Source organism: Labeo rohita, chromosome 13 (assembly GCF_022985175.1).
Source record: "Labeo rohita strain BAU-BD-2019 chromosome 13, IGBB_LRoh.1.0, whole genome shotgun sequence".
NCBI classification, from domain to species: Eukaryota; Metazoa; Chordata; class Actinopteri; order Cypriniformes; family Cyprinidae; genus Labeo; species Labeo rohita.
Window position 1 is genome coordinate 13,171,305 of NC_066881.1, and position 139,371 is coordinate 13,310,675.

Genomic DNA, 139,371 nt, shown 5'->3' on the forward strand with positions numbered 1-139,371 from the left:
ACTTGCCGCAGGGGGGGCAATTATACCGACTAACTCGTGCCGGTCAGCAGGTGAAGTACAACGGAGTTGCTACAGAAAAACGTGCTAGTAATACCGAGAGGAGAACAGGTACATCATCCGCTGAACTTTAACTCTAAACTGACCAAGAGTCATTTAGAACGCTTCTTTCGAGATCGCGTTCTTTATGACGTCATATTAAGTCGTCGCGAAAGGCCGATTTCCGCCACTGCTGACATATTAGGCCATAAATGCCGACATAATTACACATAATTAGTAGTAGTAGTAGTAGTAGTAGTAGCAGTATCAATATTTAAAACAGTTGAGTACTTTTTTTAGGATTCTTTGATGAAGATCTGAATTAAAAAAATCATAAATGCTGAAGTAAAAAATAAATCATTCAAAAGCTTCAAAACAAGACCGTATAAAACAGTTATTTAGTAGTATATATATATATTGTATATCAAAATTGAGATTTATACATCATCTGAAAGCTGAATAAATAAACTTTCCACTGATGTATGGTTTGTTAGGATAGGACAATATTTGGTCAAGATACAACTGGAATCTGAGGGTGTAAACAAATCAAAATATTAAGAAAATTGCCTTTAAAGTTGTCCAAATAAAGTTCTTAACAATGTATATTACTAATCAAAAATTAATATTCATATATTTACAGTAGGAATTTTACAAAATATCTTCATGGAACATGATCTTTATTTCCTAATGATTTTTGCCATAAAAGAAAAATCAATAATTTTGACCCATACAATGTATTTTTGGCTATTGCTACAAATATACAGCGACTTAAGAAAGGTTTTGTGGTCCAGGGTCACATATTTCAAAATGTTACTGTTTTTTGATGTACTTGAAGAAGTCTCTTCTGCTCACCAATTGCATTTATTTGATCCTTAAAAACATCTTACCGTTTAAAAACTTTTGACTGATAGTGTATATCCTCCTGACTACTAGCTTTGGAGTTTTGTCCTCGGTAGAGGACCTTACATGTCACAGTTTTAAATCTGGATCCTGTACAGAGCACATTCAGGGCTTTTCAGAGATGCCAAATGTTTGGAAGCTCACCATGACCTCTCCTTTTACTTGGCTTTTAAAAATGGCTGACATTAATTTAGTGATCAAATTCAACACCCTTATGGAAATATGATAATATTTTGTAATGCCCATTTAAATCTGACTAATTTTCAAATTGTTTGTCATAAAACAACATTTTAGGAAAATGTTACGGAAATCAAAATCTGACTTTTTGTTATGAAACAGGACAGGACAGAACAGTTTCCTACATGTCCACTGTAGAAGACACCGGGACTTAAAGCACATTTTGGGAGACACAAGTGAATAGGGAAAGAAATTATATTTCAATATTGCTATGAAATATTAGATATTATTATGAAAATCTTGCCAATTATTACTCCCATTATTACACTTATTATTACATAGTATGTTGCCCCAAAAACATTAATATGCAAATTAGACACAGTTTATAGATACAGTTTATAATGGGGAAACCCGTTCATGGCCATTCTGTATTTATTATTTGAATGTGATTTACATACATCTTCGAAAATGTTCTTAACTGCACCACAGCTATTTTAAAGTTTTTTCCCTCCAAATTATTGGGTGATTGGCGCGCTACAAATAATGAATAGACTTGAAAACGATAGAAAAATATTATTAACAAGCATTTATACCGTCTGTAATACAGCATGTGAATAGTCATGTAATGTGATTTACCTCAGAAAAGACAACAATAATGAGCTTTGGAGCCCACATTAACCTATAGGCTACACATGTTTTTGCATATGGGTCCGGGACTGACTTGCCACGCCACTCGTCATTGTTATTTTCTACTTGAAGTGCACTTTTTTTTCCCTCATCACATCATATCATATTCCAAAATATTTATTTTCAGTCCAGTCGATGGCGCTAGTGTTCACATGTTCAGAGACTGCAAACAACCCTATACTACCGCTATCTAGTGGATTTGACGCTTGACCATATTGTTCCACTGCCTGGCAGTGGTTCAACTGTTATTTTATGAAGCTATACATCTTTTATGAAGCTATACAGCTATACAGCACCAAAAAAAATTCTTCTCCGCGTCACCCTAACGCCATTTTGGAGAGTACCACGCATGCACAGGCTTTGATCTGCATGTAAACAACACATGCACATTGTGCTGCTGATGCACAACATGCATGCGCTACACCTTGTTAACGTTCAGAGGAAAGCACGCATAAGCATCCTGGCACTCTCCAAGGGTGAATGAATGGTTAAAAAAAGTTGTTATTTCTTGTATATTTTCATAGCTTTATAAAATTACATTGAACCACTGATGTCACATGGACTATTTTAACAATGTCCTTACTACCTTTCTGGGCCTTGAACGTGTCAGTTGTGTTGCTGTCTATACAGGGTCAGAAAGCTCTTAGATTTCATCGAAATAACTTAATTTGTGTTCTGAAGTCTTGTGGGTTTGGAACGATATGAGGGTGAGTAATTAATGACAGAATTTTCATTTTTTGGTGAACTGTTCCTTTAAACATTAACTAATCTGGACTTTAACTCAAAACATTGTGATCTTTATAAATTAATGTTTAAAAATTGCATGGTTCAGTAAATCTGTGTAACAGCACGGTTGTGAATCCAGCTTTTATTTTTCCACATATTAAAATGCTTTTAAGCCAATATTCTAACACTTAATCATAATGAATGAATCAGAAAGAAAGAATGGACATGTTGTCTATTAACCTTCCCCCATCTAGCATAATGACAACAATTACTGGAAAACAGATTTTACTTACTACTAACTACTAACCAGTAATATTACCCCCCTCCCCCAAACACACATCCGCTGTATTACATCGACTAAAGATTGTTTAAGTGTTTTAACACACTAAAGCGGTAGAGTAGAAAGAAAAGAAAGAAAGTTGCCGTAAAGCTCATCCAAATGCATCTTTATTGTCCTCCTCTCCATTGGATGGCGATAGTGCTTCCTCTTAAACTGTCGATTTGAAAGTAAAGAAGCAGCGTTGCCGTTGGAACAAAGTGAAGCATTAAATTTACTAGGGTCATTTACGGTACAGGTAAGTCTGTATTATTTGTTTTAAAAATAACGAAAATGCAGAGGAAAAGCTTCTTCAAAAGCCTCCTCATTTCGCATGATTTGGATGCATTTTGTCACAGTTAACATTTCTTTGAAATGCCAATGCAAATAAAGCTCTGAACACTTCCGTAAACACACAAATGCCTTATATATTTCCTCACTGGTAGCCCGTAGTCATTAAGTTAAGGTCAGTAACCTGGAAATCTCATCTTATCAACATCAGGGCTGCGGGTGATCGAGTAATTTGCTGTGAGTTTCTGTGCAACTATATAATTCGGTGTTTTTGATAAAAGTACAAACACTAAGGCTGGCAAAGAGAGATGTACTTCCTTATCTAACGTTTTATGTAAAGTAAATGCAAAATCTGTTATTTATGTAAATACACTTCCATCAGTTATATCAATGTATCTAGATCTGAAACGTTGTTCACTTACAAGACATGATAATGACAGGACAGGTGTAATAAGGTGTGATACACACAGTCTTGTGTAATTATTTCTAATGTCACACTTGATTTCAAGGTCATGGCTGAGTTCCAGATTCGTCGCTACCGTAAGGAAGATCATGAAGAAGTAAAGGAGGTTTTTACTATTGGGATGAGTGAGCACATCCCATCGTCCTGCATGCACATTCTCAAACAGCCCCTAGCACAGATGTTGTTGGGATGTGTGTTTTGCGCTTTGCTGACCAGTTCCATGTCCATCCTGTTACCTGTACTAGCAGTCACGCTGATTTTGGCCGCAGGCAGGCAGGGTGTGACTTACATGTTTAACAGGTACATCCAGACCTGCCTTGAGCAAGATCTCAATCACATTCAGGAGACCTACCTGGACCCACCAAACACCTGCTTCTGGGTGGCTGAGAGCCAAGGTCGTGTTGTGGGTACAGTAGCTTGTTTGCCTGCAGAAAAAGACCCGAGCTTCCTGGAACTGAAGCGGCTGTCGGTTAAAAAGACTCATCGTGGACAAGGCATCGCTAAAGCGCTGTGCCGTGTGGTGGCCGACTTTGCTCTTGAACGTGGTTTTCAAGGGGTGCTGCTGCTCACTTCGGTGATCCAGACAGATGCACAGAAGCTCTATGAGCACATGGGCTACATGAAGGTCAGCGAATTTAGTGCTCCGGATGTGATCGCCAAGCTGATTAATTTCACATTGTTGGAGTATCAGCTCATCCTCAAACTACATCGGAACTAAGGTTGAGATCTTCAACTTCAGCAAGACTGCCAAGGCTTTTTAACACTGACTTAGATTACTAATAAAGCACCGCTACTATTAAATTTAAATAATCAACCTTGGAGAAAAGGGAACAGTTGTTTTATAAAGAAAAAATGTTCAGATAAGAAAAATTCAATTATTGTTTTTGATTTGGGATTGTTCACCTAAAAATTTAAATTTTGTCTCACCATGTCTTTCCATCTTCAAAACACAAATTAAGATATTTCTAATGAAACCTAAGAGGTTTCTGTCCCTCCATTAAAAGTTTAGGTAATCTAAAAGATCCAAAAAGGCTTTTACTTATATCTAAACAATGATTTGTTATCTAATTAGTTCTTAATCTTAAGTTTTGGTTACCTGGGCTTTCAATGGACAGAAACCTCTTAGGTTTAATCAAAAATATCTTAATTTGAAGATATTTAAGATTAACCAAAGTTCCAAAGCCTATGGAATGACAAGATGATGAGTAAATGATGACAGAATATTAATGTTGGGGTGAATTACCCATATAGCGATCTTAAATAAAAGCAAAACATTTAAGGAATGTGTTCTTGGAGAAGATGATGTCTGTAGTCCTTGAGATTGTGTTGGTTAAGATCATTTATATTTATTTATACATAGCCTGTCTATTTCTAAGACTCAAAAAAAAAAAAAAACAGTAGTTTCCTGTAAGTCAAGTATTTGTATTTGGTCAATGAGAGGCATGAGATGTGAATGCTCTGGAACTGTCAGATGGTGCTCAACAGGAACTGCTTGCAGTGTGAATGATGTTACATTTCCACTTTCGTGACACTGACATCGATTAGTCATCATTATTAATAGTTCAAGCTTATTAACGAAATAACAGAATTATCTCTGTGTATTTGTCTTTTTTCTATTCTGTGTTTTTAATTTATGAAAGAATGAATGAAGTGATTGTCCTGTTACTGAATGTTTATACGACTCTCAGGATCTGAATGAAGTGATTTGTTCTAATAAAACCAAATGTAATTTGTTGTAATAACATAAATCAATAAAAAAAAAACTTTTATAAATGAACTGTTTTCACATTTTGCAGCTGTTCTGAGTTGGTTTTATCATCCCGACCTGATTTTTAGTGGGTTTGATTAGCTCTGTGAACAACATCAGTGGTCTGAACTTGCAGAGATCATGTGGTTCCAGGAAGTTCCAAATTCAGGAGCTGAATAGGCATCTTTTTATGTAGCTCAAATATTTCTTACTTCATACTATAAAGACTAATAACTAAAAATTGCATTTTTGGGCAGCATTTTGCACTTAGAACTGTATAAAAGCAAGTTTGGTAACTTTTATGTCTCTGTTTGATAGGGTTGGGCTATGAATAACAGTTCAGGCAGGAGAAGCCTGCATAATGGTAAGCTTTTAAACAATCACTGTTTTGTTATAACTTGTCATCTGCTTTCCTTACAATCCCACTTTAATCTCAGTTCAAAAGCCTTGATGATGTGGTATCAGATCCGTGAGTATCGGGATGCAGATTACTCAGCTGTGAGGACAATATACACCACTGGGTTCAGAGAGCATGTTGGAACTGTGTATCTTCTGGCTCTGAAGCGACCATGGATTCAAGGTATGCTGTGTGGAGTCTGTCTTCTCCTCCATATCCTCTCTGGCTCGATCCTAACCTGCATTTTGGGTGTCGGAGGGGTTATCCTGGCTATTTGGATGGCAGTGCAGTATATTTTTGAGCAGGGGATTCAGCTTGGGCTCAGAGAGGATCTGTTAGACATCAGGAACTCCTATATGCAGCCTGGAAGCAGGAGCTGCTTTTGGGTTGTAGAACTGAAAGGGTCTATTGTCGGGACAGTGGGCATTTTGCCCTGTGTGGAGGAGCCAGGTGCTTGGGAACTGAAAAGGATCTCTGTGAAACAGGAGTTTCGGGGTCGTGGCCTTGCGAAAGCTCTTTGTAAAACTGCTTTGGAGTTTGTTGCCAGACATAATGTGAAGAGAGTGGTGCTTTTCACCTCTATGGTCCAAACGGATGCTCATAATCTGTACAACAGCATCGGGTTTGAAAAGGAGGAGGAATTCGTGTGAATAAAGGACATAAATATTTACTTGAGATTAAATTATTGCCTGTTGTGATGGTCAGTTATACAGTTTAGCATCATTATGCAAATATATTTTACAGCAGAATGTTGCAATTTTGCCATCAGAGCTTTATAACAGTAATTTGTAACACTTTACAATAAGATGTCATTTGTTAACACTAGTAAATATATTAACTAAGATGAACAAACAATGAACATTACACTATTTATTAATCTTTGTTAATGTTAGTTAATAAAATAGTCGTTCATTGTTTGTTCATGTTAGTTCACAGTGAATTAACTAATGTTAACAAACACATCTTGTTATTTTAGTAATGCATTAGCTTTTATGTTGAAATTAATCTTTTATATGTTGAAATTAATATTAACTAAGATTAATAAATGCTGTAGAAGTATTGTTCATTCTTAGTTCATGTTAACTAATGTAGTTAACTAGTGTTAAATAATGAACCTTATTGTAAAGTGTTATCCAATAATTCAATATAATTTGATAACAATAATTACTTTAATATATAATCAAAATGCTAAAAGAGAAGTTTTGAATGCCCTGACATTTGTGCTTTTTCAGTATCTAAAAAACATATTAATGGCTAAAGTCTGAATTAATCAACTTATATTTACATGAATGTACATGTTTGTTTTTGAGAAAACAAATTTACGTGGTTATGAAAATTTGTTTTTTTTAAGTCACTGATAAGACCAAGAAACACATTCAGAACATTTGTGTAAACTTTTAGAACTATTTTATTAGAGTTTTTCTACAAAATGATGTGAAAATCATTTTGCTATAGCTGCAAAAAACAATATTTTGTTTATATTTGTAAAATATTTTTAACAAGGTGTTTTTTTAATATATATATTTAATTTTATACAGTTTTTATTTTAATTTTGGTATAGGTTTTTAGTAATTTTTTATGTGATTTTGTCATTTTCTCCCATTTTCATATTTAGCTTTTTTATTTCAGCTTTAGTTAATAAATTTTTATATAATTGTATTAATTTAATCATCTGTTATTAGGCCTTATCGTTTAGTATGTGTGTGTGAGAATCTGTTTATCCTTTAATCACTCAGAGAGTACACTTACGTGTTAAACATATTTACATGTTAATGTAATTGTGATGATAATTTAGTGTTGGAGGGCTTTAGGACCCAGTTCTGCCTCTTTTTCTCTCCTGCAGAAGGCAGCGCAGACATTAGCGCAGTTGCGCTGCTCTCACACACTCACCTACCAACACAGATCAGTCAGACAGACTTACACACACATCTCTCATTTCAACTGAATCTAATGCTAATGTCCTTCTGACAGTTTACATGTTAGCGGGTTCATCTGAGCTCAGACATCCAGTAGGACCTCCTCTGGTGTCTCTCCCTGTGTCCCCTCTGGGGGGTTCAGTTTTGGAGCTGGACCAAAACGCACATCTCTGATACTCATCGTATGGACAAAGGCTTGAGTGATGAGAGTTAGGTGGAGATAGAGAAAGACAGACAGAGAGATAGAGATAGAGAGACAGTGGGTTGGGGGGTTGAAAAGCCTTTGCTGGTTGCTGAAGCAAGGCAAGGAACCGTTGTCAACGGCGACGCAGGAGCAGCATGTCTCAGATGAAACGATACACTTACAGCAGGGTGAGTGACATACGGTGTACACACTTTCTTTTTAAATGGTTTTACTTGTGTTAAAGTAGAGTTAGTGTGTTGTGATGCTGATAGTGTGGACATGCAGGTGTTGTAGCATATGCGTAGGCTCAGTCAGTCTTCTGGAATTTGTAAGGCTCAGCTTTTGGCTAAAATGCAATTGCTTGTGTACAAACTCTTACAATCAATTGCTGTGTGTGTTTTTGTATGGATGAGGCAGTTTTTACTGCAGGCCAGTAATGGAGCGATGCAGTTTTAGGCACAGTTGCTGAGTAACACATTAAAAATCAGACTGTGATACATTTTGATGTTCATTATTCAGCTAGTTTCACTTTTTTTTGCTTCATTTGATTGTCTGCACTGTATGTCATGCTGTCTGTGACTAAAAGCATTTTGTAAAATCATATTAAATTTGATTCTGGTAAAGAGATAGTTTACTCAAAATGAAAATGATGTCATCATTTACTCACCCTCATGTCGTTCCAACCCTGTACGACTTTTGTTGGACAAAATAGAAGTCAGTGGGAACCAATACTGTTATTCTTATAACATTCTTATAACTTATTAATATTTTCTTTTGTGTTCTGCATTAGAAATTCATACAGGTGTGAAAGAACATGACGGTAAGTTAATAATGACAACATTTTAATTTTAGGGTGAATTATACCTTTTAACTTGACTACAGCCCAAATCCCAATACTAACAAACTAAATCAAAGCCTTTAGTCTTTTTTTCAAACAGGGAACTTGGTTAAAGGGATAGTTCACCAAACAATTAAATTCTGTCATTAATTACTCACCCTTAGGTCAATCCAAACCTGTAAGACCTTTGTTTGTCTTTAGAACACAAATTAAGATATTTCTGATGAAATCTGAGAGCTTTCTGACCCTGTATGGCCCATAAAGGTACCAGGAACATCAACAAAATAGTCCATGTGACATCAGTGGTTCAACCATAATTTTATAAAGCTACAAGAATACTTTTTGATGCACAAAAAAACTAAAATAACAACTTTATTCAACAATTCTTCTCCTTTGCATCACCCTAAATATCTTAATTCATGTTCTGAAGATGAATGAAGGTCTTACGGGTTTGGAACGACATGAGGGTGAGTAATTAATGACAGAATTTTCATTTTGGGGTGTACTATCCCTTTAAATGTAGTAATATCTTCCTTGATGTCTAGACATAAATCTTATTTGCTTTTCCTGTATAAAACATTAGACAGCACTACTATGCACATAAAAACCCAGTTTAAATGGACTGTTAGTGAATAGTAATGCATCCCGACCAGGATAATAAAATCTGAAATCATTTATGAGGAGCAGACAACAGTTCCCTGTGAGGAAACATATTAATAAACATAACAGATATGTCTTAATGATAACATAAAAAGGCAAAAAGATGAGGTATTGTGTGAGAGTATAGTGTGCAATTCAGTATAATAGTTCATTATAAAACAACAGAAGTCAAAAAGTTCCCCACCATGATAGAAAAACAAATGTGTGTGTGTGTGTGTGTGTGTATGTGTGTACTTGTTTTTGCTACATTGTGGGGACCAAATGTCCCCACAAGGATAGTAAAACCTGAAATTTTTGACATTGTGGGGACTGGCTTGAGGTCCCCATGGGTACAAAAGCTTATAAATCATACAGAATGAGTTATTTTGACAAAGTAAAAATGCAGAAAGTTTTCTGTAAGGGTTAGGTTTAGGGGTAGGGTTAGGGTAAGGGGATAGAAAATACAGTGTGGAGAGTATAAAAACCATTGCACCTATGGAGAGTCCCCACAAGGATAATAAACCAGACGTGTGTGTGTGTGTGTGTGTGTGTGTGTGTTTATTTATTTATTCATGTACTTATTCCCTGAACCTTTTGTGGATTGTAAGAGCTGTTATAAAAAAGAGGTTGAGTACTAAAATATATGATTTTATTTGATATTCACATGCTTTCGCATTATAATGAAAGCTTGTGAGCAATAACTTGATGGACCGCTTATAAGCAGAAAGTACATCAGGCATTAGTAAGCAAATCTCCTCAAACATAGACACTTTATGTCTAGCACATGAAACTCACACATGAAAAAGCTCTGCCGTTTAAGCTTCAAGTTTGCAGGGAACTCAAAATCATCCAAATTCTTTGGTTTTCCTTTTTAACCAGCCCCACATGAGCCATATCAACAATGACATTCCTAAACCCACAGTTTTCCACCCTTACTGACACAGTGACTTAATTCTGCTGAGTCACAAGTCAGTTTTCAGTAACTCCTGTGTCCTGCATGTGCACATGACGTATTCTTCAGCTGATTTTAAAATTAGCCTGCAACTTTATTATATTAAATCTGTCTGTGTAATGAATGAATATGTCGCACTTCAGTGAGCTGCTGCCCGTCTGTTTTCGAGTCACAGGCGAGGTCACATCTATCACTTGTGTTCTCTTTCTATTGTTCCACTGTAACCTAATAATGTTCCTAACTCTTTAGAGCATTTAGAGTTTACATTAGAGTCAGCAAGAATAATAAATAACACTGCAAATATTGTGCCTCATCTTGTTATCTTTCTGTGACCAGTGCTTATTTTTAGTATCAAGTAGATTCAGAAATAAAACTCATTTTGGACCCCAGCCTCTGTGTGATTAGAGAGAATTTAAATGACTAAATGGAAGTGAAATGGAGCAGGTCTCTCAGGATCAGCTGATTTGTGTGTGTGAGTGTGAGTTTCTGCACACTGTGGCTGCAGGTAACAGTGATGTCTTCTGCAGTGAAGATTAGGGCTGCGTCACTAACTTTTTTTAGCCATGAGCTCTGGTCGGAGTGTTCCTAAATAACCCTCAATTGTCCTCTTAGACATATAATCTAGAGGGCATGAGAGACTTTTTCAGAGGAGCCTGCAAATTGCTTTAACTCCTCCAGATTGTCTAGTGTGATGTACTGTGTTTTAACTTTATTCCACAAAACGTCTGAATGTTGCTGGATTTGATAACTTGCACAGTTGGTCTGAATCTGACTGACTGAGTGACAAATGTGCAAAGATATAGTGGAATATCACTGGGACAACTGACTGTTTGTGGCTCTTCATTTATCTGTGCTTGTGGGAATTTTTCAGTGACCGTTTCTGCAAGTTGATTCACTCTTTCAGCATAGAGTCATTCCATCTTGCTGTTGCAACAGTTTTTCTTTGGCTTTCTTTGAATATGTTTTAACTGACAAAGTAAAAACAGTAAAAGAAATTAAGGTTTTTGAGGAAAACATTCCAGTATTTTTCTCAATATAGACTTCAGTTGTGGCCAATGGGTTGAAGGTCCAAACTGCAGTTTCAGTGCAGCGTCAAAGGGCTTTACACGATCCTGCTTGAGGTGTAAGGGACTTATCTAGCAAAACGATCTGTCATTTTCTAAGAAAAGTACAAATTTATATACTTTTTAACAAAGGCTTGTCTTGCACTAGTTCGACCGTACGCATTATGTAATCACGCACACGTGACATAGTCGGAAGCAGTGTTAAAGGGATAGTTGTCCCAAAAATGAAATATAGCCCATTATTTACTCACCCTCCAGGCATCCTAGATGTATATAACTTTATTCTTTTAGACAAATCCAATCAGAGTTATATTAAAAAAGATCCTGGCACTTCCAAGCTTTCAAGCCATGGCAATAGGTGGGTGTTTCTCTTCATCAGTCCAAAACAAGTCCAATAAAGTGCATCCATCCACAAAAAAAAAGTGCTCCACACAGCTCTGGGTGGTGAATAAAGGCCTCCTGTAGCGAATGGATGAATTTTTGTAAGAAAAATATCCATATTTAAAACGTAGCAATCACTTTTCTCTAGTTTCCGCTAATTGGAGCCGTTCTAATGTTAGACGTCGGTGTTACGCATGCACCAGTAAGTCTCGCAAAAGCCAAGTTTGTTTACAGGAGCAAAGGAAGCAGTTTCCTTACGTCAGCAACGGAAAACCAGTCTCCTCTTGGCTTATATCGAAATCTACTGACATATATATATATATTTTTTTACAAATCCTCATTTCCTACTTCTAATTCGTGACTGTTGTTTTGTTTACCTCTCTTCACTGCGCATTCGTGTTTGTCAATTCTGAGCGGCGCATCCGCAACGCCGACGTCCTACGTCATCCACCTGGGATGGCTTCCATGTATGACCAGGTGCTGCAAGGTAGATTAAAGTGATTATTACGTTTTAAATATGGATATGTTTCTTACAAAAAATGCATTGATTCGCTACAGGAGGCCTTTATTCACTCCCTGGTGCTGTGTGAGGCACTTTTTTATTATGGATGGATGCACTTTATTGGACTAGTTTTGGACTGATGAAGAGAAACACTCGCCTATTGCTATGATAAAGCTTGAAAGAGCCAGGACAGTTTTTTAATTTAACTCCAATTGGATTCGTCTGAAAGAAGAAAGTCATATACACCTATATATACATCATATACATACTTTCCATAATGTGTGAAGACACACATCGCAGAGCTAGTGCAAGATGAGCATTTGTGGTTAGAAAGTATAAAAGTATATAAATGTATATATATATATATATATATATATATATATATATTTTTTTTTTTTTTTTTTTTTAAGAAAATGACCTATGGTTTCACTAGGTAAGACTCTTATTTCTCAGCTGGGATCGAAAGCCCTTTGAAGCTGCACTGAAACTGCAATTTGGACCTTCTACACTTTTATCCAAAGCGACTTACAAAAGAGGACAATGGAAGCAATCAAAATCAACAAAAGAGCAATAACATGCAAGTGATATTACAAGTCTCAGTTAGCCTAACACAGTATATGTAGCAAGGTTTTTTTTTTTTTTTTTTTAATTTTTATAATAAATAAAAAGAATACAGTCAGAATATAAAAGAAAAAGCAAGCTAGTGTTAGAGGCTTTTTTTGTTTTTTGTTAATTGCATAATAAATCAATAGAAAAATTGGTAGAATATACAAAGAACAGAGAAGCTAGTTGTTTTTTTTAAAGAAAACAAGTAACGTTAAATAAATAGAGTATAAGTCTAAAATTGATTTTTTTTTAAAAATAGAATTAGAATAAAGAGTGCTAGATATTTATAAGTTAATATGAGTTTATAAGTTAATGCTAAGCGACATAGCATTTATCACTGTATAGAATACTATAAAAAAAGTAAAAGTTTTGAATCAATTTACAGAAGGACACTTTAAAACACTTGTTTGGACTAAAAATATGTTGTCATTCTCATAAGATTTTGTACTTTAATGCTGTAGTAAACTAAAAACATTCATTGGTCAAAAAAGAAAAAATATATATATAAAAGATGAATTTGACTTATAGACTTTAGATTTCTATATATATCATGATATATCGTCATTGTGAATTTTTGTGGCCATGATAATCGTGTTGTGACAAATCTGATATTGTGACAGCCTTAATTTAAGGGTTTTTCCACCTTCTGTTCTAATCTTCTCAGAAATATCTCAAGCCGTCATTTCTAGTTTGTGATGTTTAGTAACAGAATTAGTATTGAAAGCTTGGAAAGATTTTAGCAACGGACACCACTTGGTATATAATATTACTATCAAACCAAGTGGCAATATCTCTCTATATAAAAAGGTATAGCTAAAGTGTCCACGGTATGGCAAAAGTGTTTAATACTTTTTAGGTCCACTGTATGTCAAATCAAAAACATTTCATCAATCTACCATTTTCTTGATATAATCAAAAGCTCTTTTTCTCTCTCATTCCCAGACCACCAGCAGTGGCAGCAGTAGGATGAGTTCAGATGGAGGTGGGCGGCCTGTTAAGGTGGGCTCTGTGGTAGAGGTCATCGGTAAAGGTCATCGAGGCACCGTGGCATATATTGGAAATACCCTCTTTGCCTCTGGGAAATGGGTGGGAGTCATTCTAGAGGAACCTAAAGGCAAGAACGATGGCACTGTGCAGGGTAAACGATACTTCACCTGTCAGGAGAATCATGGGATATTTGTACGCCAATCACAGGTACTCCCATATATGCTTGCTTATATATAAACACTGACAGGTGAAAACATGTAAATGTTCTTTGGTTAACTTCTTAGAAACTGCTGTGATCTCTTGCAGATTCAGTTAGTAGAAGATGGGGCCGACACGACATCTCCTGACACACCTGAAGCTGCCACCTCCAAAATGCTGAAGCGGGGTATGCAAACAGTTTCAGGCGCATATCTGCTTGCAACCATGTTTTTCACGTGAAATTGTAATGATCTCATTTTATCTTTTATTTTCTCAGAGATAATTGAAGGTCCAAAGTCAAACAAAGTGGTGAGTGAGGAAAGGGATTTCAACATAACAAATACGTTCTTACATTGGTACTTGTGCACAGTGTTTTTGTGAGACTGTGTGTATATTTATAACTTTTTTTCCTTTACAAACACCAGTGGCCTTTTAAAAAGGTGTTTAGTCTCACTTAGCAAAACTTTTGCAGCTATTCTGACCAAGAAACACCCACTCAGACAGGAAAGGTCGGTCTGTTTATCTCAAAAAAGCCAACAGTCATAGTTTGATTTTTAAAATGCCATGTAGAGGCAAGTTCATCTGAAATTGTTGATACCACAATAATAATCTGTTTAGTCACCGGCCGTACCGAAAACACCAGAGAATTTATCTGAAATGTGTGTAATTAGAATTTCTGAATAAATACATAGTTATTTAGTTCTTCAAGTGAATATGTAGTTTACTTGCTACTACACAGTTTAAAAGTAAGTACATTTCTTTGGCAAAAAAAATGGTGCCAGTATTCTAGAAAACTTTGGCCAATCCAAATTTCTTCCTTGAAGGTTCATTGTTGTCACTTAAATTCACAGGGCCTAAGAACAAGTTTTTAATGCATTGGACCCGTCTTCCTTGAACCCACTGTATTAGCTCTAAGAAAAGTTGTAGTGCCAGCCAAACAGATTCGTGCTCACTGTTTCAGCTGTTTCTTTCCATGTTTGTATGTAATACACATTAGACAACCTGTGAATGGATTGTGGGTGTGTCATCTGAGGCTACTTTACATTAAAAGCATAGCGTTTTACTTCTCCTTTCCAGCAGAGGGGGATATAGTAACACCCTCTGGCCATGACATACTGCTCATTCTGTATCGGTGTCTGTAAAAGTGAACCATGTTTCTGATTCCCCTCTGATTTCATCTCGTACATGAATTTAACAAGCATGATTTTGCACTTTGTAATACCTCCCAACCAAAAAATAATACTATATTGCATGAACACACATATTGTCTTTCTCTCGTGTCCCTTGTGAAAAAGAAGTGTGCGTATTTATATTGAATGTGCACTTATAGTGTACTTCAAATTTTAAAAGTATATTTTTAAAAAACTGTACTTGCAGATAATACAATAGTCTACTTAAGTGTACTTTAAGAGAGTGCACTTTCATGACTATGTTTCTGAACCCACTTACTGTTGAAGTCAAAAGTTTACATACATAAGAGAGATCATACAAAATGCATGTTATTTTTTATTTAGTACTGACCTGAATAAGATATTTCACATAAAAGACGTTTACTTATAGTCCACAAGAGAAAATAATTGTTTAATTTACAAAAATTAATTTACATACGCTTGATTCTTAGTTCTGTGTTGTACCTGAATGATCCACAGCTTTGTGTGTTTTTTATTTATTTATTTATTTATTTATTTATTTTTTGTTTAGTGATATTTGTTCATGAGTCCCTTGTTTGCCCCGAACAGTTAAACTGCCTGCTGTTCTTCAGAAAAATCCTTCAGGTCCCACACATTCTTTGATTTTTCATCATTTTTGTGTATTTGAACCCTTTCCAACATTGAATTTATGATTTTTTAGATCTTTTCACACTGAGGACAACTGAGGGACTCATATGCAACCATTACACAAGGTTCAAAAGCTCACAGATGATTCAGAAGAAAACACAATGCATTAAGAGGGGGTGGGGGTGTCAACTTTTTGAATTTGAAGATTAGAGTAAATGTAACTTATTTTGTCTATGTTTGTATCTTCTGTAGCTTCTGAAGGGCAGTACTGTTTGAAGATGTGCACATCTTCATTCCGTTCAGAAGTTTACACCTGTGAAAAAATGTGTGGGAACTAAAGGATTTTTCTGAAGAACAGTAGGCAGTTTAACTTTTCGGGACAAACAAGGGACTCATGAACAACTGTCATTAAAACAAAAAATGTGGATCATTCAGGTAACAACACAATATTAAGAATCAAGTGTATGTAAACTTTTGTACAGGGCCATTTTTATAAATGTAACTATTATTTTCTCTTGTGCACTATATGTAAACATCTTTTTCAGGTCAGTACTAAATTAAAAAAAACATGCATTTTGTATGATCCCTCTTTTTTTGGTAAAATAATTACCGTTTTTCAGTCTCTGCAAGGTGTATGTACTGTAACTAAGTACACATAAAAGGTGCATTTGGTATTCACTTTAAAGTAAAATAAAGCATATTTTAGTTTACCATAAGTGCTTGTCAGTACATCAATGGTGCAGTTTAACCATTATACCAATATAAAAGAAGTAATAATTATGAAATTACATGTAAAGCTATACATAAATGGGTCTGCCTAAATGGGTCAAAAAACACTCTTAAGTTACATTTAATATAAGTATATACATTTTCATTTTCTAAACATGCAATTAGGTCTGAAAACATTACATTCAGTTTGCACTTAAGTATATTATTTCTGCATTAAGTACTCTTTTTAAAAATATGCTAAAGTGTACTTATTTTTCACAAGGACTCCTAAATCTACCCTCATTAATACAGACATGCATGAACACAACTTGTATTTGTCACAGACATGCAAAGTCTCTGTCTAAGATGCAAAAAGATTATTACGCTGTTTATGTGGGAGTCCTGGTGTGTTTGTATGTGAGAGAGACGTTTATGCTCATTACAAACACACAGACTGATTGAACTTTAATCTGTCACCTCTTCCTCCTCCGTCTGAGTGTGCAGCGAGGAACCAAACCCAAAAAGGTGCTGCATGTTTCTCTAACCTCTGTTTCCATAGCAATGGCAATATTGAACAGCTCTGCTGCATGGCATCACACAAACAGCACATTACCTGTGTGTGTGTGTGTGTGTGTGTTCATCAGGAGTGTTTGTTTCTATATTGTTTCTGTTAATTCTATGTACATTTATTCATGTGTGCTAGTGCTTTGCTAGCTGGATGGCAGTGTTCCTTGATGAGTTACTGCTTTCAAATGGATATTGTGAATTAGCATGCTGAGTGTGATGTGTTTATGTGTGTGAGACAGACCTAGTGAATGTGCGAGTGAAAGTGATTTGACTTATGTTTTACAGTATGTAGTGCTGTTGTTGTGTTCGAGTTTGAAAATATTTTTAAAAATAAGAGGTCAGTGTGATTTTAATTAATATGCATTATTTTATACATTTTTAAAGGTTTATTGCACATTTGAATATGAATATGAAACATTATGCACTATTTTTCCATCACTTAAACATGCTAAAAAAAAAAAAAAACACCTATATTTTTAAGTCTTGTGTTTGGCTATGGTCTAAGACTATGTTTTGATGAAAGACTGAGTGTTTCTTTCCCCCGAGACAAAACCTTGTACTGCAGCCTGGCTTGGCATTAGATGTCTTGTCATTAGATCACCGCTGAAATATTGGACTTGAAAGCCGTGTGTGCTTCCCTGTGTTTTCTTCTAAATGTCAGTGCTTGAGGTAATGCTATTTATGAGGTTATCTAGTTCAGGCTGTCAGTATGGATTGTTCAGAGCTCTTGCCCTGAGGTTGAAAGTATAAATGGACATTAATGGAGAAGAGGACCTGTGTTTAACTCTCTTAAACCTTGATTTCTTTCACATTAGAAAATCTTGGTAACAAATAAATTTAGCATGAATTTGGTAATAGAAACAAAAATTGGTCAGTGAGGGGTTTATGTGCTTACTTTATTACTTAAAGGAATAGTTCACCCAAAAATAAACATTCTGTCATTAATTACCCTCATGTCATTCCAAACTCGTTAGACCTTCGTTCATGTTCGGAACACAAATTAAGATATTTTTGATGAAATCCAAGAGCTTTCTAACCCTGCATAGACAGTTACGCAACTGACACGTTCAAGCCCCATAAAGGTAGTAAGGACATTGTTAAAATAGTCCATGTGACATCAGTGGTTCAACTGTAAGAAAACAAAACTATCGACTTTATTCAACCATTTTTTTCTCTTCCGTGTCAGTCTTTAATGCATGTTCACAAGAGTACAACAACACATGCAGGTGCTGGTGCTGCTGATGCAGAAGCTGGTATTCTAATGTAGAACCCAGATCTGCTGTGCCCTGTTTACAAGCAGAGGAAGACGCATGCTGTATGTAAAACAACCTTCATAAACATGTCTGAAGATTACAACAGAGTGAGGATGACAGAGAGGCCCAGTCTTACTTATTTGAACCAGCATATACAGACGATGAAATAAGAGAGATGGATGTTCTACATCAGAACGCCGGCTGCTGTTTTAGCAGCACCACACGTATGCGCCGTGATACACTTGTGAACGCGCATCGAAGACTAACACAGAAGAGAAGAAATTGTTGAATAAAGTTGTTATTTTTGTTCTCTTCATGACATCACATTTGCAAGCTAGTTTTTACCAATTTTAAAAAAAACCCACCAAAGTTACCCAATCTTAACCCATGGATGAACTGTATATACCTTTTTATAAAAATTGTAAGAAAACAAAATATGTACTTTTTTTATAGGTACTGCCCCAATGAAAGCTTTGTACCTTTTTTTAATGAGGGGAAATAGCATTATATCTGTTAAAATGAAAAGCATGTAATGATATTAATACTATTTTTTAAATGTTATTTTTGGGTAGCAAACATATATACTTGTGATATTCTATCTTGTGATCTATCTATCTATCTATCTATCTATCTATCTATAGATATATATAGATAGATAGATAGAGATAGAGATATATAGATATATATTCTACAGAATAGGTGCAAAGTCAGAGCTGGAAACATCTTGGAAAAAAAAATATTTTTCACAAATTCTGTATGTATGCAAATTGTATAATATTCAATGTACACATTTCTAGTCATTGTGCAGTTAATTCTCGTACTGTATTTTCAGAAAGTTTTGGAATATTTGTCCTCTCCAATACAAAATTTGTCACTACCGTAACAAAGTAATATATGTGACCCTGGACCATTCAAAACCAGTCATAAGGGTCCATTTTTCGAAATTGAGCTTTATACATCATCTGAAAGCTAAATAAATAAGCTTTCCATTGATGTTTGATTTGTTAGGATAGGACAATATTTGAATATATGGAATCTGGGGGTGCTAAAAAATCAAAATATTGAGAAAATCACCTTTAAAATTGTCCAAATGAAGCTCTTACTAATGCATATTACTAATCAAAAATTAAGTTTTGATATATTTACAGTAGGAATTTCACAAAATATATTCATGAAACATGATCTTTACTTAATTTCCTAATGATTTTTGGCATAAAAGAAAAATCACTAATTTTGACCCATACAATGTATTGTTGGCTATTGCTACAAATATACCCTAGTTACCCTAGTGACTTAAGACTGGTTTTGTGGTCCAGGGTCACGTATAATTTAATTAGAAGGGTTATATTGACCTATTATGATTTTGTTTACTTCTACCTTGTAAATATAAACACTACCGTTCAAAAGTTTGGGGTCAGTACATTTTTATTGTTTCTTTTTTCTTTTTTTTTTTTTTTTAAGAAATTAATACTTTTATTCACCAAGGATGTATTAAGTTAATAATTAAAAGTTTATTAAAAGTTAATAATAAATAATTTACATTGTTATAAAATATTTATATTTTGAATAAACACTGTACTTTTTAAACTTGTTATTCATGAAAGAATCCTGAAAAAAAAAATCACAGGTTCCAAAAAATATTTGGCAGCACAACTGTTGATATTATCCAACATTGATCATTCTAATAATAAATCCGCATATTAGAATGATTTCTGAAGGATCATGTGACACTTAAGACTGGAGTAACAACTGATAAAAATTCAGCATTTCATCACAGGAATAAATTCTATTTTAAAGTATGTTAAAATAAAAAACATTATTTTATATTGTAAAAACATTTTGCATTATTACTGTTTTTTTTTATATTTTTAATCAAATAAATGCAGCCTTGATGAGCATAAGAGACTTCTTTAAAGACTATTACAAGCCTTACTGACCCCAAACGTTTGAACGGTAGTGTATATACACTGTGTGCAGAATTATTAGGCATGTTGATATTCTGGTCATATTTTTTTTCCAAACACATTTTACCAATTCCAAACCACATCAGTCTTAGTAACTACTGTTAATTTTGTATTTAATCATTTATATGTGATGCATAATTGTCCGTGAAGGCTGGAAGTGAAAAACTCCTTATATTCAGGTGTGCAGGATTATTAGGCATGTTTTCGTTTACAGCTAAAATGAGCCAAAAAAGATATTTAACCCAGACTGAAAAGTCCAAATTATTAAATGCCCATGAGAAGAATGCAATACTAATGCATTACAAGAATTTGCAAAGTTAAGGCTTGACCATTGGACAGAGAAATGCTTGTTGAGTCTGCATGGTCAGAAAAAACAGGTGGAGAAGAAAAGATGCATGTTAACTGCAAAAGAATTAGGAATTAAGGTGAAGAATTAGGTGTGACACCATCAGGAACCGTTTCCAGTTCTCCAGCGCCACCATTTTCCAGAACTGCAACCTACCTGGAGTCTTCAGAAGTACGATGTGTCAGGTTCTCAGAGACTTTGCTTGGTAAAAAATCTAAAAAATGCCCCTGACTTAATAAGAATAACAAGCTGACGTCTTGTGAAATACATGAAGACAGTTTTTTTATATGCTTTAGAGACAGATAAGTTGAGAGTGACTCTTGAAGGACAAGCATCACATCCTCTTGTACCTCTGATTCAAGAATTTATCTTCTAAAATCTGGCAGTAAGTTTTGGGAGTTCATTTTAGTCCATCTCTGCAAGTCAGACTTTTCAGGATAAGAGACTAAACATGAACTCCCAAAACTTACTGCCAGATTTTGGAAGATAAATTCTTGAATCAGAGGCACAAGAGGATGTGATGCTTGTCCTTCAAGAGTCACTCTCAACTTATCTGTCTCTAAAGCATATAAAAAAACTGTCTTCATGTATTTCACAACACGTCAGCTTGTTATTCTTATTAAGTAAGGGGCATTTTTTAGGATTTTTTACCAAGCAAAGTCTCTGAGAACCTGACACATTGCACTTCTGAAGACTCCAGGTAGGTTGCAGTTCTGGAAAATGGTGGCGCTGGAGACTAAACGGTTCCTGATGGTGTCACACCTAATTCTTCACCTTAATTCCTAATTCTTTTGCAGTTAACATGCATCTTTTCTTCTCCACGTGTTTTTTCTGACCATGCAGACTCAACAAGCATTTCACTGTCCAATGGTCAAGCCTTAACTTTGCAAATTCTTGTAATGCATTAGTATTGCATTCTTCTCATGGGCATTTAATAATTTGGACTTTTCAGTCTGGGTTAAATATCTTTTTTGGCTCATTTTAGCTGTAAACGAAAACATGCCTAATAATCCTGCACACCTGAATATAAGGAGTTTTTCACTTCCAGCCTTCACGGACAATTATATATCACATATAAATGATTAAACACAAAATTAACAGTAGTTATTAAGACTGATGTGGTTTGGAATTGGTAAAATGTGTTTGGAAAAAAAAATATGACCAGAATATCAACATGCCTAATAATTCTGCACACAGTGTATATGCTATATTATTAAAAGTTTTCAGAGGTAAATCAATAACAGTTACATTTTTAACAATAATTAACAACAATTGATTTATGAGATTTGTTTTATTTTGAATCCAATCTTTCTTTGTAAAAGGCAAAAAGTTGATCATACTGATTTCAAACTTAAGGATTCATTAGTTTGAATATACACTGAACCAAAGACTATCATAACATCCTAGACAATTATTCAGTATACTTTATTTTTGACAAAACATCCTGGTAGGGAGAGCACATTTGTGGTAGTGACACTAATGTTTTAGTAGTGACCACATCACATTATAGAATTTTAACTTGCATACTGAAACACTACGAAAACATACTAAAATGCTGAACATTTGCAAAACTGTACTTAAAATTTAGTTTATTTACCCCAAATAAAGTATTATGTGTTCTTTTTGTCACTGAAACAATGATGACAACTGTTTTGGTATTGACAATTTTAGATACTTTTGGGCCCAGTTCAAAGATGCTAATCAGCACATGGTTAGCTGACGTTCCTTAAAGTTACACACAAATTTTCAGACTTTTGAACACATTTATCTCAAAATGATGAGACCTATCTACTCACCATATAGCTATGAGAGAGAGTGACACATGAATATTTCCTGATCATAAATGTAGGGGTGTAGTTAAAATCAGTCTCAGCCAATGGACTAAAATATACACTGTTTCGGTAGTGACATGAAAAGGCGGGACACATTGTTTTACATACATTTTTATAATTTACAAAGAAAAACTTTTTTTGAACTTCTTGAACTTGAAGATATTTTTAAAAACAACAATGGAAAAACATATAATATCATTCATTCAATATCATTTTTTAACATTGAAATGTAGGGGTTTGGGTTTGAGTTTGGGACAGTCGCCTTACAATTGAAAGCTTACTGAGGTTTCAAATATTATTGTGGGTTTCAGTAGATTATAAAAGAATCTTAGTAAACATCTAAGATTTGAATACTTGATGCTTTTTAAATGCTTATTTTGGTTGTGGGACAGCAGTTTGCACCAATTCTGTAGAATTGCCCATATGTACACAGATACCAAAGTATACCATTATAAGTACAGTAAAAACAGTATATATATATATATATATGTATATATATATGTATATACATATATATAAACGACAGTAGACAGGTTTTGTGGTAAAACACATACAAAACTTTGCAACAATAGCTTGATAATATGAAAACTGTAATATCAGGTGTTAATTCTAATTAGTACTAATTCATAAATAATAAGCCCTGATAAATGCAGGCTGTTCATATGACATAATAAATGAAGACTTAGTAGAATGCAGTGAGAAAACAGTGAAGGTGCAGGATTGTTTTTCATGTTTGTTCACCAGTCTCTGTTTTCCGCTACACATCACTTTTCCCTCTTGCAGAGCTGTAATGTGATATATCAATCTGTTTCCATCCCTCCCCACTCTGTGCTATAATGGATTCTCAAATAACGATGCGCCTGCTCTTACAAACCGCAGTAATGCATTTAAAATGTACAGAAACACATTTCAGATCTTAAAATGCTTTAGAGGTAACACTTTACAGACGGTCCCATAACCAACACTACCTAACAATGTTTTTGGTGTACATACTCTACATGTATGTGCTAAACTTGGCTCTAGATATACCATAAGTTTAAACTACAAGTTGCTAAAACATGGTCTCTGTAGAGCCTATAGAGATACTAATGGAGTGTTGCTAGGATACCGGCCAGACTCCCATCAGTCCCTCCCTTTCTCCCTCTTTCCGCTTTTGTTCCAGCCTGTCTCTCTGTCTGGAGGGAGGGGTGCATGTGTAGTGATGTAATGCGCTTGCTAGGCAGCCGTTGGCACAGCAGAGCGGCACTGAGAGCTTACGAGTGGAAAGAGCTGGAGAGCCAGAGATGGATGCAGACTGATAGAGGCGGCTACTGTTTAGCAGAGCCTAAAGGACAGAGAAGGGTTTAGAAAGGGGCTCGGTTTGATTCCGGTCGGAGAAAAAGGATTTAATCACTGCGGTACAAGAGAGGAGAGTCATTTCAGCTGCAGCAGAGACGACCTGCAACACCGTCGCTGTGTGTGTGTGTGTGTGTCTGGCTAGCACTTGCCAACTGCTGTATGAGTGTGTTCGTGGCTTTGCTGTGGGCTTGGCCTGCTCTCATCTCGATCTGCTGTTAATGTGACTCAATCCTTCTTCCTGCTCTTTTTCTGCACCTGGTGCGTGTGTGTGTGTGTGTGTGTGTGTGTACACCTGTTTGTGTCTTTCCTCTTCAATCGTCAATATGATGAGACAGGCACCTACGACTCGTAAGGTACAAAAGATTGTTTACTACTTCTGTGGCATGCAAAATGCTCAGTGGTTTGTGTGATTTTGGATTTTCTTTTCATTCTTTACTGATCGTTGGTATGTCAGTGCATGTGTTTGGTTGTTTCTTATTGTTAGTGTTTTTTTAATTGCTAAAAGGTTCATTGTATTTAGTTGTCTGAGTGATTGGTACATTTTGTTCTCTTAATAGGTGAATATAACTGAAATGATCTGATTATGTAGACTACCAGTCAAAAGTTTTTGAACAGTTAAAGAATGTCTCTTCTGCTCACCAAGTCAGCATTTATTTGAGCTAAAGTACAGCACAAACAGAAATATTTTGAAATATTTTTACTATTTAAAATAACTGTTTTCTGTTTGAATAGATTTTAAAATGTAATTTATTCCTATGATCAAAGCTACATTTTCAGCATCATTACTCCAGTCTTCAGTGTCACATGATCCTTCAGAAATCATTCTAATATGCTGATTTGCTGTTCAAGAAATTTTTTTATTATTATTATTGTCATCATCGATATTTAAAACAGTTTTAGGATTGTTTCATGAACAGAAAGGTCCAAAGATCAGCATTTATTTGAAATAAAATGCTTTTGTAACATTATACACTATACCGTTCAAAGCTTGGAGTCGGTATGATTTTTAAAAATACTTTTATTTAGCAACGGTGCTTTAAATTGATCAAAAGTGATAATAAAGACATTTATGTTACAAAATTTATATTTCAGATAAATGCTGTTCTTCACTTTCTGTTCATCAAAGAAACCTGAAAAAATTCTACTCAGTTGTTTTCAACATAATAATAATATTTTATTTATTTATTTTTTTTGAGCAGCAAATCAAAATATTAGAATGATTTTGACGGATCATGTGACTGATGTAATGATGCTAAAAATTCAGCTTTGAAATTACAGGAATAAATTACATTTTAAAATATATTCAAATAGAAAACAGATGTTTTAAATAGTAAACATATTTCAGAATTGTACTATTTTTGCTGTACTTTGGATCAAATCAGTGTAGGCTTGGTAAGCATGAGAGACTTCTTTAAAAAAAACATTAAAAATCTTACTGTTCAAAAAATGCTTCACTTGTAGTGTACAGTGGTCACAAAAAAGTATTTAATTTCAAAGTGTTTGAATGTTTTTGTATTTAATGCAGAATATGTATGTATGTTAAATGTATAATGTACAAACATGCCAAGTAAAATAATTCCTAAAAGAAGTTATTTTGATGTTAAGTAATAAAACAATAGTTCAAATTATTCAAAATTATATGTATTTGGACCCTTTATGCTTAGTTGAGCATATTCGTAGTTGAAATGATGCAGTGCACATGTAGTTCCTCTGATAGGAAACCATGTGAAAGTTATTTTTGAGAAAATCAGATGCCACTTGCTTTTTTTTTTTTTTTTCCAGTGGAATGAAATTACCTAAAAAATTGACTTAAAAAATTGGGGTCACTAAGATTTTATTTTATTTTAGTTTAGTTTAGTTTAGTTGTATTATTATTATTTTTTAAAGAAAATGATACTTTAATTAAGCAAAGGAGCTGATTTACTGAAAATATCAGTAAAGACATAACACTACAAACAAAAACATTTCAAAAACATTTAAAAATCTTACTGACCCCAAACTTTTATATGATAGTCTAACTTGTGTACATTATGTGTATGTGTATGTACAACAGGTTTATAACAATTACATGATCTCTATAACAGTACAAACATGTGCGTGTATGTGTGCATGCTTGTATGTAAACGAGTGTACTTGTTTGACCCAGTTGGTGCCAGGCACTCTGCTTTGCGGGCAGACAGATAGTGCCATAGAGAGAGTTAGTGTTTGACTCTTTATGTGCTAAAAGAATTTTTGGTGTTAAATACACAAGCAGAGCTTGTCATAATGTGAGTGAACAAATTGTGAAAGTGGTTTACAGAGGTTCACACAGATGCTTTTGAAGATCTCGTTTAATGCATGTACCTTTTTTCTATTACTAATCTATGCTATATATGTGTTCTCTCCTGTTTTCTTCTTGATTCTCTGTTCTCTGTCTGCTGACCTGTGGTGGTCATATATCTGTGTACGTTTTTCTTCTTCTCAGACCACCACCAGAAGGCCCAAGGTGAGCTCAGTCTTGCAGGTCACATCTGTGTGCTTGTGTTTACTACATAATCTCAAAGAAAGTTTGTGGTTGATGTGATTAATTTGAGTGTTTTGGATATTAGTGAAGCTTCAGTGATCACTGCGTGTGTCTTTCAGCAAACGCGGGCTGGAGTGGGGGTGAAGGTGGGCTCTGGATCAGCTTCTGCTGGCGAGATGAGCAGCAGTGAACCCAGCACACCTGCCCAAACACCGCTGGCTGCTCCAGTTATACCTTCACCTGTTGGAACTCTTCCCTCGCCCGGAGCTCCTCCCATCCCGGGACCCAGCAAGGTCAGACGCTTAAAGTCACACATGGTTACACACACAAATATAACCACAAATTTTGTTCTGTGTTTATTTTTAAGCTAGAATGTGTCACAGTATTCACTTTTGCATCATCTGTACTGTGAAAATGGTGAAAAGGTTTTCAAGGTCACAGATGTTATGAAAAACTCAGTCTTAGGCTGTTGACCTGTTTACTAATCATAAATGGATGTTTCTTTACTTTGGGTGCAGTTACACCTGTTATTAGTGTTAAAAACCGTTATATTATAGCTATATTATTTTATAATAAAAATTAAAGAACATATATTTATTTATATATATAATAAAAAATGGTAATATATATAATAATATATTTGTGGGATATTTTTTGAAATTTGATTATAATTTTTGGAATTTTGACTTTTGAATTTTGAATTTTGACTGTTGAATAGAAAGTTTAAAAAAACATTTCTTTGAAACTATTAAAGGAGAAGTTCACTTCCAGAACAAAAATTTACAGATATGTTTACAGTTTAAACGCAGCTTCAAAGGGCTCTAAACGATTATATACTTTAATAATAATAATAACAATAATAATAATAATAATAATAACGAATTTATATACTTTTTAACCTCAAATGCTTGTCTTGTCTAGCTCTGCGTGTACTCTGTGTAGTCCAGGTCAAGACAGTTAGGGTATGTTGAAAAACTCCCATCTCATTTTCTCCTCCACCTACAAAATCGCCGTATGTCACTACAAAAGTACCAACCCAGTGTTTAAAAAGTGGATGTGCAGAGAAGATCAAACACCCTTTACAAAAAAACTGCAACGTAGGACGATTTTGAAGTTGGAGGAGAAAATGTGATGGGAGTTTTTCAACATACCCTAACTGTCTTGACCCGGACTACACAGAGTACACGCAGAGCTAGACAAGGCGAGCATTTGAGGTTAAAAAGTATATAAATTGTAATGTTTTTTAGGAAATAACTGATCATTTTGCTGGATAAGACCCTTCTTCCTCTGCTGGGATCGTTTAGAGCCCTTTGAAGTCGCATTTAAACTGTATTTTGGAAGTTCAAACTCGCGGGCACCAAGTCCACTATATGGAGAAAAATCCTGAAATGTTTTCCTCAAGAAACATAATTTCTTTACGACTGAAGAAAGTAAGACAAACATCTTGGATGACAAGGGGGTGAGTAAATTATCTGTACATTTTTGTTCTGGAAGTGAACTTCTCCTTTAAGCAACAAAAACACAACATGACTTTTCTCTGACATTCATGTAAATATAAAAGGTCTCTTACACTATTTGAACATGTGTGAATGCATTTCATCTCTTGCAGGAAGAGGAGTCGCTGCGTGCCCAGGTGAAGGATCTGGAGGAGAAGCTGGAGACGCTGAAGATGAAGAGGACAGAGGACAAGGCAAAGCTGAAGGAGCTTGAGAAGCACAAGATTCAGCTGGAGCAGCTGCAGGAGTGGAGGAGTAAGATGCAGGAACAACAAAATGAGCTGCAGAAACAACTCAAGGAGGCCAAGAAGGTATCAAGTATACTTTTACTGCACAGGAATATATCATGATAAGTGTCAGAGTGTGGATAATGAGAGTGGCTGATGTTCTGTTATGTAGGAAGCTAAGGACGCTCTTGAAGCTAAAGAGCACTACATGGAAGAGATGGCAGATACAGCGGATGCCATTGAGATGGCCACACTGGATAAGGAAATGGCTGAAGAACGGGCCGAGTCACTGCAACTGGAGGCTGACGCTTTGAAAGAGAGAGTGGACGAGCTGACCATGGACTTGGAGATACTCAAATGAGATAGAGGAAAAAGGTACAAACACACCTAAACAAATTGAACCCCAAAATTCCGAATGGTGATGTACAGTACATAAACGTCAGTATTCATTGCTGACCACAATATGTGCTGTTTAATCTATTAAAATTGGTCTGCAGGGTCAGATGGAGCAGCGTCTAGTTATCATGTGAGGCAGTTAGAGGAGCAGAATGCTCGACTGAAGGAGGCTTTGGTGAGGTGAGTGTGTGATGAATCTCATGGTTTACGTCAGTGTTATTTGATTTTGATTGTGCTCTGTCAAGATCATAATATCAACTGTTCTGTGCATTAGGATGCGTGACCTGTCTGCATCAGAGAAACAGGAGCATGCAAAGCAGCAGAAACTAATGGAGAAGAAGAATTTTGAGCTGGATACGCTGAGATGCCAGAAAGAGAAACTACAGGAGGAAATGAAGATGGCTGAGAAAACGATTGATGAGCTCAAAGAGCAAGTGAGTCGTGGCACTCTTACAACTGAAAGATGTAATGAGAGTTTGATATCTTTGTGAGTTCAATAGATATAATAATAATATTTTGGTAATACTTTATTTTAAGGTGTCTTTGTTACACGTTACATGTACTTACTATTATAACAACAAATTATGCATAACTACATGCTTGTAACTACATGCACCAAACCTTAATCCTAACCCTAACCATATAGTAAGTACTGTAGTTTAAAGTGGTCATCGGATGCAAAGTTCACTTTTATATGTTGCTTGAACATTAATGTGTGTTGGCAGTGTATGTACATATCTACCCTATAATGATAAAAATCCATGCAGATTTTAATTAATCTGTAAAAATAATATCCCCTTTTTCACCGACAGAGACCGCTACCACAATAGTTGATTGACATGAGCGTCTTACCTCAGACCCGCCCCAAATCAGCTGTAACAGTCCGACCTCCATTGTTTCGATGTCGGAGCAGGGATGTAAGTTAGACAAGAATATCGCTGATTGAGCGATTGAGGTGTTGTGTTGCTGGATGTAATAATGAACATAGTGGTCGTCATTTACTCCCGACATCTGAGCCGCTGAAAATGCAGTGGACTACATTTGTTTGTGAAGGGAATGCGCCTCCCGTTCTACATAAATGCGTCTATGTTCACGCAAATCATTCGTGATCCAACTTCACCTACAGCAGAAGTATAAGGTTTTTTTTTTTTGAGTTTCTGCAATCACCTTTCCTAATAATGTGTTAGTTAGCAAGATTTGCGGCCATTTAGCAACTAAATGCGGCTAAAGTAAACAGGCTCGTCACTCCACAGAAGAGAGGGGCGGGGCGAGCAGAGCTCATTTGCATTTAAAGGAACAATCTATCAGAATGGGATGATTTTTGCAGAGCTCATTTTGACAAGGTAAAAAGGGTGTTGTTTTACAAAACCATTGATAATTTTTAAACAAAGTATATTATAGACTTTTCATTAAGACCCTAAAGAATCATATCAACTTGTGGAAAAATACACAACCGATGACCCCTTTAAATGTATAATTACACTGCAACAAGGTCACCTTAAAATAAAGTGTAACCAATATTTTGTATAAATATATGATAAATATTATTGGCAGAGGCTATTTACACTAACTCCATCCACCAACATGTGTTTGGGATAGACAACATTACAAAAGATGCCTGCTAAGCAACGGCTTCAATGGCGTAAGTGGTAAAGTGCGTAACAGCAACTCTGACATGATCGACCCGAACTCATTCTTCTCCCTTTTCACATCACATATCATATCGGAAAGGCAGAAAAGCAGAAAAAAAATGGCTCAAGAGTGTTTATCAGTTAGGGTTATGGGTAGGTAAAGGAAGGGCTTCATTGTCCCGATAGGACTGCATCCATTTAATAATTGTAATAAAAATGATGATATTTATGCTAAATATTTTATTATTGCATACTGTTGTTACTACAATGTACTACAATACTGAGGTGCAAATATCTGCCACTTGCACTAAGTAGTGTAAATAGCATCTAACTTAGTGGTCTCAAACTCAATTCCTGGAGGGCCACAGCTCTGCACAGTTTAGCTCCAACCAGCTCCAACTCACACTTGCTTGGAAGTTTCTAGTAATCCTGAAGACCTTGATTAGCTGGATCAGGTGTTTGATTAGGGTTAGAGCAAAACTGTGCAGAGCTGTGGTAATGATCACTCTAATATGTGTGTGCTCTTGTGTTAGGTGGATGCTGCTCTTGGGGCAGAGGAGATGGTAGAAATGTTGACAGAGCGTAATCTGGACCTGGAGGAGAAAGTACGGGAGCTGAGAGAAACCGTCACAGATCTGGTGAGTGTTTGAAGAGTTTGTGTACAAGTGTAAGCCATGATGTAACAGTATACTGAGGTTTGTGTGCTTTTGCTGATGTAGGAAGCCATCAATGAGATGAATGATGAGCTGCAGGAGAACGCAAGAGAGACGGAGCTGGAGTTGAGAGAACAGTTGGATCTGAGCGCTGCCAACGTCAGGGAGGCGGAGAAGCGTGTGGAGGCGGCACAAGAAACAGTAGCAGACTACCAGCAGACAATCCAGAAATACAGAGAGCTGACTGCACACCTGCAGGTGCTGCTGTGCTTCACAACATATGAGCAAAAAAATTACTAATACGGATTAAAATGCCAATATGGGACATGTACATTACATAATTTGTGTATGTGGAGCAGGAGGTGAACAGGGAGCTGATGAGCCAACAGGAAGCCAGTACCGAGCAGCAGCAACAGCCTGCAGAGATCTTTGATTTCAAGATAAAATTTGCGGAAACCAAAGCTTATGCTAAGGTAAATGTAATGAATGCAAATACAGTGTTTCCTGCGCTAATATTCAGGATCCAATTCACAACTATATAAATTCATGACTTACTAAAATTATCAAAAAAGCTCTTTATAAAAAAAAATGGTTCTTTTTATGCAGCCCATTGATTTTTAATAGAGAGTTTGTTTGAACAGATCCAATTCATTCATCTTTGCCATCATAGGATAATTGAAATTATAAATACATTTTGCAATATTACTGTTTTTACTGTATTTTAATGCAAACTTTTGGTATACTGTACTAAATTATTTAAAGTGATAGTTTACCCAAAAATGAGAATTACCCCATGATTTACACACTTTCAAGCCATCGTAGGTGTATATGACTTTCTTCTCTCAGACAAATACAATTAGAGTTATATTAAAAAAATGTCCTGGCTCTTCCAAGCTTTATAATGGCAGTGAATGGCTGTTGAGATTTTGAAGTCTGATAAAGTGCAGCCATCCATCATAAAAAGTACTTGACGCGACTCCGGGGGGTTAATAAAGGCATCCTGAAGCGAATCAAACGTTTGTGTAAGAAAAATATTAATATTTAACACTTTATAAACCGCCATCTCTAGCTTTCACTACATGTCGTACTCATGTTCATGAGAGAGTGGCGTTCCAGTGGATGACGTAGGACTTAGACATAGCTTCAGCTCCAGTGAGACGTGACGAACACGGAAGTGCAGAGGAGAGAGCAAAACTAAACTTTCGCTTTAAGGACTAGTAGTTGTTTATGCTTTTAGAGGATTGGTGCCCCCTGCTGGTAAAAAAAAAATTCCTGTATGAAACCACAGATGTTTGTGTCTTTCATAAATATATGTCTGTTTGTAATTCTAGGCCATAGAAATGGATCTGCGTAAAATGGAGGTAACTCAGGCTAACAGACAGGTGTCACTGCTGATTTCCTTCATGCCTGACTCCTTCCTGAAACACGGAGGAGATCATGACTGTATCCTGGCTCTGCTGCTCATCCCACGACTCATCTGCAAGGTGAACTTTCTGAATATACATCTCTACACTTGAGCGCTAACCACTAAACAATGGTCATTCCAACCTGCTGTGTGCTTTTTTGTAAGTTTTGGTTGAATGTGTTTGTGTGTGTACTGTATGTTGCAGGCAGAGCTGATCAGTAAACAGGCACAGGAGAAGTTTGAGTTGACTGAGACGTGCTCCCAGAGGGCAGGCATGAGAGGAGCCGTCGGAGAGCAGCTGAGCTTTGCTGCTGGACTCATCTATTCTCTCTCACTCCTGCAGGCAACACTGCACAAATATGAACAGTATGTTTTCCTAAACTTACAAACACCTTCTAACATACTCAAGAGCTTTAAATACCTCATAACATGTTAATAAATGGCATTATTTTTCAAAATGTTGACATATTTCCTGTTGGAACAGGAAGTTAGGGATCTAAAGCACCTCAAAATGCTTGTTGTTTTTTTAAAGGGGACATTGGATGCTAAATTCTCTTTTATGGTGTTTGAATATAAACCTCTCTTAGCAGTGTGTGGACCCTACAACAAAACCACCATTTTCTCCGCGCTCAAGCAGCTGTGGCAACAACCTCTCGTAAGAAATGCAGGTGTTTTGTAGTTGGATGTAAAAGTGAACATAAGAGTCTTCATTTTCTTAGCCACTGAGGACGCAGTAGATTAGTTTTGCTTTTGATGGTACCACACCACTAATTAAACACAAAACAGAAGAGAGGGGTGGAGTGAGCAGTAACTCATTAGCATTTAAAGAGACATGCACTGAAATTGGTCGCTGTGAGCTGTTTTTGACATTTTATAGGGGTCATCAGATGCAAAACTCACTTTTACACGTTGTTTGAACATAAATGTGTGTTGGCAGTGTGTCCACACAACCACATTATAATGATAAAAATCCACCCAGTGGTATTTTTTAAATCTTTATAAGTAATATCTCCTTTTTTAAATCAAGCCATTCTCAGCATCTTGTCTGTGTGACATCACATAGACCAGGGCCGCTCCCATGATTGATTGACATGTCTTACCTTAGACCCACCCATAATGAGCTGTAAACACTCCGACCGACACTGTTTCAAATCTGGAGCAGGGGAAGACAAGAATGTCTCAGATTGAGCGACTGAGATGTTTTGTTGTTGGATGTAATAATGAATATAGCAGTCATCATTTACTCTCAACATCTGAGCCACTGAAGATGCAGAGGAGGAAATGCGCAGATCCTCAATCTGCCTAAATGCGTCTACGCACAAATCATTTGTGATCCAGCTTCACCTACAGCAGAAGCGAGTATAAGGGTTTTTTTTGCATCTTTGCAAATTGCCTTTCCTAATAAATGCTAGTTAGCAAGTTTTGGGGCTAAATGCGGCTAAATTAAACAGAACAGGTCGTCAGCCCACAGAAGAGAGGGGCGGGGTGATTGGAGCTCATTAGCATTTAAAGGCAAATGCGACAAAACAGCTCACTCTGAAAAGGGTTGATTCTGACTAGGTAAAAAGGGTGTTTTTTTACACTGTACCACTGAGAAATTTTAACCAAAGTATGTTGTCTCATTAAGACCCTATCGAATCATATCAACTTGTGGAAAATGGGCATCCGATTACCCCTTTAAGTATTTTGCAGACATTTCACGAAGACCCTACAGAATCATACCAACTTGTGGAAAATGGGGATCTGATGTCCCCTTTAAGATGTCTTTATCTGTCTTATTCAGTGCTCTGAGTCAGTGCAGTGTGGACAAGTACAAGCGTGTGGGTTCTCTGTACTCTGAGATGAGCGTTCATGAGCGATCCCTGGATTTCCTCATAGACCTTTTATACAAAGACCTCCTGGATGAAACTGTCAATGTGGAACCTCTCACCAAAGCTATTAAATACTATCAGGTATCATTGCGTAATGCCTTTTTGTAGCACTTGCATTGCATGACTGTAATAATATTCCTTATATATTAATATATATTCCTATTTTTATTATTCCTCTCCACAACTGTCTACAGTTAATTCACAGTAATTCACTCTTATGCTCACCAAGGCAGCATTTATTTGATCAGTAAAAACAGTAATGTTGTGAAATGTTATTACAATTGAATTACAACTGAACATTTAAATCTAATTTATTATGGTGAAGCTGAATTTTTAGCATTCATTATTTCAGTCTTCAGTTTCATATAATCCTTCAAAAATACTAACATGCTGATTTTCACAATTTTATCTCGATAAAAAGCTACTGATACTGACACTCATTGTTATTGAGATGTTCATATGACATCGCGACTGGTCAGAGAAGTTATGAGAAGTTAATAAGCTTAGATTCTCATACCCATCTGACAGAAAAAAAGATGACTGCATGCAAAGCATCTCTGATGCCACATTCACAGACCAAAGCTTGAAACCTAAACTTACTAGTAAGCTACTATTAGTCTTTTAAGCACTGCTGTTTTCAACAGAATATACAAATGTGTTATTTATCAATATGCATTTCTTTTTGTTGTAGCACCTTTACAGTATTCATCTCGCTGAACAACCTGAGGACTGTACCATGCAGCTAGCAGACCACATCAAAGTAAGCAACTCATTCAGACAAACATTAAGAGAGAGATCCGGATCAGTACACATGAAATTCTGTCATTGATTACTCACCCTCATGTCGCTTCAAACTCGTAAGACCCCCGTTCATCTTCAGAACACAAATTAAGATATTTTTGAAATATGAGAGCTTTCTGACCCTACATAGACATGCATTGTGATACTCTCCTGAACGCATGGAGGAGACTAATGCGGAAGAGAGGAAATTGTTGAATAAAGTCGTTATTTTTGTGTTCTGTGCACACAAAAAGTATTCTCGTAGCTTCATAACATTACGGTTGAACCACTGATGTCACATGGACTATTTTAATAATGTCCTTGCTACCTTTCTGGGCCTTGAATGTGCCAGTTGAATTGCTGTCTATGCAGGATCAGAAAGCTCTTGGATTTCATAAAAAATATCTTAATTTGTGGGACATGAGAATGTGTAATTAATGACAGAATTCTCATTTTTGCATCAACTATCGCTTTAACACATCTTTATGTGTTTGTTTAGTTCACCCAGAGTGCTCTGGACTGTATGGCAGTGGAGGTGGGGCGTCTGAGGGCCTTCATTCAAACTGGACAGGACGAGGAAGCGTTTTGTGTGCTGCTGAAGGATCTGGACACTTCCTGTAGTGACATACGACAGTTCTGCAAGAAGATCCGTCGTCGCATGCCAGGCACTGATGCACCGGGCATCCCAGCTGCCCTCAGCTTTGGACCACAGGTAACATACATCCAAATCTCATTCATATTGTCTCTACATTAAATTGTATACATGTCTTCAATATCTAAGACTTTCGTTGATGGGGTTTATGTGTGTGTGTAGGTGTGTGAGACTCTGGCAGAAAGCAGAAGGCAGCTGGCCTGGGTGAATGCAGTGCTTCAGGAAGTGGCAGCGGCAGCCGCTCAGCTCATCGCCCCTCTCAGTGAACATGAGGGACTGCCAGCCGTCAAACTGGAAGACATGGCCTTTAAAGCAGCTGAACAGGTATTTCAGTGAATCTTGTGAAAACATGAAATAACATACACTACTGGGTTCAGTACGATTTTTTTACAGATAGTTCAAATGCTCACTGATGTGTCAGAAGGAAGAATAATGCATTAAGAACCAGGAGTGTAAACTTTTGAACAGAATGAAGATGGGTACATTTTTCCTCCACCTTTTTACATTTTTCCTAAATATCATATTTTTTTCATTTAGTACTGCCCTTCAGAATCTACAGAAGGTACTTACATGTTTCCTAGAAGACAAAATAAGTTAAATTTACCCTGATCTTCAAATTCAAAAGTTTTCACCCCCGGCTCTTAATGCATCATGTTTCCTTCAGGAGCATCAGTGAGCGTTGAACCTTCTGTAATAGTTGCATATGAGTCCCTCAGTTGTCCTTAGTGTGAAAAGATGGATCTCAAAATCATACAGTCATTGCTGGAAAGGGTTCAAATACTGAAAAACCACAGAATTAGTGGGACCTGAAGGATTTTTCTGAAGAGCAGCGGGCAGTTTAACTGTTCAGGACAAACAAGGGACTCATAAACAACTATCACTAAACAAAATAACACAGCGGTGTATCATTCAGGTAACAACGCAGTATTAAGAATCAAGCGCATGTAAACTATAGAACAGGGTCATTTTTAGAAATTCAGCTATTATTTTCTCTTGTGGACTATATGTAAACATCATTTATGTGAAATATCTTATTCAGGTCAGTACTAAATAAAAAATTACATGCATTTATTTTGGTAAAATAATTAACATTTTGCACATTCTGCAAGGTGTATGTAAACTTTTGACCTCAACTGTAATAATAATATATTATAATATAGGGAGATGTAATGTTATTTTTTTATTTCAGATCTATGGGTCACAGGGCATAAACCCTCAAGAATGTCTGCGCCAATCATGCAGTGTTGTGATAGCAACCATGAACAAGATGGCTACTGCTATGCAGGAGGGAGAATATGACTCTGAAAGACCACAGAATGGAGTAAGTCTGGGCTCAGTCTGCCTGTCTAACACTATGGCTATGAATCTTTGTGCTTGTGTCTCACTATGTATGTACTGTTGTAGATATCTCCTGTGGAAGTCCGAGCAGCAGCGCTAAGGGCGGAAATCACTGATGCTGAAGGACTCGGCCTCAAACTTGAAGACAGAGAAACTGTCATTAAGGAGCTTAAGAAATCCCTTAAAATAAAGGTAGAAGCACTCATATTCAGTGCGCAAGATATCAAAAGCTTGAAATAATGTGAAAATGCTAAATGAAAATGGTCTTGTTTCTAGGGAGAGGAACTGAGTGAGGCCAATGTGCGTCTCAGTTTATTGGAGAAAAAGCTGGATAGTGCGTCTAAAGATGCGGATGAGCGAGTGGAGAAGATCCAGATGGTCCTAGATGAGACCGTTTCGCTGCTGAAAAAGAAGGAAAAGTAAGAGATGAGAAAAAGCGTTGTTGTGCATAACTCCTAATGTGGGTTTTAATGTCCCTGTATAGTGATAGGGATACTACTGTGAAAAAGGCATTTAATGTGGCTTTTATAATCTATAGGGAGTTTGAGGAGACCATGGATGCTCTTCAAGCTGACATAGACCAACTAGAGGCAGAGAAAGCAGAGCTTAAGCAGAGAATCAACAACCAGTCAAAGATGACCATGGAGGGTCTAAGAGGAAGTCAAGGCTCTGGCATTGCCTCCATTGTGACTTGTGGCATCACTCCTGGTAAGAGACAGATAAGGGAATCAGTTTAACTTAAACAGTTAAAATGTCTTTCTTAAGTGTTCCTTTTAAATGGTCTAACATGTCTTTCATTGTTTGTATTCCTTTTAGAAGAACAAAAAGGTAAATCTGTTGTCAGTGACATTTAAATATCTCCACTCTCTGTTCCTCCTACTCATGGTTTTTCTGTGAGCTGCATGTGTGCATGAAAGTTATTCTTGCTTGCGTTTCCCTTTTATAAGTTTCATGTGCTGCAGTCAAGAGCAGTGCAATAAATAGCAATAGCTTAATGTCATTTATTGCACAGAATAATTCATTCTGGTGGTCAATCATGACATTTCTATATTTAATATATTTAAGTAGCATTCAACAATGTAGTTTTCTTCATCAGAGCTTCCTGCATGTTCATGTCTGCTATAAAACTCTGTGGTCTCTTTCTTCTCATCTTGTATATGTAGCCACCTAATAACTATGTATAGACAACTAGACATTAAAGCAAAAAAAAAAATCTTTCAGGTTCAAAAGTCCTTAAATCCTAATTACTTCATTGTTGTTTTTTCTTTTATATAGTGTACATTATCACTTACATACACTACCAGTCAAAAGTTTTGGAACAGTAAGATTTAATGTTTCTGCTCACCAAGCCACGCCATGCATTACTATACTCTGGCTAATTATATGTAAGCGTGAACTCGTCAATTTGAATATATTTTAAAATGTAATTTATTCCCGTGATCAAAGCAAAATTTTCAGCATCATTTCTATCATTGTAATATGCTGATTTGCTTTTGTAACATTATACACTATACCATTCAAAAGCTTTGAATTAATGTAATCTTTTTTTTGGGCGGGGCGTGGTGATGATTATTTAGCACTGATGATCAAAAGTGATGATAAAGACATTTACAATGTTACAAAATATTTCTATTTCAGATAAATGCTGTTCTTCTAAACTTTCTATTCATTAAAGAAAATATCTCTGACATAATACATTTTTATTTTGAGCAGCAAATCAGAGCATTAGAATGATTTATGGATCATGTGACTAGAGTAATGATGCTAAAAATTCAGCTGTGAAATCACCAGAATACATTACATTTTAAAATATATTCAAATAGAAAACAGTTATTTTTGAATAGCAAAAATATTTCAAAATTTGACTGTTTTTGCTGTACTTTGGTTTAGATAAATGCAGGCTTGGTGAGTAGAAGATAGGGCTGGGCGCTAAATCGATAACGATAATTATCGCAATATAATTTTCCTCGATAAAATGATATAAAGAGTTCAGTAAATTTTCAATATAATTTTATGCGCCAAAAGCGGACGAAACAGCGCGACTCATTTGAATCATCCGCTAGGAAGCTGCATTTATTTCTCATTTCATTTTATTTTTTGCGTATGAACGCAAGTGTTGCGCGCCTACATTTTAAATAACAAACTTGAGCACACAAAAGACGCGATACGTGATAATTTTTTTGCCCATATCACCCAGCCCTAGTAGAAGAGACTTATTTAAAAACATTAAAAATCCTACTGTTCAAAAACTTTTGACTGGTAGTGAATATACACTGTCGCTCAAAAGTTTGGGATCAATAAGTTTTGTAATCTTTTTTAAAGTCTTTTTATTAACTATTTATAATTTTGTTTTGTACGTTAAAGGTGTGTGCACGGCCGCGGGAGTGCAAGTCATAGACTCTCCACTGCTGACTCAACAGATTGAAGCTCAGCGTCTCAGTATAAAGCACCTGAAGAACGAAAACAACAGACTAAAGGTTTCTGATACTGCTTCACAAGCACATTTTCCCAATGCAGGCACTGATGATGTATTCTTACTTTTGTTATGGTGCATGTTTTTCTGAACCGCAGGCAGAAAAGATGCGTGCTCAGCTGGCATCTCTTCCTCCTCTGAACGTGCCAAAGCTGGGCTGGCGAGAAGGCTGCAGGCCTGAGGTGTTGTCTAGTGCCCTCTACCGCAAAACAGACCAACTACTGGATACGCTCCTCCAGATGAGCGCCAATGTGAAAGTAGTCGACATTACAGGGAAATCTCCAGGTCCGTCATAATCAGAATTCAAAACAGATTTCTGTTGTTTATACAGTAATTACTTCACAGTGTTTGTTTTCGTTAACAGTGAGTCCCAGTGCGCAGCTCCTAGAGCAAACAGCAAGGCTGCAGTCGCTCAGCGACACTCTCGATAGGCTTAAGGTAAACCAAAAATGTTTCAAAATCATGCAGTCAGCATTAAAATGCCTCCTGCACTTACTTACGCAACCTCTTTCTTTGAAGGACGAAGTTGCTGAGCATGTAGTGACTCATAGGCCTGGTGCTCAAGTCTCGTCTGATTTCGCCACTTTTCCCTGCACTTCCTTTGTAAAGGTAAGACAGATACACAAAATGACAATTTCCCACATTGTTTAGGTCTGTATAAACACCTCATTTTTCTTCTGCTCTCAGGCAAAGGAGGAGAAGAAAGGAGATGCTGTACTAGTTGGTCGTGTGATGATGCCTTGCGCTCGAGGACAAGAGCAGGTGCACCGTCTGGTGCTTTCAAACACACAGTTACAAAGAGTTCATCGCCTTCTCCAGACTTAAATTACCCCTAAAAAACCAAACTTACTCACTACAATCTTCAAAACATAAATGGAAACAACAGATAAAATGGAGAATGTATCTTCATTAGGTCAAGACCATACAAGTCAAGCATCTGGAAAGTTTTGATTATATCTGCCACACCAAAATCTGTAAAATGATACATAAAGGCTACAGATTTGAAACATGAGACATGCTGAGGACGTTTTTACAATTAGACTTCATTAACATGGCATGAAAAGGATGATTCAGCATGATCCTTGCTGCTTTATATCTGTATCCATTTAATCCCTTTCTTTCTCTTGCTGGTTTGGATTCCCATTGATCCATGATTACAAGTATTTACCTAAAAGGATTACATTTCAAATTGTGTATATGTTTAATTAGGCACTTCTTAAGTGATGAGTCTTAAAATTTTTAACTGATAGCTGATAAAACAGAAAAAATGCCAATAAAATGGAAATAGAGACCCAAGTCATATGATTTGACTCAACCAACCACCCAGCAAATGCAACTGCATTGCAACATACTAAAAACAAGAACATACTACTAAAAAGAACAATTAAAACTCTTACAGCATGGCTCTGGCAACTACCTGAAGCACCCTAGCTTTGGTAGATAATTAATTCACCTTAATTATAAAGTATTTCACAGATAAAGGTCAATACCAAACTATGATTTGTCAGTTTATACATGCAGTGTTTTCAGAACATTCAAAATCAGGAGGCCAAAGGTAAACAAAAACCCAACTTTGGGGCTCTATTCATGTACTGTAACTGTGAACAAGCACACATTAAATGATTCAACTTAGGACCGCTATGTTTCTCTTTAAAACAGATCAGATGCCATCTTATCAGTCTTGGTGCAGCACTCTTCATATACTCAAAAGATAAGATAATATTCTCACATCCACTTTTCACATATACAATAATAGTCAAAGATGTAACTGCTCTGTGTGCTTGAATGTGATGCTTGAATGTGCCATGCCAATGTGCTTTTGTCAAGAAAATACACTACAAATATGAATAAACTATCAGATTTAGTGCCAAGCAAGGGCGGGATAACATCAGGTGAATGCTGCTGTAGGCAAAAATGAAATAGACATCATATAACAATATTTATTAACTGTTGTATATTTGCTTCAAGAGATTGCCAGTATTCAAGTGGTCTTACTTTAGCAGTTGTTTGCTTTGTTACTATTGTCTAAGTTATTAACCTGTTAACTGTATAAAATGTATACTGTTGCTTACAGTATTGTTGAATGTGTTGGCATCTTATGTACAATGTGAGTCAGTTAAATAAATTATGCCAGAAATTTCACGTTTGAATTCATTTCGATTTTTTGTGTGTGTAACTTTAAAAAGGGAACCTATGGGTATTAAGACTTGTATGGCTTAATGCAACATAAATTATGTATATTACTGAAATATGTCGTAGAAAACCTCTGAAAGAATTACGTTACGTAAAAAATCCACATTGCTTTATACATATTTTAGACTGTGGTGTGACGTTATTATGATGACGTGAATGGCTGCACTTGGTGAACTACTAGACTAGCCGTATAGTGTATGTGAAATATTTATTTTAATTAGGCTAGTTTGTGTAAGTAAATTTATTTAAACTGGTTGTTAAAGTTCAAATTCTTTGTTATATCCTGAAATTGCTGTCTGTAAGAAACAATTTGTGCTAAACTTAGGCCTTTAGGGGTACAACAGCCTGGCAGCTTTTTACACACACACACACAAAAAGAACACAGCTTGCAACAGTAACCACAGTATTTGTAGTAAAACTGCAGTAACAACAAATTTACCATGGTTAACACTCTCTCTTTTGGCTTGCTTCCTTTTACCATTACCATAACGCTACAGGAACATTATTTCAACCATAATATTTGTAGCAAAAATCATGGTAATAATAATTAATAATACTACTACTAATAATACTACTACTAATTATTATTATTATTATTATACATTTTAGTACTTATGTAACACCATGGTTGTTTTTCATCAGGTACCCTCCAAGGTACACCTCTGTACCTTATCTACCCTTAATGCGTGTGTACTTGTATGGTACTAGTATGCTCCCTGGCTTTTAGGGGTAAAGAAAGGTGCACCTTTGAGGTAACTGCCCAGTAAAGAGCTAAAATACAAAATTTTAATTTTCTGACAGTGTTATCAAAAAAAAAAAAAAAAAAAAATACACTTATGAAATGTGACTTTCAAATATAATGTTAAGTAAGTATAATTACTGATTTTATTCTTTTAATAATTTAAAAGCTCAATTTAGTTTAGAGGTATCAGTATCGGTATTGGTATCGACGATACTTGGCTTGAAAATATCGGTATCGGATCGAAAATAAAATACGAGGTATCGCCCATCCCTAAATGTGACTCAGGAAGAACGAGTCACCTCACGCATGCGCAACATCCTATTAGGTTCTGTACTGGAATTAGTTCACCTGTTTTGAGTCTTCGGGTTTTTCGAGTTGTGCGTTCATCTTATGGGGCTGTCACGTGATGCTGATTTTGCTAAAATGAACTAAATGACTTGGAAAAAGATTTGTTTATTTTGCTGAACGAGACTCAAAGGTCCATTCTGTAAAATGATCCGAACTTCCCATCACTACTACGAATCACGTCTTCGAAACAAGTTCATTGTCTGTTTACTCCAGTTCAAAAAGGTAGAGTATGTCGAAAAACTCCCAAGTTATTTTCTCCTACAACTTCAGAATCGTCCGACATCGTTGTACCTTTTTGTTCGTAAACAGAGTTTGACTTGCTTACACTTTCTTAGTCTTTGTAAACACTGGGTCTGTGATTCTGCCTACGTTCTGCATGACCTTTTGACCTAATTCAATAGTACGTGAACGCGCATCCCAGAGCCTGTGCTACACAAGCTTTTCTCTTAAAAAGTATACAAATTTTTATTTTCCGAAAAAAATGGCAGATTGTTTCGCTAGATATAGATTCTTCCTGGGCTTGGATCGTTTAGAGCCTTTTGAAGCTGCATTTAAACTACATGTTGGAAGTTTAAAATCAGGGCACCAATGAAGTCCATTATATGAAGAAAAATCCTGAAATGTTTTCCTCAAAAAACATAATTTCTTTACGAATGAAGACAGAAAGACATGAACATCTTGGATGACAAGGGGGTAAATTATTTGTGAATTGTTGTTCTGGAAGTGGACTTCTCCCCTAAGCATATGCTTATATCCATTGCCACCTGTAAGCTCCTTCAGTAGCTGTGGTCATTGTATCAGTATTGCGGTAAAAATAGCACCAGATAGCACTAGTAGCTTGCCGAGTGCAACAAGTTCACGTCATAATGGCACCCCCCCATAGTCCAAAATATGTATAAAACAATGTGGATTTTTAAAATAATGTAAACTTTCATGGGTTTTCTACTACATACTAGCCATATAATTCCTTTACAATCCCTAGTGGGCCAGAAAGAGCTTGCATAGATAAAACTAATGTGAATACATAGAAAATATTTGCATTGACTAACCAGTAATGAAAGGAACAGTTTGCAGATGAGCCATAAAAATGGTGATAGCTAAAATAAACCCATCTGTTTACCACAGTAAAGCGCCACAGCTTTAGGCATCACTTACTGGAACTGATGAATATATTCTTCTTGAAATGGAATATTACCAAACGCATCAGCTTGGATATATTAATCACATTTTGGGTAACTAGAACTAGAAACCAGCAGTATGATTCTGCAACATATGGATAACACCACAATATTTGACGGTAATAACACAGCTCTTCCGAACAATGGCACCATCAGTGTAGACCGCATCCAAGAGATCATCAGATGGATCACATTTGCTGTTGGGCTCCCTGGCATCGGTTTTTCTATCTACCTCATGGGCATGCAGGCAAAAACTGGCAAGGCTGCGCCCATCTACCTCATCAGCCTGCTAGCATCTGACATCTTTAACATCCTTGGCAAGCCGAAGGCATTAGGGCAGGACGCTCAGAAAACCAGTATGCAGAGTACAGACATATCCTCTCTGATATTCTACTTCGGGATCATATCCAACATCGTGTTCATGGTGTGTATTGCTCAGGAGCGATATCTGTTGGTAACCTGTCCACAATATAATGCCTTCTGCACGAAACTCAAGCAGTCAAGCATGATTTCATTGGCCGTGTGGGCAGCTCCATTTGCGATACTCTTTCTGGCTTACCAAGGATATATTGTCTTATTCTCCATAGCTCTTCTTCTCCCACTACCATTCCTGGTGTTTTTCTTATTGGATTCTTTTAGAGCCTTATGGTGTACACGACGGCCAGCTGTGACTAACAGAAACAAGATTCTGGGTATGCAGGCGATCATTTTGAGTAATTACAGTATGCTTTACCTTCCCTTTATTCTAAATACTCTGTTCACAGCATTGTCTTTAAGCTCCTATGTAAAGTACTTGGGACTTGTATCTGATCTTCTTCTCTATCTTGGCCCGCTGGTGGACCCATTCCTCTCAATCCTCCTTACGAATGGAATCAGTGACATTTTGAAGGCCTTTCCCTGCTGTGCAAAGACAAACACACAGGAGGAAACAGACTCTGTGAATACAGACACTGTGGAAACAGACACTGTTTCCACAGTGTCTGGGAACTTAACTCGGCTCTGAGAAAATTAAAATTGAACTGACAATAGTTAATTTTGTTTGTTCGCATTTTACAGCTTTGTAATAGCTGATTCAAAAATGTCTTTAAACTTTTGTCGTTATTTACTCCGTTCTGTTAACTTCAGTTATCCATACAACTGAAATCAACAGCTTTGGTTTGATTTAGGTTACTAATGTTCTCCAGAACAATCTTCTGTTGTGTTTTATAGAACTTGTGGCCCTATGAAATCCATCAGTTTTTCCCCCAAAATCCTATTTTTTTCTCCAAATTATTTTTTTCCCCATTTTAATTTTTCTAGACTGTTTTAATGGTTAAATTAATTAAAAATCAAATTAACCAAAACGAATTGAAATCATGAAACTTACACAAACAGACAAATTTATTAAAAGTTTAACAAAAATTACATTTTTAAGGTTCTATGAAATGTTTTATTTTTATTTTTACCAAATTCTGTTTTCCATTAATTTTCTGGATTCCATTTTAATGGTTTCATTAAATTTTAATAATAAAATAATATTTATATAAATTAATAATTTATTATACTTTTATTTTTTATTTCTTCTATTTTTCCCCCAGAAATTCAGTGTTGTGTATTTAAATTTTTCTGGTAAATAAATTCAGGTAAATCTATCCTTATTGTCCTTATAAATAATGTTTTAATAATACTTTAATTAGTATTAAGTAAAAATCTTTCTTGACAGCCGTGGTCACCATTCACTTTCATTGTGGAAAAAATGGAAATCATCTGGACTTCAGAGGACATGAGATTGAGTAAATGATAACAGCATTTTCATTTCTGAATGACTCTCTACCATTATTCAATGCCACAAAGACAATGGTCAAGCTTTAGCAATTGAAGTGAGCAAATAATGACAAATTTGTAGTGTGTTTTCACGACATGCATCAAATGGCCATATTGGCAGCACTGAACCAAACGAAACTTGCAAAAGTAGCTTATTATTGCTGCTGAGAATGATCAATTAATGTGATGTTTTTAGCTGTACTAATCAGTCGGACTGGGAAAAACATTTGGAGTATTATAGACTGCCAAAAGTTATAAGAAATCAAGGAGAAGAGTGCAAAAAACTGTCTGAGGAACAAGACAGGCATTTATGGTTTGGCCAAGCTGAACCAGAATTTCCAGGGCAAAAATCTTGACACCTTTGAGTTTGTTCTTATCATTTTCAGTCAGGTAGGTGAAATATTAGGATAATATTTTAATTAGTACTGCTCGTACGTATCTTTACCACCCATTAACTTTAGTTTGTCAAAATACTGGGCCCTTCTCTGCTGACTAAAATCTTCTCTATATGATTTAGCAGCTTCCACATGTTTTTTCCATGGTTTAGACAGCATTAATTAGCAGAACATATTCAGTAGTACATTAACCATGCAATCCATGCTGTTGTTTACATCAGAGTATCTCCAATATGGCTGCGCATCCAGGTAACTCACCAAACCTTGGCATAACTGCAAACCCTCTATAATGCCTTTAAACACTTATATGTTTCAGAATTGTCAGATTGTCAGAATTAACTCAGAACTTTGAGAACAGAGACTTGTATATTTTCTTTAATAATCATAAAATGGAATACAAATGTTGTCTCAAGTACATATAAGACTCTAAAAACTAAAAAGGTGTAAAACATCTGAGGAAGGTCTCATAGGATAAGAAGCCTGCCACTTAAAGCAGACCGAACAGGTAGAGATCTGTAGAGAAAGAGTGCAGAGCTCTCTGAGCACGTAATGGTAAAAATCTTCAGGCACAGTCACCAAAGTGTGGGATGCGTGTCATTACAAAAGTGTGGAGATTTTGGCTTTTGTAACCCGCACACAACAACACAATCATACACGGATTGGAACGCAAGAAATCTGTAAACGAATGTTCTCCGTAAAATTAAAAAAGAAAAGTCTCGTATTCACTGAATAGGCGCTTTCTGTAGGAATAAGGGGGAGAGAAGGCTAGTGAGCAACTCCAGCGTAAGAAAAGCATTTAAAAAATATAAAACAAAAAACAGTGAATAAACAAAGCCATTGTATTCAAGTCCTGAGTTTTTAAAACAAAACATAAAAGGCCAAAACATAATTCATTCAAAACACTGATGAACCCATAGAAGGTTTTATAGTAAACAAGATTGATAGTTTCCAGGCCCATAATGGTCACTTGAGCATACGGAAATAAATCAGTTAACACAGAAGGTGGGTTTCATCTAGTCCGCTGGTGAATTGCTAGTCTCTCAGGAGAGGGGGGTGAGGGGTCTATTGGCAGCAGAAGCTGTGGTCCAGCTCAAACCAGGGGTGGCCTGTCACTCAAGGCAGCAGGGTTCATCGGCGTGGTTGGTGTCGGGTTGGTCTGGGAGCGGGCGCCACCGCGGCGCAGGAAGGCGTTGTGGCAGAGGCCGCAGCATCCTCGGCCTCCTCCAGCTCTCCCTGGAGCTCCTGACTAACACTGGACTGCAGAGCGGCCGGCGTCAACCACTCCTTTGGCAGGCAGCTCTGAAGGAAGGGCACACAAGAGCTGAAGTAGGCCAGTCGGTTCACCCAGCGTGGAATCTCTCGACCACAGAGGATCTGGCGTAGACATGAGATATCGTGAGAGTTTAGACTCTTTATGGCAATGTAGACACAAAAGATTATTATATATATATACTTCCTTCAGAGTACCTCTGATAGTGCTGAGGAAAAGTGATTGCAATTCTTGTGCATAAGGTGGTAGGCGTTCCCCTTATATTCCTTCCCCATTTCCTCCACAATTCTCTCCACATCCTCTTCTGTGAAGTCTGTGCTCCCTAAAACAATGGCCTCTCTAAAAAACCAATAGAAAGTAAAGAGGGTGTGAGAAACACTGAGAGAGGAAGAGATTTTTGCAGGCATATTCTTTCAGTTTGATCAGTATGGAGATAAATACTGTGACTCACTTGAATTTGAACGTCTCTCCGAGTTCTGTGGCGTCACCAGGTGTTATCTCAAAAATACCTGAAAAAGGATAAGGATGTCCTCCATAGGCAAACTCTGCAGTAAAAGAAAACTTACGAGTTAGGTTATTAAAATATCTCCACAATCTGTCTTTACAGAGAGACTGCCAGTATTGTGCTACAGTGCACATTTGATCATTTGCATGAATTTTAAAGTCTTGCCAGTGTAAACTTTTAAATGACTTCACACATAATATTCTGACATTTCAGAGTGCAAACAGAAACTGTCTGTCACAGCATATGAGTACTGGACTAAGTTCTCTTTTGCACTTTTTTAGCTTTAATAAGAATTAATGTATATTTATTTCATAGAGTGAATACTAAGGAATGCTTTATTTTTACATTTGATTATTCAATTTCTTACTTGACTGCTTCTTACAGGACCTACTGTACCTAAAAAAAAAAAACAGTTTACTTCCAAAGAATTGTGATTAGACTGATTGTGATCTTGGCAGAAAAAACAATTGCGATATACACCATTTTTACTTTGTCGCTCACCCTTAGCCTGAGTGTTAAAGGGATAGTTTACCCAAAAATGAAAATTACCCCATGATTTCCTCACCCTCAAGCCATCCTATTTGTATGACTTTCTTCTTTCAGGTGAATACAATCAAGAGTTAAATTAGAAAATATCCTGTTCTTACAAGCTTTATAATGGCAGTTGAGATTTTGAAGTCCAATAAAGTGCATTCATTCATCATAAAAAGTGCTCCACACAGCTCCAAGGGTTTAATAAAGGCCTTCTGAGGTGAATCGTTGCATTTGAGTAAGAAAAATATCCACATTTAAAAATAATAAAATGTAATCAACAGCTTCCTCTAACTGTTGCACACTTTCTAAAGTTTTAAATATGGATATTTGTTTTACACAAACACATCGCTTCACTTTATTAAGGCCTTTATTAACCCCCCGGACACTTTATTGGACTTCAAAATCTCAACACCCATTCACTGCCATTATAAAGCCTGGAAAAGCCAGGACATTTTATCAATATAAGTCTGATTATATTCATCTGAAAGAAGTCATATACACCTTTTCAGTTCTCATTTAATTTTAAAGAGGTCATTTGATGTTGATAAAAAGAACATTATATTATATTTTTCTTGTAATGCAATGTGCAAACGCTTTCTGAAACGCATTGATTTTTACAAAGCTCATCGCTCTGAAAAGTGTGGTGTTCTCTGATTAGCCAGCTATCCAGTGCGTTGTGATTGGCCAAATACCTCAAGCATGTGACAGAAATGTTACGCCCCTTACCACGCTGTGATGCCGTTTCCCGGCACGACGACACAAAAACAATTAAACCCATATAAATGAGTCATCTGTTGCATCCAGTGGGGACATGATTGCTGAGTATGATGACTTATACTGTTCTTATACGTGTTTTTACGTGTTGTGTTGCACCACGTATACATAAAACCATGTCTGCATTTGTGATCATAGAAACGACGAACAACAAGGACTACCCTACACTGTTCAAAACTCACGTTTGAATAGTCAGTAGCAAATTCTTTAAATATGAAAACGTACTTGCAGGCTGTGAGTCAGAGGTGCCAGACTGTCATTGCAAAGTTAGAATTGCCTCACTTTATAGAAATAGCCTTTGTGCACAGCAGGCTTTGTAGGCTACTCTCCCAGGTTCAGGAAACAATCCTCCATAAAATGCGTTGCACACACTTGAATATTTGCATTGTACTGTCGTAAATATACCTTAACCACTGATTTCTAGTTGTGTACTCATTTGGAAGGCCAAACTAAGTAGTTTCGCTTTCGCAACAAAACACACAGCGTCTCCGAGACATGGCGGCGGCGGCAACAACAATACTACAGCGCAACTAAAAGTTAGGCCTTCTTTCTTTGTGTATACATTCGGGCATTGTGCAGATCTTCCCACACAGATTTGATGTAGATTTGTGGGGGCGTGTTTGAACAAGGCGTTTTAGAAAGTGCGCCCAAGTCTCTTTTATAAAGAATATCTCTTTGGATTTTAGATTTCAGTCTTTGCACTATACGAATCTTATATAAGCATGAACAGCTTGTAGCACTTCAAAGACAAAGGAAAACGTGAAATCACATCTTATGACCCCTTTATGTTTTAGTAATTTTGTTTATTTCAGTTGTATTTTAGAATTTATAGTACCTTCAGTATAAATATTTTATTTTCTAGTTGTTTTTCCATTTAATATTTATTTCAATTAATCAGATTGTTTGTACTAGTTTTAGTTACTGTTTCACACTTCAACAATGGGTGTTGATAGAGTAAATGAACATGTATTTATAACCTACACATTCAAGTTAAGATGCTGTTAGTACACTATAAGTGAGGTATTTATTGGTTTGTGTGTTTGGGGTAAAGGAGAAAAGCTAACTTTGATTATCAGTATCTTTTCTCACACAGACAACATTCAAGAATGCCAATGCAAACTTTAAAACTTCCAAACAAAACATCTCATCTTCATCTGATTAAACTGGAAGCTTCTAGAGGCAGAAGTGGCATAAAATGTCAAGGTCTCTTCCTGTTGCATAAACAGATCATCTATGATGTGAGGTTTAGTCATGTTTAGGACACCCCCTTCTTTCTTTGTTGCAGTCATACAAGTTAAACACTGGATTTCTGAGTAGCTTGACTCATTTGTGTCTGAGTCATAATGCAAGACTTACCTCTGCCATAGATCTCAATTCCTGAGTGAAAGACTCCAATTCCCAGAGAGGTAGTGAACTCATTGATCCAGTACTATGAGGAAACAAAACAAGTCTGAGTCACATACAGTCAAATGGTAAAAGGGTTCCAAGGATAGCTGGGTTGCTGTTTTGATTTAGTGTTCAATGCCAGTGGTTAAATCTGCAAAGGACGTTAATAATAGGTGTTAATAAATTCAAGAGATTCTCATTGTATTTTAGGTTTTGTTTTGCAAAAAATCTTTAAGATTATGTTACTAATCCTTAATGACTCAATAAAACCATTTGTTAAAACAATTAAACTAAACATGGAAAGCACCCAAGATGACTGCCACATTCAAAATTAGCAAACATGCATTGTAGAGCAGCGTATGGATATGTAGAGACAGGCAATGTGACACAGCACTTGTCGAACCTTTGTGTTCACACCCAACCTATTTCATTAACAGGTCTGTTGTTTGAGGAAGTATCAGACAGCTGCCCCCAATTGATTATGTGTCACCAGAAAATAAGATGTCACTGGACCAGCTGGTTTCTCAATGTCTAATATCTTATGGTATTAAGTGTGAAATAATTTAACTACATTTGTAATATATTCATTGGCACATTTGTTTTTTGGCACAGTGTGAAGTGTTTTGTTAAAACATAATTTAAAAATGCAAAAGGTTAAGTGTAAAGGGATGAGAAAAATTGCCCAGCTAGATGGTTCTCCAACTCCTCATCGTTCAGCGTTGTCAAATAAGATACTTATCCTTCTGGCCTCAATTACTTCAAAGCTCATTATACATATCCTTTATCACAGAACTGGGGATTAGTCTCTCTGTGATCAGCAACTGGCTTCTAAGTGTGATTTTCAGCAAGAGTACTCTCATGCCAATAGAGCTGCGATCAGAAACTAAAATCTACAAGCTATGACATGAACATTGTGGGAGATCTCGCACTGAACAGTTCCTACGGGGCTTTTCATTTCAGTAAAACACCTTATGGTCACAGGTTCATAACACCATCAAATTCACGGATGTGTATGATTAATACTGAATTAGCCTCAAAACTACTTTAAAAATCACAAGCCACTTATTTGTCAAAAATAGAAAGATTAGTACTGACAAATTTCCCATTTCCAGCTTAATAAGCTGCAAATCTCCTACATGGTTTATAGGCTTAACTCAGGGCATACAGCGTGTAATGTGATTCACATCCAAATTAAGATTACTTGACATCTTTTAAAACCTCGAACAGCTCAAATTTCTAGCCTTAATCTTTATGTGAGAACATACACTTAAAATAGCCCGACGTACAGTAGTACTATGATTGAAGAGGCCTAAGGAAAGTATACATTTCCATGACCTTCTTTTAAAGGGTCAATGAGACACATGAGATGGACTAAATCTTTAAATGGAGACTATTCACATTACTCAGTGATCAATGACACTTAGAAGGTACAGTCAATTTTTCCAGTCAATTTTTATAGTCTTTTTTTCAGCCCACAATGCATTTGTGCATGTGGGGTAAAGATGCATGTGCATTAATGTAAATGAATAGACCTTCCACAAAGCAACTTTGTACATACAGTGGTTTACACTATGTAAATAATATTATATGATATAATATATACCCAGATTAAGAATTGTAAATTATATAATCAAATTAAAAATGATGGAAAAACATAAGAATGAATTTATTTAAAATCATGCGTTATTTGGGGGCTTTTTCCATTTTTCTTTGACAGGACAGTGGAGATGAGACAGGAAGTGAATGGAAGAGAGAGAGGGGGGTGGGATCGGGAAAGGTCCACAAGGCGAGATTCGAACTCAGGACACACGAGGCGCAACTGCACCATATGACGGTGTACTGCCGTCTTTCATGTATTGCAAAATATGCATATTATGCATACAAATATTCAAGCACTTTGAGAGTTAAGGGAAACTGATTCATTGGTAGTGCTTTCATTTAATTTAAAAATGTCTATACAAGATTGTTGAGGAATGACAGCATTTCCATTAACCAATGTTTTGTGACTAAAACGTTTTTTTCTCGCGCAATAAGTCGTGGCGATGGATATTGGTAGTTTTATGTATATCGCAGCCACTGCACTAGCCATTCATTTTTATCGTAGGAGACGTAAGCGTCTATCTTTACAGAAAATAAAAATAATAAAGCCTAAGAAAAATTTTTGCAATATATGGGAGTTTTTTCTAAATTGACATTTCCATTTTCCATTGGGCGTTTTTACAATTTGCAATTTCACTTTGCGCAATTTGAAAGGTAACGGAAATGCAGATACTGAATGGAATTTTTAATTCTGGAATAGATTCTAGAATTAGTTCTACTACTTACTAGGGATGCAACAATACAGTTAGTCCACGGTTCAATACGTACCTCGGTTTTTAACCACGGTTTTCGGTTCTAATAGCTTGCCACATCAGTGTGTTTTTTTTTTGCAACAAATTAACAACAAAATACTCCTGTAAACATCTGTACAAAGAAAAAGGCATGGATTATTATATGTCTTATAATGTTTTTTATAACTTTTGTTTTTATAACTCTTTTGTTGGACAACAGGTTTAGAAAGGCTTAACATTGCATGTCATTAGAAGGGAAGATGCTCTGCGTGTGTTGCTTTTTCAAATATAAGCGGGAAAGCGTTTCCTCATCTCAAATCACGGGCACACAGCAAATTCAGAGAAAAAAAAACTATGAAATTATTTAAATGCAAAATCAAAAAACTGCAATTCACAAGCACATATTGAACCGTGGATGTCGTACTGATTGATATTATATTGAGAATTGTGACATCCCTACTACTTACAGTCTCTGAAGGTACATTTACACAACAGCAATGAACAAAATGGCAAAGCTTATCCATTGTTTTTTTTTTTTTTGGCGCACAAAAACGTCAAAATGATCCCTCTTCACATGGTTCTATGAAAATGACTTAAAATGCTATATTATGCATACCAGGCCAGTAGGTGGCGATGTCACTTTATAAAGAAACACAAAGTGCCTGCACACATATGCATTCTTATAGACTTAGCACGTGCATGTGTATGACATCAGTTTTCTCAAATTTGCATTTTTTGTAGTTTACATGGAGATGGTAATAGTGCCGTTTTTAAAAACTTGCACTTCGGGGCATTTACACACCATTTTCAACTAAAAGTGGAAAACTTTTCATGCATTTTGGCCGTTCATTTTCACGACAACCGCATTTTGGGGGCCTGAAAACACCAAGTTTTGAAAATGGGATTTAAAGTGCAACATTTATTGTCTCAAATACAAAACTACGAAGACGTGAATTTGTGAAAACTGTGATGTTAAGCGTATTACTTGTTTACATATTTCTTAACATCGCCAACTACTGGCCTGGCATGCATAATACCGCTTTTTAAGTCGTTTTCAAGGATTCATGTGAGCGGGAAGGTTTTGACAGAAGTGTTTCCGTTTTTAGTACATCACTGTCGTGTAAACACACCCTTTGAAACCGTTTTCAAATGTTTGTGTTTTTAGGCCCACCAGGTCATGTAAACACCATTTTTGTGTGTTTCGTAACCGCCTCCTGAGACTCCTCATGAGCTCGAGCAGGAAATAAAAAACCTGGAGTGGAGAAAATTAATTACAGATCCCTCCGAACCCTGTCGCTCTGGTACACTTATATGTGATATTCCAGCCCGGCTTTTAGTTTGTATGTTGCTTGTTGATACACAAAGCTTGATTCTTTTGAGTTTGGCAGAAAAGAAAATTACAAGCAGAATTTGATACTCAAGTTACTTGATATTAATTAGCTGTTTTTGAACTTTCTATAAAACAAATATCACTCACAATCTCGCTGTAATATTGACTGAGCTGTTCTTTGTTTTGACTTTTCAGCAGCTGTCTCAGATCACACAGGTGGATTCAAATGACAGTTGAATTAAATGGGTCGAAGCTTTCAGCTAGACTGTCATCTCAATACACATAATCTAACAAACTTGATGATCTTTTGCAGGAATGTGGTTACACTTAAGCATTGTTGGTTAAAGTAAACAAAACGGGTCCTCTGTGATAAGCTACCAAATGCGACACACATTTCCTTAGACTATAAAACGTTATCTCTTTTCCACTGCATGAACTAATGGCGTTGTAAAACGCATGCATTTATGCTGACATGGCTGAGTCTCAAAACCTAGTAAGCTGACTACGTACACATGTCCAAAATGCTGCCTAAGTAGGCAGCTAACAAGGTTTGGAAACACAGCCAATGGATGTGTTGAACTAATGCCAATAGTACACACCGCTGTCAAGGGAGTGAGTTATCTGTGTTTGTTTAAAGTCACCTACCATATCATACACGTTCAGAATAACCGGCTCGTTTGCCATCACAGGGATGTTGGTGTTTTTCTTTCACTTTAGCTGCCGACCAGCTGCTGCTGTCGTCCTCCTCCGTTTTCCTTTTCACTCTATTTCTCAGCACCCGGACTTATTTCCTTTCTCTTTGTAAGCACCTTTGCTGCGTCCTCTTGACCTTTGCTGGTTTATAACAGTTTAGAGACATCTAAGAGCTGGTCCTGAAGGGGGCATTCATTGATTGAATTTTTAGGCCACTTATTTTAGTCCAGCTACAGGGAGTAGCGACGCTGCTAGGCTAACTGCCATTTAGCTTCATGACAAGCGGAGACAAAAATGAACGGCACACGAGAGAAAAATATGAATATCCGTAGAGACTCAGCCATTCAGACGACGAAGTGATATTTACAGTGAACGGAAATGAAAGCAAGCTTACGTCAGATAAAAGGAAGACGTTTTAGCACCCGAGATATGAGAAGCCTCCCCCGTTTTGTGTGGCTGACGATAGTGCGGGTGAGCTGAACTGAATGCGCGTGCCTGATGATGCCCAACCTCACAGCGGTGCATTACTGCCACTCTGATGCTTTTATAGAACAAAACACTTGCTGTACATGAACACTTCATCCTTACATTATAGTAGCATTACACACCCATACAATATTAAAACCAAGCATATGTCAACTTCTTAAATGGGTTATTATTTTAATATGTTCCTTGAGGTTTACTTATAATCTTAATGAAGCTTTTTGCACACAAAGTCAAATAAGTATGTGGAAGAACTATTATTTTCAACCCTCATTCTGAGCCTCTGTCTAAAATGACCTGTTTTAAGGGGCGTGTTCTTTAAGGCTAACGTCACTGCATAGGAAACAGTATCAATGTCCCGCCCCCTCGCTATTGCATGTGAGTGTTTTGACAAAAAGATCAAAATAAAACAGTCATTTCCAGACAAAGCATTACGAAATCATTTACTTATCGTTTGTGATGCAGCTGCAGTCAGATCTACTGCTTCACTCCAACAGTGTGAATTCTCCATGATACCATGCCTCGTTTACAAAACAAAATGCTCTGAACAAATCGCTGACATGATCCAGGGTGCCATTAAAAATAAATTATTCACTTGTTCCTTACACTGGGATCCTTCTGATATCTGTACAAAGATGCGAATGAGCTGTTTAAACCAAATGCATCAAAGTGAATGGTCTTTACTCTATTTGTCCTGTGTCAGAACGTGAACGCGGATCTGTATAGTGTGTAGACAAGATAGTGGCAGTGATTGTAATTTCTATTTGCTTTTGACGCGACTCAACGCTCGCATTTAGTATAATCAAGTGTCAGCCTTTAAAGGAGAAGTCCACTTTCAGAACAGCAATTTACATACAATGTACTCGCCCCCTTGTCATCCAAGATGTTCATGTTGTTCTTTCTTCAGCCGTAAAGAAATTACGTTTTTTGAGGAAAACATTTCAGGATTTTTCTCCATATAATGGGCTGCAATGGTGCCCCGATTTTGAACTTCCATAATGCAGTTTAAATACAGCTTCAGACGATCCCAAATGGGTTGTAAACCATCCCAACCGAGGAAGAAGGGTTTTATCTAGCTAAACGATCTATTATTTTCATTAAAAAAATACTATTTTTTAATCTCAAACGCTCCCCTTGTCTTGCTCTCCCTTAACTCTGTGTATTCTGGCTCAAGACAGTTAGGGTATGTCGAAAAACTCCAATCGTATTTTCTCCCTCAACTTCAAAAATAATTTCAAAATCATCCTACACTGTATTATTTTTTTATGAAAAGACGACTGAGTCTTGTTCTGCTTGACCATAAACAACACTTCTTCATTCATTCTACCTTTACACATCAAGGTGACTTACTTTTTTTCACCCACTGCCCCCTAGAGTCTTTCTGCAGGAACTTCATAACATATATGACACTCATTATGAATTTATATTCAAACAGCTTGAATATTACATACATCACTGCAGAAGTACCGACCCAGTCTTTGCAAAGTGAACATGCTAAAATGATCAAACACCCTTAACAAAAAAAGATAAAACAGCGATATAGGACGATATTGAAGTTGTAAACTGCATTGTGAAAGTTCACACTCGGGGCACCATAGCACTCCATTATATGGAGAAAAATCCTGAAATGTTTTCTTTAAAAAAACATAATTTCTTTACAACTGAAGAAAGAAAGACATGAACATCTTGGATGACAAGGGGGTGACTACATTATATGTAAATTGTTGTTCTGGAAGTGGACTTCTCCTTTAAGCAACTGAACACCAGTGAGTGGGGCCTATGGTAAGAATAAGACTATTCGTTTATGTGTTCCTCTGGAGGCGGTGTTTATGCAAACGATTGTGCCTGGGTGACATCACCTCCCACCTTAGATCCAAACGAGCCATTTTTTAAGCTTGATTAAACAAATGCTTTGTTATAATGAGGAGGTTTTAAGCTATGAACGCTGCAGGATGTTTTAATGTTAAAAAGACCTCTTATATGCCAAAAGATCAAGGCAAATTTGATTTCTCATGTCATGACCCCTTTAAGAAAATTTGTGTAAGTTTTGTATGTATCTGTAGCTGTATGTGCTTTGTGTTTGAGTAAAATATGACAATCCTGAAGTGATTATAATATATAATATGCACTAACAACAGTGATCATTGTGACTGTATTTCATTTGGGGGAAAAAAAGAATGCTTTTTTTTTTAAATATAAAAAATAAGCTGTATTAGTTCCTAAATACATTTTTGAATGATATATTTTACATAAATTGTTCAGTATAATTTTAGTACATTTATTCTGATTCTGTGAAATAAGGCTTGTTGAAAGTCAAGTGACAGTATCTAAACTATATATGTGATTTGAAATAAATGACAATGGTCTTTATTTATAAAACATAAGATGTGTAAAACATTCGTATATCCATTTTTACATAAATCGGCCCACTGAATTGACTGGTTCAGTATAATTCAAACAGAAAATTCAATGAATAACAAATAAGGCTCATTAGTAAACTGATAGTATCTACACTATATACACTCTCGTAACTATAAAACTAACTACTGATTTACACACATTTCTTCTGAAGCATGTCTCGAAAGATGGAGGTATATCTGTAGAAGATGAAACACAGTATGATGAGTGTAATGAGGAATGGGATCAAAAACTTGTAGTGGAGGAAAAGCTGATCAACCCTGTGAAGAAAGCAGATTAATAGTTTTAGCTTTTTTCCCAAGATGATCTTTAGAGGAATAACAGAAGAGAAATTAGTAGCTTACACTGAGATTCCATATGTTTGGATTGCAAATACAGCACGAAGATCACAAAAGCTGAGAGGAGGGAAATAAGGAGATAGTTCTCACCACAGAGCATATCAAGTTTCTGCCATCAGGTGGTGAAGATCATCAACTACAAATTTTAAACTGAAAACTATCTACAAGTTATTATTAAATCCTAAAAAAATCGGCATCAGTAATACACCCTAAAATTAAAAACAATGGGTCTTGTTCACTAACTGTGCCTGTGCGAGAATTTGTGTTTGAAATCTGCGTTTGAACATGAAGTCAATAGCTACCGTCAACTGTTTAGTTACCAACATTCTTCAAAGTAGCTTGTTTTGTGTTCAGCAGAAGAAAGAAACTCATACAGGTTTGGAACAACTTGAGGGTGAGAATGACAGAATTTTTATTTTTGGGTGAACTTTCCCTTTAAGAACAAAATTATGTGTGTGTGCGCATTGTGAATAAACATTAAAATGTTTTGTGAGAAGTTCTCCGTTGTGTATAAATATTAAAAATCATGTAATTCTTAGTAAATGAGACCCACTGTCCTTATCCAGTTAACAAATATGACCTTTTAAATATTTATCTTTAAAAGTTATTTAAAAAGAAAGGGACAAGCACCTGTAATTTGGATCCACAATCTTTACATTAAAAACATAAATTGCAGTGTATTCTTCAGAAAAGGAGATATAATTCGTGGAACTCCTATTCATGATTTCATAGGGTTGGTCAAGGTTTCCAAGTTTTTCAGAGTTGTCAACAAAACAGCTCCTGTAATTCTGAAACAGATAAAGCACATTCTTTTTCTTCCATTGCTAATAAACCTCATGCTTGCTCATATCCCTGAGAGAGAGCCAGGTTATGAAAACTAAAGTGAGATAAAGCTGTAAACGACACTCACATGAGGTCCCCAGGCCTCTTCAGGACGCTTCTCATCAACTAGCATAGATTTCCATGTTTGGGCCTCATGAAGGCAGGCTACCTACAGAGCCAAAAAAAAGGTTTTGGGTTTCTACAACAACATACTGCCGAACACACACACACATATCTGAGGCATATTACCTGACGCATGGTCGCATTGAAGTAATAGTCTTTCCGATTAAAATTCTCCCACACTATGAAGTTGGCATCAACACTGCGCACGAATGTCTCTCCATCATACCTAAAAATACCAGAACACATTATATGTGACCAGGGGCCATAAACTGAGATTTATACATGATCTGATGAACTGTCCTTTGATGTATGGTTTGTTAAGATATGACAATGTTTGGACGAGATACAACTATTTCAGTATCTGGAATCTGATGGTGTAAAAAAAAAAAAAAAATCAAAATATTGAGAAAATCTCCTTTAAAGTTGTCCAAATTAAGTTCTTACGATTGCATATTACTAATCAAACAGTAAGTTTTGATATATATTTACGCAAGGAGATTGACAAAATATCTTCATGCATCATGGTATTTACTTAAAGGAGAAGTCCACTTCCAGAACAACAATTTACAAATAATTTACTCAACCCCTTGTCATCCAAGATGTTCATGTCTTTCTGTCTTCAGTCGTAAAGAAATTATGGTTTTTGAGGAAAACAATTTAGGATTTTTCTTCATATAATGGACTTCAATTGTGCCCCCAATTTTGAGTTTCCAAAATGTAGTTTAAATGCAGCTTCAAAGGGCTCTAAATTTTCCCAGAAGAAGAAGAGTCTCATCTAGCAAAATGATTGGTCATTTTTTTCGAAAAATAAAAATTTGTATACTTTTACAGCACAAAAGCTCGCATAGCACAGGCTCTCAGATGCGCGTCCACGGGTCGTTCTAGAACAACTGGTTCATTTTGAACGAATCTTTAAAGTGACTCGCAAAGAACGAGTCGTCTCGGGGAGTGATTCATTCAGTCGCGCATGCGCAACATCCTGTTAGGTTCTGTACTGGAATTAGTTCACCTGTTTTGAGTTTTTGGGTTTTTCTGAGTAGTTTGTTCATCTTATGGAGCTGTCACGTAATGCTCATTTTGCTAAAATGAACAAAATGACTCGAAAAAAGATTCATTCATTTTGCTGAACGAGACTCAAAAGTCAGAGTCGGTAAAATGATCCAAACTTCCCATCACTACTACAAATCACGTCTAAGTTCATCGTCTGTGCACTCCGGCTAAAAATGGTAGAGTATGGCAAAAAACTCCATCTTATTTTCTCCTACAACTTCAGAATCATCCAACACATTGTACTTTTTTGTTTGTAAACAGCGTTTGACTTACTTGCACTTTCTTAGTCTTTGCGCGTTCGCTTTGTAAACACTGGGTCTGTGGTTCTGCCTACGTTGGCCTGACCTTTCGACCTGATTCAACAGTACATAGTGCCGTGAACGCACATACCAGAACCTGTGCTACATGAGCCTTTGTGCTTAAAAAGTATACACATTTTTATTTTCCAAAAAAATTGACAGATTGTTTTGCTAGATAAGACCCTTCTTTGGCTGGGATCATTTAGAGCCCTCTGAAGCTGCATTTAAACTACATTTTGGACGTTCAAAACTGGGGGCACAACTGAAGTCCATTATACGACAGAAAGACATGAACATCTTGGATGACAAGGGGGTGAGTAAATTATTTGTGAATTGTTGGCTATTGCTACAGATATAAACATGCTACTTATGACTGGTTTTGTGGTCCAGGGTCACATATATTGCACATTATATTATACCATTGTATAACAAATGCACTGCAATAATAATCTACTTCCTCACAGAAATATAAAATCCTCATGATTTGCAATATGACTCGTGCTGTTTTACTGTAAGGTGCTAACAGTGTGTGACTCATATTGCTAATTGTTTCAGAAGGTTTAATTAGATTTAATTTGTGCACTTAAGAGTCTCACTGTGCTTGTGTCTTACTCACAGTTTGATGTCTGGCCGAAATTCATCTTTGTAGTGGATTCTCAACACACAGCCAAAGCTTTTCCAGTCATAGAACACAAGCTGTAAGACATTAGAGAACTCATGACTATCACCAGTTGCCTCACATGTATTTCACTGATCTACCAGCCTGTTTTTTTATAGCACTGGTCATCACAACATAGTTGCTTTGTTTTGTTATATAAATCTGTTATATGACTGTATGATAAAAAAGAACACTGTGCTTCTCATACTCATCGCAATGACACTAATTAAATTACAGCGTCAGTATCTACAAATACACAGGCCTACTACGACAGATTCTCACCAGATCCTTTGATGAATTACTAAGCACAAATCTGTAAAAGATCAATTGAAGAAATTATTAAACAGGACTTAATCAAATTTGATGTATTCTGTTATTAAGTGTCATGTTTTTAGTGAATATTACCCTGGAATGGTATAATTATGAAAAGTGTGCATCTCACATGGAACACTCTGTGGTCTACAATGGACAACATGAAAAGGTTTGAACTGCTATATGGTTGTAGGATAACATTGTAAATGATATTGTTAGATAATCAGATGACACTTACTTTATAACACGAATGTGTCTGTTTGGTGGGCAACCCACAAAGAAATGGGAAATCTACAAATGTAAGCCTTATTTAGTGCTATAGTATCTTTACACCTTTTTTTTTTTAGCAGGAAATGTTTTCCACAAAGAAAAAGGAAAATCATCAATAACCAAAAAACCTACCTGTTCTTTTGGAAGATTGCATGAATTATCAACCTGGGTTGGTACCAGCTCCAAAGAGACTATATCACTTGAGTTCCAGCTGTTTTTCATTACATGACAAGATGATTGTTATGATAATTGGAACTAGTTGTCTTAACGAATACGGTTAAATTTGTTGGTACAAGAATCTTTCATTGATGTGCTATTACTAAAAACACTCACAGGAGATCAGAGTTGTTAGTTATGTCTCTGTAGCCTGCATCTTGATAAATGTAAAAGGTCTGGAAAAAGAACAAAGACTGTCAATAAATATACCCAGGCAATTTTTTTCAAACTTGGCTTAAGCATCACAAACAACTGACTACCTAAACAGTATTTTAAACACAGCTCAATGAAGATTGGCTTTATTTAAAAGACTCTTGTCCAGACCTTGTTTGTTGTATCCAGATGGTGCACACTCTCAAAATGGGTCCTTTCTGTGATGTGCAACACATGGTCTTTGTTCCTGCTTAGCGTCACATTGATGTTTTTACCTTCATGGTTGACTATCTGGAAAACACAGAAGCAAAAATACAAATATTTGGGTTGCATTTATGGATCCACAAAGAACCTTTAAAGGGATAGTTCACCCAAAAAAGAAAATTCTGTCATTATTACTTGTCCTCATGTTGTTCCAAACCTGTAAGACTTTCATTCATCTGTGGAACACAAGATGTTTTTGATCAAATCCAGGAGCTTTCTGACCCTGCATAGACAGCTACGCAACTACTATGTTCGAAACCCAGAAACATAGTAAGGACGTTAAAATAGCCCATGTGACATCAGTGGTTCAACCTTAATTTTAAGAAGCTACGAGAATTATTTTTTGCGCAATGAAAATAAAAATAATGGCTTTATCCAACAATATCTTCTCTTCCATGTTAGTCTTCGACACATATTCACAATAGGATACCACAATGCATTTGTGTGAATTCCTCTGCTTGTAAACAAGATGCAATGTATGCCGGCTCTTACGTCAGCAGCACCACATGTATGCGAAAGAGAAGAAATTGCTGAATAAAGTCGTTAGTTATTTTTCTGTTCGCACAAAAAGTATTCTTGTAGCTTCCTAAAATGTGTCATTTGCATTGCTGTCTATGCAGGGTCAGGGTTGATTTCATCAAACATATCTTAATTTGTGCTCTGAAGATAAACAAAGGTCTTACAGGTTTGGAATGACATGAGGCTGAATAATTATTGACAGAATTTTCATTTTTGGATGAACTATCCCTAACATCTATTAAACCATTCTAATGCAAAGAAGGTTCTTTGGGAAACTCATTTAGTGGATCCAACTCATTCAGAAACCTTCATTTTAAGTGTACATTTGGTAACTTCTCTTGTGATGTATAAGCTAGGTCTACTCCAACTCACCTGGGCCCACAACTCAATGCCCTCTCCCTTGTCAACGTAGTAGACAGGCCTGTTCATGTTGTGTGTAAAGCCAATAAAGGGACAGTCGTGGACCTCCCCTCGCATGGCACTCCTGATCTCCATCTGTAAAGGGTACTTCTGTACATGCAGACCTCCATCTAACATTGTCAGCATAATGATCTGCTCCTTCTGGTTTAGGTAGAGCACCACAGAGCGTCCAGGGTCATTCCAGGTGGGCAGCCGAAACAGTTTATTCATGCCGAATTTACAGAAGAACAAAACATTGTTCTCCATCTTTACCAGCATGTTCCTTGAGTGGTCTGTAGAGGAAAGTTATGAGATCATATTAAACGCACATTTTATTTTATGTAAACTAGCTTTGTTCTTCCATCAAACGTAGAGATTCAAATCAACCTTATTTGAATATCAAATGTATTTCTGAAGGAAATACAACTGTTGGCACTTCTGATAATCTGATTTCTGCCACTCACCCATGACCACATGATGAATGTGGCTACCATTTGCTTCCTGGCTTATGCTGGAGGAATCCATTATTTGCAGGTAACGCCATTCAATATCATTGTGAAAACTATAAAGCATAGTGTCTTTGTTCCACACCAGCAGAGTTTCCAAGGCTGCACTGACAAAGAGCATCTGAAATGGCCCTTGTAAAACATTCCTACTCCATAAAGTTCTGTTTCTCCAGATGCCTTCATTTTCATAGGATGTGAGCAGGTAGAGTTGCACAGATCCAGTATACATCACCAGTGCACTCAAAGATGCAGGATGGGATCCAAATGCAGCATTAAGGATGGTAGCAGTTTTGGGAAGACTCAGTATGTTTGACATGTAGCTGCTATTAGTTGTCCAATCCAGATTCTTCCCACCTTTATAAAGCTCATGGTCTGTCCAAGCAAGAACAGTGGCAAGTTCAAACTCCTACACATGAAAAACAAGAGACAATCAACGTTTTGGTAACCTTATATTGAGAAAAAAAACAACTCTGATTTTTACAAATGGGAGACACTCACTGGCAAGGGGTAGTCATCTGCACAATGAGTCCTAAAACTCAGGCCTTTAACCCCTTCATCTATCAATTTCGTTGGATTCCTCCTCAATATTCCATCCTCATTGTCCCTCCAGAAAAGAGCATCTCCAATGTGGAAAACTGAGCCATTCCCCAATAAGACGGCATCAGAAACAACATAATAACCCTCATCCGGCATTAACAATTCTCCAGGATCAACCTTCATCTCCTCATAAGTGAGGAAAGCATTCTTGGTCATGAATGTGCCTTTGTCAGACAGGAGCAAGGCTCGGTATGGGGTGCATGCACCCCATACTATTGACATCGGACTACCAGTTGGCAGACGCAGGGACACCTCTTTGTCGCCATATGGTTTCTCTGGAGATGTCCCGTAAAAGACATGTTGACTAGAAGCAACAGATTTTCCATGAAAAGATACTGACTGACTGATTATGTGCAAATGATGATATTTATGGTCACCAAGAAGGAGAGCCTCCCAAAACCTGAAATAAATCACGATTGTGAAAGGTTGCTATGATATTACACAGATCACTATTGTAAATATATTTACTGAACATTAGAAGTGAGTAAATGGAAAAAGGCTGACTTAGAACAGAAGTGAATTGCTTTACCCCTGATTTGTAAAATTACTCTGGATTGCCTGAGGGAATGAAGACAACTCGATGACTGCAAACTCTCCACCAACAAATAAACGCTTGGTAAGATATCTGAAATACTGGAAAGGTACAGAGATATACAGTTTAAGTCAAATGTTTACATACACCTTGCAGAATCTGCAAAATGTTCATTATTTTACCAAAATAATGAATTTTTTTTTTAGTACTGACCTGAATGAGTTATTTCACATAAAAGGCATTTACACAAGAGAAAATAATAGATGAATTTTTAAAAATGACACCATTCAAAAGTTTACATACACTTCATTCTTAATACTGTGTTGATACCTGAATGATCCACAGCTGTGTTTTTTTTTTGTTTAGTGATAGTTGTTCATGAGTCCCTTGTTTGTCCTGAACAGTTAAACTACCCACTGTTACCCACTGTTGTTCAGAAAAACAAATTCTTTGGTTTTTTAGCATTTCTGTGTATTTGAACCCTTTCCAAGAATGACTGTATGATTTTGAGATCCATCTTTTCGCACTGAGGACAACTGAGGGACTCATATGCAACTATTACAGAAGGTTCAAACACTCACTGATGCTTCAGAAGGAAACATGATGCATTAAAAGCTGGGGGGTGAAAACTTTTGAAGATCAGGGTAAGTTTAATTTATTTTGTCTTCTGGAAAACATGTAAGTATCTTCTGTAGCTTCTAAAGGGCAGTACTGAATGAAAAAAAAAAGATATTTAGGCAAAATAAGAAAAATCTACACATCTTACAGTTTTTCTCAATTGCTAAAACACTATAACCAATCTTTTGAACTAAAATTTCAAAACCATAATGCCATTTTTCAAAAAGCACACCCATTTCCCTGAACTATAAACACTATTCCCCTGCTTTAACACATGAGTCAAATTTGGTGAACTGTTACTGCAAAACTTTACACACAAATCCCTACATTTCTCAGTGCTTACACCATGTGGTCATTTAGAAAGCACTAGCATTCAATATTGTTCACTCAAGTCTGCAAAGTTGGAGCTCAATTAGCACACAATTACCCAAGTGGAAACACTAGGAGTCAAAATATATCACACACCAATCAGAACCTTTGATGGAGATAAAAGGGCCAAAGTCAGCTTCCAGTTTGGTGCATTTCTCAGATCAGTAATGAAATTCTCAAAACTACATGTTCACATCATACAATGTTTCTAATTTTTTTGAATAAGTTGCGTTTGCTTTGGTACATTCGTGCAACTGATTATGCAACTGATTTGTCTGCGGTTTCCTACATTATCAGTTCCTATTGTCATGTTGCTCAAAATGTATTACATGCATATAGTTCTCTGTGCTATAGTCTTACCCCTCAAAACATCAAGTTATTAGCTCATCGTACATGTGTTTGCAGTAAATGCAAAATTTTTTATCTAGTTGTCATAAACTGTCAAGCATATTCTACACATTTCTATTAGACTTTTTGTAAATTTGCCATGAATTGTTCAAGTGAATATTGACTTTCACTAATGTAGAGACTACAGATCAACCAATGATAAAGCAGTTCTCTGAAATAGCTCAAAGATACATCTCAACATCTCATGAACATTCAAATAGAAAGCATATATAGACAGAGGACAACACAAGACTTACAAATTCTGACAGTGCACTTTCTAATTTATATTTCCACCTTTGGCCATATTTCTTTTTTCTTTTCTATGTCACAATGATTTTGTAATGTATTTTTATTTTTTTTTTTTTTTTTTTTTTTTTTTCTCAGACCACTAGTAAAAGTGTAACTGTAAATCCCATCCGGTCCTTTTTAAATTACCATAACAACAACGTGGAAGAGAAATAGGAAGGGCAAGGGCAAGAAAACAAGCAGTCTCATATATTTTAGTTGATGCATGCCAGGGTTGGGTCAGGCATGCAAGAGGATTTTACCCCCGCTACCTGTCCAGGGTCTGTGATGTTGAGGAGGTTCTTTGGCCTGTCCCAGACCAAAGACAGGATGCTGGGGCAGAATAATTATTTTTGTTGTTGTTTGCTGTTTTGTGCTGTACTCTACACTACAATAAATTAAGGATTAAAACACTTGCAAATACATACATTCGTTGTGTTCATCATGTGAATTTTTTTTCCAAGCAACACTTATTATTGTTTTCGTAGTATTGTTTTGAATTGATCTCATCAGTGTGTAAAACTATGTTGTAGTGTGTGTGTTTTTGAGGGTTTATGTGTCATGTCTGAGAGGAAAGTTTGTTTTTTTCAGCAAGACTGAGTTGTTTTGAGTGGAGAGCTTCATTTTGACCTGAATATAGTAAGTTCGGGGAATTGAGTTAGAAGTTATGGATTTGTGTTTAGAGTTTCATAAAAAAGAGGCATAATTTCAAGAAATGTGTTTAAGCAATTGAGAAAAACTGTAATACATTTTAATAATAAAATCTCATCTCTCAATGCATTAATCTGCATCGTGCACCGTTTAATGCATCGTTTTTCCTTTTGAACCTAATGTAATAATTATATATAAGTCCCTCAGTTATCCTCAATGTGAAAAGATGGATCTCAAATCCATCAAATACACAAAAATGCTGGAAAACCAAAGAATTTATGGGACATGAAGGATTTTTCTGAAGAACAGCAGGCAGTTTAACTGTTCAGGACAAACAAGGGACTCATGAACTATCACTAAACAAAAAAAAAAAGAAAAAGAAAAAGAACACAGCTGTGGATCATTCAGGTAACAACATACTATTAAGAATCAAGTGTATGTAAACTTTTGAAGGGGTCATTTTTATAAATTCAACTATTATTTTCTCCTGTACACTATATGTAAATGTCTTTTATGTACAATATCTTATTCAGGTCAGTACTAAATAAAAAATAATATGCATTTTGTATGATCCCTCTTATTTTAGTAAAATAATTAACATTCTGCAGATTCTGCAAGGCGTATGTAAACTTTTGACTTCAACTGTATCCTTAGGCACTTACAATTATCATTACATAACTAACATTTTACAAAGGGTTTTTAAGAAAAAGACTTACTACAGATGGAATCATTGCTGTGTTGTTGATTTCAGCCTCATCTGCTTTGTCTGGATCAATGATCCATATTCTGACAGTCTACAGTACACACAAAACAGCATCATAAACCACATGGCCTTGATTAAGGGAACAATTCAACCAGGTTTGCATCTAACAAAGGTTTCTGATTAGAGTAAAGGTCTCACCTGGGAATCACGTTCAGATGCATTTCTAATGGACATGGAAAAAAGTTTAGCAAATATCTATTCTCAAGTATTTTCTCTTTTAAGCAATTTTTGGCATTTTGTAATGTAAAAAAAGCTGAAGGAAGTTGAGCTGGTTAAAACCTGAGCAAAGGAATAACAGCATACCACGCAAGCCTGAAAAATGAGTCACTTATATAAAGGTGCCGCTCTTCTTCTTTTTCTGTAGACACATCCTGCAATGAAATAATGAAATATTTGAAAATGCTACTTGATGAAAAGAAAATGTGAAACCTGATGATATATTTGTCTGTGTACTTACAGAAACTAGTGGCTTTACAGCTTGAAATCCAGGATTTTTACACCACATAACAGCATGCGGTGAGCTTATTGGATCATTTTAATGAAGAAACACATTTAATTGATAAGACATGAATACATATTAATAAAGCTATACATTATGAAGTTATCACATTTATAATAACCATAAAAGTGAATTACCTCTTGTTATTAACATCACAATCTTCAGGATATTGCCACTCTAAAAATGAGGATCCTTCGTACTCTAAAAAAATCTGAATGAAAACATAATATTTTTGGTTTGTGTTTAAAATATAAAATAAAACTACGCTACCAGTCAAAAGTTTTTGAACAGTGAATTTTTTTAGGTTTTGTTTTTAAAGAAGTCTCTTCTGCTCACCAAGCCTGCATTTATTTGATTCAAAGCACAGCAAAAACAGTAAGATTTTGAAATATTCTTGCTATTTAAAATAACTCTTTTTTTATTTGAACATATTTTAAAATATAATTTATTCCTGTGATTTCAAAGCTGAATTTTTAGCATCATTACTCCAGTCACATGATCCTTCAGAAATCATTCTAATATTCTGATTTGCTGCTCAAAAACATGTTTATTATTATTATTATGTTGAAAAATGCTGAGTGGATTTTTTTTCAGGTTTCTTTGATGAATAGAAAGTTCAGAAGAGCAGCATTTATCTTAAATAGAAAAAATTTGTAACATTATAAATGTCTTTATCATTATTTGTGATCAATTTAAAGCTTCATTGCTAAATAGCTAAATAAAGGTATTAATTTCTATAATTTCTTTCTCAAAAAAATTACATAAATAAATAAATAAATACTGACTCCAAACTTTTGAATGGTATAATGTATAATGTTACAAAACTTTTTTTTTTTTTTTATTTCAGATAAATGGTCATCTTTGGATCTTTCTATTCATCAAATAATCCAAAAATGTTTTAAATATTGATAATAATAATAATAATAAATGTTTTTGAACAGCAAATCAGCATATTATAATGATTTCAGAAGGATCATGTGACTGGAGTAATGATGCTGAAAATGTAGCTTTGATCACAGGAATAAATTACTTTTTCAAATATATTCAGATAGAAAGCAGTTATTTTAAATAGTAAAAATATTTCACAATATTACTGTGTTTGTTGTATTTTAAATCAAATAAATGCAAGCTTGGTGAGCAGAAATAACTTCTTTAAACATTACAAATCTTTTGACTGGTAGTGTACAAGCTCATTTTTTAATTTGCCTCTATATGAGTGGTGAGAAAGCAGCTCACCTAGGCGTCAGATGACTAATTTTCAACAATATACAACAGCAACCACCAACATATAGTTACAGAAATTAAATAAGACATCAGAAATAAATCGACGAGGATGATTATACAGTGACAGCGGTATAAAATAATTGTAGCCACTGTATTTTCGATAAAACATCATATTCACTTACATTACTGTCTACGATGAATAATTCTTTCTCCTCCAAAATATTCTTGTATCTGATAACAAATAATAACAGCAATCACAAATAATGTACATATCAACACATATAGCTTAGCTTCATCAATGGAGTTTAGATGGTTAATAATTTACCTCCAAATTCCGACGACAGTTTGAAAATATATCAATAAAATGTATGTTAGCACCACCCAAAATCCCAACATCTTGTACGACTGTGTCTTCCCGTTGTTTGCTGTAACTAAAATGCTTAAAAAAGCTAAGGGCGATTATCTGTAATACTCGCTTTAGACTTCCGGTGTCGCTGTTTCCCATTGGACGCCAACAAACTGCACAGTCGACGGTTGGAAGTTTACGTTTAAACAAACGAATTCTAAATAAATAAAAACAGTTGGGAAATGTTATACACAGGCATGTTGTTTATAATATGAGACACAACAGTTCTATTTATAAGGAATATTTTTAAAGCACAGAGTACTTGAATGAGTACTGTATATGAGTGATGAGTATAGGAGCGCTGTATATGGAGCGGGGTGTGTGTCTGTGGAGGCGCATTGGTGCTCCGCCCTCGGTGTCTGCTCAGGTGTGCGTCTATCGGAGGAGCATTGCGGAGCTGCAGGGAGAGCAGAGGGGATACGGTCATGTCAGACAGCGGGAACGCACAGTCACAGGACGGAGGATCCCACGGCGAGGACAGTACGGGCCGGGTGACGAGCCCAAGTGTGGGCAACAAAGTAACCGTGGTGCTCGGAGCGCAGTGGGGCGATGAAGGGAAAGGAAAGGTGGTGGACCTGCTGGCCCAGGACGCTGATATGGTCTGCAGATGTCAGGTTGGTTTATGAAAACTGTAGTGTTTGAATATGCGAATATATCACCGGTGGGCTGTGTAACGGTGTGTACATCATCAGCAAGCTTGTTTGTACGGAAATATTCATGGCTGCTCAGAGAGCAGCCTGTGGAGTAGTGAATGCATGTTAAGTGCTTGTGTAGTATGTGATTATAGCACTTGTTTGCAGGCCAATTCTTGGTAAGCTGCGTATTATTAAAGCGGAAACGGACATTACATTACAGCGCGCATCTAATGTTACGCGCTTCCCTTATTATCTAGACTGTACGCAAGCGACGTCGATTATAATGCAGCGTACCTAACTGGTTTAGCTTCGCTAGCAGTGTACCATGTAGGGTGTTTGCAAATGTCACCTTGACTGAATTATGTGATATTAAAGCCAGCGTGATTGTCTGACCCAAGGCCAGCTTAGTGTAGCCTTGAAATCTTAGCAGATGTCATTTAGTACATCAGTTAATGTTGGAATATCCGGGGTATTTCGCAAAGAATGTAAACACAGGCGCAGAACTCCTTTGAAGTCTGAAGGTGTTTTTTTTTATATGAGTATCATAGCCAAACCAAATGTTATAATTGTTATTAATTGAAAAGGTTATGATTTTACTGAACAGTAACCTGGACATGGTTTTCAGCAGTTGTCTCATATGTCCATGTGTTATAAATGTACACAATCCTGCAGCTCACTGGATCTTCAGACATTATGTCCTACAACTTTGCTTTAAAAATAGCAACATTTATGCTTTCAACAATTGCTAGAATGTTTTTATAGATTAAACACACACACTTTCATAGCTGCGTCCTTGGTTTGTAAAAACACTTAATTCTAAAGTGTGTCTTTATTCTCAAGCTCATAAAAATTATAGTAATAGCAGGGTTTTTTTTAAATGGTTGTTTCTAGGCCTGGAAAACTCTTAAAAAGAATAAATTATTTTATGGAATTTTCTACTGTTAATGTGAGATTTTTAGATATCCTTTGAATATTTTCTTAGATATGCTCTAAACATTTAATTTGCTAGAAATAGCTCTTTCTGGGTGCAATTTTTTTAGTAATGGTTAAAGTAATGTTTTTTTTTATGTGTTTTATTATGCACAATTCTCCAGGCCAACATATTTTGTATATACATTTTTTTAATTACACATATATTGTTAAGCAGTTGTTCAGATTACTAAAGAAAGGTTTACGTAGCATATGGCTCCATGTGTCAACATCTCACACTGCACGTCAGAAAGAAACAGGTGTCACTATTTCAGCCTCATGGCTTTCAGACACTGCTGTGCTCTCACTTAACATGTAGCTACTGTTAAACTGTTAGATATGATTGATATGTATATTTAACAAAATGCATATTAATATCATGTTTTTCTTGTAAGACTCCCTAAGTGAGGTTAAATGCGTCTAATATATCCAATTAGACCTGGTGACTTTTAAAGGAGCCTTATATTGCCCCTTTTTACAATATGTAACATAAGTCTCAGGTGTCCCCAGAATGTGTCTGTGAAGTTTCGGCTCAAAATACCCCACAGATATTTTATTATATCATTTTGAAAATGCCTATTTTCTCTTCAAATGCAGATAAGCAGCTGCTCCCTGCCCACTTTTCCAGAATAGGACTGTTCCTTTACAGCTCATACCTTGGATACTCTGCTAAAAAACATCTGTTTTTTTTTTTTTACTGTCTATTGTGCTAAAAGCATGCGTTTTAAAGCCAGATTAGTTTAATCTTCTGATATACAGTTTTCTGAGCGCACACGTCTGAAGCACACACACAGAAAGTGGCTGTCACACAGCATGTGAGTACCGAACTAAGTTCTGTTTCGTGTCTTATTGCGCTTGAACTGTCAAATACACACAAGTTTGTTAAAAACACACAGGCGTTACAAAAACAGTCGGTTATGTTTGTAAAGGTAAACAGCTGGGAAAGAAATCGCTTGTTTATATTAGATCTGTGCAGCAACAGCATAATATACAGTAAATAAATCAATAAATCCACTGATCTCTTGTCTCTTCTGAGGCTGGGACTCTAAATAGTGTTCTGTGCTCGTATGTTTAACCAACGACAGAACAGTTAGCATGCTTTGCTCGAACTTTTGCCATGGCGTTAGAACTGGTACACCACTGTCACTTGCAAAGAAAACAAAATAAAGGCACCGTGGGTGGAAACGTTCAGATTAAGGGGCGGTAATATTATAAGACCCCCTTTATAAGACCCCCCGAAATCTGACACGCTGGTTTCAAAATTACGTTGTTGTCCTTTTAATGCACTGTCCCAATTATTGCACTTAAACACATAAAAAGTCATATTTTCATTTTATGTCCCCTTTAAATGTTTTCACATGTGCAACTCCTTAACATAATGTTTAGATTCTTTAAGAGAGGACTTTTAGGAACAAACGGGGTAATGGCACCAGTGGTTGTGTTATGTGTTATGCTAGAGAGCAGTGATAGCAGGCCGCTTTCCGCCCCCTGTCACTATGCGTGGTATTGATAACAGGTTCACATTGCAAGGATTCTCTCCTAAGAAGTGTGTATTCTGCCAAGGTTGTGACTGCATTTAAATCAGACACTCGGTGTTGCACTATGCAAACCATCATGTGTGTGCTTTGCAAACGGATGGGACAGAAAGCAGATAGTGTTAGTCTTTTTATAAAAACACTGCACTCAGCAGTCTGAGTGGTTTTGCTTACGGGCAGATGGAATGGAAAAAAGACCATCGTGCTGTTCCATGTCACACCAATTTAATATGGCGATCCAGAAACCAGAGGATCAAACACAACACGTGACCTTTTACAATGCCCTTAACATTTAATTTGCAAATTCACATCTTTTTATTGCCTATTTTAATATCAGCCGGTTTTGTGTTGTTAAATCTGTTTTATAGGTGAAAAACAAACGAATTTTTTTCGCATTGTGGTGTTGTAGGCTTATATTAATCATAAGCTTCTTGTGGTTTGCTTATTGTTTATGGTTTTGCAGGCATGTTATGGGATTATTTTTGTGCCAATAAGAATGAACGTAACTTTATAAAACTGAACGTAACTTTCCAAGAAACGATCAAAAATATGCCACTGCAAAAGAAGAAAAACACAATGAAAATGAAAAAATGAACTCAGTCGCACGAATTTAACATGCTCTTCAAATATGCTTCATTCTTTGTTAATGATTTTCAAAGAATCGTTTTCGCGAATCATGGATTCTGAATGCGTTGCCACAGCTTTCGCTTACGCTTCGCAAATTTTCGTTTGCTGTTTTGGCAAAAACCTCTCGTGGGGGCGGGCTTAACAGCGATCTACTCTGATTGGCTAATGAGCTTTTGATGGACAGTTGCTCTCTGAACTGGAAGCACGGACGGTGACGTCAGTGGCGCAATACGTCGTGCTTTGTTTATAGAAACTATCAGAACTGTTGCACACTGTACATGAATAAAACTTTTATCGATGTTATTGATTAACGTTACTTTAGCAACACAAACTTCAAGCTGCGCTGAGGGACAAGCTGAGGTGGAAGATGATGCCGCTCCGTGTCTCTCCTGGGAGCTCATCTTTAGAAACTAAGAGACGACCGTAGGTGAAATACTAATAACATTAATACTTAATATAAACAAAGCACGACGTATTGCACACCGCAACAACTTTCCAATATGTGCGCCACTGACGTCACCATCCGTGCTTCCAGGTCAGAGAGCAACTGTCCATCAAAAGCCAATCAGAGTAGATCGCTGTTAAGCCCGCCCCCACGAGAGGTTTTTGCCAAAACAGCAAACGAAAATTTGCGAAGCGTAAGCGAAAGCTGTGGCAACGCATTCAGAATCCATGATTCGCGAAAACGATTCTTTGAAAATCATTAACAAAGAATGAAGCATATTTGAAGAGCATGTTAAATTCGTGCGACTGAGTTCATTTTTTCATTTTCATTGTGTTTTTCTTCTTTTGCAGTGGCATATTTTTGATCGTTTCTTGGAAAGTTACGTTCAGTTTTATAAAGTTACGTTCATTCTTATTGGCACAAAAATAATCCCATAGCATGTGGGCTTGTTAAATATTTTGGGCTTGACATAGTCACTCTATCATAAACCTTTTTTGTGAAATGCCTACAGACCTGTTATGACAACCACGTGCTATCTTCAGTCTAACCTGTTATACAGGAACGTACTGAAGCCTTTGTGAGCTATAATAGTCTAGAGGATTGCATATAGACATGCTATATATTATTAGATTTTATATACGGTATTAGATTTCTTTCTTGGTGTGTCAATTTAACACCAAGTCTGACAAGAATGAGAGGCCATCTGTTGCTCCTACAGATAAGTTCTGTAATCATATAGATTTGCTGTATTGACTTCAAATGATATATCTACCACAAAACTGTTTTAATTTAAGAGACTTAAAATACTTTTCAGCTTTTTAATTGAGTATGTGGAAATCTCTTGAGTGCAGTGTTGCAGTGGTCATGTTAACTGTGTAATGTGCAGCTGTTTGTTTATCAGTGAGTTTAAGTATGTTGCTTGCTGATAATTAAGCTGCCATTTTTAACCCCAGTGAAATTCAAGTCCCAAATGCTGTATTTGATATCAGGAAGTATTGTATGATTACATATTTTTATCAGCTGGTTTCTGTTTTTTAACTCAGTATTTTTTAAAAAAGTTTCAAGACTGCTTTTTTTTTTTTTTTTTTTTTTACATAGAGCAGGCTGCCTCATGGGAGCTAACATGATCTGCTGAATACTACCCACTTTTCCTCTGTGCCCCCCTTATACATTAAATTAATTGGGGCTGACTGGGAATAATGCATTTCTACAAAGGCATTGATGAATAAATACTTAAGCCTTTTTGTTGTAAAGTCCATGACATTAAGAAATAAAGAAGAATGGAGTACATCTCTAAAGGACTGTTTTTCTCCAGAAACAGAAAGGTCAAGGAATTTTAAAGCTTGAATTACAGACTTGGATAAGAAAATGAAATGGAAGAAAAACAGTTGTGTAAATGTGTTTTTTATCTAGTTATGCTCAGCTTTAAATCTGGTTCATTGGCAAGAAGTTGCCCTTTGTGAGTGCAAATTCTAAAACAATAAAAAATTGGAAACTTTTTTTGGCTTGGAACATTTTATTCATCATTCTAGGTAGGACTGAATGCCATCTGTCCTTTCTTGTGAACTTAAGACATGCTTTTACAAATGCAAATTCAATGTAGTAAATACAAAAAGTGTTTTTTCCCCCCTTATGCACACTCTCAGTCTTATTTTCAAATGTGCACACACTCTTTATTCTCAGAAACTAATAAAAAAGTAACCCGATAGAACATCACCACACAGAACAATATTTAATCAGTCTAGTTCATGGGATTGGTACGGTTCTCTTTCAGCTGGATTTTTAATGCTGATGGACTGCTGGTGTGTCGTTGTGGGTGATAAAGTGGTAACTTTGCTATTAATCCCTATATTAGTTCCTCAACCCCTTGTTCCTCTTCAAACAGACGGTGGAGCAGATCACTCACTCTAGCCACTTATAGCATGCCAGGTTTGGAACACTGAATGCCATCCAATATGGTCTGAAACCCCAGAGACAGTCATGAGTGCAAACGTGACAAACATCATATGAAAGAAATGTTCCAGGTTATTGACTCAAAATATCACTTGGCTCTTCCGAGTTTCCTCTGATACAAACTAAATGTCTTTAACGCCTTAGAAACCACCTCTTATAAAACTAGATGCAGTATGAGTACAAATTAGCTTAAATGGGCCATATTTACAATCCTAATAAAATGAACACTGATTAATTGCACAAAATAAATAATAAAAAATCAAATATATTTGGTGTATAACCATATTTTACAATTTATTTTGTTGCCAATGGAGTCAAATCTAAGCTTACATGTTTCTAAGCTTACATCTCATTGAGTAGCAATTCTTGTCCATTTGAAAACAAAATTGTGATTAATTCTTTTATGTCTGTTGAGATTCCTCAATTCAATTCAAGTACTTGATTTGAAAAAAAATACTCCACTGTGTCGATTAACTGGCAAAATACCGGAAGTGACGCTTTCCATGGATGGGAATCCATGAAACACATTATTAGAAGGAAATATATGCATAATATATAACACTGTGTAGATTAATATGATCTATTGGAAATGCTTGATGTTCATAGTACAGATTGTACTACAGTTGCAGGGTTTGAGGGTTGATTTGAGTGATTTTTAAGTCCACTTCCAGAACAACAATTTACAGATGATGTACTCACCCCCTTGTCATCCAAGATGTTCATGTCTTTCTTTCTTCAGTCATAAAGAAATTATGTTTTTTGAGGAAAACATTTCAGGATTTTTCTCTATATAATGGACTGATAATAGTGCCCCGAGTTTGAACTTTCAAAATGCAGTTTAAATGCAGCTTCAAATTATCCTAAATGTGGTTGTAAACCGTCACAGTCGAGGAAGAAGGGTCTTATCTAGAGAAACGATTGGTTATTTTCATAAAAATAATACAGTTTATATACTTTTTAATGTCTTGCTCTCCCTGAACTCTGTGTATTCTGGCTCAGGACAGTTACGGTATGTTGAAAAACTCTGATCGTATTTTCTCCCTCAACTTCAAAAGTCATTTCAAAATCATCCTACATTGCTGCAGAAGTTCCGACCCAGTTTTTGTAAAGTGAACATACAAAGAAGATCAAACACCCTTAACAAAAAAAGGTAAAACAGCGATATAAGACGATTTTAAAAGTTGAGGGAGAACATGAGATGGGAGTTTTTCGACATACGATGGGATTGCATATTCCTCATGAACCGGAACAAAAACAGTTCAGGCAGTGTAAGACAAGATGAATGTTTGACATTAAAAAGTATATAAATTGTATTATTTTTATGAAAATAACCGATTGTTTCGCTAGATAAGACCCTTCTTCCTTGGCTGGGATTGTTTACAACCGCATTTGGGATCGTTTGAAGTCGCATTTAAACTGCATTTTGGAAGTTCAAACCCGGTGCACCATATCAGTCCATTATATGGAGAAAAATTCTGAAATGTTTTCCTCAAAAAACATAATTTCTTTATGGCTGAAGAAAGAAAGACATGAACATCTTGGATGACAAGGGGGTGAGTACATTATCTGTAAATTTTTGTTCTGGAAGTGGACTTTTCCTTTAAGACTCCTCATCTTACACCAACCCTTCCTATCCATTCCAGTGCCTGAAATGACACATTTGGGCTTTTCAGACTTTGAATCAATAATTCTTTACCTCTTGCTCCATTTTTTTTTTTCAAGATTTCACACTGTACATTTACACTAGCAGTCGAAAGTTTTTTTTTTTTTTTTTTTTTTTTTTTTAGAAATATGTGCTCAATTTAAAAAAAATACTCCACTGCAATTTGCCCGTGTCGATTAACAAAATAAATAAATCGGCAAAATACCGGAAGTGACACTTTCAATGGATGATTATCCGTGAAACACATTATTAGATGGTTTTCCAAAGGCTGCATAATATATGACACCAGTTTAAAAATCATAATAAAACATAATGCTATTTTGAATTCACAAACGCTATGATTCTTTTAAATAAATGTGTTTTAATTGTGTACATGCGTGTGCTTACGTATGTGCATCTCAGATCTTTAATAGTTTTGTTTAATAAAACCATATGATTACTTGCTTTTGATACCAATTATTATTGCCTTATTGCTATTATATATGTATTTTAAGTAAGTGTAAAAGGTATTGTTTGCCTAGGTCTATTTTTATTAGCACAAAAATTAATTATAATTATCTGATTACTCAATAAATCATCAGAATAATTGACCGATTACTCAATTACCGAAATAATCGTTAGTGACAGCCATTTGCTTAGAGAAACATTGTGTGCATACTATATTCTTAAATGTAAATGTATGATGTCCCACAAATTATTTGGAGGTGGACCTCCAATTAGGTGTAATAAAACCATATTCATTACATGATGCCAATGCTTCTCAGGTTTCTGAAGTGTCAGCATGCTGCAAAGAACAATATGATGTAGAAGTTCAAAGAAAAAAACTCCCAGGCTGGGCCCTTTGACTCAAAAGCAACCTTGTAACTGGAGCCCATAATAGTAATGCTAAGTACCTCCAGCAGCACTTCTGGTCACCATGGGTATGAGAACATCGTAAATGCATCTAAAAAGGAGAGGCATCCACACACACACTACTTAACTGGTCAAAGGAGAACTGTCCTGAAATAGCTCTACCCTGTTCCTTGCTGGATTAAGACTGATTTATTGAGCACACTTTGTGAGAACCCCCTCAGATGTGACATGAGGTCAGATTGACGCCATGTTGAAAACAGTCACGTGAGGACTCTTGACGATTCTTGAGGATGGTAACAGTTGGCGTGCCACGTGTGCTTCTATGGTTTGTAATCTATGGTTTCCCTGTTCTTTAGTCACATGTCAACAAAGAAGGGATGAAATTTGCATTATGTAATTTGACAGTTTAAAGGAGTGACAAATGAAAATGAAACAATGTAACTTTGCAGAACTGGAATGTGTTCATGTCTCACTCTTTGCACAACCATGTACACGGTTCATTTCACTGTGCTTTAAGCCTCAGATAAGTATGTAGTCATTTTAGCTCTGTTTAATGCATTTTACAATGCTAAAGCTTATTCTGAAGGATACAACAAATTGTCCCACAAACTTCATGGAGAAAATGTGAAAAAGATTCCATCTGGCTTCCTATTTGTATCTTGTCTAATTGAGCAATAGAGCTGTTCCTACATTAAATCCACCCCTAACAACCAAAATCAGTGTTGTTTACATGTTTCAATTTTCCATTTCACAACTGCATGTCTAAGCATGTCAGTACCATACCATAGCAATGCTTAGGATAGTTAAAGAGAGAGTTCACCCAAAAACTTACTGTGGAACACAAAAGATGATGTTTTGAGGACCAAACAACATTGAATCGTGTTGATTTTCATTGTATGGACAGGCATTTCTCAACAAATCTTTTATGTTCTACAGAAGTCAGTCAGTCATAATGTTTTAGACGACATGGATAAGTACTATAAATAATGACAGAATTTTGTATCACAGATTTGTATGGTATCTTCTCAAGGACTGAAAAGTCATTGTGTTTCTTCTCTCCTGTAGGGAGGCAACAATGCAGGACACACGGTCGTGGTTGATTCAGTGGAATATGACTTTCACCTTCTACCCAGTGGGATTATCAACCCTAAAGTCACTGCCTTCATTGGTGAGTATGTCAGTTCCCTCCTTCCATTTGGATGGTGTCCTATATGAGTTGTCGACATTGATATGCAACCAGAGTAGCACATACGTAGATCTCTACTGGTAGTACTTGCTTTGAAAACAATACCACGGCTTCCTGTTAGAGTGTTTGGATGTTGGCCAGCATATCCAGACTAATATAGCTGAGTGCAATCTATGCAGTTTATTTGCAAAGATCCAATTTTGCTAATGGCCATTACTGCCTTTGGCCTTCTGATTCATATGTCAGCACTGTGTAGATTAATATGATGTATTGGAAATGCTTCATGTTCATAGTACAGATTGTACTACTGTTGCAGGGTTTGAGGGTTGATTTGAGTGATTTTTAAGACTCCTTTTCAGTACTCCAACCCTTCCTATCCATTCCAATGCCTGGATTGACACATTTGGACTTTTTTTTAGACTTTTAATTGATAATCTTTACCTCTTGCTCTAATCTAATGTACCTCTGTACATTTAGTCAAAAGTTTTTGAACAGTAAGATGTTTTAATGTTTTTAAAGACATCTCTTTTGCTCACCAAGCCTGCATTTATTTGATCCAAAGTACAGCAAAAACAGTAAAATTTAGAAATGTTTTTCTATAGTTTTCTATTTTAATATATTTTATATTTATATTTTATTTTAATATATTTTCCTGTGATCAAAGCTACATTTTGAGCATCATTACTCTTCATTAGTCTTCAGTGTCACATGATCCTTCAGAAATCATTTTAATATGCTGATTCGCTGTTCAAGAAACATTTTTATTATTATTACTATCAATATTTAAAACACACACATTTTTTTTTCAAGATTCTTTGATAAATAGAAAGAGCCAAAGATCAGCATTTATCTGAAATAAAATGCTTTTGTAACATTACCCAATATACCATTTAAAAGACTTGGACTTGGAGTCAGTATTTTTCAAATTAAATTATAGAAATTAATACTTTTATTTAGCAAGGATGCTTTAAAATGATCAAAAGTGATGATAAAGACATTTATAATGTTACAAAAGATTTCTGTTTCAGATAAATGCTGTTCTTCTGAACTTTCTATTTATCAAAGAAACCTAAAAAATTCTACTCAGCTGTTTTTAACGTAATAATATTAATAATAAATGTTTTTGAGCAGCAAATCAGAATATTAGAATGATTTGAAAATGATTTGAATGATGCTAAAAATTCTGCTTTGAAATCACAGGAATAAATTACATTTTAAAAATATATTCAAATAAAAAAACATTATTAAATATCTTTTAAATAGTAAAAATCTTTCAAAATGTTACTGTTTTTGCTGCGCTATGGATCAAATAAATGCAGGCTTGGTGAGCAGAAAAGACTTTAAAGACTGGTAAAAAACAGTGTGTGAACTTGGGATAAAGTTATTTTTGCACATTTGTTTAGTTAATAATGTTGATTGGCCAAGCACACAGCCTGTTTTCAAACTTGCTGGCCCATCTGTGGTATTGTCACAAGTGAAACTAATCACAGCGTGACTCAAGAAACAAGCTTCTGTGACTGTTCCAAATGCATGAATATTAATGAGTTCGTGATCGTGAACATTCTAACACCACATTATTCAATACTTCAGGGTTAAAACTGTCCTTTATACAACTGTCCTTATATCTCAAGGTTAAAGACTGAATCGGACAGTGATGACTTACAGATCCTCTTTTGATTGCAGGTAATGGTGTAGTCATTCACTTGCCGGGTCTCTTTGAGGAGGCCGAGAAGAATGTGCGGAAAGGAAAAGGTTTGTTTACCTGTTTGTGCCCTTGGGCTGTATGATTGAGTTTTAGTGAGCATTGAAAGGAGTCTAACAGTGAGTTTGCTTGCAGGTTTGGAAGGCTGGGAAAACAGGCTCATCATATCGGACCGTGCACACATCGGTAGGCTCATGGCTCCCATGACATATAAACACCATCAGTTTCCAAAATTACATTCACAGCACAATTTGGCTTTATCCACCTTTCTCTGCCCATAAGAGTGGGCACGGCCATTTGTATATTTTATAGGTCTGGTTCCCGGTCTCATCCGCATCCAGCTACTTTTAGCTGTACAAAATTTTTGCTAATTTTGCTGCTTGATATTCCAACTTGGTGTATTTTACCATATTATTTTAATGTATTATCTTAGTTTTGAGCACACTGGTTTGTAGTGCAAACAGTTTTAACGTTTACTGCACATTGTTATTCTTCTCGTTATTTCCCTATAGCGGATAATGAACCAGAAGTCTTACCCATAGGCTTACTTCCGTGTTAAAGAAAAAGGTGGATAGGGGTGTAAACAATCTGATTTGATTGCAGTTCTTTACTAAATGATTATTTTTGATTCATAGCTAGATTCATAGCTTGATTTTTAAATATATTCACAATACACCACCATTCAAATACAATAAAAACAGTAATATTCTGAAATGTTAATACGATTTAAAATGACTGTTTTTTTAATTTCAGTATATTTAGAAATATAATTAATTCCTGTGATGGCCAAGCTAAATTTTTAGTATTATTACTTCAGTTTTCAGTGTCACATAATCCTTCAGAAATCATTTTATTATGCTCACGAAACATTTCTTACTATCAATGTAAAAAAAAAAAAAAGTTGTGCTGCCTAATATTTTTGTGGAAACTGTAATACCGTTTTTTCATTATACTTTGAATATAAAGTTCAAAAACATTAATTTAAGATAGAATTTTTTTTTTTAGAACATTATAAATGTATTTACTGTCACTTTTGATCAGTTTAATGTTGAATAAAGATATTCATTTAATAAAAAAAAAAAATACTACATTTTTGAATGGTAGTGTATGTAACTTAAATCAAAAGAATGCATTGATGTACATGAAGTACATTGGGTGTTCTGGATTTAGAGATTTTTTTTTTATAATCTGATTTTTTTATATCAGAAAACATTGTAATTTTCTTAAAATATACATTATACGTAGTCATTTGTCGATGATTTTGAAACAGTTTGTTTGATCAGTTCTGAGCTTAAAGGAGAAGTTCACTTCCAAAACAAAGATTCACATATAATGTACCCCCTTGTCATCCAAGATGTCATCCATGTCTTTCTTTCTTCAGTCGTAAAGAAATTATGTTTTTTGAGGAAAACATTTCTGCATGTTTCTCCATATAATGGATTGATATGGTGCCCCAAGTTTGAACTTCCAAAATGCAGTTTAAATGCGGCTTCGAATGATTGTAAATGCGATTGTAAACGATCCCAGCCGAGGAGGAAGGGTCTTATCTAGCGAAACGATCGGTTATTTTCATAAAAAAAATACAATTTAAATACTTTTTAATCGACGCTCGACTTGCCTTTCTCTCCATGAAACATAATTTCAAAAAACATAATTTCTTTACAACTGAAGAAAGAAAGACAATTATTATTAAAGGAATTATGCTTATGTGTTACCGAGTGACAGAGAACTTTTAACGAAAAGATCTGAAAATATGATGATTCTGGCGATTTAAGGCGATTCTGAGTCTATCTTTTTTATTTGAGAGACATTATCTTTATGTATAATGCATATAACTTTGCAGACTGTTCACACTGAAGGATAGCTATTTTACAAACTGCCAAAAACATACTTTTCGATATATGACCCATATGACCTGCTCTTTAATGCACTGAAATATCATTTGTTGCATTAATGCATTGCTCTTATCTTTTGTGTTTTTGTTTTGCTTTTGGGATTTGAAGTAGGCAGATTCTGCTCTCAAATGTCACATAATCAAAGAGTCCTTTAAAATTTTTAATGATATGTGTTTGAATTATTCTGCCTTTGGTCTATTGTTGTAATTCTAGATTCTCAGCAGGAGCTGTTATAATAAAAGGACACAGGATCAATTGTAGTCAACCGAAGTGTTGTTATGGTGACCTGCTTTGGCATGTTGGGTTCAGAGCTCAGAGAGATGAGTTGTCTCACTGTAATGTATACACTCTCCTGCCTCTAGTGTTTGATTTCCATCAAGCTGTGGATGGAGTCCAGGAACAGGAGAGGCAACAGCAAGCTGGCAAAAAGTAAAAACCCTGCTTTATGCACACGCATACATCACGCTAGCAACATGTTATGACATGAGTTCATAACAAAAGAAAAAATGCTTTGAGAGATGAACTTTAGTCATGTGTAATGGTGGCTTTTCTAACTCTCTGGTTGTTCTTAATAATTGACTGTTTAGTGTGTATTTTGTCATTTGTTTTATAACGGACAAATGCAATGTTCTAGACTTGGAGAATAGGTACAGAAATATGAAATAATTTATATATAATTATAAATAATTACGCAAATCTACAAAAAGAAAAAAATCATAATCTTAAAGGGATATTTCACCCAAAAATGAAAATTCTGTAATTAAATACTCACCCTCATGTCGTTCCACACTGTAAGATCTTCGTTCATCTTCAGAAGATATTTTTGATGAAATCTAAGAGCTTTCTGACCCTGCATAGACAGCAATGCAACTGCCATTTTCAAACCCCAGAAATGTAGTAAGACATTGTTAAAATAGTCCATGTGACATCAGTGGTTTAACCATAATGTTATGCACCTCACGCATGCGTTGCAATACTCTTGTGAACGTGCAACAGAGACTGACCCAGAAGAGAAGCTTTATAACATTACAGTTGAACCTCTAGTGTCACATGGACTATTTTAATGATGTCCTTACAGCTTTTCTGGGCCTTGAACGTTTCAGTTGCATTGCTGTCTATACAGGGTCAGAAAGCTCTTGGATCTGTCCATATGCACTTAGGGGTCCCTGAAAAAAGGTCACAAATCCCTGTTTTAAAGCATACCAATAAATCCAACACATGGAAAAAGTATCTATCTAATGCATGTGAATATGACTCACGAGTCTCACCTTCTTTCTGTTTCACCACCTAGTTTAGGAACAACTAAAAAAGGAATCGGCCCCGTGTACTCAGCCAAAGCAGCTCGCAGTGGCCTGAGGATATGTGACCTTCTGGCTGACTTTCAGGAGTTCTCCGAGAGGTCAGAGTGTGCTTACCTGTTCAAATGAGCTTGATATTTTACCCATTCATGTCACATTCAACAGACTGTTAAACCTCGCCCTCTGAAAAAAAACACCTAATGCAGTTCTTAATCCGGCAGGAACAATGGAAGAGCAACTGACTACGCTACTCGTCTGTCACAGTGTCAGCTGAGCAGTCTCATGTCTCTTTTCACAGATATAAACATTTGGCCTCGCAGTATAAGTCTATGTACCCTTCACTGGAGATTGATGTGGATGGGGAACTTGAGAAACTCAAGGTGAGAAGCTTAGATGTCACACCAGCTAATAGCGTAGGTTAGGTTTACAAGATTTTATAGCACTTGGATAAGAGTTAGAGTTCAGATTTACAGTCAAGGTGGTACAACCTCTATGTCATATCAGTAATCAAAATGTTACCAGATTTGTTGAACGTTTATTAATTACTGTATTCATTACAATAACATCTAATGTTCAACACTGACATTGACACTGACTTTTTTTTCCAGACATATGTAGACAGGATAAAGCCCATGGTGAGAGATGGAGTCTTTTTCATGTATGAAGCACTACACGGGTCTCCAAAAAAGATTCTGGTGGAAGGTGCCAATGCTGCATTGCTGGACATTGACTTTGGTGAGTAATGGATACACCGAAACACATAGTACATACCATTCCCTGACCACGTGTAACATAAGATTATGCAATGTGCTAACCAGCTGATTCCCATATGTGAACTTCTGGGAAAGTCCTCCCATATTAGTTAAGTCCTGTGAAGTATCAATAATTAAACTCTAAAGTCAATAATAGTCGCACATTATTTATTTTATTGTTTTGTGTCATTTTATTTATTTCATTTTTATCCTTCATGTTAAAAATATTATAGATTTCTACTATTTAGATTTTTAGATGATTTACACTAGTAGTCAAAAGTTTTTGAACAGTAAAATTAATGTTTTCTTTTGTTTTGTTTTTTTAAAGAAGTCTCTTCTGCTCATCAAGCCTGCATTTATTTGATCCAAAATACAGCAAAAAATGTGAACAATTTTAACTATTTAAAATAACACTTTTCTATTTTAATATATTTTAAAATGTAATTTATTCCTGTGATTTTAAAGCTAAATTTTAGCATCATTACTCCAGTCACATGATCCTTCAAACTCATTCTAATATTCTGATTTGCTGCTCCAAAAACATTTATTATTATTATTATTATTATGTTGAAAATAGCTGAGTAGAATTTGTTTCTGGTTTCTTTGACTAGAAAGTTCATAAGAACAGCATTTATCTGAAATAGTAATAGTTTGTAACATTATAAATGTCTTTATCATCACTCTTGATCAATTTAAAGCATCTTTGCTAAATAAAAATATTAAGTATTAATTAAAAAATGACACTGACAAAAAAAGCTTTTTATTTCAGATAAATTCTGATCTTTGTATTTTTCTATTCATCAAAGAATCCTGAAAAATAAAATCAGTACTGTTTTACATCTTGATAATAATGATAGTAAAAGAAGTTTCTTGAACAGCAAATCAGCATATTAGAATGATTTCTGAAGGATCATGTGACACTGAAGGCTGGAGTAATGATGTTGAAATTTCAGCTTTGCATCACTGGAATAAATTACATTTTAAAATATATTCCAATAAAAAGCAGTTATTTAAAATTGTAAAAATATTGTACAATATTACTGCTTTTGCTGTATTTTGGATAAAAAAAATGCAGGCTTGGTGAGCAGAAGAGAATTCTTTAAAGCACATTAAAAATCCTACTGTTCAGAAACTTTGACTAGTAGTGTGTGTACACAATTTTTTAAAATAAATTTTGACATTGGTAGATGTAGGTGCTTATTACTCTACATAATAAAAACAACATTGTCTTATGTTCTCTACAGGGTTACTAACACTTTAGTCACTTTAAAATGTTTTTTTAATAAAATGTATTTAATTTTTCTTAATATATTTATAATTTAATTTTTTTTAGTTTAGTTCATTATAATAATACATTAAACTTGAATTTATTCTTTACTGTGTAAAACAATTGTTAATTTATTATTTTAAGCAGTTTTGTGCACCTCTAACTTCTTACAAATAAATATAGGCGTTGACGCATGCAAAAGTCTATTATTGTACATAATGAAAATAACCCTGGCATTGCCTAAAGCTTCACTTCACTGGCACGCGGCGCTGATGTGATGCCTTTTGTTTAGGGACATATCCGTTCGTGACTTCCTCAAACTGCACTGTGGGAGGGGTGTGTACGGGACTGGGCATGCCACCCCAGAATGTGGGTGAAGTCTATGGAGTTGTCAAAGCCTATACCACGAGAGTTGGGATTGGAGCTTTCCCCACAGAACAGAACAACGTAAGCGGCTGCTTCACTTCCTCTTTTGTTTTCCGCATTGTTTGGATGAGCTCTCACTACTCTTTATATTCCGGTGCATTCAGTGTAATAGTGTTTTGGCAATGGTGAGCCTGACTTTAGGCGAGCTCGATTATTGTTATGGATAGATTTGAATGGGAATAATGAGGCTGGAGGAACAGAGCAGTCAGTAATCTGTCACGCTACATGACAATGAATATATTATGTATGAGACATTTATGATTTCCTATTTATAATGTGCTTCACAGTGACTTAATAAATAATAGCAGGGTTCCCCACAGTCAAGGAAATCCCGGAAATATTAGGATTCTACAATAGAAATAAAATTGTGAGATAGACATGGCAGTACATAGTGTCTTTAATCCAAAAAAGGTATAGTGTAGTTATTGTTTAATTTTGCATTGCAAAACACTTGCTGTAATTGAGGTGTGATACTGGTAAGATTAGGAACAGTTTTTGTGGTATGGTTAGGTTTAAGGGTAGGTTAAGGAGACAACAGTGTAATTATAGATAGAAATGTTACCGACTTTGTCATATTCATTTAATTATAGAAATTAATTATTGCCGGTGTTTTTAAACTATAAACACAATGAAAAACGTACACTACCAGTCAAAATTTTTGAACAGTAAGATTTTTAATGTTTTTTTTTTTTTTTTTTTTTAAGAAGTCTCTTCTGCTCACCAACCCTGCATTTATATGATCCAAAGTATAACAAAAACAGTACAATTTTGAAATATTTTTACTATTTAATATAACTCCTTTCTATTTGAATATATTTTAAAATGTAATTTATTCCTGTGATTTCAAAGCATCATTACTCCAGTCTTCAGTGTCACATGATCCTTCAGAAATCATTCTAATGAGCAGCAGATCAGAATATTATAATGATTTCTGAAAGATCATGTGACTAATGTAATGTAGCTAAAAATTCAGCTTTAAAATCATAGGAATAAATAACATTTTAAAATATATTCAAATAGAAAACAGTTATTTTAAATAGTAAAAATATTTCGGAACTTTACTGTTTTTACTGTACTTTAAAATAAATGCAGACTTGGTGAGCAGAAGAGACTTCTTTTAAAAACATTTTACAAATCAAAACTGTTCAAAAACTTTTGACAGGTAGTGTATGTACTCAGTAAGTACATTGTGTCATATAATTATTTTAAATGTTAGTACAAAGTATAATTTACAATTTAAAAAAAACATTAAAAATTGGGTCCAAATATATTACTGCAACTAGAAATTGCTCTTAATCTTTGTGTTTTCAGTTTTAAAATGGCTCCATCTAGTGGGGAAAAGGTTTTTAAGGCAAGACAGTAGTTTTGTAGATTTTATAATTGAAATTGTCAAATAATTCTGCCAGCATGGTAGAAAATATAGCTCATATAATATCATATAGACTTTTTTATTTTATTAAATAAGGAAAGTGCACATTAATAAACTGCAATACTGTAAATACACCAGGGTGAGACTAAGGCTATTTTTATATTTTTCTTCTGTAGACCCTGGAGTGAATGTTACACAGTCACTCCTAAAATTGCAAAATGATCATCCAAGATGTTCATGTCTTTCTTTCTTCAGTCGAAAAGAAATTAGGTTTTTTGAGGAAAACGTTCCAGAATTTTTCTCCAAATAGTGGACTTCAATGGGGATCAACGGTACAAATTGCAGTTTCAATGCAGCCTCAGAAGGCTCTACATGAAAAAAACAAAACAAAACAAATTTATATACTTTCTTTCTTTTTTTTTTTTTAAACCTTTTTTTAAATGCTGTTAATCCCTTTTGAAGTCCACGATGTGGAGAAAAATCCTAGAATGTTTTACTCAAAAACCTTAATTTCTCATCGGCTGAAGAAAGAAAGTCATGAAGATCTTGGATGATATAGGGGTGAGTGAATAATCAGGAAATGTTCATTCTGGAGTGAACTAATCCTTTAAATGTGCTTTATTCATACTGTACTTATTCACAGGATATCGGAGAGCTCTTGCAGACGAGAGGCAAGGAAGTGGGCGTAACCACAGGTCGCAAAAGGAGATGTGGTTGGCTGGATCTGGTGCTTATCAAATATGCCCACATGATTAATGGCTTTACAGCGTGAGTGTTCAGATAAATCTCTTTTGGTTTCTCTATTTGTGCTCTATAAATTTTTGTTTTCTTATTTGCATCCTTCTGTGTGTCTGTTTAGCTTAGCTCTCACCAAACTTGACATCTTAGATGTGCTTCCTGAGATCAAAGTTGGTGTGGCATACAAAGTAGATGGTGAAACCATCCCACATTTTCCAGGTAAGCAGCACATTTCCCACATCACATGTAGATTTAATAAAAGCGAGTGTAATTAAATATCATGCATGTTTCCTAGCAAACCAAGAGGTGCTACACAAGGTTGAAGTGCAGTACGAGACTCTGCCAGGCTGGAAAACAGACACGTCTGCTGCCAGGACCTTTGAAGAGCTTCCAGAAAATGCACAGAAATATGTCTGCTACATCGAAGATCACTTGGGTGTGCCTGGTAAGACTTTAAAGCAATAGTTCTTCCAAAAATGAACATTTTGTAGTTTATTCATCTTCCTGTTCTTCCAAACTTGAATGACTTACTTTCTGCTGTGGAATGTAAAAGAAGGTATTTTGAAGAATGTGGGTAACCAAACAGTTTACCATTGACATCCATTGTATGGACAAAATAATGTCAGGGCTCTACACTTATTTTTTTTTAGGAGCACTTCTGCTCAAAATTTCAGGAGCACCTTCTAATCAATAATCAAAAAAAAAAAACTGATCTAAAATTAGCCTTCCCATTACAAGATGATATTTGACTCCTTAAAGTGATTTACAGGGAAATTTTGTTTTAATTTTAAAAAGCTTTATATATATATATATATATATATATATATATATATATATATATATATATTATTATTATTATAAGCTTTTTAAAATTTCTGATTAAAACAATAGTGGAAACAAAAGAACACAAAAGTGGCTTGTAGGTGTATTTTCATGTTTAATGAGGCTCAGAGGTGGCATGAGTGCAATCAAATTCATAAATTCATGTTGAGATTAATATTTTAAATATAAACTTTTAAATATAGAAATATTAAATGATTTCAATAACTGAAAAGATACTTTAAAAATGAAACTAAATCTGCCAGTAGGTGGTGGCAAGTCACTGATTTAATTACTGAATCATATAATTCATTTGATTCATTCAAAAAGCTGATTCATTCAGGAATAAAGCAAGTGACTGTCTTTATGAATATTAAATTGAATCATTGACTCACTAGATTAGTTTAAAATTCATGTTAATTCATAAACGAAACACCACTGTGGTTGAATAGGGAAGCGAAGCGGCTCAGTTGTGACTCATTTCAAACTATTTTTGATGATGAAAGCAAAATCAGTATCAAAATCAATAGTGTTATAGTCAGACAGTGTAAGTCACTTCATATTAACTTCTTGTTTATTTAACTGTTGTATTAAATCAATATCTCATTTACGAACTCCCTTAAAATCATTAAAAGCTGTCACTCATCTTAGTTCATTGCGATCTCACAAAGTACAGTCACTCTACACTTTGTTCATGAAAGGATTCATGAGATATGTCTGTGATAAATTACTTAACTTTGCAAAAACAGGTAGAAACCTTTGAAGCTCCCCTCAGCACAAACACAAATATCAGTCACACATAGTGCTTCTAAATATTTTTTCATAGTCGCATGCGGTAGTTTTCAGTCGCACTGTAGAGCTCTGAATGTGGAAGTAAATGGTCAACAAAACTGTTTGTTTACCAATGTTCTTCAGAATAACTAAGAATGTCATACAGGTTTGGAACGACATGAAGATGAGGAGACTATCACTTTAACTTATAAGTCTAATCGTTTAAAGGGGTCATCGGATGCAAGCATTCACTTTTACATGTTGTTTGAACATAAAAGTTTGTTGGCAGCGTGTGTACACAAACACCTTATAATGATACAAATTCACCCAGTGGTTTTTAATTTAATCTGTAAAAATAATTTCCCCCTTTTTTAAATCGAGCCATTCTCAGCATCTTGTCTGTGTGACGTCACACCGACAGAGGCCGCTCCCACGATAGATTGATTGACACGGCCATCTTAGACCTGCCTTTAATGAGCTGTAACACTCCGATCACCATTGTGGCGGGACATAGACAATAATGGTTTCTAAGCGATTGAGATGTTGTTGTTGGATGTAATAATGAGTAGTCATTATTTACTCCTGACATCTGAGCCACTGAAGACACAGTGGATTCCGTTTGTTTGTGAAGGAAATGCGCCTCTCGATCTACATAAATGCGTCTATGTTCGTGCAAATCATTTGTGATCGAGCTACACTTACAGCAGAAGTGAGTATAAGGGTTTTTAATAAATCTCTGCAATCCCCTTTCCTAATAACTTGCTAGTTAGCAAGTTTCGTGGCTAAACGCGGCTAAATGCAGCTAAAGTAAAAAAGCTTGTCACTCCACAGAGAGAAGAGAGGGGTGGGGCGAGCAGAGCTCATTAACATTTAAAACAACATCTACCAGAATAGGTTGATTTTTGCAGAGTTGTTTTTGGCAAGGTGAAAAGGGTATTTTTACACTACCTCTGAGAAATTTTAACCAAAGTATGTTATAGACTTTTCATTAAAGGAGAAGTCCACTTCCAGAACAAAGATTCACATATAATGTACTCACCCCTTTGTCATCCAAGATGTTCATGTCTTTCTTTCTTCAGTCGTGAAGAAATTGTTTTTTGAGATAAACATTTCAGCATTTTTCTCCATATAATGGACTCCTATGGTGCCCTGATTTTGAACTTTCAAAATGCAGTTTAAATGCGGCTTCAAACGACCCCAAATGTGGTTGTAAACGATCACAGCCTAGAAAGAAGGGTCTTATCTAGCGTAACGAACGGTTATTTTCATAAAAATAATACAATTTAAATACTTTTTAATGTCAAACGCTCATCTTGTCTTACACTGCCAGGACTGTTTTTTTCTAGTTCATGACAGTTAGGGTATGTCGAAAAACTCTCATCTCATGTTCTCCCTCAACTTCAAAATCATCCTATATCGCTGTTTTGTTAAGGGTGTTTGATCTTCTTTGCATGTTCACTTTGCAAAGACTGGGTCGGCACTTCTGCAGCGATGTAGGATGATTTTGAAATAATTTTTGAAGTTGAGGGAGAAAATACGACTGGAGTTTTTCGACATACCCTAACTGTCTTGAGCCAGAATACACAGCGTTCAGGGAGAGAAAGGCAAGAGGAGTGTTTGAGATTAAAAAGTATTTAAATTATATTATTTTAATGAAAATAACCGATCGTTTCGCTAGATAAGACCCTTCTTCCTTGGCTGGGATGGTTTACAACCGCATTTGGGATCGTTTGAAGCTGCATTTAAACTGCAATTTGGAAGTTCAAAATCGGGGCACCATATCAGTCCATTATATGGAGAAAAATCCTGAAATGTTTCCCTCAAAAAACATAATTTCTTTACGGCTGAAGAAAGAAAGACATGAACATCTTGGATGACAAGGGGGTTGAGTACATTATATGTGAATTTGTTTTGGAAGTCATATCAACTTGAGGAAAATGGGCGTCCGATGACCCCTTTAAAATGCAGTGGGGTTGTTTTACAACAGAGATCTAATGACTTTTTCCATCTTTGCTTTAGTAAAGTGGATTGGTGTTGGGAAGTCACGGGAATCAATGATCCAGCTCTTTTAAGAGGCTGCTTGGCCTGCATGTAGCACTGGCTGGATTACACTCTGGACTTGGGGACTCTGTGACGGGGACGGAAAGTTGCCTCATGTTTCTTCTCCCGCCTCTCCATGGCAAGAACATAATTTTGTGTCACTCAGATCATCCTACAGCCCTCTGAAATGGAATATTTGCCATATATAATGGCATTCCTGTGGTAAATCAAAAAGGGCTTTTTAACTAGTTACATTACTGTTTCTCATCTGCTTTACATCCTTCTCCTCTGTTATTTCAACCTCTCATAAGCTCATTATCTCCACCTTGAGTCCATATGCTGTACATGTGCTACTACTTCAAACTGTCAGGCATCAGTAGTGATGTATATTGTTGCTAGATATTAATTTTTTTACACAGATTGGGTAAAACGATTACTTATACATGTTATATTTAATGTTCTTTGTTTCTTTTATCATACAAGATTCAACAGTTATGCAATGTGTACTACCACACTTTGTCCTTGTTTTAAATGGACTGTATGATTGACTTACTCAAGTCAACGACGTTTAAACGTACGGTTTTTAAAAGACAGTTTAAATGTTTCTTTACCAGATGCATAAATAGGAATTATGTACAATACAGCCTCAAAATCTAACACGATTACAGTCGGTGTGTTTTGTTTGTCCAAAAACAGAAGAAAGACATTTTATGGAAGCATATTTATTAAATTTTAATTTGCTCCAAAAATAGTATATAGTTAAAATGTGCCTCAAGAAGCGTATCCTATTATACAGGCCGAGGGTTTTGGTTCCATTGAATGTATGTAAACGTTTGCACTGTCCTCAGATGTTTATTGTTCAGCTGTACAACTTTATGCCACAAGCATATTAAAGCCACTTTAATGATCAGATATCAGATTGTTAAAGTGTAGATCCTTAAGACATTTATGTGGATTGAGACACCACCTCAGGATGTACGCACTGATGTTTAAACTTCTTCTGTGGTTGCTAGCTGCTGTGGGAGGTCGTCTGCTTTTCTGACCTTCAGTGGTACATTTACCGAACCTTTAAATATTAGACATGACCTAAACGGTCGAATGTAAGAGCTTGTCTATTTAAATATGAATGGGTTGTTTCAGAAACCCACAATTGCTTCTTCTGTTTGTCTCACCCTCAAGTACTGCACCTTTCAATAAATAAGTAATATAGAATAAAGTGTGCCTTGTTAATACAGATGAACAATGAAACTTGAAAACTAATTCTTCGTCTGACTGAGCTTTTATGGATTTTAATTGAGAAACCTCTTTTAGCATTTTCGAGGGCATTAGTGTCATTGCCAAAAGTGTACATGCATCCAAAGAAGTATCTTTTAATGGATAAATGAATGCTGTGATATAAAGAGCCTTTGTAAATGACCCAGAATGATAACTCTTTGTTTTGTCAGATTGATGATGGTGTGATGCTTTGCATTGTTTTCTGTTGCTCACAGCTGCTGAATAAATGATGTAACCTGTTTATTTGTTTAGTAGCATCTATTACATGTCAATTATCTCGTATTCTCACAACATCTCCTCTGAACAAATTCAATTTAGCTGTATTATTAAAATTCAAGAATACGACAGCTGAAACATTCAAACAATATGTTTGCACAAACACAACTTCCTTTACTGTTTCTATGTTGTACTGCTGCTGATTGGGTTTTCATGTATGTATATACAGAACACAAAGCCATATTCTCTTGAATTTACTGTTACACTTGCTGGTGATTGATACTGATGGGTGTGCATGATCATCTAGTGGGATTTGCACCAAAACTCACTTACTTTGTTATTTATCTTGGATGGATGGCAGACAACCGTCATGACACTCCAGTCAATAAAGTAATATAGTGAGAAACGCTTTTATTTTTGTGTTTTGTGGCGTTATTTATAATCGATAACGAGTCAGGTACGTTTAAACAACCATTGCATTAAAAATACGAGGTTTGATAACTCGCCACCAGGGGGAGACATTTGCCTTTAAATAGAAGTTGAACAGCAACGAAGATTTTAACAACTAGAAACAGCTCCGTTATTACGTTTGACAATAACGTGATGATAAACAATTACAATCAGATGATAATAACATTCTGGTCTTGGAATCTTTTTTTTTCGTATTTCTATGGTGAGCTTAGGTGTTAATTGGTGAATGTGATCATGTGCATGGCCTGGTTGAGGTTGAATTTAGCTGTAAGGCAGGGAGGGAACTAATTAAAAACAGACACAAACGTTTTCATTAACACAATAAAAGTGTTTTTCATGTTTATAAAGTTACCTTTTTGTAGGTCACTTACATAGCCCTTGCAGTGTGGCATGAATCTGTAGCTTGTGTTTGGTGGAAATTACAAAAGGTTGTGTAAAAATTCACAGAATAATAAACACTGAAATGATTTCTTTTTGCTTTAATAATTTTATCATAGTTCTAATATAATTTAAGAAAAGTCTAGAGATTTGTTTTTAATATTGCCACTTCATATTAGTACTGTTTATACTGCTTTAGAAAGTTCTGGTCGTGTAGACTCTATGAATGAAAACGAAAGAGTGCTGCACAGATCTTTGAAGTTGCATTGCTGAAGATATTGGAATTGAAATGTTTTGCTTTCACAAGCAGATCTATATGTTAGAGGTATGTGTGTTGGCTTGTTTGGCTGGTGAAGGTGCCTGGATATAAATGTACACATATGTGCGATGTAGTAGGAGGTGACGACTGTGGTGAGAATGATGAGATCTCTCATACTGTACACTCTGGAGATTGAAGGAGTCTTCCTGCACTCATTTCTATAAACCATATGAACTTAACCTGGTTATCGTTTAGATATTACTATTCATGCTGACTGTATCATTGGTGTTAAGTTTTGATATAATAGTTTGTTTACTTAGATTTAGTGTTTTATCATTTCATTTTATCATTATTGTTCATATTTTCTCCACAAATATTGCAAATACGTTACACTGTTACGTTAATATATGCACTGCGATGTCAAAATAATTGATCAATTCAATTTATTTTTCAACGTAAGCCGTTTTTTTGTGAATGTGCGAGACTTCCGGATCATTAGCCGCTGTAAGGAACTAGCGTGCAGAATGACAAAGGTAAACAGTAAACCTGTTTGCACTACAAGCCACCGTGTTCATAATTAAGGTAATACATTCAAACAATATGGCAAGACATACCAGTTTGCGATATCAAGCAGCAAAACGAGCTGTTTTGTACAGAAGATGAGACCGGAAGCTTCACACATACGATTTACAAATGGCCGCGGTCATGGGAAAATAAGGTAAATATATTTTTTTCTGTTTTCTTGTAAAACATACTTCAGTAAATCGTTGTTTTTGTGAAACTCTGAAAAATAATTATTTACAGTGATGGAAAATTCTTCACAAACTATTTTTTTTATTGATTTTGAACAGTATTTTTTTTAGTGTACAAAAGAGTAGTTTCTTGTAGTTTGTAGGTTCATCACAGTATAAAAACAGATAGTTCCACTGAAACGTTCAAGGAACAAAAAATGTTTAAAAGATAGATGGGCAGAATGATAGATAGAACTGATAGAAACAAAAGAATGACAGATAGATCGATAGATAGATAGATAGATAGATAGATAGATAGATAGATAGACAGATGGAAAGAAATTATAAAACAGATAAAAAACAAAAGAATGGCAGATAGATGATAGGTAGATAGATAGATAGATAGATAGATAGATAGATAGATAGATAGATAGATAGATGGACAGATGGAAAGAAATGATAAAACGGATAGAAAACAAAAGAATGACAGATAGATGATAGGTAGATAGATAGATAGATAGATAGATAGATAGATAAATAGATAGATAGATAGATAGACAGATGGAAAGAAATCATAAAACGGATAGAAAACAAAAGAATGACAGATAGATGATAGGTAGATAGATAGATAGATAGATAGATAGATAGATAAATAGATAGACAGATGGAAAGAAATTATAAAACAGATAAAAAACAAAAGAATGGCAGATAGATGATAGGTAGATAGATAGATAGATAGATAGATAGATAGATAGATAGATAGATAAATAGATAGATAGATAGATAGACAGATGGAAAGAAATCATAAAACGGATAGAAAACAAAAGAATGACAGATAGATGATAGGTAGGTAGGTAGGTAGATAGATAGATAGATAGATAGATAGATAGATAGATAGATAGATAGATAGATAGATGGACAGATGGAAAGAAATGATAAAACGGATAGAAAACAAAAGAATGATAGATAGATAGATAGATAGATAGATAGATAGATAGATAGATAGACAGATGTAAAGAAATCATAAAACGGATAGAAAACAAAAGAATGACAGATAGATGATAGGTAGGTAGGTAGGTAGATAGATAGATAGATAGATAGATAGATAGATAGATAGATAGATAGATAGATAGATAGATGGACAGATGGAAAAATGATAAAACAGATAGAAAACAAAAGAATGACAGATAGATGATAGGTAGGTAGGTAGGTAGATAGATAGATAGATAGATAGATAGATAGATAGATAGATAGATAGATAGACAGATGGAAAGAAATTATAAAACAGATAAAAAACAAAAGAATGGCAGATAGATGATAGGTAGATAGATAGATCGATAGATAGATAGATAGATAGATAGATAGATAGATAGATAGATAGATAGATAGATAGATGGACAGATGGACAGATGGAAAGAAATGATAAAACGGATAGAAAACAAAAGAATGACAGATAGATAGATAGATAGATAGATAGATAGATAGATAGATAGATAGATGGACAGATGGAAAGAAATGATAAAACAGATAGAAAACAAAAGAATGACAGATAGATGATAGGTAGGTAGGTAGGTAGGTAGATAGATAGATAGATAGATAGATAGATAGATAGATAGATAGATAGATAGATAGATGGACAGATAGATGGACAGATGGAAAGAAATGATAAAACGGATAGAAAACAAAAGAATGACAGATAGATAGATAGATAGATAGATAGATAGATAGATGGACAGATGGACAAATGGAAAGAAATGATAAAACAGATAGAAAACAAAAGAATGACAGATAGATGATAGGTAGATACCTATACATTGATACCTTTTGAAAATTAACCATGGTTTCATTATAGTAAAAGTGTAGTAACCATGGTTTTTGGCGCATTGATTACCATTTGTATAACCATAGTTTTACTAGGAATACCATGGTTGAACTATGGTTAGTGTAGCAAGACCATTGTTCTTTTGTGGTTAGCATGGTTTAACTATAGAAACCATGTTTTTTAGTTTTATTTGTAGTATTTGTTAATTTTCGAGACGGATGGATGTACTGTAAGATTTGAAGTTTGCTTCAGAAGTGTGTTAATGTCTTTCAGACCCCTGACAGAGTGTGAGTTTGTGTGTTTCATGAATTTAAATGTCTTTGCAGTTCTTCCTCTTGTCACAGCTGACTCATTACACAACACAGCTCTGAACCTTTCACGAAACACCGCACACAAACACACTGCCACACAAAGGACTCTATTCTGGCCTGATGGTGTGCTGAGTGTGTGAAGAGAAGGTCAGGGGAGGGCCAGATCAGTGTGTGTGTGTGTCTGTGCATTAGTGGCTTTGACACACTCATTAGAGCAGATGTGCTGCTGCTGCAGTGGCGGCTGCCACTTCCTCCTCCTGGCTTGTGAACACGGGCAGCTGTTGAGCAAAGGGCCAACGTCTGCCTGATCCCTGACCTCAGCTCCACCCCAGCCCCCAGCTCCAACGGGGGCAGGGCCAGGGGCCGCCAGATGGGGGCTGGCTGTGTGTGCAGGGGGGTGTTTATGAGTTTAGAGTACTGGCTGTTGCTTTTTGGGGGGAAACTTGTGGAGTTTGTGTTTGTATGTGGGGCATAAGGGCTGGGGGTTGGGCTTTGGAGGGAAGTTATAGACGCAACACATGGCTCAGAAAAACATTAGCCGAGAGGGGAGTCCGAAGTGCTTTGGAGGAGTGGCGTGCAGCCGTTTGTTGACATCGTTTTAGCCAGGAAGTACTTTTTGTATTAGTTATATTTATATGAGTGCAGTGCAGTTCAAAGTTGAATTGACAGCATTTGTGGCATAATGGTGATTACTGCAAAAATGAATTCAACACATTCTTCCTTTTGCGTTTAAGAAAATTGGGTTAGGATAAGAAGTGAGTTCATAAAGACATTAAAATACTCACATTTTTATCAGTTCAGCCACATGATGTAAATATAAAAACGCTTGCTGACCTTACATAAAGTTATTTCAAATCCACTGTCATGACAATGTAATGCCTAAAACCCTGGTCTAAAGTGACAATAAAAATTTAAATAATACACAAGTTTTAACAGAAGAATTAATGTAGATGCTTTTAGAAAATTATATAAAGTGAACATTGTTCACTTTTAAATGCTCCAAAAATCAGCCTTATTTACTTCCATTCTAAGTGTCTCACTGTAACTGAGTATAGATAGATGGATAGATAGATAGATAGATAAATAGATATAGATAAATAGATAGACAGAGGATAGATAAACAACAGATAGATAGATAGATAGATAAATACATATAGATAGATAGATAGATAGATGGACAACAGACAGATGATAGATAGATAGATAGATAGATAGATAGATAGATAAATGACAGATAGATAATGTCTGTCTGTTGTTTATCTATCTATCTATCTATCTATCTATCTATCTATCTATCTATCTATCTATCTATCTATCTATCTATCTATCTATCATCTGTCTATCTGTTGTCCATCCATGTATCTATCTATCTATCTATAGATTATAGACAGACAGATAGATATATAGATACTAGATAGATAGATAGATATAGATAGATAAATGACAGATAGATAGATTATATCTATCTGTCTATCTATCTATCTATATCTATCTGTCTATCTGTTGTCCATCTATCTATCTATCTATCTATCTATCTATCTATCTATCTGTCTATCATCTATCTATCTATCTATAGATTATAGACAGACGGATAGATAGATAAATGACAGATAGATAGATTATAGATAAACAACAGACAGACAGACAGACAGATAGATAGGTAGATAGATAGATAGATAGACAGATAGACAGATCGATAGTTCATTTCCTGTGATAATCAAGTTTGCCACAAATGCTGTGGATTGATCCTAACTTGTGTTGAAGCCAGAATATTCTTGAAATCGTCTTCATTGTTGAAGTCAGAATGAGTGTAACTGAATATTTGTTGGCGGGCGAGGCAAACATATGCACAATGGTGATCATTGCTGGAAAAGGCAGCACTTTGAAGCGTGGCCCTCTTTAAGTTCATCGTCCACCCTGTGGTTGGACAGCAGTGGGAGTCTGTGGCCAGCTCTGCCTGGACATTTGCTTCCCCATGTCTCCAGAGCGGACAGGTGTTGGCGTCAGCAGCGTCCAGACTCGTTTCAGCAGCTGCTGCGCTCGTCCGCACACACGCACGCACTCTCGTACACACCTCCCCCAACTGACAGATGTAGCCACACCACCCAACTAGCTTTATGGAGCCAGAGCTGTTTTGACTTTAAATATTTGCCCAGGAGGGATTGCCCTGTTTGGGCAAGGCTTGTAGTGCTGCACGGCTGGGTGTAATAGGACGAGAACAACACGGACTGGCCGACAAAAAGGCACGGCCTGTACAAACACATAAACCTGCCAGCAGAACTGGAAGTCTGGAGGAGTGCGAAGTCTTTAAGTCACGTTCAGATGTTCACCAATTGTTATACAGTAGCTCCAAAATGTGTCTGGACACTTCTGGATACATGGCACTTAAAAATGTCTGACGAATATTATTACATCTGAAACAAAATAATATGCCAGCATCTGAAAACAAATGATTCACTCAATTGGAGACATTTTGTAATTATTTTTAACCAACTAGAGTGATTTTAGTAGTTGTATAAGATGAGTTCACACAGGTGTCCTAACAAAGTATCACCAGGATAAGTGATGTCCCACTAGTCCATATCCTAATTTTGCACTTATTTATAAATCTATATATATATGTATTTGAAATATATATAGTACATATTGATTTAAATGTATTTATTATTATTATGATTATTATTTATATTGATTATATTTTATATCTATATTTACATATATATACATTATATTTACATTTGTAAATATTATAATATAACCAAATTATTTGCTTCTTGCTTTTTAATTATTCATTAAATATTTAAAATATTAAAAAAATATTTAAAAAAATATATATATATATACACACATATATATATTTAGTTATTTGTGTATTTTATATTATTTTATATTTATTAATTACTTTTTAATATTTATTAGATTTTATATTTATACATATTTGTGTAACAAATATTAGATTTTATATTTGTTTATATTTTATTCTTTTGTGTATTATAAATCACAAAGTCCAAAAAAGACATATCTATAAATTTATATCTATGTATTTGAAATATATATAGTATATATTGATTCAAATGTATTTATTATTAAGTATTATTAATATTTATATTGATTATATTTTTATATATTATATTTTTACATTTATACATATTTATATAACAAAATGATTTGCTTCTTGTTTTTTAATCATTCATTAAACTCATATAAAATCTCTATCTATATTTTTATATTTATTTTCAATTATTTATGTATGTATATATTATATATATATATATATATATTAATATATTACTTCATATTTATTAATTTATTAATTAATGTATTAATTCATTTAAATTTACTAATTTAATATTAATGATATTTTATATTTTTTACATATTTGTATAACAAATATTTGTTGTTATATTTGTTTATATTTTAATCTTTTGTGTACTATACAAAATCCAAATCACAAAGTCCAAAAAAGTCATATCTATACTGATATATAGATCTATATTTATGTATTTGAAATATATATAGTATATATTGATTTAAATGTATTTATTACTATTATTAAAATTATTTATATTGATTATATTTTTATATATTGTAATTTTTACATTTATATTTATATAACAAAATTATTTGATAAAAAAAAAAAATATTTATATGTTGATATATAATTAATAATTAACTTTTAATATTTATTTGTATAACCAAAATTTTTTTGCTTTTATATTTGTTTAGATTTTAATCTTTTGTGTATTATACAAAATTTCGTTTTTATTTATTTATTTATTTATTTATTCTAGTTTGCTTGTTTTTGATGTCCTATAATGCAAAGGCCTACATTTTTTTAAATGTCCAGACACTTTTTGTGGCCACTGAATATGAAAAAGACTTTCAATGTTACATAGGTTTTTTTGTTGTTGTTGTTGTTCTTGTAACTTGTAACTGAAGTGTAAGAAATTTCGAAGCTGCACTGAAAGGGAAAGGTAATCTAGCTAGATGCAGCGCCTCAGAAGAAACCTGGAAGAGAGCACTTTGTCTCACCATCTGGGCCCGTACTCGCCCATCCCATTAGGACGCCACATTAAAGAGCAGGTACAGTAATTGCGAGAGCCGGCCGAGAGAGCGCAACCCGCAATACTTTCTCTTGTCCAAAGAAAGAGGGAGGCAGAGGGAAAAACTTTCCTCGCGCAGCAGATTCATCTTGCAACAGCTTCTAAGGACTGCCAAACAGATGCCAGTACAATTGCTTGTCTTTTTTCCTCTTCCCCTGCAATCTAAGTATGGCGCCCATATGGCTGCAGCTGAAGGGAGTGATTGTTGGTATTGTTCATTTTGTCAGTGATCCTGGGCGATGCGGGAGCACTAATGATAATGCTGTGTGCAGATGTGTGTTGGGTTGCAGACGCTCATTGAGGAGGGCGACTCTTCGCTCATTCACTGTCTGCGGCCCGCTTGATCTCAGGCCGGGACGGGGACACACGCCAGACGCACGCAGCTGATGACGTCAACGAGAACAGGCAGATGTTTTTGTTGGTGCGATGACTTTTTGAAGTGTCAAATTTGTTCTACAAATTTACTCTGAGAATATCTTGGTGAAACAAAACTAGTCAGTGAGTCATTTAGAATGAGGAAATGAAATACAGACATGAAGCTGAAATTAAGAGTGTCTGGCTTTAATGAAATTCGGTGTTGAGGTTGCGCTACTGTTTCTGACAAATGACCTGCCCCCGCAGATTTTTAAACCAACTGCAACTTCCAAATAAATAGTCTTTAATAATTAATGCAACATCCACAAAACATTCTGTCATTTTAGTAGATAAAAGTTTAATTGTAAGTAAATCCAAAGCATGTATTTCACCAAATAAATGATAACAAACAAGCCATGTAACATCAATAAAACTAGAAAAATACTGTCATTATTATAGATATGCTTCACAAATATATCACAGCATAGTTCTGAAATATTGGTACACTGTACAATACGGTTCATTAGTTAACATTAGTTTACCACAAAACTTATACAACATTTATTAATCATAGTTAATGTTAATTTCAACATTTAATAATGCATTATTAAAAGTTTGTTAACATTAGTTAATGCACTGTGAACTAACATGAACAAACAATGAACGACTGTAATAAAAGTATTGTGCATTGTTCAGTCATGTGACCAAATTATTTTATATAATTGTATAATACATACACTATATAAGTGACACAATTTGTTTTATATTTGCATCAAACTTGGACAGATTGTGGCTGAAAATGTTTTACAAGTTATAATTTAAAAGCAGTGTTATTTTAACATTATTTATATACTATTTTTTGTTAATATTTTTAATTGGTTTCATTTTCATATTTTCAGCCTTTATTTACATTTTATTTTAAGTTTTAGTAATTTAATTACACAAATGATTTTTTGATTATAAGATTATATAAGTACATTTTACAAGAAAATACCATTTTGGTATTTCTGTTTAAAAATTAAATGTTTAATTTAATTTATTACTTTGCATTTCTTTGTAATTATTTGTGAAATTTACTAGCAGTTTATGAGTAAAATTAGTTTCAGAGTCATTTTTTTCCATGTGTGCTTTTGACATTTTTAATATTATTTTAGGATATTTGTATTTAGCTGTAATTTATCTTTATTTCATTTTTTTTGTTTTAATAACTTTAGTACTTTACAGGGTTGCCAGATTTTCACAACTAGTGAAACTAGGTCCAAAACTAGCCCAAACGTGCTTCGGGGGGTTCCACCAGAAAAAATTTACTAGCAATTAGTGTTGCACAATATACCAGTACCTAAAAAGTATTGCGATACCTTGCTTGTAAAAACGGTTATATTATATAAATATATTACTTAATGTAAAGACCAGAAATTTGTTAATACACAACACAGTATTTCTGGGGGAAAAAAAAGAAAGAAAAAAAAAGAAATAAATAGCTTATAATAAATTAATTCTTTATCAAACCCAATTATCCTTCGTAAATTCATGAGACATGCTTTTGATTATTAAAATGTAATGAAACAATTAAAATAGAATACCGAAAATTCATGGAAAACAGAGCTTCACTAACAAAACTGAATTTGAGAAAAATAATAAAATGAATTTCATAGGGCCTTAAAAACGTAATTTCTGTTGAACTCAGATTACTAATAAATTTCTGTTAAATTCTGCAAGTTTCATGATTTCAATTAATTAGACATGCTTTTTGATAAATATTTTTTTAATGTAACCATTAAAATAGTATCGGTTCAGTAGTAGTATATCGTGATATTTTAGTCAGGTATCGTTTTGAAGTCAAAATTTTGGTATCCTGACAATACTACTAGCAATTTAGGAGTAAAATTTGTTTAAAAGTCTTTTTTTTCAGTGTGTGCTTTTGACATTTTTATTATTGTTTTTGATATTTGAATTAAACTTAAAATTAAAATTATTTTTATTTCAGTTTTGGTTTTAGTAACTTTACTACTTTACAGGGTTGCCAGATTTTCACAACAAAACCCAACTGCTACTCAAAACTGGTCCAAAACTAGCTCAGTCACGTAAAAATCGCATTCCACGGCAACAGTGTTAAACTAGCCCAATTCCGACCTGGCAACACTGATACTTTAACCTAAATTATTTGATTTTAGTTATTTGCCAAGACAACATTTTACGTTTTTTAACTTTCTCTTAATTCAGCTTTCTTTCAACAACTGAAAATGGTTTTTAATAGTTTCAGTTAATGATTACAGTTTAGAATACCCACAATTCTCTAAAATTTCTCTAAAATTCCTTTTTTTAAAAAGCTGTAATTCATGCAAAATGTTGGGTTTTTCTTCTCATCTTATTCTGCATATTTACCAAGTGAGCCAAGGCCGCAATTTATGCCTTTAGAAAAGTGCCTGTTATGTAAATGCATAATGGTTGTCAAAGTTTCCATACAGTGTCATCAACAAGTGCTCTGATACGCCATTCAGCAGTCCGTGGCCCTCATCACAAACGCCTAATAAGCTGCAAACTCACTGCATTTTCTGCAGAAATCCCTGCTAAATACACGGCCATAATCAAGAGGCCTTTTGGAGGACGCATCAATGTTAAAAGTACCAGTATCACATCCGTCCTCCTTCAGGATTTCTTTTCAGCTCCCTGCCAAGGTTGCTGTGCGGTGGTGGATAATGCAGCATTGTGAGAGGGAATGTGGCACGTTGGCTGTGCCAGGTCCCACAGGCTGAGCCCACGTTCTCTCTCCCTAACCCAGTTCAGGATGTGCGCATTAATCCTGCGAGTCGGCCTCGGGCCACTCCGAGTTGCTGCAGGTTGGTGGAGGCGACAGATGGGGCCCGCGCTGCCGGACCTCGCAGTGAGCGGAGAGCTTGGCATCCCCGGCTGAGACGACAATGCTCCTCTTTGTACGCAAACTAGCTTATGACAAAAATGATGAGGCTGAAGAGGCGAGGTTTATGAGGCCGCTGCACTCTTGTTGGTTTGTGTTAATTTAGATGCATGCTATGGTTAACTGTTATTGCACATGTCAAAAGTGTACTGACGCTAACATATAAATTTGTGAAGTCTGTATTGGCATGGCCATATCTGTAAGGTGTTGGAGTGTGATATTCTGCTGTAACAGCGTGTGTGTTTTTCATGTGGTGTTACAACCACATGTGTAAAGAGTGTGTGAGCCCTGCTGAGTCACACGTTCGGGGTGGACAGGTGTGGGGTCTCTTTAGAGATGACTATTGCAGGAACTGTGCTGCAGAACACCAGGAAAAACAAAGCTTTTACAACACGCACAACTGAAAGTGTCTTTGTAGGGGTCCAGTAGGGTGTGCGTTGACCTGTTGGTTAACTGGATAACTACTTATGACCTATTTTAAATGTTTTTGTAAGTCTCATATGTTCACCAAGATTTCACTGATCTAAAATACTGAGAAAATGTGAAAAAATATTATAATTTGAAAGAACTATTTTCAATTTAATATGTTTTAAAATGTAATTTATTTCTGAGATACAAACTGAATTTTCAGCATCATTACTCCAGTCTTCAGTGTCACATGATTCTTCAGAAATCATTCTGATATGATGATTTGCTGCTCAAGAAACATTTCCTATTAGCAATGTTGAAAACAGTCATGCTGCTTAATATTTTTGTGGAAAGCGTGACCTTTTTTCATATTCTTAGATGAACAGAAAGTTCAAAAGAACAGCATTTGTTTAAAATGGAAATCTTTTACATTTAAATGTCTTTAGTCACTTTTGATTTAATGTCTCCTTACTGAGGAATAAAAGTACTGACCCTAGACTTTTGAATGTAGCATATACATATATATATATATATATATATATATATATAATGATACCTTATTTAATGTAGGTACATAAACAGATGTATATATGCATGACTATCTGACCCCCAATAAGGTCACAGCACTGCACCTAAGAAAAGTGCTGACTCGCTGCTGACTAAATCCTGCCAAGACCCCCTATCAACATCCCACACCCTGCTGCCCACTTATCTACAGTGGGCAGAAGTGCTACCAACAGCTGGTTCTGAGAGAAAGGAACTGCCGACCAAACGAGTCGCATCAGGGGTTTGCCGGGCCTCCAGTATTGAAAGGCCGTATAACAGGGAACTATAAAATATAATTTCTGGTTGAAGTGTTGAACTGTGTTGGCTAATATATGTAAGGAAATATGTGAAGTCAACCTGTCATTACTGCACAATAAGTCTCAGATTAAGGAGTATTTCATTATAATGACTGGCTGACTGTACATTATAGCACTTATTACCATTTAAGTAGACATGAAATATTGACTTGAGTTGAAATTATTATTTTATTTGAGAAGAGAGTGGAAAGCTATGCAGGAATGTGTCATAATCATTATGCTTAAATATTTGAACACTGAATGGCACAACTGACCGATCAGAATCAGTATTTCAAACAGCGTATTGGTCAAATAACTGTGTAAAAATCATAGTATACACTATTACGTTTAGAAGTTTGGGGTCAGGAGGATTAAGAAATTAATACTTTAATTCTGTACAATTTCTGTACAAAGACAATACATTGATCTAAAGTGACAGGAAAGACATTTATTATGTTTTGAAAATATTTATATCTTATTCAAACGACTGATGTTGTTTTAAAATGTATATTTTGAAATTTTGAAAAAATTAAAAAAGTATTATTGATTAGGCAGCACAGCTGTTTTCAGTATTGATAATAATAGAAAATGTTTCTTGAGCAGAAAATCAGCATATTAGAAAGATTTCTGAAGGATCATGTGACACTGAAGACTGGAGTAATGATGCCAAATTTTCAGCTTTGACCACAGGAATAAATTACATTTTAAAATATATTCAAATAGAAAATGGTTATTTTAAATTGTAATATTATTTCATAATAATACTGTTTTTATTGTATTTATTAAAATAAATGCAGTCTTCGTAAGCATACAACAACTTTCAAAAAATTTAAATATATATTTTATTTTAATAATATGCACTACCAGTCAAAAGTTTTTGAACAGTAAGACTTTTAATGTTTTTTAAGGAATTCTCTTCTGCTCAACAAGCCTGCATTTATTTGTCCAAAGTATAGCAAAAACAGTAAAAATGTATAATATTTTTCTATTTAAAATAACTGCTTTCTATTTGAATATATTTTAAATTATAATTTATTATTGTGATCAAAACTAAATTTTCAGCACCATTACTCCAGTCTTCAGTGTCACATGATCCTTCAGAAATTATTCTAATATGTTGATTTGCTTTTCAAGAAACATTATTATTATTATTATCATCATATGCCAAAAAATCAGCTTTGAAATCACAGGAATGAATTACATTTTAAAATACTTTCATCATGTTATCATGTTTTTATTGTGTTTGGTCGCTGTATTTTTTAGTTATTTTTACTTTATGTCAAAATAACCCAACTGGAGTTTGATTGAGATTAATTGGAATGAAAAAACATTAATTTTTGAAATTTGTTAAAAATTGAGTTACCTGTTTTTTCCAAATAAACTCTTCATTTATTGATTAATAAGACAGTGTAATGACGTATAACCTGTTTTATTCAGAAGAAATGAGCTGTGGGATTTCCTGTTTCTACATTAGTGTTTCTGTATGACGGTAAGGATCAATTTGAGTTTATTTTCATATAATTTCTTTTTTTATTAATATGTTTAACCTTCATGTTCTGTTCAAATTGATTGTCTTTTTGTTTGGATGTCTCAGAGACTCATGTGTAACAATTATAATATCACAGAAACGAATTACATTTTAAAATACATTCAAATAGAAGCTGTTTTAAATACTAAAAATATTTACTGTTTTTGCTGTACTTTGGATGAAACAAATGCAGGCTTGTGAGCAGAAGAGACTTCTTTAATTAATATAAAAACTGACACCCAAGAAACTCTTTAAACTTTGAAACTGCACATCATGTTCACTGAATTGCAGTTCTTCTCCATCATCATTCAATACAGATGACAACCCCCCACTTTTTGCTATGGAAGAATCACACAAAAGAAATGTTGTGTTTTATCTGTGCTCCAGCGAGCTCCACGGACCTATGAATGTGCTTGTGTGGAGAACCTGGCCTGCATCTCTCACTCCTCACCAAACAGCGCCACAACCTAAACACACACACAGACACACACATACTAACATTTAAGTTGGGGTTGCGTCTTCTTTTGTTGGGGGACGCAGGGTGCATGACGTACCCCTCCCTAACCCAAAAATATTCCCCCACGCAGACCGCTCTCCCCCCACCCCTGACAGGCTGTAGCACCACTGCATTGTCTGAAGGGCCAAGACAGGCCGCTTGTTGCTTGCCTTCTGTCTGCGTGTGCAGGGCGCTCAACAATGGCTGCCTTTTAAATGAGGCAGACAACTGAAAGAAAAAAGACGTCGTCCCTCCTGCCTGCTTTTCTCACCTTTTATCTGCTCAGCCCTTGTACTTTTTGTTCTTTTTTCTTTTCTCTTTCATGTAGGACTTAATGCTCCTTTCATTCCCTCAAATTCTTTACATCTTAACTGCCGGCCGCAGTTGAATTTCCAGCACTTTTTCTGACTTTTCATGAGAATTCTTTGATGAAATTGTGGGGTATGGGAGCCTAAATGAAATATTTTATGAACATGTTAATATTTAGGTTAATTCATGTTAATATATATATACATGAGTGCACATACATGTAAATATTATTACATATTTATAACCCTAGACGACTAAACCAGTCATAAGGGTCAATTTTTTGGAAATTTAGATTTATGCATTATCTAAAAACTGAATTATTTGAAAATCTGTAATCTAAGGGTGCAAAAAAATCAAACCATTGAGAAAATCACCTTTAAAGTTGCCAAATGAAGATCTTAGCAATGCATATTACTAATCAGAAATCAAGTTTTAATATATTTACGGTAGGAAATGTACAAAATATCTTCATGGAACATGATCTTTGCTTAATATCCTAATGATTCTTGGCATACAAGAAAAAACGATAATTTTGACCCATGCAATGTATTTTTGGCTATTGTTACAAATATACCCGGTGCTACTTATGACTGGTTTTGTGGTCCAGGGTCACATTTCATAAGTATTGTTTATATTTGAACAGTTTATTTGCAAACTCAAAAATCATGTTTTTTTTTATGTTATCATGATTTTCTTGTGTTTTATTGTGTTCGGTCGCTGTATTTTTTTTTAGTTATTTGTACTTTATATCAAAATAACCCAACTGGGTTTTGATTGAGATTAATTGGAATAAAAAAAAACATGAATTTTGAAATGTGTTTGAAATTTGTTTTTGCAAATAAACTCTTCATTTAATAATTAATAAGACAGTGTAATGACGTATAACCTGTTTTATTCAGACAGGAAGAAGAAATGAGCTGTGGGATTTCCTGTTTCTACATTAGTGTTTCTGTATGATGGTAAGGATCAATTTGAGTTTATTTTCATATCATTTCTTTTTTTATTAATATGTTTAACCTTCATGTTCTGTTCAAATTGATTGCCTTTATGTTTGGATGTCTCAGAGACTTATGTGTAACAATTATAATTTTTAAATTAACCCTATTTTCCCTTCAACAGCTACACTCATAAAAAAATAAAGAGGGTTTTCACAGTAGTGCCATAAAAGAACCAGTTTGGATTTCCAAATTTTCAAAGACTCTTTTAGTGAACAGTTCTTAAAATATATATTTTTCTTTTTTTAATATTTTAAAGAACATTCTGTGGAACAAAGAGGTTCAATGGATGCTAAAGGTTCTTTGCAATTCAAAAACAAGTGTGTTAACCAATCAGACGTAACGTGCAAATCATTTTCTGAGAGTCTCTAAGAACCTAAACATAACTAATGTACCTGAGAGGACAAAGGGTATTCAAATTTGCGACCCTGAACCACAAAAACAGTCATAAGGGTAATTTTTTGAAATTGAAATAACTGAAAGTTGAATAAATAAGCTTTCCATTGATGTATTGTTTGTTATGATAGGACAATATTTGGTTGAGATACAACTACTTGAATATATGGAATCTGAGGGTGCAAAAAAAAAAAATCAAAATATTGAGTAAGTTGTCCAAATGAAATTCTTAGCAATGCATATTACGAATCAAAAATTACGTTTTTATATACTTACAGTAGGAAATTTACAACATATCTTCATGGTACATGATCTTTACTTAATATCCTAATGATTTTTGGCATAAAAGCAAAATCGATAATTTTGACCCATACAATGTATTGTTGGCTATTGCAACAAATATACCCGTGCAACTTACGACTGGTTTTGTGGTCCCAGGTCACATTTATAATTAATTTAGTTCATAAAGATTAGGAAGTGTCATTAAGAATAAACCCGACACTTCATAAACTATTAAAATTTCCAAATCGAACACGCGGGTTAATGACGTTCAATAAACACTCTAACTTCACAGAGCACGGCATCTGCTGCGCCTCCTCTTTGAACGCCAGCAAACAGAAAGGCCTCTTCCTGTCTGCGCCCCTCTAATGTACATTATATTTGGATCTGGTCACAGAGTACGGCGAGGCGCTCGGCAGCTATCTGCGTGGGCAGAATCAGTCATACCTCAGCGCAACGGCTGCCCTATTGATGCCATGTGCGCCGCTCTCCCCCAGTACGCTGGCACGCGGCTCCCGCGAACTTCTGCGGTGGAGCCACATATAGAAGCCCAAGCTGGTAACACACTCATCACATCGAGCCCACTACCCTTCGGCAGAGCCAAATGTTTCCACAGCTGCCCCTTTGTCTCTGCTCCTTGAGTAAACAAAGGACAGATACAAATTAATGACCTAAATTCATAGTAAAAAAGCAAAGAGAGAAACCATTATGCCCCGCCGAGGCATCAAACTGTCCGTTCCAACCAGATGTTACACGCAGATTTGTATGTGAATGTCAGAAATCGAATTTCAGCACGCGAAAATAAGTGTACAGAATGCAAAACAATATGCCGCTATTCAGACTCAATAATGAAAGCGGAAATGAATCTTAGGTCCAAAATGAGTTCGAAAACTAAATCTCGCACCAATTAGAAGGAGGTGCTGTGTGTGTGTGTGTGTGTGAGAAAGGGGGGCAAGGCTTACAGCACGGGACCATCTGTGTCAGTGGCCTGTTGAGTAACGCTCGCTGACTTAAAAGTGGTCAGCCTTTAGTGCATCTGTAGGCCAGGTTTGCCGAACAGCGAGACATTAGATAAAGCTGATTTGTTTGCTGGAAAACTGTACTTGAGGAGCTTTGGAAGCAGCCCGTGTGTGTGTGTGTGATGCAGGGGGAGGGGTTGGTCTTCGTACAAGCTGCTGCACATTTTCCCAGGTCCAACCCACGCCTTTACTGGAGCACCAGCCAGACATTAAAGCAGCATATACACATGAGCCATGTAAGACCGCGTACACTCACGCTCACGCTCACACACACACACACTCATCCGGACAGTATACTCAATCCACAGACCTCACGCACTGGAAAACATGTTTCCACCCACACGAGCATCTACAGTAAATAAGATTATTGAACTGAATGCAAAAACACAAACAGCGTCTCACCAATATGCACGTCGTCATTGCTCTGGCAAATCCCGCCAGAAGTTTCTGACAGAAAAATGGCACGGAGAGGTTAAGGTTCTTATAATTTATTGCAGTTTGCACACAATTTAAAAATTTCACCAACAGCACACCAAAAGTACAAAACTAAACAGCCTCATAATTTACTTCCCTTGAGAAAATGAAACATACTATGATTGTCAAAGCTAAATGTCTAAATCCATAAAAAGAACAATGTCAACATAGCAAAAAAATCTCAGAAGGGAAGCAATTACATGTGAAGTTGAATTTTCTTCTTCTTTTTTTTTTTTTTCTCCATCCAGACAGCGATTGTCCTTGAATTCAACAGATATTTATTTTCTTTCCCATACTCATTAGCCACCAAGTTTGAATTTGACAGTTTGAGTTGTTCTTCACACTGGGGTTCCTGGGTTTCAAGTAAACTAAAGGGGTGTCTAATTTATGGATATGCTTCATAGGCCATTCACAGCTTCATTTCCAACGAACAAAATAAGTCAAAGAAAGACATCCAGTATTCCAGCGAGTTTCCAGTTTTCACCCTCTGAGTATAAGCTGATAACAGTAGTTTAAGGCGGTCAAGTACAATAGAAGCCAACAAAAAACGTAAAGAAAAAGAAAGCATAGAAAACAAATCAACCCCATAGTTGATACATTTTTTTTCTGTCACATTTTCGAGTGCAAAAGGTAAAAGTACCACCGTGCAAAACGCCATGAGGAGCGTGCGCTGTTGGCAAAGCTCAACCTTTTCACTAGCCGTTGCACCAGCCAAATATACGGTAGGACAGTTCCTGAGGCCTGCGTAGGCCCGTGTGCCGCACACTCCTGTCCTGCTCGAAACATGTGCGGAGCCCCCCGGCCCTCTCTAACTAAAGTAGTTCAAGCATTTCAGCACTATGTGAGTGACTGATCTATGTCTACAGCGCTAAGCCATATGTTTTTCATTTTTCTTTGCTTTTTATTTCTCTGGATTTGACAATGAAATAGCTTTTTTTGTGAAACAAACCGACAAACAAACAAAATAAACAGAACATTCTTAACAAAGGAAACATCATTTTGCAAATTAAAAGAAAAACAAAAATCACAAACGTTTCAAAAAGTGAACAATCACAAATTTATAGATCTTTTTTTTTCAGTGTAACAAATTCAATTAGGTTAATAATTAAGCGTATACATTTCATAAAGGCCTCTTTTGCACATCATTCTAATTTCATTAAGCGTCAAAGGTGCACCCAACCTTGCCAAACACGTTCTAGTGACCGAAAAAACCAAAAACGACTTATGTATTGAACACAAACACACGCACACAAACCACTCAGATCAGAGTGTGTCGAGCTTTATGCTGTTTAAAGATCCTTCAGCTTTCTCCAAATAGATGTGCGCTGCTGAGGACACCCATAAAGAAGAGCTGTACCATCAGCCACGCAAATGTGTCTTCATGGCAATCGAATCTGAAGCAAGTGCCAATTGAAAAGATAAATAAATAAATTACAAACAGAGCCGACATGATTCAAATGACAACAGCCAGTAAACAGGACACTGAGACAAACAGCAGTTGAGGACCCAGCACTGGGAAGAGCAGCGCGCGAGGAGATGCTAGCAGGAGCCACGCTAGCCTTCTGAACAATGAACGTAGCGATCCTGCCTCTGCTGACACCTGGCCCCTCGTTAACCTCCGAATCCTACAGCGAGCCCGAACCGAAACGCGTCGCCGCGTGCGTAGATACTGCAGCCTAACGTCAGTGCATTTCCACAATCTTCACAGCCCAGAAAAAAAAATAAAACACACCTCACCAGAACCCCCGATTCATTCTCTAATGAGAGGAAAAAACGCAAAAGTCTACCAAGGAATCAAATGAGTTAATTAAAAAATACACTCTCTGATGCAAAACAACAACGAAAAAAGAGTAAGTTAAATAAAATTCATGCAATTTCTACAGCGGTAATATTAAAGGTACTTTTTTTTCTCAACAGACAGGTGCCCTGACTGTAATCAATCAGTCAATTACAGTGTACAGCAATACAGCAAGTCACATCTTTTTCAATATACAGGTCAGACATCATGCAACAACAGATTCCGTTTTAAAAACGAAAAATCTTAATAAAACACTACAGAAATCTCTAGAAATGCAGCCGATGTAAAACCCAACCTCAGTAGCAAACGAGTGACCGCAACTAAAACGCGAAAATGACTTCAAATCATATTAAGAAAGGATAGAAAAAAATGCGGCAACTGATATGAAAAAAGGAGGCTGTACATTGCATGAGTGCCTTGTTTGTCTTCCATCAGTCAAGTTTCCTATAACGAGTCAAAAATGTACAAGAGCTTAAGTAACGCGAGCTTAGAGCTTCCTCGTGGGATTTAAAGGACTGACCTGCTCACACACTACGTGTGTACGTGTGCGTATGCGCACGGATGCACATGCACGCACGGCCACAGTCATACATCAGGTATGCTATCTGCAAATTATAGTAGTGCACTATATATATATATAAATACACACACATACTCAAACAAGAGGCGAGTGTGTACAGGTAAATATATGACCGTAGTACCCGTTTAGTGTGTCCTTAGTTTTAAACTCCTGTCTATTACCTGAAATCTTCATATGCTTTTCATGGCAGATGTTCCTTGAAATTTAGGAGCATATACAAATACTGTAACTTATATACAGTTGAAAATCCCAATGAATCATTTTTCTGTCAAAGTTGGTTACTGAGACCAGCACCCATGTTTTATAAAAACCCAAGAAGAACAGGAAAAAAACAAAAAACAAAAAAGAGAGACCCTAAGGAGACCAGAAAATATATTAAAAGAAAATCAGTAGTAACATTTTCATGTGCTAGTAAAGTGCAATTCAACAAGATTTGCAATGTACATACAAGAAAAATGACTGATTCAGACCCTTCCTCCGCCTCACTCTTACCTTCACCTCTCTCTGCCCCAACAAAATGCCACTCAGATCTCTCATTAATTTAACAAGCAGTTCAAACAGTCTGCAATCAGTTTAGCTTTCATTTCCACAGTTCTTGAGAACTATCTTCCAATGCCCAGTCTCTGACCGTGGGTAGATTGAGCGCCTCGCTTTTGACCGAGAGCGAGTTGACCAGTTCGCAGTGGAACTTGCGGATGTGTCGGTACAAGTCCCCTGACTGCGTGAAGCGCCGTTCGCACCACTTACAGGCGTGCGGCTTCTCGCGCGTGTGCACGACGGCGTGTCGGCTCAGGTTGTGCGAGTACTGGAAGCTCTTGCCGCAAGTAGTGCATGTGTAGGGCTTCTCGCCCGAGTGTGTCCGCTCGTGGCGCTTTAACGTGTACATGCAGGAGAAGGTTTTGCCGCAGATGGAGCAGGTGGGGACGTTGACGTCGCCGGCCGGCTTGGACCGTACGCCTTCCTGCTCGCGGAAGTGCGTGCTGAGGTGGATCTGCAGGATGTGTGGGCTGGGGAAGACCTTGTTGCATAAGGGGCACATGAAGATTTGAGTGTGTGGAGCCCCCAGCATACTGGAGACGTAAGGCAACAGGGAGTTCTCGACCCCCGCGGCCTCCTGCGCTCGTTCGCTGTCCCCTCCTAGGACGTCGGTGTCGTCATCGCCTCCCTTGTCGTCCCGCTCCAGCTCGCTGGCCAGCGAGGCCTCGCGCAGGGCCGAGAGGTGAGCCTCCAGGCCCAGCCTCCGTTGCGCCACGAGGCTGAGGTGAGTCCCGTTGGTGCTGGGTGGCTCCTTCACACCGCTGTGCTCCATCTCGTAGTCGCCGCTCACCAGCTCGTCATCGTCCGAGCCCGTGTCCTTCTCCACCTTGACCTGAACCAGGGCGCTCTGGAGGCTGTCTGGGGTCACGGAGCTGCAGAAGTAAGGGTTGCCGGCCATGCTCTCCCCAGGACCTCCGCCCAGACTCGACTTGACAGAGAGGTCAAGCACGCAGTCGGTATCAGCGGAGACTCTCCGAGACACTGCTGAGCGACGGGACAGGGAGCCGGTGGAGCTGCTGGGGCTGCCGGCAGGAGACTTGCCGGTGTCGGGGCCGTGTGTTTCCGCCTCCCTGGGGCTAGTGGTTGGAGACGCGGTCCGGTCGGAAGGCAGGCGCATCCACATGCTCCCCGGCTCCTGAGGGCTGTCCCGCTTGTTCTCCATGTCCTCATCGTCGCTCTGCAGCAGGTCGGCGGTGGCTGGCCGGCCCGTGCTTCCACCTTCCGAAAAGCTCTCCACCTTGTCCGAGCAGCTGGAGGCATCCTCCTCCCGCTTGGTGCTGTCGGCTTCAGCCGTGGCCTTCTGCTTGAGCTTCTTCTTGCACACCTTGACGATGTCGTACATGTGGAGGTAGCTGGCAGCAGCCAGCACATCCTCCACTGGAAGCGATTTGAACTGGAGCTTTCCTTCGTACATGAACTCAAGCAGGAGAGCGAAGGCCGGGGCCGTGACAATGTCGCTGTTCAGATGAACAATGTCCCTTTTGTCTAGCTGGTCCTTGTAAAAGAGGTGGAAGTACATGCTGCATGAAGCCAGCACTGCACGATGGGCTCGGAACTGGGCATCACCGACCAGCACAGTGGAGTCACAAAGGAATCCCTGATGCCTTTGCTCGCTCAGACACTGTAGCAAATGTCTGCTGTGGTCTGGAAACTCCATGCTGTCTTCATAACCTGCAAAAGACCACAGATGTTAGTGAGGCTTGCTAGAACAACAATTGTTTTGTCTGCAGCTCTGTGTGGAACTTCTCTCTTTCCCACCCGCTCCGTCCCCTCTCTCTCTCTCTCTCGCTCCATGCACACAGACATACTCTCACACTCTAATTCTCTCTCCCTCCCTCCCTCCACCCCTGTGGGAACACTGGAAAAATGTTCACCACAGTCCTGACATAAAAGGATTACAAAAAAGCACATGCAAAAAGGGTAACATCACAGTTTATATATTAGGCTAATTGCATTTTCCTCAAATGTGCACTTGAAAGTACACAATAGTGTGTTTAAGATTACGTTTTACACTAAGCCTTTTAATTAAAAGTTTAAAAGCACAAGACCTGGGAAATTAACACAAGAAAATGTAAATGAAAACATCCTAATTGTAAATTAAATTTAAAGCGGTACAGCCGTACGCCTCCCATCAGAATCATTGGGGTTTAATCAGATGGCGTGATGTAAGGAGCTGAAGTCCTGATTCCACAGATGCCTGCGCGAGAGAATCTTTCCTGTTTTTCCTCGCTGTGCTCCTGGAGCAGTTATTTATAATAACCCACTTTGGCCAGGACGCCAAGTATAGGTAACAGGCTTACAGGTACACAAACAGCTCACCATCATGGGCGCACTGCATAAGTATACTAAGTAGCATGATCTCTAAGGTTACGACAACTGAGGTAGCAGAACATCAGCGTGACGTGCGAAATCAAAGACGGACGGTCTGCAAATAAAATCCGCACTAAAAAAAAAAATATAAGTATTACATTTCAAAAAAATACACATAAACAATTTACAAACTAAAAAAAGTTAAAACGCAAAAATGAAACGAAATCACACCTGTTACCCGCGGAGAGCGTTCCCGTCTAAAAAAATGCACCGGCGTCATGTTCAACCAGCGGACTTAAATGAACTCATTTGAATCTTCATTTAAATCTGATTGGGATAGCAAGCCAAAGCCCCCCACCCCACCCCAAACAGCGTTCAGACCTTCATTAATGAGGGGCTTATAGGGGGACAGGGGGATAACAAACCTCTCGCCAACCCTCTCCTCCCCCTTTTCCCCTCCCCAAATCTTTGGAGAAATGGAACATCCTCCCCAAAGAGGCGGTCCACAGCAGATTTACAATACAATCACTTTAAGTGCCCCGTAGTCCACATCAATCCTAATCCTTAAGATGGCTAAAAATAAAGATTGCAGGACAGCTCACAAGGTAGCAGCGATCAAATTAGGAGACTGGGAGGACAGAGAGGGACGGAGAAGGAGGCTTATGAACATCTGATCCAGCTGACTGAGACCATATGGCAGCTGCTGCCCAGATAAAGAGATTAAGACTAGGAGGAGTGCGATTACAGCTGTCTAGCCAATTCAGGCAGCTCAAATCTGCAAGTTCTAAATTAGTCCTTACAAACAAGGAAAAAAGGAAAGAGTTGAGCAAAAGCCTGACGGAGGGACGTTGCGATTATATAAAGTTGCAGATTTATCTGGTTAAAAGCACTTCTGCTTTTTCGCTCGCTTTAGAAGATTAGGAATTTGGAGTGAAAATCTCGTTAGTTAAAAGAAAGAGAGATTTTTAACAGATTAACAGCAGGTATAATACTATAATAAACTACCCTACCAACGCCACTCTATACTGTCACAACAGAGCAACAATTTGTCATTGAGAACGAAGTAACTGAAAAGAAGCCTCGCAAACAAACAGAATAATGAAAGGCTTGCCTGGAAACCTCTTCATGGCAACAAAAAGTGTCACTTGTCCCCCAGCCTGGTTACACTACACCAGCTCGCAATCCTTTACTTCCCATTTCACACACTCTCTGACGGCTGATGGCAGACACGCAAAAAGACTTAACGAGAGCTCCCTATTCAAAACACATCCCTGTTGCCCGGACCCCCCGGTACAGTACCTGCAGTACGCATCAACTTGATTAAGTCCACTGTTGTGGTAGCGCCGGCTGTAACTCCCTTCGCCGCCGAATCAATGAAAGGGTAGAGACGCGAGAGAAAGAGAGAGAAAATCAAACTGTGAGGGACAGATGCAAAGTGGAGGAGATGTTGGAGGGGAATGCGATGCCTCCTCCTGCACACAGATCCGCACACACACTAACTCCCAGTCTGTGCGTTAGAAGAAAAGACTGGGGGATGGCAGCCTGTCAGCTGCTCTGACATCATGTTCAGATGGAAATGCTACCTCCAGCTGTGCTCCTTTTAGTGCCATATGCTACTCCTCTACACTCTTGCCACCAGCCTCTCCTTTATACAACTTTGTTTCTCTTTCCCCCCCTTTAAAAAACGGGAGGAAGGGAAGTGTTGTGAGGTGATTCTGTAGAAAACTAGCCAATTCCCCCCTTCAGTTGTAATCTCTCGGCAAAGAACAACTTGGAAATGGGTCCGTCTGAAAGCCGACACTTTTTTCTAACCTAGTTTCCTGCACTGAGAATTTAAATACCCTCAAGTTTTTTTTCCCCCCCTCTCCTTCCAGTAACCATAAACAAAGGCCAGCACAGCACATTTGCAACTGACAGATCCACGCAGCTGATATTGTTTTCGACTTCTTTATGGTTCACTGGCCGCGCCATTACCGTCATTCATTTTACTAACCCTTTGGACAACTGACAGAGGAGGAAAAAAAAAAAAAGAAATAAGAAACAATGGGAACAATCGTACAGGCCTTATAAGTACGGTTCAGACAAAAGGCACTGTATTAGGACTTGCAAACCTCCTCACTTCTTAAGTATCCCACTCATATTTGCCTTCATTTTCGAAAACTTCTTAAGTGCAAGCCAAACAACAGTTTCCTGTTTACCAGCAAAATCAGCAAAACAAAGATACGCAAATACAATCCGAAGGTCTCTTCTGAAGGATGTCACACACTCATGAATAGGAACAGAATATTTAGTTTTTTAAACTCATTGATATGCATGAATATTTTTAAATGCATAAAAAGAGCTTTAGAGCTCTCAGAGCTTTAATAAGAGCTTTTCATGCAATAATAATACTGCGTATTTTGGTTTACAAAGCAAATGGTGAACGTGAAGGTAAAACTAAGCCCACGCTAGCACATTGTTTTATAGCGTGACATGTCAAAGTGAACTTGTTTTCAACCTGGGAAGTTGTCCTGAAAGACTTATGTGAATGTTGCCAAGTTAGCCCTTTTTGAACTTAAAAGCTACGCTTCAAAATAAACAGACATTGTAATAAAACAAACTACGAGTCCACCTAGGTAGGAAATGGCATTATAGCAGGCTACTCCTACACAAACACACACACACACAGAGCACTGCCGACGGTCTTTCTCTGGATCCTGACCCCGTACGTTCAGGAAAAGCTAGCTTGCGTGGCTAACAAATAAAAAGTAAGCATTCAACCTGCAGTGTTACAGTTTTGCGACAGGCCCCGATGCCACGCGCTCGAGCAACTCATTCTGCGCGTAACGAGCAGCGGTCGCGTAAAAAAGATCGTTACTTTTCCCCATAACAATCCAGCCCGTGCCTCCGACCCCCCTTTCATCTCCTTAAAGAGCACCTCGTATCACAGGCACTTACAGACAACCAGGTCCAACGTCTTCCTGCTTCCTCCGTCTAATCCTCTCAGCGAGAAAAACAACTCGATTGACTTTCAACAGCTTTCCATAACAACCTGCGGTGGCAGGAAAGACAGAGCAGGCGAGCGGAGCGACGAGAGCTGCGGCAGCCAGATGTTTCCGAGCTGTTGCTACTCAACTCTCCTGTAAAGAGGAAGCGCTTGACTGGCAGCGCGCAAGCCAATGGAAGAGGCGAAAAGAAAAGCGAAGGCAAATTGGAAGCTGCCGCTGAGGGGGGAAGAGGGAGGGATGTCTCTTTCTCGGCGTAGGTTGACACCAGGCAACAGTGAGAAAGCAGAAAAAAAAGGCCGAGCGAGCGAGGGAACGAGCGAACGAACGGACGGGTTCCTCGAGCAGACTGGCGCAGCGAGCGGATCGAGGGACATTGCGCAATGTTACGTGGGTACTGTAGTCACGGGCCGAGCAGCGGTGAAGAACAGGTGCACTGCAACTTCCTCCAGCGCTGCGGAGAGACACTGACACAGACGTACAGGCGCAGGGACAGCGATACGGCCACTTAAAAATATTATAAATAGGAACGGCGCAATAAAAGCACAATAAAAGCAAAAGAAACAGCCTAAAGTGAAACAGTGCATTTGAGAATAGCTTATAATTTCCAGATATTTGAGGGACAAAATAGGGCTATAAGCGGATGGAAAAAAAAGACTGCTATGCTATTGTAATTAGTTATATTGTTATTCTTGACTATTATTTGTTTATGTATTTTTGTTACCAAGGTGTTTTATTTAGTGACAGCTTTTATTGCAAGATTACTAATGCATTCATTCACATTTCAAACGGCATTACAGTAAGTTAAAAGAGCATTTGTAGGGTCTGTTTCTTTCTTTCTTTCTTTCTTTTTCTTTTTTAAAATTAGATTAATTTGGGTAAAATCATAATGCAATGTGCCGCAGTGTATACTGTTGCAAAAATGTTGTGATGTCGCTATGTTTCTTTGAAAAAATAAATATATAAACATTTTTTAAATTAATGAAACGTGTGTGTGTGTGTGTGTATATATATATATATATATATATATATATATATATATATTAATGATTGAATGGATAATTTGTTGAGCAATGAAGCTAAATAAATGTAAAGAAAATACGGGAACACTTTACAATAAATTTATTAGTTAACATTACATTAGTTAACATGAACTAAGAATGTTAATTTCTTTAACATTTTTCCATTTACTAATGCACTATTAAAATCACAAGTTGTGATTGTTAACATTATTGTTAACATTAGATAATGCACTGTGAACTAACAATGAACGACTGTATTTTTTTTATTAAGTAACATTAACAAAGATTAATAAAAAGTCTAATAAATGTATTGTTCATTGTTCGTTAATACATTAATGACACCTTATTGTAAAGTGACACCGATAATACAATAATCTATCATAAGCAATGTGTTGAAGGCTGGATTCATGTGCTTACGTGCCACATATACAGTTTGTGTGTGAGATCGCGGCGTCAACAGGTGAACGTTTGCAATGCTAAGTATGTGCAATGGTCCACAGATGCGATAAGTTCACTCAGGACCTTGTGAACACAGTCACGTGTTTGGCATATTTGGCTGCTGAACGCACCCGCCCGTCAGCATCCACGCTCCCACACTCATGCGTCCCAGTAAACTAATTGGCGTTACTAATACATTTCAAAACAAACCACTGTCCTACTGGTACCGGAATCTTGACATAATAACATTATAATTTAATGCAAATAATGGCCTCATTAAGCTGATGTGGCAAATGAGTCCAGGCATGTGATGTGTTGGTGTTTTCCATGTCGTCACCCAACAAAATTTCTTGTTCTGTAGAAGAGCTATCCACAACATTCACATCAATTATAATGACATATAAATAAAATCTTTCCAAGTTTTCATGACTTTTCAAATTTCAATTCAGAACCAAAGATGCATTTTTACTAAACAGTTACCTTTATTACGTAGTAATACACAATCCCCAAACTGTTTTCATGCAAAAAAAAAAAAAAAAAAAAAAAGAAAAAAAATCATTTCACTATTAGCATAACTGCTGTTAGTTCTCCGCTCCAGATAATCAACAGGCCTTTTTGATCCCAAATGTTTTTTGGAGATGACAGTCCCTTGAATACGGCTGTGCCATCAGCACGGCTGATGTTTGAAATGATATTTACTGCAGTTCTCTCCATCTGTTCAGACTGAAGTCAAAGATGTGAGGCCTCGCTTCTGTGCAACTAAGAGCAGTTTTCTGAAGAGCAATGGAGGACTAGTAAAAGTCATTTTATTTATTGTTACAGTAATAAAATAAGTGTGACTTGGTTTTATCAACTGATAACTATTAAGTGTATACTTTACAGTAGTCATAATATATTGAAAATAATATTTGGCTTGTAGTTACATACTACAACTCTCTCCGGAAAGATGGAGGCTATGCCATGCAGGCATAAACACACAAAAGCAGAATCTGCAAGAGGTCTTTTAGGTGATTTTGTGTTCTTATGCTTGAAAATGTAAGCTTAAAAAGAAAATGTGCAAACACAAAACAAGACTATGCTCTGTATTTATGTGTATACACCCAGACTATAATGCTAGCAGAGCCACTCAATACACATTTGACAGTTTATTCTAATCAGGTACTTCTGCATTCCCACCTCTTGAGGTCACTGTGGAATCCATGTTTGTGGATGATACTGGACTCACTCAACTTGCACCCTAAACATAAATATGCTAGCTGAAGCCTTTCGTGCATTCTTACATGCATAAGATTATACACTTTAAGAGTATACAATAGTATATAATATGTGTTATTTATAGAACACATAGGAAATATAGGAATAATTAAGTAACAGATTTGGAAAGTTATTGCATATGCTCATCCAAAATATGAGGAATTTTATCTGGAGATGAGCTATTAGACAGACCTAAACACATGTTTATACAAGTACTCTGACCTTTATGATGGGATAAAACATGCACTAGAGCAGAGAGTTTGTCCAGCTGCACAACTACAACAAAGACTATGAACAATGTACAGCCCCAAACGCAAACATGAAGTAAATTCACCGCTCACAGAAGTTATGAATTATGTCATCCCAGCTGTGAGCAACGTATGAATTCAATGTTTTGAAAATAGTAGTCATTTCGAATGCTCTGCGGTTAACAACACTGGTTTTGTATCCAGATCTTAAATACATTTATTCTCACTTTGAAGCCTTGGAGAGCAAACGGACGTGACCCTACTCTGGTCTGGCTTCTGGCACTAACATCTGGATTGGGCACTTTCTCAGTTGCAATTTTTTTTTTTTTAGAAAAGAAAGTACTTTTTGACAGGAATGAAAGCGAGGCTGTGGGGGATATATGTACAGTGCGTTTAATGGACTGTATTGTTGTTTAACAACATACCAGTTGTTCAGCTGACGGAACGTCTTTCCAGAAAAAAAAAACATTCAGTAGACAAAAGCTTCACAAAACAGTTTTGAAATTCTAGGACCTTTATACAGGGTAAAAACAGGGTAAAAGTCTATCCCTTCCAGCCTCATTTTCATTCGTGTTAAATTAAATGAGGCGTCTAACATGAATCAGGTCTATTGTCATGATTGTTTTACGTATTTATACAAAGCATCAGTGCATGCACAGCAATGTAAAAAATAAATAAATACAAATTTAAGATTTAACTAAATAATCGTTTGTAATATTTGTATTATTATTGGGGCTGTCAGTTTAACATGTTAACTTAATTAATTAGTTATGAAAAATAACTATGAATATTTTAACGCTGTTAACCCACTGGCCCCGCCCCCAGACCTGTACGTCTTCTTGCAAACATGATGCAGGGCAACAACTCCATAAATGCAGTTATGCCCTACAATTCAAGATACTGGGGCAAAAATGGTCCTGTATGTGTCACACCACTTGGATGTTTGTGTTGGTTTCTCCCCCGTTGCCCATATTTGGTTGTTCCTGTTTCCTGTCCTCCTGTAGTCATTATTAGTTGCCCTGTATCACCTGTGTCTAATTAGATCATTGTATCACCTGCCTATAATAGTTGTATTCAGTTCTGTGTTGTTCGTTCAATCTTAAGGTTATGTTGATGTGTGTTTTCCTGCCCTTCCTGTCTGGTTTTACCTGTTGTGGATTATATCAGGGGTGGCGAACGTCGGTCCTGGAGAGCCGCAGCCCTGCAGAGTTTTGCTTTAACCCTAATCAAACACACCTGAACAAACTAATCAAGATCTGAAAAGTTACTAGGTAGCTACAAGCAGGTGAGTTTTTATTTGGGTTGGAGCTGAACTCTGCAGGGCTGCGGCTCTCCAGGACTGGAATTTGGCACCCCTTGTTTTGCCAACAAAAATATTACCTATAAAGCCACAGCAAAATTGTGCATCTCCGGGCTACACAACGATGTTTAGTTTCTGAACGAATCTGCGTTTTGAACGAATCGTGTGAATCAATTATTCAAAGGCCCATTCATACTGTTTACTGAATTCCTAAATGAATTCCTGAATACAGAATTCCAGCCGTTTAAACAAATCAAATGCATGAATAAAGGCATAAAGACATTTACTGCCACCTGCTGGCAGTTTTAGTTTCTTATTTAGAGTATTATTTAATTTATTTAATTTTTTAAAAAAAGGGGAAAAAATTTTAAAGTGATAGTTCACCCAAAAAAAATTATGTCATCATTCAGTCAAACCTGAATGACTTGCATTCTGTTGTGGAACTAAAAAGAACATATTTTGAAAACTGTTGGTAACAAAGCTGTTTTGGTTACAAAACTTCCACTACATAAATGAAAAAAAAGAAAAAAGAAAAAAACTTCATTTATGTTCCGTAGTTTATGTTAAGCCGTTGTAGATTGTTGTCCTCTTTAATGGCTGTGCGAAGTTGCTGGATATTGGCAGGAACTGAAACACGCTGTCGTATATGCCGATCCAGAGCATCCCAAACATGCTCAATGGGTGACACGTCCGGTGAGCATGCTGGCCATGCATGAACTGGGATGTTTTCAACTTCCAGGAATTATGTACAGATCATTGCAACATGGGGGCATGCATTATCATGCTGCAACATGAGGTGATGGTCGTGGATGAATGGCACAAAAATGGGCCTCAGTATCTTGTCACGGTATCTTTGTGCATTCAAAATGCTATCAATAAAATGCACCTGTGTTCGTTGTCAGTGACATGCGCCTGCCCATACCATAACCCCACTGCCACCATGGGCCGCTCTATCCACAACGTTGACATCAGCAAACCGCTCACCCACACAACGCCATACACACTGTCTGCCATCTGCCCTGCACAGTGAAAACCGGGATTCATCCGTGAAGAGAACACCTCTCCAAAGTGCCTGGCACCATCAAATGTGAGTCAGTTACAATGACGAACTGCAGTCAGGTCGAGACCCAGATGAGGATGATGAGCATGCAGATGAGCTTCCCTGAGATTTTCCCTGAGAAATTCTTTGGTTATGCAAACCGATTGTTGCAGCTGTCCAGGTGGCTGGTCTCAGACGATCTTGGAGGTAAAGATGCAGGATGTGGAGGTTCTGGGTTGGTGTGGTTACACGTGGTCTGCAGTTGTGAGGCCGGTTGGATGTACTGCCAAATTCTCTGAAACGCCTTTGGAGACAGCTTATGGTAAAGAAATGAACATTCAATTCACGGGCAACAGCTCTGGTGGACATTCCTGCAGTCAACATGCCAATTGCACGCTCCCTCAAAACTTGCAACATCTGTGGCATTGTGCTGTGTGATAAAACTGCACATTTCAGAGTGGCCTTTTATTATATCACCAGCCTAAGGCACACCTGTGCAATAATCATGCTGTCTAATCAGCATCTTGATATGCCACACCTGTGAGGTGGATGGATTATCTCGGCAAAGGAGAAGTGCTCACTAACACAGATTTAGACAGATTAGTGAGCAATATTTGAGAGAAACAGGCCTTATGTGTACATAGAAAAAGAGAAATGGGAGCAAAAACAAAAGTGTTGCGTTTATAATCAGTGTATTAATATTTGTTAATGTTAGTTAATAAAAATACAGTCATTCATAGTTTGTTCATGTTAGTTCACAGTGCATTAAGTAATTGTCATGAATCTGGCCGGTGGCCATCGGTCCGCTTACCACCAAATGTCACCCTCTCATTCCATTGACATTCACATTACACAGACTGTTGCACCACACCCCGGACTACGTTCCCCATCATCCATTGCGCTGATTACACACACACACACAGCTGCATCCAATCAGGCACACTATATAAGCGTTGGTTTTCCCTTTGGTATAGCTGAGTATTATAACGTGTTTATGACCATGTCTCTGTCTCATTACAATAAAGCTTTGCATTTGGATCTGCCCACTTCTCGCCTCTGTCGCTTCATAACAGTAATATTAACAAACTTTTGATTTTTAAAAATACATAAAATATTGTTCATTCTCAGTTTTTGTTAACTGAAGTAGTTAACTAATGTGAACTAATGAAGTGTTACCAAAATACTTGATTAGTCTAGTGTTGGTAAATGCATGTGCATGTTTGTGTATGTATGTGTATATGAATGAATTGCGATTTACATAAAATATTATCAAGAATAGTTTCTAATACAGTTGAACTGGGTGAAACACACTTATGCATTCAGAAGGAGTTTTTCCTTACACCTTTTCTAATTTCTGTTCCCAGAATGTACCTATCATAATAGCAGATGTTCAAGAGTGGCTTATGACGATGAAGAGCCGGACAGCAACATCATAATATGATCCATACCGACTCACAACTAACAACACTCCATAGGTGTCCAACTCCGGCTGGCAGAAGGTAGGACTGTGATATTTGTAATAAACCCAGACAAAGTGTCCAACTACCAACTCTGGGGATCTTCATCAACTCTTCAACACAAGAGGCCAACTTAAAAATGATTGAAAATGATCTTAAGGTGTTATAGTAAACCAAGCTTTCAGTACAACATTGAAAAAGACCCAAAGTGGATCCCATACAAGAAACCCACTGAGACAACACTGCACCTAATAAAAGGAGGCATATAGCAGACAGGAACTGATATATTTATATAACACAACCACATCTAGGAGTTATGTATAAATAAAACCGTAAAAAAATGTTACTTACAAATCGAGGTTTAGGAAGAGTAGTGTATAAACATAAACTACATACAACTGTAAAGCTTTATGATATCTGCAGTGATGGCACAATGAAACATCAGCCCGCCAATGTCACCCTTACTCCACAGACAGGCAACAGAGAGACGTGCTCTCAGGGGAGAGGACGAGCTGGAGAGATGTGGCCGTATCATCAGATGGGCGATCACACAGTCTCGGGAGAACAGTGGGATTGTTTATCTGGAGCTCAGTCTATTCCTCCTCTCTTGGGACCCTGCAGCAGCACGTCACCCAGTGCACACAGCAGCCTCACAATTATTATACCTCATAATAATTAGCATTTAATGAAGCACCCAGCCATATGGAGGAATCCGTCTTTAACCGGTGGAAGCATGCTGATAAATGAAGGTTAATGCTGGGTGATAAATAACACAGCTGGAAAAAGGGCTATAGCTCTGAGCTGAAATACAAATGTGGGGCAAAATTTATTACAACTATATCAGTCGTTCGAGTAGAGCATGTGTTCCCATTCAAAACAACACATTTAAAGCAACATGACAGATACACACAAGATTTAATTTTATTTTTTATATTAATGACAACATTATTTAACATAAGCTTCATATCATAAGATCTGAAGTGCAAAAATGAGCAAATTACCAATTTTTTCCTCAAAGATTGCAAAAAGTTTCTGTATTAGTATCAAAAGCAATATCGGCCTTCATGTGGTGGTGTTGTCCAGCCCTAGTGGAATATATGAAAACAAAAGCTATTATATTATAAAAGCGAAAAATCTAAAGCGATTCACATTACAGTCAAAGTGCATTCCTATGAGTTTTATTAGGAATTAAAGCTGCCAGCAGCGTTGAAAGGGCCCTCGCACCCGGGCTCACTGCCACCTGGTGGCTTTAGCAATATTCAGCAAACGGTGAGCGATATGCATTTAAAGTGGTAAATATAGGAGGAATATGTCCTACATATATTAGTCATTTATATGTGCCAAACGTCCTGCTGCCAGCTGGTGGCACTATTACTATAACTGAATATTGGCTTTTAGATGTCTTAAGGCCAGGACTCTTATCATACATATGAAGTTTGGTGCAGATTGGACATTGCATGTTTAAGTCAGTGTAAAACAAGCCATTTCCTGTTGCCAGCAGGTGGCGCTATGATAATAACTGAATATTAGCCTTTAGATATGTTCAGGCCAGGACTGTTATCGAACACGTGAAGTTTGGGGCAGATCAGACGTTGTATGGCTGAGTTATAACAACTTCCTTTTACATTGTGAAACATCGAACTTTGTCACGCGACCACAGACACGGCCTTTAATGAAAACTCAAGCTCTTCGCAATTTAACATTGCAAAGGACTTTAGAGTTGACTGACCAAATATAATGGTGATGTCATTAAATCTCTAAAAGGAGTTTGTTAGAGCATAAAACGCCACTTCGCTATGACTAAAATTGAATATGGGCATGGGCATGTGTTCAGGACAGGACTCTTATCAAACATGTGAAATTTTGTGCAGATCAGACATTGCGTGCATGAGTTATAACAATTTTCTGTTTCATGGCGAAACATTGAAGTTTGTCAGGCTGCCACGGACAAGCCCCTCAGCCAAAACTCAAGATCTTTGCAATTTAACGTCATGAAGGGCTTTAGATTACACTGACCAAAATTAGTGCTGATCTGTTTATATCTCTAGGAGGCTTTCTTTAAAATATGACGCCTGAAAATTGGGAACATTTCAAAATAACAGACTTCCTGTTGGGTTTTGGACTTCATACAGAGGACTTTTTTGTAGGTATTGGTGTGCTAACTGTGTCTACCGATTTTTGTACATGTACGTGAAATGTAGCTCGAGGGGCACTTCATTTAAATTTTATAGGTGGCGCTATTGAGACATTTTGACACCCACTTCTGAAACCCATATCAGATGTAAATTTTCACCACTTTTGGTGCATGTGCAAAGTTTCATGAGTTTTCAAGCATGTTTAGGCCCTCAAAAATGTGATTCATTTTGGAGAAGAAGAAAAACTGAGCAATTCCAATAGGGTCCTCGCTCCACTAATAAGTCAATACTGCCCTTGTGTCAAGTAAATTTATATACCCGCTTTGCAACATATAGTTAAGTCTAACGAACATACCCTAAAAATCACTTCCTGCAGATCAGAGGATCCGGTGACATTTTTAACAGAAGCTACGAACAATAACATTTCAAGTAAATAATTCATGACCTACCTGTCTCACTTGCAGCCCTCTTATTAGGCAGGGGAACAGCTGTTCTTTCCCACAGCACACCCAAAGCCTCTGGAGGTGCTGCATCTGTTTGGGGGGAGGGCACATCCTCTAGGGTTCAGGCGTCAGGGGAAACTGCTGTGTGTTTAACTTGTTTATCCACAGATGGTGGAGATCAGGCCACAAAAAGGAAGCTTTAGTTTAATTTCACAACGCTTCTTCTGTCTGTCGAGCAATGCTTACATACTTACACAAGTTGTGCTGGTAATGCCTTTAGAATGGATCATTCATGGAACCAGTGTACCAAATATTACTGTAGGTCCAAGATATTAATGTGTTGTGTTATGATTTCAAGGTCTAATACACATTCACATCTGCTTGCCTAATCACATCTGCCTATAATTGAATCTGGAGCAGTGCGGGGTGTGATGTGCCATTGGTAGTCCAGCACTTCCAGCAACCCAGAAACTCTTTGAAATTCAAATGTTCAGTAGCTGACTACATTGTTATATTATAATGGTAACAATATACAATAAGGTCTCATTTGTTTACATGAGTTAACATGAACTGACTGTACATTTGTTAATCGCTTGTTCATGTTAGTTCACAGTGCATTAACTAATGTTAACAGCATTGTTGGAGGTAATGCATTACAAGTAACGCGAGGTACAGTTAAAGTCAAAAGTTTACATACACCTTGCAGAATCTGCAAAACTTTTTAGTGATAGTTGTTCATGAGTCCCTTGTTTGTCCTGAACAGTTCAACTGCCCGCTATTCTTTAGAAAAATCCTTCATATCCCACAAATTCTTTGGTTTTTAAGCATTTTTGTTTTATTTGAACTCTTTCCAACAATGTCTGTATGATTTTGAGATCTGTCTTTTCAGACTGAGGACAACTTAGGGACTCATATGCAACTATTACATAAGGTTCATACACTCACTGATGCTCCATAAGGAAAATTATGCATTAAGAGCCAGGGGTGTAAACCTTTGAACAGAATGATGATGTGTACATTTTTTCTTATTTTGCCTAAATATAATATTTTTTTCATTTCGTACTGCCCTTCAGAAGCTACAGAAGATACTCCCAGAAGACAAAATAAGTTCAATTTACCCTGATCTTCAAATTCAAAAAGTTTTCAAAGGCTGTACTAAATGAAAAAAAAAATATGACATGAAGGTGATATTGAGTGACTTACATTTAGTAGGCAGTTACTATATGTAGTTTTGGTTCTCAGCTAACAAACCCACATGAATTAATCAGCTTTTTGAATAAACTGGTTGAGTGAATTATTTAGTGACTCACTGATCTGATTCTTAATTCAAGTTCGCATATGTCATCTTCTAGGAGGTCTCATTTCAGAAGCAACTATTATACAACTAACTTATTCCTTGTAAGATGTAGATCACAAACGTGACCTCCAGAGCTCCACAGCAACGTTTTCATCCTTAATGAATCAGCATTTTTGAAAGAATCATTTAAAACGGATCAATTGTCATCATTTGTTGCCACCTACTGGTGTAACAGTGTAATCTGCAGAGGACTCATTGAAAATCCCCACAACTGTATATGCATATAAAAATTATATATACAAACAAAACAAGTTCATGCTGCATTTATAACTTTATAGAATACTCAGTGGTTTTAAAACCCACATCATGACATGCTCCCCTCCAGACAGAGACCTGGTTTGGACTCCCTCTCTCATTCTCCAGCCTTTTCTCAGGCCTGTAGGGGGATGTTTTCCTGGGGTAGGTGGAACACAGATGCGCGGCAGCTCTTGCTTTGCTGGGAGAGGAGATGGCTGACTACCTTTTGGCTTGGAGGCACCATTAACCAATTTGCTATCCAGATGTCCATCAGTGAGCAGTGGCCAGCTTTGTGCCAGTCTGAGCAGTCCAGACACATACATCTGGGCAAGACCATTATATTCACAGTCTCAGACTCAGCCCCCACACACAATCTGTTATTTTTTCGTCTGTGAATCCAAAACCATGCCTCAGTATGACCAAATGTGTGTGTGTGTCTGTGTGTGTGTAAGTGTCACTTTTAGTGCGAAGCACGTTTTTCTTTTAGTTTCTTTACTTTGTAAGTATAGCATACTATATAGAGGATTTTTCTAGCCAAAGCGAAACATTTTTCACATCATATATGTTTTATGTGACAGATTTAGTTCCAGTCCTTGTTTCTGATTGGCTGAGCGTCGTTCCAAGAGCACTCAAGGGCCTGTTACACTACACTTTCGTTTCATTGACTTCCATTCATATGCATGCGGAGTCAGCCAACTAAGCCTGTCTCAATTGCTAAATCTTTCCAGTGCACTGAAACCTAGCTTACTAAAAAAGCCACAATGCACCACAAAAACCTAGGGGCGCTGATGCTCACTTTTTCACTGTTCTCACTATATTTTTACTGGTCACATCACATTTTTAGTCCCATTTTAAGAAGTGAACATAATCACCTAACATTTAATGAAAGGCAAAATATGTATGATTTTTTATTAAAATATCCAAAAACCACTTGACTTGTGTACTTACATTATCTCAAATGTTTCCAAGAAAGTTTAAATCCAGAGAAATAAGCAGTTTTAACTGTAATGGGCCATGTCATTGCGTCGCATACCAACGACGTCATACGCCCTTGATTTTCTAGTTTTATTTTGTAGAAAACATGGAAACCCCAAAGACACTTTAATACACCATGTCTACATCGGATGTGTGCGGTACGGCACAATGCGATGCGACAAAATACAGTAGAACCCATTATAATCAGTGATGCTGTCCGCACTGGATGCGGCACGGCACGGCTCGACAAATCCCAGACAGTAAACTGCTGCCTTGTTCTCTTTATGACATGCTCACACGAAGTTCAAATGATTTGCAATGGTCGCTTTGTCATGTCCAGTGTAGACACAGTGTTATGCATTTTATTAGAAAGGCGACAAACACAGGCATTATAACAGAACTTTCAACACACTCAAATGTATGATAAAACAGTGCTGCTTTACCCCACATACGCATGACTGGAAAGAAGGGACATGGTTGACTATGGCATAATAAAAGCTCAGCGGCGTTTGAGTTGCATGTTGTGCTCTTCTCTCATTAGCAATCGCTCCAGCGGCCTTGTTTTGCTTCCACGGCTTTCAGCCCCACACTACTTCATACTACAGTGATGATAATAACATTAGCTCATCCATGAACATGATTTCTGCCTGAGTTCCATCAGATCACATTGGCAGTGGGGATGAAGATGACAACTCCCATGATTCCACACTCAATCACTGCGTCATCAATGTTTATTTTGAATATGTGCCCTCTAGCAGCAAAAATTACATACTGTGCTTTTAATTTATGACTGAAATGTTGCAGCAATTTTCATAATGTACTTAAAAATAGCATGTTAGAAACATATCTCTCTAGCTGGTTTTGATAAATAACAGTGATGATGTTTTACAATGCATGTACGTTGCCATATCACCAGGAACTTATCAGCCATCAGTATTCCAATGTGTAGTGAGCCAGCCTTCTTACCTGTGCCTGATATATAGATTCACTAACTAGGGAGCATATTGAGACACACCCACTGTCTTAATGAGAGAGTCATTGAATAATCTACTCAACTGATCTGTTCAAAAATCCTGATTTATTTAGAAATGAAGTAGCTGCATTCATGAATGAGTCACTGAATCATGTATTCACAGATTTGTTTAAAAACTCATTACTGATTCATTCAGAAATGAAACATCACTACTTTGGCTTTGTTTGGAACTATTTCCATTGGCCTACCTGATCTCATGACCTAAAACATACCTGTGGGAACTTTTTCGCAAGATGCGAAATACGTACCAACAAGTACATATCACAGCAGTTTCCAACAGAAATTAAAACTAGAGGCAGTAAAACACCGAGCACTTGTAATTGTTTTCATACACAGTTATGTTTACAGCTCCATATGTTTCACTTTCTGAACGTCACAAGCTTGCTCAGTAGCTCAGCCGGCACAGAATTTGACTTAGAATGTGGAATCCTTGGGTACAAATCCTGTGAAAAACATGACTCACAATGAAAGAATTGAAAGATGAAAGAGTGAAAAACAAGCTAAAACGGCATGCTTGCGACTGCGTTTTTACAGCACATTTGCTTTTGTTCATACTATCGACTGTAGTGTAGATGTTACCTTATTTTAAAACATCACGGAACATTAGAATTATAGCGCCACTCAATGGACATTTAAAGTCAGAGCTGCGGTGACCAGTTCCAACGTCACATAAAACATACCATATGTAAGTTCACCTGTTCTGAGGAAAATACCCTAACATTTTTTAGCACCACTCAGTGGACATTTCACAACAATTATGTCATGAAACTTAAATGGTGGTACGTAAGTATTTCGCGTCTTGCATAAAGTTCCAACAGGTACGTTTTCGTCATGAGATCAGGTTGCTATTGGCGGAGGAAAAAAATGACAAAGTGGCTTTCATAGCTTTCTTAAAATACAAAAAGTTAAAAAATACATAGACCTACCTGGTTAAATGGTTTGCTATAAATAGATTTGCAGGAGAAATAAATCGCATAAACAGAAGCAAAGATGAACAATCTTCCTATTATCATTCAGTCCCGCGGTCCTCCTGATTGATGATACCTGTACGAACAGTGTGTATATGTACCACAACCACAACCTCTGCCAGTGCGAACATTTGCCTTGTGGCACCAATTCCCAGGAATGCCTAACCTGTGCCAGCTGTTGGAGACAAGCTACCTGTGCCAACGGTGGCAGGAGCTGCCCACCACATCATCTGTTCCAGCGTTTCCATCTGTAGCATTTGTACCGATCCTCCTCTCTCTGCATCTGGACCCTCCAAAGAAAGCTTTCCAATAGTGCTGGCCTTGACTATGGCTGCCAACCAGGCCAGATGTTCGAGCTGTAAGCCCCGGGCTAAATCAATGTAGCTCTCCGCTCATTATTCCAGGCCTGATGAATTGCAAGTGGCTGTTTTTTTCAGCTCACTCTACAACAAACCATCCATCAGAGAGAGCGAGATGTGAGGAGATGCAGTGGTGGGCTTGTCTAAGGAGGGGTTTGCAGATGTGTCTTTCAAGACATTTGGCAGATTATGGGAATGCTTTTTGAAAAGTTAGCCTCTTTATAGTGTGTCCTAGAACTTTAGTTGACAAGGGTGTCTATTTTTTGGTCTAGAATATGATATAAATAAAATATGAACTTGGTTTAGAAAGAGTATTTTCAGGGGAGTCATGGTAAGTGTTAAATATTTCTTCAGTTTGAATTCCAGTATGCTTTTGGTCATGGCTGAACTTTATGGAGACATATATTTACACTGCACACTTATCACTATGTGTACAATGTGCAAATCTGCGCTCCCTTTACTGACATCCTCTGCAGATGCAGTAACATAAACAAATATTTACTGTTTGTCTAAGGATCTGGATAGACACCTGTTCATGTAACATTAACAATTCAAATGCTCTACACATTCACAAACTATAAATAAGCTTTTCAGTGATGTATGGTTTGTTAGGAGAGAACAGTATTTGAAAATCTGGAATCTGAGGGTGCAAAAAAATTGCCTTTAAAGTTGTCCAAATTAAGTTCTTAGCAATGCACATCACTAATTAAAAATATCTTCATGGAACATTTTTTACTTGATATCCTAATGATTTTTGGCATTAAAAAAACAATAATTTTGACCCATACAATGTATTGTTGGCTACTGCTACAAATATACCCATGCTACTTATGACTGGTTTTGTGGTCCAGGGTCACAAATATAAAGTATTTAGCCATTTTTTGTCTAGGTTCATTAAAATAGAAAGTAATCTGTGCTGCATTAAAGAGTTAAACATCTTGAAGAAACTGTAATGCTAATATGCTCATTTTTCCCTGTGACAAATGCATTTATGGAACATTTGCAACAATCACACTGCTAAAAAATATTTTAACATTTCGTTACACTGTGACAAAGCATTAAAAAAAACTGTGATCAACTTCCTGTGTGAAAATGCTCTTGGTAACTCACCAAGATTCGGCTGAAGAATCTTCGCAGAGAAGATTCTCTGCATCCTGGGAGGTTCCACACGATTATGCCTGTACCTTGAAGATGAGCCAAAACAAACATTCTTCAAGACGTGATGAAAAGAAAAGAGGGAAGCTATGTCATCCAGTTGTTGTTATGCAAATACAGTCTGTGCTTCCAGATGTGTGTTTTTCAGCCCCTTTGTCCCCTGTGAAGGCGTGTTGAGCCCTCAGGGAAAAATAAAAACCAACATTGCTAAACTTAGTTGAGTCCAGCTGTTCCCAGTTGTGCTCATCCCCTGGAAGAACGTACCACAATGACTGAAAACAGATTTAGTATGACAGACTAGAGAGATAGAAATGACATCACTGTTTAAAAATGTCTTATAACATCTGACGCAAGTGCAAATTGAAACAATCTGAAGTTTCATTTTGCAGAGTAGGCCTATATTGACTTTAATATGATCTGGGCATGGAAATTGTTAAGAACATCAGGTTTCTTTTCAGGTTTACTTTTATTTTGTATGCGATTAATCGCGATGAATCATTTGACAGCCCTAATTTGTTTATTACAAACGTGCAGCATTTTGCTTCACAAGATGTTAAATGATGGACTGGAGTCGTTTGGATTACTTGTGGATTTTTGTAATGTTTTTATCAGCTGTTTGGACTCTCATCCTGACGGCACTCATTCACTACAGAGGATCCATTGGTGAGCAAGTGATGTAATGGTACATTTTTTTGTCTGTTTGATGGCCTGACAGTTATTGATTGATTGATATTTTATCAATCTATATTTTAAAATATTTTATCAATATTTTATTTTGTAGGCGATTAATCGCAATTAATCGTTTGACAGCCCTAAAACAAATACATCATTAAGGTGCTTAACCATCGCTTCTGGCCAAAATACGAGTTTGTAATTCATAATAACGCTTCCTTTAGTGAATCATTGTTATCAGCTGTTTGGACTCTCATTCTTATGGCACCCATTCACTGCAGAGTATCCATTTCTGTCTTAAATCTATTCGGATGAAGAAACAAACTCATCTACATGTTCAGCTAATTATCATTTTTGGCATTTTGACTTTTTTATAACACTACAAGCATTAACTAAAGACCTTGTTGGGCTATTTCAATACATTGAAACGGCTATGTTAAAAACAAAATTCCCATGGCTTAAAAATGCAAATCCTCTTCTGGGTTTTAGAGCTACAAAGTGCTCTCAGAGGAGGTAAAATATAGTTCTTTCTCCCTCAGATATGACCTTGACATATGGCTTGGCTGCCAGTCTGAGAGCAATGGCTGTGAGGCGGTGAGGTTGGATGGAACCCTATGGCACCCCAGCATGCATCTGGAAAAGTAGGATGTGCAGGGGGTGTGGCATGGATGTAGTGTGTGGCACCTAGGGGTGTTTGGGGCACCGCTGGCATCATGACTATCTATCAAGCCCAGATGTCACACCCAAGTAACAGCTGCACTGGCTGGGGGCAGTGAGAGACTGTCTTCCTCATCCAGCGGACCTGCCAGAGGCCACCGCATCCAACACAGAGCACAGCAGAGAGTCTTCAGAAGTGCCACTGCTTAACAAAATATACAGGGTTACAGCTCTGTTTGAAAAATAAAGTGAATTATTGAATCTGTCCAACTTGATATGGGCACACAGAGAACACTGGCTCACATACAAAACCTGGAGTGAACTTGACACGCTGCATTGTAGTATATTCTCAGTTTGACCTACGTTTTAAATGAATATTCATGTTCACACTCACACCTGGGTTCTCCATCCTGCCAAACAACACAGGTCATAAGCATTCTTTTACATGTGGACCAACAGCAGTCAGTTAAATGGGCAATTTATGAATATAAGAATAAGAGTTAAGAGCATATTAAAGTAAATAGAACTTTTAAAATCCATTAAAGCTGTGCCATTATACATTAATCTGTCAAGCCCAAACACATATAAACACACATGTCCCATATGGCTCCACCTGACCAGGGGAAGTAAATATGGGGATTTCATACGAAATCCTCTTTTCTCACATACACAGATACACATTCGCATTCCCCCCGGTTCCAGACGGACAGCACAGACGCACAACCCTTCCCCCTTCCTGAGGGATAAGACTAAGGTATAAGACCTGCGACAGCACTCTTACCTTACCTAATCACTCCCTCTTCCCAGACCCTCTCAGTCCCCACCTCACACTGACCCTTCCCAGTGGACACGAGGGCACTTTGCCAGCTGAACCCTGAGAAGGTTTTAGGATGACAGAGAAGCTCAGGAGATTTATCCATAGACGCTTTCATGTGTGTCCACGTCAGTGGTCGCTGGAGCTCCTCGTATGCGGCCTGGATGGAGAGAGGGACAGCTGTAGACAGAGAGTACACATGAGATCAGGCAGAGCAGCTGTAGCCACAGTCAAAGGTGTGCAGGACAGCTTTATCTGTTTCAGATGGGGAAACATACGGCCAGAAATGCCCATTCTGGTTCACCTAACAGCATTCAAGTGGCTAATGTGGTCCCCAGATTGATAGATGACAAGAAAAGCTGAATTCACCTAGAAAAAAGTGTTGACCTACAAACGGTTCTATCTATCTATCTATCTATCTATCTATCTATCTATCTATCATCTATCATCTATCTATCTATCAATATAGACAATATAGACAGACAGATAGGATAGACAGGTACGTAGGTGTGGGCGGATAGATAGATAGACAGACAGACAGACAGGTAGGATAGATAGATAGATAGATAGGGCAGACAGACAGACAGACAGACAGATAGATAGATAGATAGATAGATAGATAGATAGATAGATAGGGCCAACAGACAGACAGATAGATAGATAGATAGATAGATAGATAGATAGATAGATATAGATAGGGCCGACAGACAGACAAACAGATAGATAGATAGGGCCGACAGACAGACAGACAGACAGACAGATAGATAGATAGATAGATAGATAGATAGATAGACAGGTAGGATAGATAGATAGATAGATAGATAGATAGGCAGGCATATAGGATCTATCTATCCTGTCTGTCTATCTATCCGCCCGTCCGTCTGTCTATCCGCTTACACCTACATACCTGTCTATCCTACCTGTCTGTCTGTCTATCTATCCATCTATCTATCCGCCCTACCTACATGCTTGTCTATCTATCCTACCTGTCTGTCCGTCTGGCTCTATCTATCTATCTATCTATCTATCTATCTATCTATCTATCTATCTATCTATCTATCTATCTATCCTGTCTGTCTGTCTGTCTATCTATCTATTTATCTATCTATCTGTCTGTCTGTCCGCCCCACCTATCTGTCTATCTATCTATCTATCTATCTATCTATCTATCTATCTATCTATCTATCTATCTATCCACTTGTCCGTCTGTCTAT

At 36.5% G+C, this 139,371-nt stretch overlaps 7 protein-coding genes across 12 annotated transcripts; 4 read left to right on the forward strand and 3 right to left on the reverse strand.

Annotated features, from left to right (window-relative positions):
* The first annotated feature begins 2,945 nt into the window (after window positions 1-2,945).
* nat8 (N-acetyltransferase 8) lies at window positions 2,946-4,466 on the forward strand. 2 transcript variants are annotated; one of them, XM_051125341.1, is made up of 2 exons: window positions 2,946-3,101; window positions 3,643-4,466. In XM_051125341.1, exon 2 carries the CDS (start codon window positions 3,646-3,648, stop codon window positions 4,312-4,314), a length of 669 nt encoding a protein of 222 aa, XP_050981298.1. In that variant the 5' UTR covers window positions 2,946-3,101; window positions 3,643-3,645; the 3' UTR covers window positions 4,315-4,466. The 2 variants fall into 2 exon arrangements, with proteins under 2 accessions (XP_050981298.1, XP_050981299.1); XM_051125342.1 differs by lacking the exon at window positions 2,946-3,101 and adding an exon at window positions 3,132-3,370.
* Window positions 4,467-5,518: 1,052 nt separating this feature from the next.
* LOC127175198 (N-acetyltransferase family 8 member 3) lies at window positions 5,519-6,390 on the forward strand. The gene is made up of 2 exons (XM_051126128.1): window positions 5,519-5,707; window positions 5,781-6,390. The coding sequence occupies exon 2, from the start codon at window positions 5,794-5,796 to the stop codon at window positions 6,388-6,390; it is 597 nt and encodes a 198-aa protein (XP_050982085.1). The 5' UTR covers window positions 5,519-5,707; window positions 5,781-5,793.
* Window positions 6,391-7,588: 1,198 nt separating this feature from the next.
* dctn1b (dynactin 1b) lies at window positions 7,589-41,360 on the forward strand. Its single transcript, XM_051125338.1, is given in 31 exon segments — window positions 7,589-8,028; window positions 13,765-14,016; window positions 14,116-14,194; window positions 14,285-14,316; window positions 16,998-17,018; window positions 24,129-24,146; window positions 26,258-26,278; window positions 26,416-26,589; window positions 27,906-28,103; window positions 28,192-28,376; window positions 28,378-28,394; window positions 28,517-28,595; window positions 28,690-28,849; window positions 30,580-30,684; window positions 30,766-30,957; window positions 31,059-31,172; window positions 32,031-32,183; window positions 32,310-32,470; window positions 33,888-34,056; window positions 34,667-34,735; window positions 35,255-35,467; window positions 35,570-35,731; window positions 36,597-36,728; window positions 36,812-36,937; window positions 37,022-37,164; window positions 37,284-37,453; window positions 39,110-39,222; window positions 39,317-39,503; window positions 39,583-39,656; window positions 39,738-39,827; window positions 39,906-41,360. Coding segments are annotated over 31 exon segments (3,780 nt in total). The 5' UTR covers window positions 7,589-7,995; the 3' UTR covers window positions 40,044-41,360.
* A 4,878-nt stretch (window positions 41,361-46,238) lies between these two features.
* desi2 (desumoylating isopeptidase 2) lies at window positions 46,239-55,216 on the reverse strand. Of its 2 annotated transcripts, XM_051126449.1 has the most exons (5): window positions 54,652-55,215; window positions 50,317-50,389; window positions 47,599-47,692; window positions 47,345-47,486; window positions 46,239-47,251 (listed from the first exon to the last, which is right to left on the reverse strand). In XM_051126449.1, exons 1-5 carry the CDS (start codon window positions 54,688-54,690, stop codon window positions 47,006-47,008), a joined length of 594 nt encoding a protein of 197 aa, XP_050982406.1. In that variant the 5' UTR covers window positions 54,691-55,215; the 3' UTR covers window positions 46,239-47,005. The 2 variants fall into 2 exon arrangements, with proteins under 2 accessions (XP_050982406.1, XP_050982407.1); XM_051126450.1 differs by having other exon boundaries at window positions 47,599-50,389; window positions 55,094-55,216.
* A 2,230-nt stretch (window positions 55,217-57,446) lies between these two features.
* Window positions 57,447-68,080, reverse strand: LOC127174770 (cation channel sperm-associated auxiliary subunit epsilon-like). Of its 2 annotated transcripts, XM_051125351.1 has the most exons (19): window positions 68,035-68,080; window positions 67,870-67,894; window positions 67,685-67,762; window positions 64,656-64,759; window positions 64,028-64,526; window positions 63,488-63,935; window positions 62,997-63,316; window positions 62,013-62,132; window positions 61,806-61,864; window positions 61,605-61,683; window positions 61,441-61,493; window positions 61,296-61,349; window positions 61,173-61,203; window positions 60,849-60,928; window positions 59,010-59,109; window positions 58,849-58,929; window positions 58,569-58,726; window positions 57,945-57,995; window positions 57,447-57,860 (listed from the first exon to the last, which is right to left on the reverse strand). In XM_051125351.1, the coding sequence occupies exons 3-19, from the start codon at window positions 67,697-67,699 to the stop codon at window positions 57,734-57,736; spliced, it is 2,379 nt and encodes a 792-aa protein (XP_050981308.1). In that variant the 5' UTR covers window positions 67,700-67,762; window positions 67,870-67,894; window positions 68,035-68,080; the 3' UTR covers window positions 57,447-57,733. The 2 variants fall into 2 exon arrangements, with proteins under 2 accessions (XP_050981308.1, XP_050981307.1); XM_051125350.1 differs by lacking the exon at window positions 68,035-68,080 and having other exon boundaries at window positions 67,870-67,990.
* A 2,107-nt stretch (window positions 68,081-70,187) lies between these two features.
* Window positions 70,188-94,318, forward strand: adss2 (adenylosuccinate synthase 2). The gene is made up of 13 exons (XM_051126417.1): window positions 70,188-70,474; window positions 79,605-79,707; window positions 81,409-81,477; window positions 81,563-81,613; window positions 83,685-83,751; window positions 84,614-84,721; window positions 84,919-85,000; window positions 85,229-85,355; window positions 86,932-87,086; window positions 89,078-89,202; window positions 89,294-89,391; window positions 89,468-89,617; window positions 92,782-94,318. The coding sequence occupies exons 1-13, from the start codon at window positions 70,286-70,288 to the stop codon at window positions 92,832-92,834; spliced, it is 1,377 nt and encodes a 458-aa protein (XP_050982374.1). The 5' UTR covers window positions 70,188-70,285; the 3' UTR covers window positions 92,835-94,318.
* An 18,065-nt stretch (window positions 94,319-112,383) lies between these two features.
* Window positions 112,384-120,936, reverse strand: zbtb18 (zinc finger and BTB domain containing 18). 3 transcript variants are annotated; one of them, XM_051125796.1, is made up of 2 exons: window positions 120,548-120,936; window positions 112,384-116,971 (listed from the first exon to the last, which is right to left on the reverse strand). In XM_051125796.1, the coding sequence occupies exon 2, from the start codon at window positions 116,955-116,957 to the stop codon at window positions 115,344-115,346; it is 1,614 nt and encodes a 537-aa protein (XP_050981753.1). In that variant the 5' UTR covers window positions 116,958-116,971; window positions 120,548-120,936; the 3' UTR covers window positions 112,384-115,343. The 3 variants fall into 3 exon arrangements, with proteins under 3 accessions (XP_050981753.1, XP_050981752.1, XP_050981751.1); XM_051125795.1 differs by lacking the exon at window positions 120,548-120,936 and adding an exon at window positions 118,910-120,526; XM_051125794.1 differs by lacking the exon at window positions 120,548-120,936 and adding an exon at window positions 117,842-118,903.
* Window positions 120,937-139,371: the final 18,435 nt, after the last annotated feature.

Excerpts from the sequence above, each read along its gene's own strand:
- LOC127175198 (XM_051126128.1), top strand. The coding sequence starts at position 5,794 with ATGATGTGGTATCAGATCCGTGAGTATCGGGATGCAGATTACTCAGCT.
- adss2 (XM_051126417.1), top strand. The coding sequence starts at position 70,286 with ATGTCAGACAGCGGGAACGCACAGTCACAGGACGGAGGATCCCACGGC. Across the intron at positions 81,614-83,684 it reads ATCGGACCGTGCACACATCG|TGTTTGATTTCCATCAAGCT; the intron begins GTAGGCTCATGG and ends TCCTGCCTCTAG. Across the intron at positions 89,618-92,781 it reads AGATCACTTGGGTGTGCCTG|TAAAGTGGATTGGTGTTGGG; the intron begins GTAAGACTTTAA and ends TCTTTGCTTTAG.
- nat8 (XM_051125341.1), top strand. The coding sequence starts at position 3,646 with ATGGCTGAGTTCCAGATTCGTCGCTACCGTAAGGAAGATCATGAAGAA.
- zbtb18 (XM_051125794.1), bottom strand. The coding sequence starts at position 117,890 with ATGACGCCGGTGCATTTTTTTAGACGGGAACGCTCTCCGCGGGTAACA. Across the intron at positions 116,972-117,841 it reads ACGCTCTCCGCGGGTAACAG|GTTATGAAGACAGCATGGAG; the intron begins GTGTGATTTCGT and ends GGTCTTTTGCAG.
- LOC127174770 (XM_051125350.1), bottom strand. The coding sequence starts at position 67,905 with ATGTCCATTAGAAATGCATCTGAACGTGATTCCCAG. Across the intron at positions 61,204-61,295 it reads CATAATTATACCATTCCAGG|ATTTGTGCTTAGTAATTCAT; the intron begins GTAATATTCACT and ends GATCTTTTACAG. Across the intron at positions 59,110-60,848 it reads TTTCGGCCAGACATCAAACT|GTATGATGGAGAGACATTCG; the intron begins GTGAGTAAGACA and ends TGGTATTTTTAG.
- desi2 (XM_051126449.1), bottom strand. The coding sequence starts at position 54,690 with ATGGCAAACGAGCCGGTTATTCTGAACGTGTATGATATG. Across the intron at positions 50,390-54,651 it reads TTCTGAACGTGTATGATATG|TACTGGATCAATGAGTTCAC; the intron begins GTAGGTGACTTT and ends GTTTCCTCATAG. Across the intron at positions 47,693-50,316 it reads AATTGAGATCTATGGCAGAG|AGTTTGCCTATGGAGGACAT; the intron begins GTAAGTCTTGCA and ends CTTTTACTGCAG.